General features: G+C 41.1%; 10 protein-coding genes across 17 annotated transcripts in view; 5 read left to right on the top strand and 5 right to left on the bottom strand.

The window, feature by feature from the left end:
* The window catches only part of ece2a (endothelin converting enzyme 2a), a 39,678-nt gene extending 1,590 nt beyond the window's left edge, over positions 1-38,088 (top strand). The window contains exon 3 of the mRNA XM_040143752.1: positions 37,109-38,088. Coding sequence (XP_039999686.1) covers positions 37,109-37,399 — 291 coding nt within the window. The 3' untranslated portion in view covers positions 37,400-38,088. The remainder of the gene's footprint in view (positions 1-37,108) is intronic.
* A 10,107-nt stretch (positions 38,089-48,195) lies between these two features.
* On the bottom strand, positions 48,196-49,356 carry camk2n1a (calcium/calmodulin-dependent protein kinase II inhibitor 1a). Its single transcript, XM_040144364.1, has 2 exons — positions 49,188-49,356; positions 48,196-48,377 (listed from the first exon to the last, which is right to left on the bottom strand). Exons 1-2 carry the CDS (start codon positions 49,354-49,356, stop codon positions 48,307-48,309), a joined length of 240 nt encoding a protein of 79 aa, XP_040000298.1. The 3' UTR covers positions 48,196-48,306.
* A 10,677-nt stretch (positions 49,357-60,033) lies between these two features.
* mul1a (mitochondrial E3 ubiquitin protein ligase 1a) lies at positions 60,034-63,836 on the bottom strand. Its single transcript, XM_040143977.1, has 6 exons — positions 63,708-63,836; positions 62,986-63,139; positions 62,519-62,606; positions 62,281-62,401; positions 61,718-61,949; positions 60,034-61,570 (listed from the first exon to the last, which is right to left on the bottom strand). Exons 2-6 carry the CDS (start codon positions 63,100-63,102, stop codon positions 61,055-61,057), a joined length of 1,074 nt encoding a protein of 357 aa, XP_039999911.1. The 5' UTR covers positions 63,103-63,139; positions 63,708-63,836; the 3' UTR covers positions 60,034-61,054.
* Positions 63,130-68,603, top strand: alg3 (ALG3 alpha-1,3- mannosyltransferase). The gene is made up of 10 exons (XM_040143976.1): positions 63,130-63,223; positions 63,779-64,040; positions 65,117-65,216; positions 65,320-65,467; positions 65,661-65,821; positions 66,000-66,120; positions 66,237-66,442; positions 67,080-67,156; positions 67,341-67,485; positions 67,598-68,603. Exons 2-10 carry the CDS (start codon positions 63,860-63,862, stop codon positions 67,776-67,778), a joined length of 1,320 nt encoding a protein of 439 aa, XP_039999910.1. The 5' UTR covers positions 63,130-63,223; positions 63,779-63,859; the 3' UTR covers positions 67,779-68,603.
* Positions 68,604-69,056: 453 nt separating this feature from the next.
* Positions 69,057-81,003, bottom strand: vwa5b2 (von Willebrand factor A domain containing 5B2). Its single transcript, XM_040143975.1, has 21 exons — positions 80,865-81,003; positions 79,618-79,833; positions 78,559-78,784; positions 78,271-78,428; positions 77,781-77,912; positions 77,556-77,680; positions 77,266-77,442; positions 77,057-77,167; positions 76,192-76,394; positions 75,040-75,154; positions 74,157-74,342; positions 73,852-74,068; positions 73,429-73,766; positions 72,880-73,117; positions 72,447-72,791; positions 72,195-72,332; positions 71,418-71,546; positions 71,290-71,340; positions 70,524-70,635; positions 70,019-70,142; positions 69,057-69,925 (listed from the first exon to the last, which is right to left on the bottom strand). Exons 1-21 carry the CDS (start codon positions 81,001-81,003, stop codon positions 69,164-69,166), a joined length of 4,242 nt encoding a protein of 1,413 aa, XP_039999909.1. The 3' UTR covers positions 69,057-69,163.
* A 17,730-nt stretch (positions 81,004-98,733) lies between these two features.
* On the top strand, positions 98,734-105,049 carry chrng (cholinergic receptor, nicotinic, gamma). 2 transcript variants are annotated; one of them, XM_040144171.1, is made up of 12 exons: positions 98,734-98,764; positions 100,987-101,123; positions 101,215-101,259; positions 101,381-101,505; positions 101,918-102,073; positions 103,104-103,201; positions 103,346-103,546; positions 103,795-103,909; positions 104,006-104,120; positions 104,251-104,515; positions 104,609-104,742; positions 104,828-105,049. In XM_040144171.1, the coding sequence occupies exons 1-12, from the start codon at positions 98,734-98,736 to the stop codon at positions 105,047-105,049; spliced, it is 1,644 nt and encodes a 547-aa protein (XP_040000105.1). The 2 variants fall into 2 exon arrangements, with proteins under 2 accessions (XP_040000105.1, XP_040000106.1); XM_040144172.1 differs by lacking the exon at positions 98,734-98,764 and adding an exon at positions 99,411-99,480.
* Positions 105,050-107,129: 2,080 nt separating this feature from the next.
* On the top strand, positions 107,130-110,497 carry LOC120798951 (phospholipid scramblase family member 5). Its single transcript, XM_040143745.1, has 7 exons — positions 107,130-107,478; positions 107,583-107,660; positions 107,784-107,976; positions 109,073-109,184; positions 109,270-109,369; positions 109,738-109,796; positions 110,383-110,497. The coding sequence occupies exons 1-7, from the start codon at positions 107,130-107,132 to the stop codon at positions 110,407-110,409; spliced, it is 918 nt and encodes a 305-aa protein (XP_039999679.1). The 3' UTR covers positions 110,410-110,497.
* Positions 110,498-110,652: 155 nt separating this feature from the next.
* Positions 110,653-114,875, bottom strand: eif4e2 (eukaryotic translation initiation factor 4E family member 2). 3 transcript variants are annotated; one of them, XM_040143747.1, is made up of 8 exons: positions 114,763-114,875; positions 113,697-113,808; positions 113,479-113,613; positions 113,215-113,319; positions 112,978-113,130; positions 112,741-112,881; positions 111,828-111,904; positions 110,653-111,726 (listed from the first exon to the last, which is right to left on the bottom strand). In XM_040143747.1, exons 1-7 carry the CDS (start codon positions 114,780-114,782, stop codon positions 111,869-111,871), a joined length of 702 nt encoding a protein of 233 aa, XP_039999681.1. In that variant the 5' UTR covers positions 114,783-114,875; the 3' UTR covers positions 110,653-111,726; positions 111,828-111,868. The 3 variants fall into 3 exon arrangements, with proteins under 3 accessions (XP_039999681.1, XP_039999682.1, XP_039999680.1); XM_040143748.1 differs by lacking the exon at positions 114,763-114,875 and adding an exon at positions 114,649-114,748 and having other exon boundaries at positions 112,745-112,881; XM_040143746.1 differs by having other exon boundaries at positions 110,655-111,726; positions 112,745-112,881.
* A 46-nt stretch (positions 114,876-114,921) lies between these two features.
* capn10 (calpain 10) lies at positions 114,922-122,453 on the bottom strand. Of its 5 annotated transcripts, none has more exons than XR_005708762.1 (14): positions 122,119-122,453; positions 121,414-121,667; positions 120,766-120,897; positions 120,371-120,567; positions 119,968-120,197; positions 119,744-119,885; positions 119,358-119,524; positions 118,997-119,253; positions 118,709-118,911; positions 117,923-118,178; positions 116,967-117,160; positions 116,800-116,845; positions 115,189-115,362; positions 114,922-114,969 (listed from the first exon to the last, which is right to left on the bottom strand). XR_005708762.1 is itself a non-coding variant. In XM_040143744.1 (14 exons), the coding sequence occupies exons 2-14, from the start codon at positions 121,555-121,557 to the stop codon at positions 115,267-115,269; spliced, it is 1,956 nt and encodes a 651-aa protein (XP_039999678.1). In that variant the 5' UTR covers positions 121,558-121,667; positions 122,119-122,453; the 3' UTR covers positions 115,241-115,266. The 5 variants fall into 5 exon arrangements, 3 of the variants coding, with proteins under 3 accessions (XP_039999678.1, XP_039999676.1, XP_039999677.1); XM_040143744.1 differs by lacking the exon at positions 114,922-114,969 and having other exon boundaries at positions 115,241-115,362; positions 117,923-118,026; positions 118,135-118,178; XR_005708763.1 differs by lacking the exon at positions 114,922-114,969 and adding an exon at positions 116,097-116,226 and having other exon boundaries at positions 115,343-115,362.
* Positions 122,454-126,274: 3,821 nt separating this feature from the next.
* Positions 126,275-127,268, top strand: ccl20a.3 (chemokine (C-C motif) ligand 20a, duplicate 3). Its single transcript, XM_040144315.1, has 4 exons — positions 126,275-126,404; positions 126,595-126,703; positions 126,830-126,904; positions 127,026-127,268. The coding sequence occupies exons 1-4, from the start codon at positions 126,329-126,331 to the stop codon at positions 127,066-127,068; spliced, it is 303 nt and encodes a 100-aa protein (XP_040000249.1). The 5' UTR covers positions 126,275-126,328; the 3' UTR covers positions 127,069-127,268.
* The last annotated feature ends 14,169 nt before the right edge of the window (positions 127,269-141,437 follow it).

Raw genomic sequence — 141,437 nt, 5'->3', positions numbered from 1 at the left:
CTCCATGAGCTCTCAGGTCCAGTCAGTTTCACATCTGTGATTTAGTTCAGATGAATGGGTCTGACCCAGGTTGGACCCTAAGAAAACAAGACCCAATTCCGAAAGAACCTGCAGTTAATTTGACCCACTTTTTGTTTATTAGAGTTTAGAATAAGTGGTTAAACACCTTTTACTTGCTGGAGCATTGCCTCCACTTTGTTTCAAGCCCTTGTAGTGTGCTAATATCTGTTACTATGTCCTCCAGACATACAATAGTTTTTCAGAACAGTATGTGGAACAATCTCTGGTTAAAAACAGAACATTTAACTCCAAACAAAAACATTCAGCAACTACCATAGCGTGATTCACTTCTGTTGTACAGGAGTTGGAATATTATTTTCTTTTGGAAGACTGGCATGTATTTCTTTGCATGGCAGCGATACACTTAACAAAAAGCCAACTTGAAATATATTCTGGAGATCTGTCCAGTTTTACTGATCTGTCCTCTACCTATCAGTATTATGCAAACCACAAGAGTCTCTACACACCTCTAATGATTTGAATGCTCTGCTACAACAGGAGTTTATCTGCAAATGAGTTCTCCATGACAGTGAAATTGGTAATAGTTGCACTTTAAATTTCCACTCCATCTCTGCAGCCCATCACTTGACTTGCATGACGTTGAGTGCCCTTCAGCTGCTGGCTGCAGCTCTAACCACTGTGTCCATGTGACAATGATAATGTTTTGGCCATTAACCATGCTTGGCCTTGACACACTTACACAAGAGAACACCGCTATCAAGTAAAGTAGCTGACTCCGGAGCTCTAAATGGGGAAGAATTACTCATGATGTACTCACTGCTGCGTTTGGAGAACTGCTAAATGAGTTGTAATTCATGGTGGAATTGACAAGATGAAAATTTTGGAGCATTTTATCAAACTTTTTATAGTCATCACATTCAATTATGTGCTTGCACTCACTGCAGCTAAGCGGTGTCCTTCCTTCTTTGCAATTTGTAAGTTTATTCACCATGAAGGTATTCAAACTATCAGTATTTCCTGAAAGACCCCCTTGAAGTGTCTGGACATTCGAGAACCCTGCAATTTTGTGCTTTGTTGTAAGTTACAGCCTGAATTATGTGCTAGTTTTAATTCGTTTGAACCCAATTTTTTATTTTTGAAAAAGTGCCATCCTCAATTGAAACATCTCTATGCAGTAACTGGTTAAAACAGATGTCCCTTTGAAATAAAAACATTTGTGTGATGCACTGCATGAATTTAGTGTTTGGTTCATTTGAACCCAAACCCTCATCCCTGAGAGAATATGATGCCTGCAAAATGTAATCAGACTGAAGTATTGAAAGCATCTTTTGATTTCCCCAAATCATCTCAGGTTTTAATGCTAAAAGCTTAACCAGGGACAAGCTTGATTCAAGAAGTAAACAAAGGCATATACTCTCATGTACATAGGCCAGGTTTTTAAAGTCAGTGTCTGACAGTAGACACACACACGCACATGCAGAAAAAGTAGACATTGTCCTGGGTGTTTTCCTCTAACAGAAGGAAGTATTAAAGAAGGATCAGTGAGTGTGTTTGGAGGACAGATGGGAGGATTTGACTTCCCTTCAAAAGAAGTGAAGCTGAACTCACGAAGCAGCCCTGTTTGAAAGCCATTACAGTAAGAGAGTTGAGTTCCTTCTCACTTGGCATCACCTGCTTCCCTTCACACCGTCTCTCATTCTCACTTCTGCCTCTCACTCCGTTTTCCCCTCATTTCCAGCCTTTTTCCCTCACCTGCTCTTTGCTCAGGGCTGTGTGGAGACGGTAATGTGTGATTGTGTTCATGTTGTTTGTGTCTAAATGTTGTGTTTCTTGATGTGTGTGTGTGTGTGTGTGTGTGTGTGTGTGTGTGTGTGTGTGTGTGTGTGTGTGTGTGTGTGTGTAATCACTGAGAAGTTAATAGTCCTCTGCGCTGGCGTATTTTTGCTCTCTCGCTGTGGCTTGTATGCGTTACAGCAGTCACGATTCCTGTTTATGTGTGTATGTATGTGTGTGTTTTGCAGGAATGTGGGAGGTGGGCTCAGAGCCTACTTTAATTCCTTACAAGAAAAAATGTTCTCAAAATGAAAAAGGGGACAGACAGAGAGAAATAAGAGACAGAGAGAAAGAAAGGCGAGAAGGAAAGAAAAAAATGAGAGGTTCTGAAGAAGCAGGAAAATGGCCTGAGTGAAGGAGAGGGTGATGAGAAGGGAGGAGATCCCTTAAGAATCTTTTGTTAATTACACACACAATGAAGGAGGGATTGAAGGGGAAAAAAGAGATCTGCATGGCAGCACAGGAGAAAGAGAAAAAGGGGGAAAAAGATGTGGGAGACGGAAATCAATACTGACAGAAAGCTAATGAGCAGTGCGCCAGTGTGAGACCGATGGGAAGAAGGTAGGAGAGGAAAGGGAGAAAGAGAAGGAGGGGAGACAGGGGAAGGGAAAAAAGTGGAGCGCACTTTGATCTAAAATCTGCTTTGATAGTATTTCCTAACGAAGGCACTCAGGTTGAGGTAAAAAAGAGAAATTTACCGGTGACAATTGACAAACTTCACATCTGTAGAATTTTATTACATAGTACCATAGTAACAGACCATACAAATACATTTCTAAGTATGTTAAGATGATAATATACAACAACAGAAACCTGCACAGAGCGAACAGATCAAATGCACCAGGAAATGCAGCAAAAATCACAACTAAAAAAACATCCTCACACAATCATCACTGGTTTGTTTTAAAGACACACATACTATATATAGAATCATGGTACAATAGGTGTAACAACAAATACAGTTTTAGTTTTGTTGCTAACATGCATGCACACTCGCGCACACAAACAAAATCTCACATTAGAGGCCATGGTGCACTGAGGTGTGAAATTTATTTCACAGCCTGACACGCTCTGTGAATCACTTTTACTGTTGCTATGGCAACTCTTTCGTTGGATATCATCTCAGACTAACACTTTTAATTGCTAACCTTTAGTCCTATTTAAAGAGGTAAAGACGAGTCCTTGGGCTTGTTCAAAGAGGTAAGAGCTAGTTTTCAGTCATAACCCAAATGCTGACGCGTATTTTGTAGTCCTTTTTGAAAGAAGTGAATATAAATCTGTGGTTTAAGGTGATATGTAGAGATTTTCTCTTTACCCTTCTCAACTGGGCAGTAGTGAAACTGCAGAGTCAGCTGAAGAACAGTGTTCATGGAGTGTTTTTTCCTTTTTTTTTTTTTTTTGCTCAAGGGCACTTTAGTGTAAATTGTTGATAATGCTAGGTCTGTAATTTTAGCGTAGTTTACAAGTTTGGTAATTCTGCATAGTGTCACTGTATTAGTAAGAAGATCTGAATTAGAGCCCAGTCATTCTTCTGCGCAACAAGAAAAACTTCGCCCGAAAAGTTAAAGCTGTACTTTATTCCTGAAATGTAACCTTTGCTTGAACTAAGAACTGGTTTGTTTATTGGCCAGCATGTGTTTTGGAGATTGCCTTTGGACGTTGAAGCGGTTTTTAATAACAAGCCCAAGGAGTCATTAGAGGTTTTACTGAACTTAAATGCCTTCTGACTGTCTATAATGACCTGTCCTGCCAGATCAAGTCAGACTCTTTATTGTCTTGAAAATCATTTGTCTTGATCAGTTTACGGTTGTAATCAGGATTTAAATCGTGTAGTTTGCTCTTGGGTTGAAGGATGCAACTTTCAGTGCCACAAAAGAGATTCCTCAACATGCGATGCTGTTAAAGCAACACTTTGCGGAAAAGTGGCCACTGTGGCCACGAATTGCAATAACATTACACAAATTGGCACATTGTATTTACTTCTTGTTTTACTTCTGTGATAACATTTAATCAGTACAGGGGTTTTATCTGTGACATACTAAAATATAGTGTTATAGTGGCAGAAGCAGAATAATTAGGTCAGTGAACTGATGAAATAAAGCCAGTTACGCAGCAAAATCTGTCAACAACATAAGCAAATATTCGCCAACAAAAGCTACTGCTCAGTCTAGACCAAGTAAGGCTGCAGAAGCAAAACTGCTGAGTGTATTGAACTGTGTTTTTTATTGCAAGTGAATTGCCTTTTTCATGTGTGAGAGGGAAATTGTGACATTTCTTCTTTTAGAAGTTTGTTTAAAGTTCCCCTAAAACAAAGTTTGCTGAATTAAGTTATTTCTCCTGGCAGACAATTTGACTTGTCAAAGCAGGAAAAACACTGTGTATCTACTAACATTAATGATGGCTCTGTTTGTGTTATTAGTTCCATCTGTGTTTGACAAGCCAAAGTTTCAATCAGAAACGTCTATTCACATATTATCATAATGGCATCATGTTTATCTAACCCCACTAGGGCTACATACCTAAATCTGACACTTTTCAAATTGAATTAAATTATGTATTATGTAACAAGTATATTTTATTTGTGCTGTCCTACATGAATATAAAGAAACTATTGTAGAGGGCCACTTCACATAGTATAGACATAGACTACACATTTCACTGCACTATTGTAATAGTGCAGTGAAAGTTATTATTGGTGTTTTTGGTACAGTTTTTGCATTATGCGAAACTCCCCTAGAAGACCATTTTATTAGACATAGAAGTAAAATAAGAGCAAACAGATGGCAATTTAGGACTTCTTTAAATAGTAATTCAATTTTTTGAAAACCTGACTGTACAGTGGAAAACAGAGTTCATTTAAATGGCATCAGAGAAGGAACATTTTTGGAAGAATGGGAAAGATTCAGAATGTTACTCATAAACCACTGCAGCTCAGCTGTATACCTGCATGGATGCATACCTATTGTATGTGTGTTTTAACTCTGTCTTTTGTGCTGATAAAGCCCCTTCACACTGTGTGATTTTTGGGCCGTCCCACATGGAAGTTGACAGTCGTGAGAGAAACTTGTCGTCTGGCTGATGTAGAGCTTTGACGAAAAAACCCCGGCTGCATGAAAATTGTAACAGTTTCAGAAATATAGGACCAAAATCCCACAATGTGGCTGCTGCTACGACCCACGTTGAACAACCAAAACAATCAGAATATGCCCTGAAATGATACAGATGCAAGTGCTACGGCCAAAGCTTGTCGATTGTTTAACATTTTCAAAACATCTGATGGCCGTATAGTAGATGGATGATGGCACAGATTGTGTCTCAAACTTTATCAGGCCCATCTCGTACAGTGTTGCAGACAACTAACTTGTAAGATTGTTATTGCAAAGTCTATAGGGACCTTCATCTAAACTGAAGAGTTTCAAGAAGGTCTTACAACAATGTCACTTGAGAATCACTTAAGCTTTTTACATCATGTCATAGAAAAGGTGTACCTCTTCCCGTCTGTACCTCTCTCCCCCCTTTCTTCTCCCTCTCTATCCTACTGTATGTCTCCCTGTGATAGCTAAGACTGGATGCAGAGGGAGACCAGCTACTCTTTTTGTTCCTGGTAATGCTGTGTAATCCATGTTACCCATTGAATGCAGCCAAACTGCAGCAGTAGCTGCTCCACTGTTATTATGCCCAGTTGATACAAGGAGAAGGGAGAGCTTAGAACCATGAACATGCACAGGAAACATTTTAGATTTTATCATTATAAAAAGAGAAGAATTTACAAAGTGTGATTTTAAGTGATAAGATTTACATGTTCTTCTTTCCTGAATGACATGCTAGTTCTGTACATGTCACAGTTCAGTTCATTCACAGGGATTTTTGTGAACGGTTTCAAGCATATTTTTTGGCTAAAATATGCATTTTATATAAATTAAATAGAGCATTTTCATATTTTTGTAAGAATCATGCAAGCCCACATTTCCAAGGAATCCCCACCTCCACTGGGCTAATGTATTGGAAAACAGATGACTGAGTACACACCCACCCATCAAGTTGGAGAGGCTCATTTCATGACATGGTCCTGAGCGGGTTTAATGCAGAGACGGAGAGAGAGACATTCATTGATATTGATTGGTTGTCCCTGGCTCCTGCTGTGGAGAGTTCTCCCCTGTTAATTTACCCGGAAGTTTGGACACCTGCTGTGTGGACGGCCCCAGGGGAACGTTTATATTAGAAGACACACAGAGCACACACCCATAAGCTCCAGTCTTATTTCTCAGCGTTTATGAAATGTTTTTTTCCCCCCATATTTCTTTTTTCTTTTCTTTAGCATTGAGCACTAACTGCATGTGCATGTGTGTATGTCTGTCTGTCTGTGTTTGGATGTCTGCATGTTTTCATTGCTGTTTGAACCTTTTGTGCCAGGATAAAGTGGATTACCCCAATCTACTTTATTCTCACTCTCTTTTCTAACACCCCCTTTTCTATCTCAACATCTTCCATGTTTGTGTAATGTGAAAGGTAAAGCCTAGAAAGATATTGAAAAAGGAAGTTCAATTTGTAGGCTTCAGTTTCCACTTAATTTCCGACAATTTTTAACATAGGTAACATTCAATCTGCACTTTCAATGCCCAGCATGCTATTGTGTATTTATTTATTTATTTATTTATTTTTATGTTTAGCTACATAAAACATGGACATACAGTATTGAACTTGCTTGATTTGTTTTTTCAGCACTGTTAAACTTGAAAAGCTCCTCTGGTCTTCAGTGTTGTAGTGTAAGCATTGTCACGGAAATTGTCCACAGTAAGGCAACAGGTGTATGTTACCATGGAATCAATTAGTTAGCTGTGAGCTGCACCTTAAGCCCCATTTATTTTTATGCATATATTTGTTTACATTTTGGCAAATTAACACAATTATGAGTATTCCGAAATAACTTATTAGCAGTTAGCGGTTTGCAATGAACTGATAGACGTATAGAGAAACTTAAAAAACTTCATAATTTGCAGGCAAGTTCTTCAGGTATAAGGACCATGTTTTTGTCTATGATTTCTAAACAGATTTATGCACATTTATTCGCAGTGTACACTGAAGATAATGATAACCTTGGCAGGTAAAAGTAGCACTGAATCTAAAAATATATGTATCATGTCTCAGAGTTCAGATTTGACTGAGTTATGACCCAAGGAAGAGACTGATTTTTGATGCAAATTACGGCATTCAGGCACTTATGGTTTTTAAAGTACCTCAATTGCTTTTCATCCCAGCAATATCTTTGCATCAAGTCTCTCCCTCTCCGCACCCCCCTTCAACTATCCCTCACAGTTTGAAAACTTCTGTTAGTGGATAAAAATTCATTTGGATTCTCTGGGTCTATTAAAGGTTAGGAAGGAAGAAGTTGTTAGTCCCGTCAGCCAAAGTGTTGCATTCAGTGAATCTGTAAACTTTGAAACTTGATTAATTTTTATACATCATTTCTTGTGTTTGTGTTTATATAGAACCTTTATGGTCCCTTTCCTCCCAAATCTTTTTTTGAACCCTTGCGTGTAATATGCATATACATGCTGTTGTACTTGTATAAGCATATGCATGTGCCTACCACAAACACACCCCTGTAGAATAGGGGTGGTGTGTGTGTTTATGTGTGCTTGTGTGTGTTTGTAAACTTGAATTTGCATACCTGCGTGTAGCTTTGCATGTGTATATGAGTGCATATATATATTATGGTCCATGCATGCTTTTGTGTATATTTCTGCATCAGTCTGTTTATATACCTCTATGGTTTGTCCCTGTGCGTGCGTGCGTGCGTGCGTGCGTGCGTGCGTGCGTGCGTGCGTGCGTGCATGAAAGGGTGCTGGCCCGCTGAGTCCTCTCTCCTCTCCAGTTCCACTGGGGGGAAAGTAGAGCAATGGAGCACGCATGAGTGAGAGGGAGCCCGAGTGATTCCAATTCTGGTTGCCCATGGATGGGATCAACGACAGTGTGCGAGTGCATTTGTGCATGCTTGCAGAGTATGTTTTTATTATTTTATTATTTATTTTTATTATTTATGTTTAGGTTTACTTCTTGTGGTGCATGCGTGTATGGGTTTTTAAAATAACTTAACCCATTTGCATTTACATGTGTCTTTACTGGTAGTGTTTTGTGTATATACGTGTCTGTGTGTGTGTCAGGGGATGGACTGTTGAGCCGAAGCCTCCCGGCTCTCTAGAGGTTTTCACACACAGGCATGATTCTCTGCACGTGCTCATACAAACACTGGCCACTCACATTGGCAGATGGCCTGCCCCACACACACAAACACCACCACCGAAATAACAACTACATACACAGTATAATGTATTTATTTAGTACCTTATTTAGCATCTGTTATAGACATTTAATATCCTAGTGTGTTGGTGATATCCGAGTAGTATCTGAAAATTCAGGTAATTAGCTTCAGCCATACTGCTACATTTTTTTTGTTAAGCCTTTGTGATCATGATGTCTCTTTTTTAAAGGCTTTTGGAAATAAGAATATTTTTTCCCTCTTGGTAATTACGAATTTAGTGAGGAAAAATGGATTTGAAAGACAAACAAAGATGCACTTTTGGTCTCAGGATATCATCAGATCATTAGATACATTTGACATCAGTCAATAAAACTTTCCTCTTTCACTTTGTTTGCATATTCCCTCTTTTCTTCTGTCCTGGTTTCATCCCTAGTCCTCAATCCACTCTTCACCTCGTGCTCGCTCTTTCTCTATGTGGATACTGTTATTAATCCAGCGTTAGGGTTTGTCCCATCTGTGGACAGGGAAGCCCCCAGAGCCAGATGAAATCCCTCTATTCCATTGTACACATACTCTCCCTCCTCCTGATTCACTTAAACGCACACAAACACAAAGACTGTTTCAAGTTTACAAGACTGTCCACACAGATATAATGTGTTCAGTAATGTGCTGACATGGGTTGGCAGATGTAACTGTGTTAAACATGAGTCATTGCTAAATCTCATGAATGTGACTGCATGCTTTAATGCACACTTAACGTACTCACTCACACGCACACACAAAGTTTTGGTCTCAATCATTTGTCATGTCATCTGTACACCTGATTGCATAATTACTGTGGTGAAAAATTGCACAGCCAGACTTTCTCCCTCTTTTCACAGCACATACAGGGACTGCCCTTTTAGTGGTGTGTGTGTGTGTGTGTGTGTGTGTGTGTGTGTGTGTGTGTGTGTGTGTGTGTGTGTGTGTGTGTGTGTATTTGAAAGAGAGCAATAAGTAGAGAGAGAGAGATTCAGGATATAAAGGTACATATTTTGGGTGCACAACTGAGGGATTAAGTTTAAAGGAGTATTATCAACAACATGATACAGACTGTAGCAGAACTGAAGAGGAAAATGGCTGGACAGGCTGGTTTTATATTTTTTTAATGTGAAACAAAAGGACTTATTGCCCTTGGATATGAAATGAAATATATTTTAAACACACAAAGTAAAGAAAACAAAGTTAAAAAAAAACATTGAATACCTGTGCCATAGCAAGGGGCAAGCCAAAAATCAAGTAAACATGTGACATGTGCTTACAAATTCACACACACACTCACAGAATGTCCTGCCCATCTTACCGTTGCCTAGACAACCAGTGTGGACTACAGAGCACTGTTACTATGGAAACAACGGATGCCTAAAGGAGGAAGATCATTAAATGGAATAAGAAAATATAGGAGAGAGGGATGAGCAAGACTAGAGACAAGGGACAGAAAAAGAGACGGGAGGATAATGAGTGTAGCTCAGCAGAGCTGTGGTCAGAGGATATGAAAACCAATACCCATACACTTGGAGATGAATTATTACAGGGTATATCACATGCTGTGATATACCCTGTATCAGTTTACCATTTCAGTTTGTCTGTCCGCTGTTAATAAGACATTGTGCATTTGTTTGTTTAACCAGGTGACATAAGATAAGCACAACCAGGTAGTGAGTAAAAAGGGGGGAAATTCATATTTACAGTGGATGTGTCTAAAATCAATGTAAGCCACAGTGAGGTGGAGTGGAGTGGAGTACAGCCCTTGAAGAAGGTTAGTAGACTACACAAGTCTCCCAGGAGTGTTTGTGCATGTGTGACTGCACCTGCTAGGGTGTTTTTATATTCCTGAGCCTATTATACCTTATCACTGTTAGTCCGTATACTGCAGTGATTCCCAACATTTTTGGTGGGACGTACCCTCACAACCCTGTCAGATGATTTCAAGTACCCCTTCATCAGCAAGTCATGTTCTAAATGTACTCTTATGAACTGATTTTAAACTGGATGTTATTATTATTCCTGATTTTAAGAAGTAGTAGTGACACAATGGCACATGCATACATGGCCAAATAAGTCTCTATTCTTTTCTTTTTTACAGGCTGACACTTTAACAAAAACTGCCACTCTGTGAACTTTTCAAAATGTTAATTGGCATTATTTATACAGAGTGCTCTGTTCCTCTGTTGGATGCAGTGTCTGGAAGCTTCTTCGATAGGATGCACTCTCCCTTGCCCTCTCTGCTACCATCCGTATCATTCCTCTGTTTTGTTCTTCGATCACAGAGTGTTAGATTGCAGGAGAATCGATACAGACACTTTTCTCTAATTAAGGCCTCTCAAAGTCAGAGAGGAGGGAGGGAGGAATAAAAGGCTCGACTGAAATGCGTTGTGTTTATCTGTTCCTGTTTCCTTTTCCTGTTCAAAGTTGTCATTGCAGTTGAGTGGGGTTTGGGGTGGTCAGGTCCATTTTGCATTTGTTCCATTTCACAGCCCTGTAGAAATTTGCTGTGCATTACCCTACATGTGTTGTCATCTGGCTGCAACCCGTTTAATTTTGTAGAATCAGCTTGCTGGTCATCATGTTTGTCTCTAATTACACATTATGGAGATTGTATTCTGTCATGCATTCTACATTAAAAGATCAAGGACACAAGTAAACATTCAGGCTTATGTTCTGGAGTATGTTATTACTCCAGAGTGGATGGTATAGTCAGCGCGGAGGGGAGGTCAGTGAAACTTCCCTCATCCAATGTGAAGAAAAAAATTGCTCTGATGTAACGAAGTCAACCACAGACCTGGGTTTATTTTTTCTGTGTGTATATATATATGGATGTGTGTGTGTGTGTGTGTGTGTGTGTGTGTGTGTGTGTGTGTGTGTGTGTGTGTGTGTGTGTGTGTGTGTGTGTGTGTGTGTGTGTATCTGGGGAAACAGATACGGTAGAGGAATCATCATGCATGCTGGTGAAAGCATGTGTTTGTGTGTGTGTGTGTGTGCAGTGGCATGTGTTCGTGCATGTGTTTGCAGCAGCAAGCATTTGTGTGTGTGTGAATAAGTGTGCTTGTGTGCGAGAAAGAGAAAGAGAGGTGCTTCTGGATAGACAGAACCCAGCCAACTGTGAAAACAGCCTCCCTCCACACAGCAGATCAATCAAGCCTGCAGTTGGGTCACTTTCTCTCCTCCACTGCACTCTTATTTTTCTCTCTCTCTCCTCTGCCAGAACCTTTCACTGTTCATTGAAAGCCAGTCCTAGTCGATGACTGAGCCTTGTGATCTTCTGTCTGCCCGCATTCCAGTCCAACAGCAGACACACAGAAGACTCATAAGAAATAGCTTTTTTACTGCTGGCACAGATCCACACAACATCATGCTGGTTCCATCTCAAGTGACCAAAATGACCTCCTCACTTTTGAGCTAATGGACCAGAGCAGACAGCTAAGGTAACAGCTATTTGCTGCTTAAAGGAGTGGATGAAGCAGGGAGAGGGTGCTGATTTGGACTCATGAGGCTTGACCCTCTCGCCAGAAATAGACCTGTTTCCTGCAGGTACAAACAGATCATGTAACTGATCCATTGTCAGCTGTGGAGTCAGCTTGGCTTTGGTGCAGAATGAAGAGACCTTGGAGAAAGCGACTTCAAAACTGATTTATAATGACTTTATAAAGATTTTAATTGAGTCACTACTGTTCCTGATATCACATGTGTTTTGTTATATAAGAGTGTTGTTTTTCTCAACATACTTCTGTTAAAAAATATTTTCTGTAGGTTTTTGTTTGGTTGTGGAGGAGTTAATTTTGATTCAGGTTTTGCTCAAGGGTTCCAGGATCAGTAGGTGTTACAGTTACAGAAAGATTTTTTGCATATTTAAAGGCCAAGTATTGCATGGTCTTACAGTGAAATAGAAAAAGATAAATGAACACTACAGAAGATAAATAGTTGGTCAAAACTGAAGCAGCAGAGGCCAAGATATCCTGACTGTCAGTCCTTCATATGGGTCTACCTCCAAAAAAGCTTATTCCTACACTTTTCATAATGCAACTCAGTGTCATCTCTTCCTTATACCCACCCTGCCTGGTATATGTGGACATCTTTCAAAATCCATGCCTACCTTTAGCTTTCTTTAAACTAATTGGATTTTTCTTAAATTTCATTTTTTTGGAAAGTTTCTGGCTGGAGTGGCAGTTTTCCAGCTGTGGTAGGTCTTAAAATTATACTATGGTATGAAGTGTTTTAAGTGTGGGAGGCCTACATCAAATCCAGTCCTGAAATTTACTGCATGTGCTAGGCATAAGCTCATAGGATCATGAATTATGACCTATAATATACTTTGTACAAATAAATCCACAGCTCAGCAGATTTCCTCTGAGTGTATGCACAGTGTAAGACCATGCAATCCCCTCCAAAACACGGGAACGCATCTGTTTGAGTATGTCTGTTTTAATGCCTCTGAGGGTTAGCATTGGACTGCTTTTCCCCACAAGCTCCAACAAAGGCAACAGAAGTGGTAACAGAAAGATGAGGCCAAATGTCACACCTGATCATGTTTTTTTTCACCTTTACTGTATCTAGGCCAGACAGGAAGCTCTTGATGTATTTTTGTGTCACCTAAGTGTGTTGACTGAAGCCGCGGCCAGTGTGTGTCACTGATTTCTGCTCTTCTAGCCCAAATAATCTAATCTAAATGCTGACCCTGTAAATAGTATGTGGAGCTTTAAGATAAGGGTGTGCCGACTCATTTGAGGGCACCACAGGGATTACATCAACAAATCCTTAACATCTCTAATGACTTTTTTTCCCAAGTTTGTTTCTCATTATTGGATTAAAAGTAAAGTTACAAGTGTTAGTCTATTCAACTTCTTTCTTGGTCTGTCCCAAACACAGCTCATCCCCAGGTGTCTCACTGTAAATCTTCTTATTTTCATCTCATTTTATGAAGATAAAATCATCATCTTCCCTTGTTTCTGAGCCTTCTGCCAGCTCCCCTTTCTTTAATCTAATCCAGCTCCTCCTCCTCCTCCCTTTCTTTCTCCCATCCCCCTCTACATTGCTGTACGGCAGATACCCTCTCAACTCCAGGCAAAAGCACACTGCCAGATGTGCAGAGATCCCGCTGCCGAACAGCTGGCCGCTACAGCCAAAGACACAGACACACACATTAGTTGTAAGGACAAATATAAAAACATAATAGGTGACATCACACAGAAACAGGCAAGAATAAATGTGTTGCAGCACACGTGATGCACACATAACTCTGTGCCCTTCGTTGTAACTGCTCAAGATGTGTAGACAGAGTTCTTTGCTGTATGTCCTCGCATATCTTTTGCACTGAAAAGACTGAGATCTGAGGGGCTCGTCTTTCTTTTCTTTTTGACTCAGGCAGTACAGCACTGCACTGCACTAAACTGCTTCTTGACAACCTCCAGATAATTATACATTTATTTAACTGGCACCTCCCATGCTGGAAAAAGCATGACACTGTGACAGTGAGTTATGCATCTGCAACGGAGTAGCTGCCAGCAGGATTTTGGCAGCCACTGCACTTCACACACACGGTATTGTATATGTGAAAAAGTGTCATTATGGTTGCTATGTGCCAGCAGAGTGAAGTGAAGCAGAAATGCGTAAAGCAAGTCCAAGACGTCCTAATCACTTGCCATCACTTTGGTAGAAGAGAAGCTTTCTTTTTTTTTTTTTTTAATAATTTGTCACTGTGAACTGTACATGCAAATAAAAATGTGAAATGACAGTCATCGCATCACAAACAAAGATCATCAGCGTAAGCATACAAGTGACTAGATAGATAAAGTGTCAGTTTGGTTTGTATTAATCATGCTTTTGGATGCTGTTTCAGGGGGTACATGTGGGTCTTGCATTTCATTGGACAGAAGTGGAGTTGTGTAATAGTCCCAATCAGTTAATTAAATCGCCTCTTTCAGTACCATCAGACTGAAGTCAGTGCAAACACTTTATCCAGTCTTCTATGGAAAAACTGTAATGCACAGTTTGCCTCTTCCTCTCTGGGTCTGACTATGGGATGTTCTCTCTGCTCTTGTTGTGTGGCCTCACCTCTCTTATTCTTACCTATCCTGTTCCTCTAGACAGTGGTGGTCCCGTGAAGAGGTGAATTGAAACATGTATTCCCAGTCTGGTTAAAAGTGCATCTTAATTGTAAGGTGTGAGTGAAATATGTTATCGTAATCCCATAATATGAGAACAGAACTTATCAAAACTGTCCACCGTTCCCCTGTGGGAAATTTCGTATCTTTGCACTTTAGATAGGATACTTTGGATAGTTTTGGGTTCCGATAGTCTGTTCCATTTGGGATCCGGTTCTCATTTGGCAAAAATACACAGATATCTAACCTCTGATGCTTACAAATCCCTCATCAAAACTTTCGTTCCACAGTCGCTTTTATTAACAAAGAGCAATACAGAAAACATTTAGCTAATGCTAGGAGGCTTCCCCTTTTAAGCGGGCACTGACCGTTGCTTTTGCCAGTTAACATGCCTAACATCACCAGCAACAATATCATACCCGCTGTATCTACCTGAAGTTAGTAGTTGTTGTTTGGTCAATGTGCTCTTATTTCAGTCTATGTCTGTACTCGACCAAAGATCATTTGGGAAAAAAAAACGAAAAAAAAAAACTCACTCTGCAACTCCACTCTACACATGTGAGTAGACTGACTCGCATGACGTTCGATTTCAGGAGAATCGCACAGTTAATGTTTTATGCATATTTTATAAATATATGAGTTTAATAGTTTAATGGTTCTGTTTCAGCATTTGGAGCAAGTTTTTATGACAAGGAAGGTTTGCCGTTATCACGAGTTTGAATGTTATTTTAAAGGAAAAGTTTGACATTTTCTGAAATAAACTTATTCATGTTCTTGCTAAGAGTGAGAGGATCGATACCACTCATGTCACTCATAAGTCAGCTGACTTAGCATAGCACAAAAACTTGAAACAGTGTTGCTCTGAATGTAAGCGTATTAAAAATCTTGAATAGCAACAATGTCAGTGGGAAGTATAAACATTTTTAGGAGGTTTGAATGCATGGGTATCAAATTAATAACTCACTTCCTGTTAGTACATCTTTTCTGTCAGCCTATTTATATTCCACCGACTTGTGTTTGTGTAGCAGCCATAATGTAGAAGGTCCTGCTGATATCTCTGGTGCAGTTTTTCAGAATGACTGAGTGAACAACCTCAGACTGAGAGAATAAGTGTGCGTCTGAATGTGTGTGCATGCATCCATTTGTCCTATGGTGCTCCCTGCCAGTGGCTGCCCATATTGTCTCTCACTGACTGTAGTACACAACATGCTCCAAGGCTGTCTATAAGACAGCACTTAAGACTAACCCAGCAGGCCGCAGTCCAACTTCAGCTAGAGAAAGATTAGAGAGCTAGATGGAGGGGGTGGTGTGTGTGGAGGAGATCTTATGGGAAATCAAATGTAGTCCATCGGCTGGTCGGTCTGTAATTCCTGGGAAACTGCCTATTTAATGCGGACATCTGCGAATGAGTGTGTCAGGCTTGGGTTTACCTTCCGGCGGCCAGCACTGTCTCCTTGTTATTTTCTTGGTAACAAACAAATTAAGCTGTTTGCCACATTCCTCTCTCGCTCATATTATTTGTGTTTCTTAAATTACCAGTAACTGTTCTCTTGAAAATGTGATTTAGTTAACCTCTGAAAGTGAATTGACACTCGAGTCACACGTCAAAACTTGCACACAAACTTCTCTCCTTTTCCTCTGGGGACCCTAATTTTTATACCCTAAACGATCAGCGCTACATGCATAACAGAGAGTATTAACCTATACCTAAACTAATTTTAGTTCTCACCTCAAAACTCATATCTTCATAAACAACTGAAAAGAGGTCAAAAATATACTCATTCTGAATATCTACAACTCCAATTTCTCTTCACAAAGACAGGAATAGTAGAACACGCAGCAAGAGAGTGCAACTCTGTGTTTGGCTGTAGTGCCAGCCATCGGCCATCACAATGGTTATGTAATGTTTGCTGTACACGGCCATCAGATGAGTGAGATGAATGTCAATGATGCTGCTCCCTCCTTTTCTCCAATGTGGCATCATGTTCATTATCGAACACTTGAATCCCAAAAAAAAACTTACAGTAATAAACTATCCAGTCCTGATCAGAAAATGTAGTTTAGAGTGAACTTCGCACCTCTGGTGATGAGCGAGTCATGTTAATTCTAGGTTAGTGCTTGAAGTGTGCGCTTGCACCAAATTTGAGCCCTTTCACTTTTCTCTCTCCCTGTTTCTCTGTTTTCTCTTTCCTCTCCCTGTGGTTTTTTTTTTGCTTCTATCCTCACCTCCCTCTGCCTCTCCGGCAACAAAATCTCCACCACCCGACTCCTAAGTCTGTTCCAGGGCCTGTTCCCATAGCAACATGTTACCATGGAAACTAGGTGACAGTGCGGTGCATCCCATCCTGCTATCACTAGGCGAGAGGTGTTCGGTAAGGGAAAGGTTTTTTTTTTTGGTTTTTTCGGCTTTTTTTCCCCAATTTTTCTCCCAATTTTTCCTTGTCTTCTGTTTGTTGAAATAGAAATGAAACTGTGGGTTTGAGTTTCTGCATTTTAAACCCACAAACAAACTTGTAAATTAAAGTCTTTATAATATGTTGACATATTACTTGCACACAATGTATATACCCATGCAATTTATGAAGAAAACGGAGTATTTCAGTTATTTCAAACATTTAAATCTTAACAGGCTCCATATATTTAAAGGGTTTGGCTGAATAAATCATAAATTATTTAGATTTTAGCTTTAAATTAGTTTGTTTAACAAATCGCAATTAGAGTAGTTTTAAAATTTCTAAACAGTTATCTCCAACATAATATTTTAAAGGACAAGAACCATGTCCATTTTGATGCCTGACCTTTGTCTGTAACATCAAATCTCTGAATTTCTTTGACCCACTTGCATGATAGGTATGTGTCCATGTATAATCGATTATGTCGCTCTGAGCCTCTGTATTGTGTACTGAGAGATATCCAAGAGCTTGAAATAACCGTGCCACTTACAAAATGATGCAATTATGCAGAAACGGAAAAAAATGGACTCGGTTTTTATGTCGCTTCAAATTTGGAAATAGGCGGGAAGAAAGAGATAGCAGCAGAGCATTCAGAAGACAAAGCTACTCACGTGTAAAGGAAGGGAGGATGAGGGGGATTTGTTTTGCTGTCTTATATCTTCAGAACAGTTATAATACTACAAAGTACCTCCACGTGCTTGAAACTCTTTGGGATGACTGTATGTGGTTTGCTCTGACCTGTACAGTATGGATATGAAAATGAGAATTATTTTGGAGCAGCCTGGCAGTGTGAGCGTCCGTGTCTGTTGTTGTTTTTGTTTGCAGCCAGATTGTTGCTCCCGTACTTAATTATGAAAAACAACAGCCTGGGGGCACAGTGAATTTTCATAAAACAATCACAGCTTCTTGAATCCAAGTGCTCGATCAGATGGAGAGAGGGAGGGAGAGAGAGAGAGACAGAGAGAAAAAAGAGTGACGGATAAGCAGAGCACCGACAAACAGAAGGTGCGACAGTGTTAGAGCCACCGTGCTGCTACTGAGGTGGTATCAGTTCCTGCTACTATCAGAATGTGATTTTTATGTTACTGTATTTAGATGTATTATACAAACTAATGTGCACAAACTAGTCAGCTGCATATTCCTCTAAAACCTTATTCAGACCATATTAGAACTGCACAAAGACCCTCTATACAACATAGCGGTAAAGCTTGTACAGCTAAGCAGTACTTTATATTAGAGGATGGAGGATCTGAGGGGACCTAAATGGGCGAGCTTCAGCCCACTCTCTAATGCTGTAGCTGACCTGGTTTTGGGCACGTGATTAGACGCTGCTGCAGCAGTCTACAAGCTGCATATTGTGCCTGCAGGATCGACTGTCTGCTGCCACAAAAATAGTTCCCAAATAATAGCAACAGTTCACCAGTACTTACTGCGAGTCAGGACACTATTGAGTGTCTGTTGAATTGGATGTGACATTTTAAGGTTGGACAAAGTAGCTCACAGCAGTGAGCATTTGATGTCTGCTGTGGTTATTCACTGGATGGGCCAGAAATAGTCAAAAGGAATGAGGTGGATTTTATTTTCAAGGCGTTTTTAGATACTCAGCTTTTTGGCTGTTGATGGGTTTTTTTTACATTTCCGGCTTTGATGTGCAGTGTTACACTCTCCAGCTTTGATGCCGGTGGCAAAATGCAAAAGGATTTGTTCAGTCCCCTTTGGGATTAGCTCTGGGAAAAGCACTCTTGATGTTGTTTGTCATTACTGTCCATAAAAATCAGGCTAACATGCAACTGTGAAAATATGCAGTCAACTATACTAAAGGCATATTTGACAACATGCTACTCACATCAGCTCGTTTTAAATTAGATTTTTTTATTTTTTATTATTTATCCTAAAGAAACAGGCTGTTGTTTTTTCATGTTTCAGCCTACTAACTATAATGTGTGTATACTTTACATTAATACTAACCATTACCCAAACTGAGCCATTAATTATTTGTCCTCCTACCGTTTAGGGAGCCAGTGGTTTCCATTCATTTGAATGAAGGTGTAATCAGCTTACTGTAAAGACTTAAAACTTGCTTGATGCTGACATTTAAGTGAACATTTAGCCTGCAACAATATGATACTGAGCAGCATAGATGAACACATACTGATGAGCTATTTTCTGGATTTTAGTATTCCGTCCGACAAGGATGGCATCATTAGCATCGTGATGACGATGTTGATCACCCTGAGTGAAGAGGAGCTGTTCAGAAGTAATGAGAAGTGACTGAAGGAAAAGTCTCAAGTTGCGAGCAGCACATCAGTTTGTTCTTGTTTTCAAAGTTACATAAGTTATCAAAATGTAGCAGGAATACTGATGTGTCTGTTACAATAGCACAGCTGTGGAGAGAGAAAGTAGCAGCAAAGCTGTTGTTTTTTCTTTGAATTATAAAAAGGAGTGAAACACAGAAAAGAAACAATTTATTATCTCCACCAAGGAGGTTGTTTTCCCCTGTGTAAGCAGTCAGCAGCACATTTTGTTTGGGTTAAAATCTAAATGAGGTGTAGTAATAAAAGCTGAATAAAAATTTAGGTCACATCTCAGCGGTTTGTTTTTGATTTCCAAACAACACACACCCCCTATCCAATTGAACGTTATACATGATGTGTGATTGTGTTATTGTATGAACAGATGATGATCATTGCTTCAGGCTTTTGTTGTTTATGTAGTTTTACTTAAAGATTTGCAAGATTAAAGACCAAAAGCTTTTCATGATTGATGTATATTTTGACACGCATCATGCACACACCCATATATACAGTAGAACCTTGAAGGGAAGTTCCTGTATTTTTTAAATTGGATGTTATCCTCATAATTGTGTTCATTCTGACTATAGGTCATGCTCACTTTGCTCTCACTACCTCTGTTGTAGAGACTGGAGATGTGTGACCCTTGGCAAAACAGCATATCATCTGTCTACATCAGGGGGAGTTGCTGGCTAACCAAACTAGCTGCCTGTTTATCTGCACACAGCAGTTTATTTACATGTGTGAGGCCGTGGGTTGCTGTAAATTAAGTCCGTTAGCTTAAGCGTTACCTTGTAAGCTCAAGTTTTGTGGACACCATTAAGGCATGTGTGTGTGTGTGTGTTCACATTGCAAGCTTTGTGTTGTAGTCATTATTTGTTCATTTTTCATAATGTGCTGTTAGTGCTGAGGCAGCACAACCGTCTGGGAATTTCTCTGGCTGTTAAGTTTGGATTAAAGCCTCATTGGCGGTGACTCAGTCCCACTCCAGTCACTTCAACATCAACTCCTACAGTGACTGCTGCTCTGCTCACTGCGGGAGTCCAGTCAAACCAAGCGGAAATGGGAAAATACCTGCGAGCTGCAACAGTCCAGTAGTCAGTCAGTCATTCATTGTGGGCTTCCCTCCCAAGTCTGCTCATATCAGCTTCATCCATACACCTACTCTTCTTGGCATGTTATGAACGATCCCAGGCATCTTTAATGACACCAGCGAGGTGTGTTTGAACAGTGGCTGTCCAGACTACTGTACTGTATATTTTGGCACTGGCAGCAGAACCATTTGTAAATGGTGTCAGAATGAAGTCAACTCCCTTTCGGAGCGCTCCACCCTCCAGTAAATGTTGTTTGCCTCGGGGCTGACTCTGTTCACAGACTCTCTCATTGGCCGGATGCCAGGTACACTACGTCTTGCTACAACAGCATTGTTGACAGAGAGAGGCTTTTAATTGTTTTATTTATTATATGGTTATGTTGGCTGTTGCATGGTTAGTGCTGCTACTTTCTATGGCTTGTAAGTCAGTGTGAAATCAGCTATGTGTGCGCCGCAGGTGTTTTGGCCTTATAAGAGGCAGATACACACATATGTCTTAGGAAACAGCCTCAGAAATCAGGATTATAATTCCTGTGAGGAAAACAAATTGCATATTAATTTGCCCTGCACACCCACACAGGTGTTTTCTCTGGCTGATGAGACCTCCAGTCAGGTTGAAGGTGATGCTGTCTTGGCAACTGCTCAATGTCACTAAACTTAATTATAACGGGGTAAGTTGTCTCACCCTAACAGGTGCAACAGGAGAGTGAAGTAAATGCCAGTCAAGCATCGTTTGTACACGCCTACGCAGTCCTGAGAAGACATCTAATCTGGCAACAAGGGGAAAACACCTGTGTGCAAGGGGACACTGGGTTTACTGGTCCCCTAACTCTTTTATTACAGTTAAAAAGAGAAAGTTTTCCTAACATATTTATGCACAAACATATGCACGCAAATATAATACTCATTCACACACACACTCTAAACCCGCAAATGAGCATTAACACTCTCATGTCAGGCTGCGTGGAGAGACAAAGGGGGAGGATTGGCTGCTACAGCTGCTACCTGTTCTGTTAAATCTTCCTTCTTCTTTGCTTTATGGTCCACAACCACCATTTTCCGCCTCTCTCTCTCTCTCTCTCTCTCTCTCTCTCTCTCTAGTCCTCACTGCTTTAATGTGAATCCAGTTGCTCCTCTCCTCCCTCACACACATTACAGTCACACTACGCTGGGCTCAAACCCATCATTTGTTTCCCTGAGTCTGCAGCTATGACTGCCTGTCTGAGAAGGCTCAACACTTGCCTCGTGTTCTTGCTCTATAATGAGACAGTAGAGGCGTAGTTAAAGAATAGTTCTATGATGTAGTACTTAATGAGTCTTGGTCTGGTTTTGTGTGAAGAGCTGCTAGACGTAGAATAAGCTAGTTTTATAATTTTGGCATTATAGCAGGAAAAGAAGAGCAGTGCTGTCTTAATGCAGATCCAGACAGAGCTGAGAGATAATTGCTGTGTTACCAAAATCAGGGGAAGTTCTAGGATTTGAAGACACCTTATCATTATCCTAGACCAGGGACTGGAGTCAGAAACATACTTTCTCTTGTCTATAAATTTCAACTGTTGAATACGCACTTTGCCGTGACTGAAAGATAACCCTTATAAAGGACCATACTGTACCTGTGACTGTGGTTGTCTTAGCTCATTTGACCATGTATACTTGACACTACATCTACTGGAATATATAAGGGTTTCGAGTCTATTACCTGCATGCATCATTAAAATCAATTCACAGACCCTTGAACCTTGCTTGAGATCTGAAATCCACCATTGTCAGCATCAAGTCTGCATTGCCAGAGTTACTTTGTCATTTTAAAGTAACTCAGCTAAGGCATTTTAAATCAGTTTGCACTCACAACTGGACTAGTATGCAACAATAATGGAAAAACCCATATGACTATTAGCTCTTATTATATCATATCTAAGCAATAAAGTGCTATTTGTTTTTTGTTTTTTTATTAATTAGAATAAAGATTTTTAGTTTTGTAGCATCTGTAATTCCTGTAAATGTCAATATCTGAAAATTAGCTGCTTTTACTAGAAAGTTGTCCTTGCAAGCACAAATGTGAGTGTGTCATCAAGAACTGACTAACATTCGAACAAGATTAGTTCACAAAATGTTGTGATCACTTATCACCATACTGTTACTCTGTAATTCCATTCACACAAATAAATAGCTTGCAGTCTGCAGCTTTTGACACTATTTGACTCCTCTTGCCTCCTGACAAACACACACAGTTCTTGGGCTTGACACACAATAGTTAATAATATTTGGAGCTCAAAACATTCAGGATTTGAGCCCCAAAACCTTACTCAAATCATACCACTTGCTCAGATAACTAATGCAGATCAAAAGTGGTCAAAAAAATGTTGTCTGTCAAACTCCTTGGTCCAAGTTTTTAACTTATATACAGAAAATAAATCCAGATTTGATCTGGGTTGAAACCTGTAGGTCTTTCTAGCCTCCTGGCCCTGACTGCTGGGACAGCAACGATAGGTCGGTGAATTTTTTAAAATTGTTTTTATTTTTACCAAGCCACTTCAAAGTGGCCAGTAAAGATGGAAAAACTGGAACACATAATTTTAATGCAACTTTCAAGAATATTAGTCATCACATAACAAAGGACTAAATCTAGTTCCTCTGCCTCTACTTGCTCTGTTCTTAGTGCCAGAAATTCCCTCCTCCATGGGTAGTACTTTCGGATGGCCCTGGAGTTATAGGAACAGTTTTTTACAGTGATGAGAGTACACACATATTGGTGAAACACTCTTGGCTGCTGTGACTTTTTTGAACGAATTCAAACTAACCCTTAATTCATTCTGATTAATTAAATCGCAACCTACATAGTCTGTCCTAAATTACATTGTGACTGCAGTCACTGGGTTTCACTCCTCATTCATTTCTCTGAGGAATGAGACGAGACCTATTCGCTGCTGGTGACAAATTTACCTCCGCCCTGTTCCCTTCATATAGAGTTCAGTCAGACTAAACTTGGACATGAAAAACTGCACGGCTCGCCAATTTCTAGGTGGTTGAAAGAGGGTTTGGAATTCACCCCTCATCGGGAAATATGTATCATGTTCTTTTCCTTATATCTGCTTGGCAAAATAATACAAGTAGCAAGATGCTGCTTGCCTGCAGTGAGACAAAGGACAATAATGGTGGGTAATGAGAGTAAAGTGTTTGATAAAAACTCAAGAGAATGGCAAATGCTGCTTTTAGCCTGTTAGCCAGCACAGCCAGTTTATGCTTACAGCTCTGGCTATGCTATTTTCCTGTCCTGCTTGCTTTTTGTGTCAGTACCGTGGTAAATTTTTCCAGGCAGTATCCAGATTGATTGTTCCGTTCATGCTAACCTTCCAAGGTAGTTGTGTTTTACAAAGTGGTCAAACAGACGGACAGTGCATTTAAGGCCAGTCCCTTTTTGGAGTACAAGGTAAGACCTGTTGCACTTATAACTTATAACGAAACACTGCTTGCCACTAAAATATATCGTATGATGAGGGTCAGACATTTCTTATAATGTTTATTGACAGTTAAGTAGTTTTTAAAAGAGAAAGTGATAAAGAAGGAGGAACGGAACCAACATTCCTGAATAACCTCTTCATAGCTGCCGTGGAAGTATCAAAGTAAAGATCGTGTCATGCAACATTTTTAGTGGCTTCTCTGTGCTACTGGCCTAGTGAATGGCCTGGACTGTGTTAGTGTGTTGCTGGAACCTCCATCGGGCTGTCCTGTCCCCCTTCCGCATCGCACGGGAGACCCCTTCAACAGCCAGACACATTGGCCCATTTTACTTCCTTTTCTGCCTCCCTCCCTCTCTGCTTCCCTTGCTGTGTGTCCCTCTTTCTCCGGCTGCTGCCAAACTCTTTATGTCTGGCTCACCATTAGAAAGGACAGAAATGCACTTTGAATTATAAGACTTTATTTAAGTAATTGTTTATGTTTTGGCTCTGTTGGTGCACTGTTGATAGACTTATTCATTTCTGTCCAAGCAGTAAAATATGCAGTGGCACTTTATAATTAAAAGAATTACCAACTTGCAGTTGTATGCCTCTGCCAACCAGTCAAGATGCAGTTTATAGTTGTCTGTCCAGACTCATATAATAAATGTAATGAAGACTTTGAAAGAATTTAATAAAAGGTATTAAGTGTATTTTATCATAATTAGTATATGAATTCATGAGTTATGGGCAAAAATGTGTTTTGTGAGGTCACAGTGACCTTGACCTTTGACCACCGAATTCTAATCAGTTCATCCTTGAGTCCAAGTGGATGTTTGTGCCAAATTTGGAGAAATTCCCTCAAGGCGAGAATGGGATGGACGGACAGACAACTGAAATCATAATGCTTCTCGCTACAGCAGTCGTCGGCGCGAAGGCATAAAAACTAATAGTAAACTAATCGTATAAAAAAGTAAAGCATTGGCTGCTGTGTAAGATGTAAGCTGCAAGTGTTGCTAAATAGAGAATGGCTATAATAAACTAATTACCCAGCCGCTGCTGATGCAGGTCTACCCACAAGAACTTAATGGATAATTACATATAAGTGCAAACGAGGGCTTGATAAGTGTAATAAGTGTCTTGGGCTTTAAAAGGTAGCATCAGGTTTAGTGACTGAGAAAACAGAAGCGCAGAGGGAGAAAACGGGAGCCAGCCAAAAGTAAGGTGAACATCCTCCATCCTCTCACTCTGCCTGCTTATAAGACAAACGTGTCACTGTACCAGCCGCTCACGTTTTGCTCTAGTTTCTCTGCGACTCATATTCCTCTGAGTTTTAGCGTTTTTTTGAACTGTTCTGAATGGCAGATGAGTTTGTTAATTACTCATTTGCTGACTCTGGGCCTTCCCATCCAGTAAAAAGTTTCTCACAAAGTCTGCATCATTTTTTCATCACACTGCACCAAGAATAGCAAACATTGCTTAATTAGTTTAGCATATTTGACCGCAGTGATTACGCTGCTTTGTATCTGTGCCTGCTATAAAGTCTTTACAAAATTAAATATAAGCAAATATTCACATGCGCATGTACACACACACACACACACTGGGGAGTATAGGCATGAAAGGCAGTGCAGGGATGCTGGGAGCATGACAGTGGGCGGGTGTGGGTGTCTGAAGTGTGTCTCTGTCTTTCTCCGTCGGTGTGAAAAGTAGTTCAGTAATTAAAGCAAGCCTCTCTCCAGTCCCCAATGGAAAGGGAAGGCAGAAAGGGTGAGGAGGCAGCGAGAGGGAGTGGGAGAGATAAAGAAGAAAGGCGAGATAAAAGCCAGAGACGGTTAGTTTTGATGAAAGGGGAAGAAAGGGAGGTTTTAATTTTAGCTTGGCACGCCAGATTGCCATGAGGGGAGAATGTGGCGGCCAAATGCGAAGATGCTGTGATTGGTTAGACAGGGGTCCATGCACTCGCGTGGACACACAACACACAGATTAACATTATATCTCAGAACATGGGCACACTGTTGAAAATTAGCCTGAAGACAAGAGTTTCCCTCATTTTAAGGGGAACGACCACACCAAAGCTTTCAGTTTTCTTCATTTTGAAGAAGTGCTTTGTAAATGCACTAGCAGTGACCCAGTTCAGAGCTACATTTGTTGCCATAAAATACTAATTCCATGTCTTTATTGAACTCCTGCATTCACCTCAAGTCTCAACGCACTAATTAGCCTGCTGAAAAAAAGACTTTTCTGACACTCAACCGTGCTCCACAACAGACTGAAAAAGCCTCAAATCCCAGTGAAATGTTGATGTTTATTTCCACTGTAAATGTTCAGTGTACTTTTGTGTTGTTTTCTCGTATCTGTGCTGCTCGTTACCAGAAGTTTCTCGCAGTCTTCTCATCTAATGAACGTGTGAGTTTCACTGTTCTGCCTGGTGGTTTTGTTTTTGAGAGGTGTCCCGTTCTGACCTACATACGTTACTGTGACCAGCAGTAAACTTTTGTCTCCATGGCAACACGAGGTGTGAGAGTGAACGACGCGCCTGCTTGGAAGACAGGATGCCGTTTTCTTCATACAGTAGCCTGAGTGTCCACAAGCCCACATAGCCTCACTCACATTTATATCAGAGGAGATATACAGTCAGGCGTTGAGCCTAGAAATCTCCATTTTGAATCGGTGTCAGCTCTTAAATGCATACATGATTATGATCTATATGTTAACTGAAACACAAACAAGCCATTTTTTTGTCCTAGTAAGGCAAGGGTGGATAGATATGGAGGGAGAGAAGAGAAAAGGAGAGGAAGTCTCTGATGTGTAATTTACCCATGCACTGGGTGGGCAGAGGAGATGGGGTGTGAGCCGGATGAGGAGAGTCAATTTTGGGGGAGAAAATGTGGGCGGGCAGAATGGAGAATCCACCACACTCTCATTTTCCCTGTTATTCATCACTTTGCCAAGTGCTGTAAGTTTCGCCAGTGGGAATAAGGGTCTATGTAAAACAATATGTGTGATCAGAATTATGCACATTTATTTTGCTGTTTTGTTCTCGTATGATGCTCTTAGACTCAGAAAAAATTCATGCTGGAATGAATTTTTCTGCTCAGGAAGAGACACTTTGCTGGTGCGGGAGCAGCCAACTCACTCGGGCAGAGATTTATACTTGCACATGCACAGAAATCAGGGTTTTTCAGGGCAGATGGTGCCTTATAGAATTTGCCCATTTGGCTCTTCAAGGCAGGAGCTTGGAGAAGGAAGAAGAGAAAAGGAGGGATAAAACAGGGATGGAGGGATAAGGGAAACAAAGCAGGCTGTTGCACCCTTGGAGGGAAGAGCAGAAGAGCAGATCTGCTTTGTTAGGAGACCAGCTATGAGACCTCAATCTCTCACCCCTCCCTCCTTCCCATCTTTATTTTCGCTCCTCCCTCCCTCCCTCCCATTTTTATTCTCCCTCCTCTCCTTTTTTTCTCCATGTTGCTCTCACCCACTCCCTCCTCGTTTCTTCGTTTCCTGAAGACGTTTACACGTTTTTGCCATCCACATGTCTGTCTGCAGGCCACGGGTGAGGTGAAATGAAAAGGAAGAGAGGCAGCTGATTTCAAATGCACATTCCTTCAGGGAGGAGGGAAGCTGCAGTCAGGGGGTCTGCAGACCTACATGAGACCAGTAAACAAGCAAAGAGAAGATGGGAGGGAATTTATAAAATATGATATGAAAATATGACCTAAATAAAAAGTATAGCCCCTCCCTTCTTTTTCTCTCTGTCCTAGATCAGCTATGTGTTCATTTGTGCACAGAACTATCAACCCATGGATGTGTGTTTGTGTGCAAAAGTGTGTGTGAGTGCATGTGTGTGCTTTGTTTTGTGTGTGTGGGTTTGTGTAGGTGTACAGTATCTCTAAAGGAGACAGTAGGCTGTGGTCCGTACAGGTCTGCTGTCTAGAGATTGCACTCTGTTGTTGTCTCTGCCCACTGATCAACTTTGCCTTACCCACAGAGTGAGGTGGGTGGGCACGCACACACACACACAGACACACACAAACACACACACACAAACCTCTCTGCAGCTACGCAGCCCCATAAGCAGCAAACTGTGATGCACTTTGTGCGTCTATCATAGACAGCATTAACTTTTTCAGCAATTTGTGCTACAGTAGCTCTTCTGTGGGATCAGACCACCCGGGACAGCCTTCGCTCACCAAGTGCATCAGTGAGCCTTGGGCGCCCATGACCCTGTCATCGATTCACCTGGTTGTCCTTCCTTGGACCACTTTAGTAGGTACTAACCACTGCGTAACGGAACAATCCAAAAGACCTGCCCATCCAGAATGCTCTGACCCGGTCGTCTAACCATCACAATTTGGCCTTTGTCAAAGTCACTCAGATCCTTACACTTGCCAGTTTTTTCCTTCTTCCAACACGTCAACTCCAAGAACTGGCTGTTCACTTGCTGCCTAATACATCCAACCCCTTCACAGGTGCCATTGTAATGAGATTTTCACTTCACCTATCAGTGGTTTTAATGTTGTGGCTGATCGGTGCATGATGTTGCATGAAATGAGCCATTGTCATGCCCGATGCTCATTTTCATTCCTGATGGCCCACATTCATCAGGTCAGCGTTATTTGGCTGATATCACATAGTGTGTTCTCAGCGTAAGGTTTTATTTGATATTTCAAGTGCTTTGTCATTTTATCATTGCAAATTGTTTCTTTTTGTTTCTTCAAGTTTAATGTGATTTGTTACAAAAGCTTTGGTGGCTTTGTGTGACTTTTTTGCAGCTGGTTAAATAAAGGTTCATAAAAAGAAAAGGATTGACTGCAGGATTCCGACATACTGGTGTCCAAATCAATTTAGAGCCAAAAAAATCTAAAAAGCAAAACTCAAGTAAATTTAAAAAAAAAAAAAAAAAAAAAAAAAGAATAGGTAAGTAAATAACGCCTACCTTCCACCTCACGAGCCCACATCCTTGGAGCCTGGCGCTGCATGCTGCAAAGATTTCAAGTGAAGATATTTCTGTTTCTTCCTCATGAGAAAGTTTTTATTACCTGGCCTGGGGGAACAGGATTTAATTCTGTATCAGCCATGCAACATCTTCTCGTAAGGCAGCTGACTTTGGGCTTTCTGCTCTTCCCTTCATGTTGGCAGTTCAGGTTTTATTTTACGGGTAAAAGGTGGATGACAAAGTTCCAAATTCTCACAAAGTCCAAAACAACAAATAAAATAATTCACCTTTTCAGGATGATCTTGGTGATTTCAGCATCTCCACTGTTGTTCCCTGAGCATGTCCCAGGTGTGTTGTGCTGACCATCCAACCTATTACTACACCCGCATCTACAGTACCAAACTAAAGGCTTAAAGTAATATGACCATAAGAAAACAATTAAGTAATCACAAGAGAAATTTTCACTCAGCAATTCCTTGCCTTAACATTTGAAGCAAAACCTGCAAGCTCGTTCAGGCAGCAGGCAGAGTTCGCTGCTACAGTAATGTGACATAGTCCTCTCACTGCAGCACATACCCGTCTCACCCTTTTGATCATGGCATTGCGCTTTAGCCATTCTTGTGCTGCATGCCTGCTGTCCTTTCTGCTTCCGCTGCTGTCATCATTTCAAAAGCCCCTCCTCCAATCCACCTGTAGGCTCGATGACTAGCCTCTCATCCATGTGAGGCTGATGAAACTTATTTGGCTCTGTCCTTCTAAATTGTAAATTCTATATTTCAGATTTCAGCCTTGTGTCTGTATGGAGTACAATGATTAGGGCCTATAGACTACTCAGCATTTAACTGGGACCCACCCATCTCAGGTTTACTTGCTTATAACAAGGAGAAGCATAAGTGGAGAAACAGAGAAAGCAAAGAATTAAAAACTTTGTTTTCCTCCTTCCAACTTTTGTACATTTTAAGCCATTCATGCAAAACTAGTCAGTACTTTTTGGCCGTAACAAAAAGTATAGTGAAAGAAAAATTTCATAACATCAAGGCAACTGAATTCACAACAGCAGCCTCACAAGTCGTGTCTTGTTTATGATTTTAATCCTTTTGTTTACAGATTTGTTTTTACTGCTCAAAGATTTGAATTGCTCATGTTTTGTTTTTACTTTAGAATATTTCAAGATTTGGTCAGTTATCACTAATCATCTGAAAGATTGTTGAAAAGGATTTCAGTCTGTGGACTCGCTGCCTCAGGAACTACAGACATACCTTTTCAATCTCAGGTGAACCCATATTACGTAACCTGAGTCTTGCGTAGTGAAATCACAGAGCATGACGTGACCACCCTCTACCCTGTCCCCATCTGACCACTGTAGACAATCACTTAACTCATGTACAGTATCTTTAGGCAAACCTGAGCTCAGAGAGGAGAGAATCAAGATAATAGAGGATGAGCTTTCATATTGCGGTCCCATGAGGACAGGAAGACAAAGCAGTGAATAGGAGAAACTGAGGATGCACACCTGGAGAAAGAGGCTACAGAGTAGATGAAATGTCATTCTCCTTGGATCGACAGCTTATCTTCTCTCTGACAAATGGAGAAAGGTCAGGCAGGGACTTGAACGGACATATACAAAGTTAATATTAAAAAGGATTAGACGAGTTCATCTATTTCTCCCAATACAAGGCTGTTCCAGGCATGTCTTCCCAAGTAATTCTTATCGTGGTGGTCACAAAATGCTTAGATAATGTTCTCATAATACACTAAAAAGTCTACTGCCGTATGAAGAAAATAAGACTTTAGATGTTTGTTTAGCCACTGCTTTTAAAACAAAAAACAAATGCAGCTGCACTTTGTTATAATGTTGCATCAGTTTTCTGAAACTGGAATTTTGGCCTGATGATGGCACAAGAGGAAAAGTCAGGGGATCCCCAAAGACAGTAGGATTCTTCCTCTGGGAACCATGAATGCCTGGACAAATAATTGTTGAGACATTTCATCTGGACCAAAGGCAATGTCACCTACAGCTATGTCACTAGCAGGGCTAAAAGTTTTAGTGTGTGATGTTCAATTCAGATAAGCGCTATGACTGAGCTGTGTGGAAAAGGAAAAGAACCCACCAACCATAGGATCCAGGTTCAAGTTCTTGCAACGCATTTACGCTGCTGAAGTGTATTTGAACAAGCCACTGAATGCTTTCCACCTCAAAGGACACTGATGTGTAGCTGACCTGCCCCCATTATAATTATCTGATTGATATCACCATATTATAAAACATCTTAAAATGAGAGCGGGATTACCTGGGATTACTCATGGGGATCTCAACTTCAGATCTCACTACCTCTTCGCTGCAGTACACTCAAGACAGGACACGTCCCTTGGACACAAGCTTCCACCACTGAATAATTCAGGAGACGCCATGATGCTGTGTGTGTGTGTGTGCATGTGTGTGCGTGTCTGAGCAGACCATGTTGTGCGTGTGGTGCGTGTATGTCGTGGAATAGTTTCATTAGAGAGTGAGTGTGTGAAGATGAGTGCTAAGAGTGGTTTCCTCTGTCCTCCTGGAGAAGCCCTGTGGCCCACTTAGGATCAGTTTACAGATGTCTGAGTGTGTGTGGATGGATTGAACACTGACTCAGTGTTTTGTGGATGCTGTTTCTGTTACTCCAGTGTTTTGGTGTAGCCTTCATCCACCTGTTGATTCAGATGAGAGACTCTGAACTCGACACTTTTACGTGTGTGTCATTTTTGGGTACATAACAGCTTATCTGCTTGTCCAGAAAAATGACCTCTTATCTCTCCTGTAAGTAAAACACTTGTATATCTGTAACATTCAGAGAACAACATCACATCCGAACCGACCTGCAACAGCTGGTCCTTTATCATAATAATACCACTCGGATGTGTGGGTGGATGATTTACATAGTACTAGAGCTGTTGTCGTAGTGCGCGTGCTGATATACATACAGAGTATATATTAATGTGACTCACCACACTCAATACATCATCCTCCTATTCATAAGGATACGTTTGAGAATCTGGATCAGTAATATGTCCTGCAAACACACTACGATGGTTGGGACAGTGTGATCATAAGGCTCTGGAGTTACACTGCCCAGGTACAGAGAGAGCACCTATACATCCCAGTGTCACGAATAATGGCTGAAGGGGAGAATTCAGGACTCCCACTCCTGTTAACTCAATCAATGAAGCCTCCAGAGGGCTCCATCTGTACTGTGCTTTGACTTCTCTTTAGGCCCAGTAATCCAACAAGAGATCTGGCCTTCTGAGGAAGCTGTCATCGTGTATACTTTAATGGAAAAGATATGCTCACCTTTTTCTCAATTTGTGTTTTAGTTTTAAACCTGTAATATTTTCGAAACGAGTATTGAAAATTAAATTCACATTTCTGTGCTTCTACAGAGCTTTTTAGCCTCTCCAAGCTTAATGTTTCGTTTTTTTGCAGCCTGTATATTTACTGCACGGTTGAGTCGCATCAGCCTAAACTGTTTTCAGCAAAAAAAAAGCTCCAGTAAACACACCGTACTCTATCTGCACGACGCCAAATAGCAGCTGAACATAGTCAAATATACATCACCTAAAAACCGAAAACTTTTCGTTTATACTAAACCAAGATTAAATGGAGAGTAAATACCAGACGTACATTCGTCAGGAGGCCGGAAACACTAGTCCTGATCGATACTAATGTTGCGTCTTGTTGTATGCGTTGTATGTTTTTTAGGCCCACTAGTGACCTGTGCCTTATCCAGAGTCACATAAGAAGATCAATATCAAGAAAGAGAGAGGCCCCGCATTTCTTTAGTCTACTTCAACAAAAACATTTGAGGCAGAGTAACAGTAAGCCTAGTAATGTAAAAAGAAAAACAATAAGCCTTTAAGCGACTCCATAGTCAAAGTTTAATTTAGGACATTGCAGTTGCCTGCTTTTCCCACAATGTTGTAAATCTGAACAAAAAAACTGGTAAGTCAAGCTGTCCAGACAAAACATGTAAGCTAGACTAGCAGTTTACTTATACTCTGAACATTTGAGCTAAACTAGTCTAAAGACATCCTGGACTGTCTCTGTAGCAGTTTGGTAAATATGCTTGTTAGCTGTGTTGTGGAATGTTCCTTTTAAAATTGCAGATTTCCAAAGCATTTCTACATTCATTAACAAAGTCATGTACAAGCAACACTTTTCCTGAAAAGGTACAGTATTGCTCATTACATCTCTGCTCATTAAATGTGAGATTTATCCAACATCTAAGGCCACAGATGGGCAGGTTAAGGAATTTGTCTGTTGATTCTGTATGTACAGTATATATTATTTGGTTGAGGAACAGTTAAGATGTATGGGACCACCTTTTAAAACAAAAGCTGAAGTTTTGAAAAAAATATGAAATCCAGTCCAATATTTATAACTATTGTAACTTCAGCTCTAAATACTTTCACCTCTGATATGTTTTTGTCAGGTACTCTCTAATCTAGGTCACCCTAAACAGCGCTGTCCTGTTTCTGTGCATTATATTACTAATTTTATACCATATCCAATGACCTCTGCACCCTTTGTCTTGCTTTTCCTCCCTGTCACAGTGGAGAGTGAATAATTCATGCTGGGGCTGCTTGCTGGTGGAGATGAATCATGTGAGAAGAGTAGAATACACGTGTTCGTCTCAGAGCGACTCCTCTCTCCAAAGAACTTGGACAGTGTGTGTGCTCGTTTCTGTGCGTGTGCGTGCGTTTTGGGGGGGGCACAGGCACTGTGGTCCACCACAACTTTCTGTACTGTACAGACCACAACTACTTCATCCTGGCTAAGCTTTCAGCTTTCATGACAGTTACACGTGAGATCAGCACCAGCTCCTCTGCCTTCAAAGCCCAGATATGGAGCATCCACAGAGACCATGCGTTAGCTTCTCACTATACATCCATATACTGTATATATATGACACAGGGCTTATATATTATTAGCTAAGCTTATTACAAATATGAAGGAAATAACTGTTTGAATTTTGTGAGTGCTGCATGTCTCTAGAACAATTTTTACATGTATTTGAAACCCTGGAACAGTAGATGTCCATGTGGTGTTGATTGCTCATACAATATTTCACATACTAACTATTTCCAGATTTTCAACAGTGTCTCATGGTGTATGTCATTGTCAAGGGCTCATTTACTGCATATTTTCAAAGGTAACAGTGAAATCCCTCCTTGCAGCTAATGTTAGCTTAAGCCATGGCTGGTCAGAGAACATTGTTAGCCTCAACTCATTGTTCTTTGTGACGCCTCAAATGTTGAAAGAAGTCTTCGTGCCTCCACCTGTGGTTGTTGAGCTGCATGTTTGGCGTGTTGCCTCCTGTTTTTTGGGCCACCACCAGCATAGTCGCTTTACCTAAATGTTCTCCAAGGTATCACCTTTATTCTTTCTTCTAATGCGCACTGCCATGAGCACGGTGACCAAGTTCGTCTTGTGTCAGGAAAATGAGTTAATTTGATTCACTTTTTTAATAACATAATTGTTTTATCTTTGGACTTGGGGAAGTCAATTCAACTCAAAAGGCTTAATTCCAACGGAAGATGCTCACAAGCCACTGGTATTAAAGTCAGTCCAGACTCGTGACTTGAGCCTGACTCAAGTGCAAATCATGTGACTTTCCCACTCTAAGAAATAATTAGTTATTAGTCATGAGCAGGTTTATGCTACCTTGCTACATTTAAATCTACTGTATGTCTGTAATCATTTCTCTAACAGTGCATTAGGACAATATGTGGACCCCGCTGGCATGTTTGTTATATCAAACATACAAATTTTTCTGCTCACTGCTCAGTGTTTTGCAGATTCTGTCTCTTCACTCCCACACACACTTCTGTCTCTGGAGAAACTCACAGCCAAAGTGTGGCTAAATATGTCTCTGCATCCTTGTGGTTGTGTCAGTGTTTATATTCTGTGTGTGTGTGTGTGTGTGTGTGTGTGTGTGTGTGTGTGTGTGTGTGTGTGCGCGTGCGTGTGCGTGTGTACTCCCGTTTGCCTGAGCTCTGCAGTCCTCTTGTGAAGCTTAATGTTTCCTGATGCACACGTGTATTTCACACGAAGGATCAACACACAGGAAGGCTGATGGACCCAGAACAACAATTATTCATATGGAGGGACCCTCTCAGTTTTCCTGCTGTCACACTGTGTTATCAGACTGCATGGCTAAGCAGCTGGCACTGTGGACCGAAAAGCGTGTGTTCGATGTTTGCTCTAGCTTACAGCGATCCAGTGCAGTTACCTGTTTGGACAGAGGCCGATTTTAGGACGTTTGGTATTTGATAGATGAACAGAAATGTCTATGGGAGTCACTGGGTTTATTGTGACTCAGATTACAATTTACAGTGGCAAGAAAAAGTATATGAAGCCTTTGGAATTACCTGGTTTTCTGCATTAATTTGTCATAAAATGTGATCTGATCTTCATCTATGTCATAAAGTATAGACAAACACAATGTGCTTAAGCTAATAACACACATTATAATCTTTAATGTCTTTATTGAACACACCATTAAACCTTCACAGTGCTGGGGGAAAAAGTAGGTGAACCCTTGGATTTTATAACTGGTCGAACCTTCTTTGGCAGCAGTAACCTCAAACAAGATCTTCCACTCGCCGCGACCTGCACGATGTTCAAGAGGAATTTTGAACCATTGTTCCTATCTGAACTGCTTCAGCTCAGACATATTGTTAGGATGTCTGGTGGGAACAGCTCTCTGATCTCATTCCACAGCATTTCTACTAGGTTAAGGTTTTGGCTCTTACTGGGCTACTCCAGAAGGTGGATTTTCATAGATTGAAGTCATTCTGTAGTGGATTTACTTCGATGTTTAGGGTCATTGTCCTGCTGCATCACCCAACTTCTACTGAGCTTCAGCTGGTGATAGCCACCCTGACATTATCTTGTAAGATACTTTGATAGACTTGGGAAATTGATTTTTTCCTCCGAGTAGTCCAGGCCCAGAGACAGAAAAGCCCCAAATCATGATGCTCCTTCCCCCTTATTTCACCTTTGGGAGGATATATATGCACTGTCCTTTTTACACCATACAAAGTGCTGCATGTTCATTCCAAACAATTCAGCCTTAGTTTCATCAGTCCACAAAACATTTTCCCGGTAGCACTGTGGAGTGTCAACCTGCTGTTGGAAAACATCCAGTGATTTTCATATGCTAGACTCGAGAACAGAGAATTTTGACTAGCTCGAATGAGTCCTTTAAGCCAGCTGTTACACTGGACTTTCTTCTTCACCTCACTTGTCATTCTGTGTTGTGCCTTTGGAGTCATCATAGCTGGGCACCCACTTCTAGGGAGAATAGCCACAGAACTAAATCACCTCCTTTTATAGACAGTTTTTCTAACTGTGGACTGGTGAATATTTAAACTGTTTGAGATGATTTTGTAACCCTTTGCAGCTTGATGCAAATCAACAATTCCTGATTGTAAGTGTACTGAGATCTTTTTTCTGAAGCTTTGTTCACATCAGCAGATGTATCTTGTGAAAAGCAAATTCAAAATGATTGAGAGTTTTTTCTAAGTAAAAGTAGCTCTAACGCACACTTCCAATCTGGTTTCATTGACTGGACCCCAGGTTTGATAACTCCTGGCTCCAGTTAGCTTTTATTAATGTCATTAGCCAAGGTACTTCTTCCAACCTACACTGTGAGTGTTCAGTATGTACAAGAACAATACAATTATTTGTGGGTTATTAGTTGAAATAGATTGTGTTTGTTCATAATTGTAACTTAAAAGATGTTCAGATCTTCATCTAAGACAAATTTATACATGAATGCAGATAATTCCAAAGGGTTGCTTACTTTTTCTTGCCACTGTAATTTAGAAGATTGCTTCTCCAACAGCATTGCCTTTCCTTAAGAAAAACTATTTACAATTTATTTCAACTTGGGTTTTATTGACATTGCTCTAGCCCTCGATTCTATTGGTTATGATAAAATTGTACTCCTCGGTGAAATTGGTGAGATCTTGTCATGCAGCAACAAATTGAGCAAGAAAAGAACAGCACACTCAGTCAATTATACAGGTTCTAAACCCTCAGCTTGGAAGTAGTCTGCTCTTCTAAATAAATTTGATTAACAGGAGGGTCTGTTGCTTGCTGCCCCGTTGGACCTGTTTTTAATAATGTCTTCACAGTCCCAGATCTCAAAAATTAACTCGGTAAGTACAAAGTTATCATAACCGACAGAACCAATGGCCGGAACTACAAAATTAAAATAAAGTTGTATAAAACGTGGTTTCCCTTTAAAACTCATATTTATCCAAGAACAAATAGATTTTATGAATTATGCTGTGTTCCCAGAAATGTTTGAGTGACATTAGTATTAAAAAATAGCTAAAGGCAATTGATCATATGATTGTGGGTTATATAATGCCTAAAACGTTTGCTGCTGATGCATTGTCAGCTATTCATCCAGTTGTCAAACACTAAATTATCCTGTCAGTCTCAAATAATTCAACAACTGGTTGCTTGTGTGTCAGAGGAGATTGCTGGTAATGACAATTGGTGGTGGAAATTATAAAGATGCGGGTCTTGGTTGTAAAAGTAGTATGGAGGTACTGCCTCCTAATACTCTTCCTCTCCTCTGTCTTTGTTTTCCCAGATCAGCCGCTGCTTGAAGCCCGGAGGACGGTTTGTCTCAGTTACCTTCGCCCAGCCCTTCTTCAGGAAACGCCTCTATGCTCGCACCGAGTACAACTGGTCGATCAAACAGTACAGTTATGGAGAAGGCTTTGAATATTTTGTGTATGTGATGACCAAAGGAGAGCAGCTTAGTCCAGACGATGCAGCTCTGGAGAAAAAAATACTGGAGGACACCAAATCCCCACCTACCAGTATCGCCACAACGCAAAATGAGGATAAGGAAGACTTCCTGTCTAATATTGACTTGTAAAACGACTGGATTATCTAAAGGAATCTTAGGAAAACATTATCCCTAAGACCTCAAAAACTCAAACTTCTCCACCCCAACAAATACGACAGAAACTTCCTCTGTTAGCCCAAAATTCTACCTTACTGTTATTGTATGATTTTTGTAAGATTGAACTACAGGATTTTTAATTGTGGTCTGGACGTAGAAATTGATATGGACATCTGTGTGGATTTGTTTTATACTGGAATTAGACTACACATCACCAGGGACACTTAATACAAATAAATCATTATATATAATTTTCTAGCAAGATAGCAATACATAAAAATATATTTTCTGTAAATTCAGTTGAGAAATTTTTAAGAGAACTAGATGGGAATGTCTACTGTCTAATTTTAACTAAACAAATTATTTACATACATTTAAAAAAAAATGAAGCTGTTTCCACACATGGATGCCCAAGTTGAATGGATGGATGTTTAAGACAAAGTAAAAATGATCAAAATAAAATGTGTGGGATTTATTTATATTTACTATACATATTTACATATTCATATTACATAGACAAAAAAGGTTCTCTCACCGGGGGGGGTGTTTGTGCCAAACAGAAACAAAATGAATAAAACAATGTCCTCCTGAATGACCTTTCTAACTTATCAATAAAGAAAACTGGCTTGGTGCACCAGCCAGTAAACCTACTGGAGTGTTTTTAACATAAAGTCACCTACAAGTATGAAAATGTGTAGACTAGCCACTCTTCTCTAGGCCCTGTATCCACCATATACAGTATTTCTGTATGTTACAGAAGTTGCAGCAATAGCTAATTGCAAAAATCGTCCTCTCTCGCTCCGTACAGCAGTAGTGCCTGAAATGGCCAAATGTAACTAGACATTCTGAAGGAAATCTACCTCAGTAAAACAAATAAAATGTTAGTTTGCTTTATCCTATCATGGATATTGTTTTATATACAATATGTCTTTAATGTTTATACTATTATCTTTTACACAGTCAGTTTAATTGTTATTGCTTCGTAATGATTTGTAGCCATTTTAACTATAACTCATCGTGGTCCATCTTCTCTCTTTCATAATTTCCTGTCTATGCTACTATCGTCTTCTGTTCTAGTGCATTTCATAATACAAACTTTTATCAGTCGTAAGCCAATTTTACATGCCAGTGTCCTTACCTGTTTGTCTGCCTATATATCAGAAAGATCCAACAGTTTTTGATTCTGTGGTGCAGGACAAGCCGGTCAATGTTATGCAATTTGCAAGACAAACTGGCATGTCTAGACAAAGTGTATAACAGCAGCACCAGCCTGCATGTGAAGTCCGTCGTAAAGTCTATTAACACGTCAGTCAGACTGTCGCCTAATGGGTTTTTCTGCATCTCTCCCACGCTGCTAATGGAGATGTACAGTGTTTAACACACCTGTCAAGCATACTGACACTGCGTGAGGGCACATACACATGTACATACAAGTAATAACTCAGCCTGCGTGTTTTTTTGTTGAGGAAACATGAGTTGAGTCGCGGGTCCTGTACTCTCTGCTGCTTAAATATAGACCAGAGAGGGGAGAGAGAGTCAGGCGCGCAGACAGGCAGGAAGGCTGGTGACTGGAGGGGGGGACCACATTAATAAAGTAGAAATCATTTATTTTTAATTCTCCACTGAGATCTAATTACCGCCTATTTTTAAGACTTGGGGAAAAAAAAGGTGTGTGATTTTTCAGATCTCATCTTGTCTTCCTCTCCATGATTTTTCTGATGGTGTACGATGAGAGTTTGTTTAACTTTGCTTAGTTAACATCAAAGTATCTGAGTAGCTGTTCTTCAGCCATCAATCGAATCACACGATCTTCCTCGGGAGAATGTAATTTGCCCAGTCGTCATGGATCCTGACTACTGCTGACTCATTTTAAAAGGAAAAATCTTGTAAAAGGGGGATTAAACATACACTGAATGGCAACCATCATGTTATCATGCTAAACAACTGAGACAAAAGCTTTTCCACAGCATTTCTCTGAACAGGATAATGGAGATGAAACACCAAGAAACAGCAATGTTCTTGCATTGCAGGTATGTAGAGCTAGTTAGTCATAACATTGTAAGTATGATAAGGAAAAACATAAGCTAACCTTCTTTGGTTTGGCTTACACACCTTTTCATATTTTCAAAATACTCTGTTTTTACTTTTAACTTTACAAGGGCAAATGCTTTTGGGATGAGGACGAACCAATGTGTTTGCCAAACTTAACACTGTCTTGGGTAACGCTGGCAGGGTTTGCTTGCGTGTAAACTTCCCCAAATTCAGTAAAGAGCAGGGCAGACCTGCTGATGTTACCCTAAACTGTGAAAGGCTTCCACACAGTGAGGAAATACTATACAGAGGATGTTCAAGTCCTCATCAATTTTAACATAAGCTGTAACCCCGCGAACGAATGTAGTTAGTTAATGATGCGGCCTTTGGCCATTGACGTAAAGCTGAGTTTACTACTGTAGAAAGTAAGCTGGTTAGCCAGGCATGCATTACATTAGGGAGGATAAACACACTTCATCATGTGGAGAAATACAAAGCCTGACAGGCCTCCTGCAGCTGGTTAGAGTCGCTTAGGGTAGGATCGGACAATTGCTGCTCTGTGGTCAGATTTAGCAAACTTACTGGCTTAATAGTTTGGGGTTAAATTTAATTTTTGATCTTGGTAACAACATCTGATAAAAAGGTCTCACCACAAGGTCCATTTAGCATCTTATCTGGAGTTTTGATTCCATGATAACTGGGCAAACTCCATCTGTTGAAGAATATACAATAAAGAACTCCAAAGCAGCTACTGAGTGGACCTTTTAAGAATAAATAAATTAATTTTTTTTTATCTTTGTATGTCTTTTATATTGAAAGAGGGTTCCCAAATAACATTACCATGCTCTTACCTCCTAAGGTTTCACTGCTACTTTAGCCATGATGTGATTGACTGCTGTGTCACCCATTCTGCCCCCCTCCCCACAACACGCACACCCCCTCTCATTGTCTCTGGGTAAACCCCATTGAATACTTTGGCTATTATCTGGTTTCCATGGTGATGAATGCGTGCAATGTTCTGACTACCTGAACAGTAGGGGGTTTAAGAAAAAAAAAAACAGCCTGGCCCCTGCTTGGCCTGGCAGGGTGGATGGCAGGAGGGTGCTTATGTAAGCCTTAAGTGGCGGTGGGTTTGATATTGACAATAGAAGCTTGGGGTGGGGGTGGGGGTGGAGGTGGAGGGGGCATAGCAGCCCTCGCTGCAGCACCTGGACATAAAAACATCTGATGGATTCAACCTCACTGTGGATGGATGGAGGTTTGGTATGTACCTGCCTGTGGAGTTAGTTTTTCTGCACAATTTTGCCTCCAAAGGTTGATGTCATTTTCCCAGCGTTTTCCTCATTCGGATCTCCATTTCTGTTCTGTCGATATATCAATACAGTGAAATTCAGCAGTGCTTGAATTTGGTTTTCAGTTGCCTCGGTTGGACTGACTGATGTGCAATGGCACAGATCCCAGCAGTGAGATTTAACTTGACTGGACTTAAGTTATGTAACCACAGAGCAGGACACAGGCCTCATGCAGGAGAGGGTTAGTCGTCATTTTCTCTTAAACACAAACCTTCTTTGTGCAGTTTGTGTTTCTTTACCTGATCACCTGTGTTATCCAAGTGTCTGAGCCTCTGACTTACTATAGAGTGTTGTGTGTGAGAGATAGTATAGCCAGAATTTTCTCTCATGCTGCTAATTGTCCTCCATGCTCTGTTGCCCAAGGGCAGCAGCAACACTAATCTACTGCATGCTCAATGCCTTTTTCTCTTTCCCTTTCTGTCCTGCTGTCTCTCTTTTACGTTCTCGATCACCCCCCCCCGCAAAAAAAAGAAAAGAAAAAAAACAACAACCCCACCACCCTCTCTGTCCGCATCCATTGGCCCTGAGTGCTTTGGTGTCTGGGTGTTATTTGAGGGCTGTGTTTAAACTGAATCATGACCCAGCACTACTGCCTGTTTGTACCCAAATGAACTACCTGCTTACTGCAGCTGCACCTGGCTCCTTCTCTGATTCTTAAAGGGATGAATTCTGGTTTCATACAAGCATGGTCTTATTTTGATGTTTTGGCCATCAGTCCTATTGGTAATAAAAACGCTGTATTAACAAAGTTAAATTCTGAAATCTGGGAATGCAGCAACGTTACTAAAAAGAAGTCCAAACACAAGCAGTCAGACGATCACACAGATTTTAACCTAAGCCCCAGGTTAGCCAAATTTATTTGGAAGATGAAATAAAGGCAAACAGTAAAATTATTACCCAAACTTCCCTTGGTAAACATCCACTTCCTAGCTTGTCTACTTGTACTGTAAGAAGGTAATCTGTGAAGAAAAATAGGACAGAACTACAATTGGAAAAATGAGTAAAAATCTACAGCAAAGACAAAAACAAGGCAAAGCTTGTAAATCAACCTGCTCTGCTCTTTATTCTTTATTTCTATTTAGTTTTTACAAATTGTGATTTTGAATAGTGCAAAAAAAAAAAATTCAAATCTAAAAAATGATGAATCTAAGAGCAGCAAACTAAGGACTTGTAGCCACCAACCTCTCTCCAAAATATGACATTATAAGCATTGTTAATATTCATGAAATGAAAACTACAGATTTTGAAAACCAGATTTAATGGTCCCTTCAATATAAGTTACATTCAAATTTCTGAATTATGGTTGGAGTTAACCCCAACCCTAACATTAAAACCTTATTCTATTCATATTGTGAAGACTCACACAGCCAGTAGTGGTCACCTTGCAGTATATATACCAGCAGATTAGCTTGCTAGCAGCAAAACTAGCGCAGCTATCCCCGCTGATCATGTGACCCCACCTTGAGACCCTGTCTAACCTACCGTAGTTGTGTACACACACACACACACACGTTTTCTTCTGTGATGAGGTTTTATTAGTAGTATTTAAGGGTTGCTCACTTTCGGTTTGTGTAGTGGTTACCAGCATCGTAAATCTGAGCGGTAACTAGATGATTAACTTGACAGGACAGAATGAAAGACATATTTCTTCTGCATAAAAGAAAATATCTTGATCTTTCTTGACTTGTCAGACTTCGTTGTAGCAATTCCGCTGCATCCCCAGATCTCATCAATTATTTTTATGAGTAGAGAGTAATTATGGCTAAAACTATTTCTATAAGACCCATGTTGTAAGAAAGTGGAATTTTCTCTTAACCTACAGTCTGTGTTGCCAGTTGCTACAGATCACTGGTATTAGTTGCAGTGTGGACTGAAAGAGAAGAGAAAGCACTGCTGCTGCTTTCAAAAGCTCTGTATATCTGCCCATCTCCCTTGGAGCAGCATAATGGCATCATCTACTGTATGGCCGGCTTATGTAACAGGAGGAGGAATATTAATGGACGTCCACCCAGGATGGGGCGAAAGTGGAATCAGATCAAAGCTCCCTGTCCCAAGCACGCACGCTCAATTTGAACCTCAAACTGAGAGTTGCAATGACAGAGGGTACAGTGGTACTTAACATTTGCAGTGGTCTGTCTGCGCTGCCGTTAACATTTTGTTTGTTTTGCACACGTGGACGTCTGCATGTTTGTCATGTTGTGTCTTTGTGTGTGGTTACATAGTGAGTGCCCACTGGGACGGCATCTACATCATGTCTGCATTGACCCCAGCATGGCCTTCACACCTAGCCCATCTGCCAGGTCAGCCACCGTGACCCAGGGTTACAGCTCCGGCTCCAGCTAACAGTCAACTGACCTCTGACCCTCAAAACTGCAAAATGACGAGTGAATTTAAGCCTCATCCGAGGACAGCAGCTCATTAGCTGCTGCCTGAGATGTTCCAGTCCGACATCCTACTTTACAGATTAGAGAAGGTTTTAGCTTTGTTTTTTGTATTATTATTATTAACAAATCCCATTAAAAGACCATAACCAATAATGATTTTATCTCTCTGAAAAGTATTGTCTGATAAACCAATGGTTGATGGGTAACTGAATAGTTTGATGAGTGTGAGAATGATGTGAATCATATACTATGGCCTTCGCAGTCACCAGATCTCAACCCAATTGAACACCTAGGGGAGATTTGGACCGACGTGTTAGACAGTGCTCTCCACCATCATCATCAAAACACAGAAGGAGGGAAAATCTTTTGGAAGAATGGTGTTCATCCCTCCAGCAGAGTTTAGAGACATGGAGAGTCTGTGCCAAGAGGCAATGGCATGGAGGCGAAACACCTCACACTTTATGTTGGTTTTTCTTTTAATTTGTCAAGCCCCTGTGGCTGGTGTTATTCTTCTGAGCTCTTCAAACTCACAAAGCAATATAAACACAGACGCCTGCCTGACGTTGACATAGAGACTAAAAATGCAGCAGTGAAATTTATTTCAGATAGAACCTGACTATAATAATACTGGATTTCTGCAGAAGATGAGCATATTAATGAGTTATGAAAAAAATGCTAACAGTATATATTATGCCAAATATAACATGTTCTGTAGCTGTTGAGATGGTGGTAGGCAAATTTTGTTACTTCAGACAGAGCTAGTATACCTGTTTCCAGTCTTTTGCTAAGCTAAGCTAAGCTAAGGGCCTACTGGCTGTAGTTTTATGTTTACTGTACAGAAATGAGAGGTGCAACTTGCATTAAAACATTTTTTTATTGTTCAACAAAAAGAATATTTTTCATCGAGATGGTTAGAAAAATCTGTGAGGACTCATGAAAAACCCTCCGAATGGCGGTAATTGTTGTTAATCGACCTGCTGCGATTTTCAAAAGTCGCTGGGTAATTATTTTTTGGAAAAATCGGGAGCTTATAGCTCTCTGACTAAAATGTAGTGATAATACAGAAGAGGAACAAACTGCGGCTTAAAAATAAGCAAAATAAACATTTCCCCAAAATGTCAATCTATTGCTTCAAATTTGGTTTCCTAAGAATTGTGACAGACAAGTGGAACATTTTATGGTTGAAAAATACATTTCATAAAGTGCCCCAAGGTGGACAAAGTATGTTATAGAGACATGGTTTCTCAACTGCACTTTTTTGTCACATATCGACGAACATATACCTGATAACGATATATCTAAAATACGCTAAGATCGGCCAATCTACAAGGCCTAGTTTCAGAACTAATTACACTGGCCTTGTATACTGTAATGAAGCAACATGTCAGCCGGGCCAACAGTCTCAGCAATGTTATCCTTTAAGCCTACTGTCTCTCAATAGTTTCTGACATTGGGAGTTCGACACATTTATAACATTCTTGAACCTGAAAATATTCCACAATTATAAATTAGATTACAACACTGTAGGAGGAACCGTACTGCAGCACTATCGATAGTAGGACTTCGGTGAATTACTGTAAAAGTCACATGTCCAGAGTCAGACAGGGGGAGAGGCGTGTAGCAGGGCTGACACAATTCAATATCTGCCCAAATATGTCAGTCCGGTTCCGGCCTTCCAGTTCGCCCATTTCCGTGTAAAGTGTAATTGTCCATGGGCTCAGACAGCCACACACACACACACACACACACACACACACGACATCCACAACAACAATTTGATCGATAGCACTATGTGCTCATTCAGTCCAGTGCAGATGTTATCAGGACAGTCAATAATCCCACTTATGGTTACACTGATGACGCTGTGTTGATGTGCTGTTATTAGAGTGAAGTGCAGCTCAGATTAATATCAGTGTTTATGTGTTGTTCTCAGAACATGCAGCTTCATATAGAGGTGTCCTGACACTGTAGATGTTTTCCCAAATGCCATATCTGCGGCGTGATTCACAGACGAGTTCCATTTTACAAGGACAATCGTTTTTATTTTTCAGTGTTGTGCATACGTGTACCACAGGGGCAGACTGACACTGTTGGCAAGCAGTGTAGTACAGTACCCTTCACCTTTTCTTCTACCTGACAGTTTCACCTAATTTCACAAATCTGCTGATGTAATAAAACGGTGTTTCAAAACCAGGGGAAAGATTGTGGAGTGGCTCGGCTAATTTGAAAAATAGCAGAAATTATGATTGGATTAAAAAAATATATCCACATATTTGTGTACGGGAAGAAAATAAAGCCACAAATAGCCACAGATGGCATTACAAATGGCTGTGATGCTGATATTTAGTATATTTATTGTCACAGAAACCTACCAACTAAGTTGGTCTGCGTCATTAGCAGGTTTTCCACCTGTCTGAAAACGTTGTAACACCTTTGTACGGATTGTTACGACTGAGAGTGTGTGGTAAGTAACTAGCCAAAAGCTAAAAGGAATGGCTACATGGTTGAAATGTCCAGTTTCTGCCACTCCAGGTGGTTGTTGCATGAATGCAAACTTGATGAACCACTGGACAAAAGTAGAAAGACACCGAGCTCCAACAGAGCTTCCAGGGTAACAATGCCCTATATGGATCTACTACATCCACTGTTCTCTCCGCTGTCAAATTCTATCAAACAATTCCATGAGGACCAGCCCATCTGTCGATGAATGGGTACTTCAGCCCATCTGGTGGGGCTGTGTGGGTATTTTGGACAATAAAGGTTGGGGAAACATTATAATGAACCGCAGAACATGTTGATTACTTGGTTTTAAGGCTGTTCTACATGATATACTGTACATAGGTTTTTCTCAGTGCGTCAACATTGTGGCACCAACTAAAGCCAGTGCTTCCGCACCTGCTGTAGACTTTGATCAATGGTCATGTGGCCAGTCGTGGCTCCCCCGGGGGACTGTGGTTGAATTGATTCACTAGTGTGGGCCAGCCCAGAGCCGTTAAACAGCTTAACAGATGGATCACTGTTTCTTCCCCGCACTTTAATTAAAGATCAGTATTTACTGTCACTGAGGTGATGGCTGTGGAGGTCTAGTCCATCCCTTCACTGGTGCCCAAAGCTTAGTTTATTTTTCATGCTTAATGTGGCGAGGTGATATATTCTGTGTTTTGTTTTTCTTCTTCTTGATCAGAGGACCAGCCCACGCCACTATGATTCTGGCCCATTGATTGTCATCTGCCACTGAAATTTTAGGAAAAATGTCTTGAGACAAAAGCCATGCCAAAGAGCCACATTAACATTTTCTTTCACCATTTATTAATTCACCAAATACAGTGAAAATGGCATCATAATATACAATGACTCATTCTTAGAATGTCATGACATTTTTGTTGCTTTTTTGCTTCATAAAACGATGTTTCATTATTGAAAATATTAAGGTTTCATGCACAACAAACCATATCCAGTTTCTTTAAAATAATGGTACAAAATAAACAAAATTAAAAAACAAAAACCGTAATGTCCAAAATCGGTCAAATAACAACGTGTTATTTGAGGATACTCGTAAACAGTGCAATATACTCTAAAACTGCCATTTTCTAACAAATTCATCAACGAAGCTCAAGTCACAGTATACGATTTCTTAATAATAGTTTAACATTGATGTGTGCAAAAACCCCAGACACATTCAGTTAGTCTTTAAAAAACATCTGACCTGATATAGAATGAGACCAGTCCACCAAAATCTTAGATTCACCTCTACGAAGCCTAGTCTCATTCTGTATATCCTCTCTGAAGTAGAAATATTTCTGTTGATGAATTGTAAGACGATAGACTAGCATATCATTTAAATAACAAATATTTAGATATAAAAATACAAATATGACTTTTGTTAAAAAGAAGCGTGCCAGGGTAAGAGTGGTGGCACCTGTGTTGGCACCGGAGTGAAAGTTCATGCAAATAGATGGAGAAAAACTTTAAATTTATAGAAGACGAAACACGAATAATTGCAAAATTAAAATAAACAAATTATAGAAAGCATATTTTTTTTCCATCAATTTCATGACTATTATTTTAAACATTTAGTATAATCTCAACATCTCTGCTGGCCTCTGTAGATATCTGAGCATTTGAAAATGCAAAACAAAAAAAGGAGGAGGAGGGGGGGGGGTATGTGCAGGTGTAAATCAGCTACATGAAGGTGCCAGCCAGAACCTTTAACCACTGATGGGTAATGCAAGAAGAAGAAAGTAGCCTGTGGTTCAGTGTTCATCTGTGGCCTAATGCTGTTTCAGGGCCAAAAACACAAATGGGGTTCTACGACAGAAAATATTAACATTGCACCATCCTCGGATATATGTTTTTACATACAATGGGTCTCCTCTATTCGGCAGACTCGAGTGCTCGCTTGGTCTGTTTTTAAAAAGCGTTAGCAGCAACAGGAATGCATTGGACCAGTGCTGAAAGGACAGCTCCCTTGAATGCACCGCCGCCGGCTGAATCAACGAAGCAAAGCCTAAAGGAGGAGGAGGAGGAGGAGGAGGAGGAGGTGGGAAGGGGCTGGTTAGTCTCAGAGCTTAGCCTACCTACTGTACAACTTATTGAAACAGGGCTGGCATTTAACTGCAGCCTCCCGTTGCAGTGTTTCGTTTCTTACAGCGCTTTTGGAAAAGAAAAAGAGATGGTCGTGAAGTAATGGCAGGTTCATCCATCATTAAAAGTCAGCAGAGGCTGAGATACAGAGCAGTGTCCGCCATCTCAACATCTTGCTGCGCAGCAGTAGTTAAAATCGGGATTCTTCTCGAAGAATTGCCAGCAATCCCATGATAAATCTTGGTCTTTTCCAGAGTCTCTCTCTCTCTCTCTCTCTCTTCCTTCCTTTCTTCCTTCTCTCTCTCTTCCTCATTCTCTCGTCATCCCTCTCTCTCTCTCTCTCTCTCCCCTCCTTATTTCTCTCCCCTTCTCCATCCACCCCCCCCCCCCCTCTTCTTCGCCCTCTTTCATCATCCCATCCTCGCTCCCTGCCGCCGTTTCCTCACCGCAATCCTCGAACATGCACAGCCGACAAGTGCTTCAAATCGGTGATCGAAATTAAAAAAGTCTGCAAAGGCATCGTTCACGTTTACACGCCGGGTGAGGACTTGTCTGTCATGCCCTTCAGGACCTCGTCTATTCGGTCGTCCTCGATGACCACTGCGGGGAGAAGAAAAAAGAAAAAAAAGGGAAGAGGGTGTTTACTGAGACCACGACAGCTGAGATACATGATGAGATCAATACAGTTTCCCTACGGGGGACCGATTACTCTCGGTTTTATAACAGGTCTGGGTTTCCTTCGCTGTAATCCCCACTTCTTATTTCCAACCCACAGCGGAGGGGGATGCGGCGCGCTACTCGACCAAAGCAGGTGAGAGAAAATGTGACCGTAGTGCGGCTGCAGGTGGATAAATCAACCAATCAACCAATCAATCAATCAATCAATCAATCAATCAATCAATCAATCAATCAATCAATCAATTAATAAATGAATCGTCGCAAATCCCCGGCGTCGACGTAGGCGCGCCTGCTGAAAACGACTCTCTCCCGGTAAATGGCGGCGAGCCGGGCTTCTCCCCTCACTGTTTAACCCCGGTGTTTGGCGGGTACGACACGGGGCGTGTCCCCCCGCGCGGAGACGGTTTTTAGCGCACGTAGGGGAAACGGCCTGAATGTCAACCACTGACCAATGCGGTGGTTGACGTTACAATGAGTCCGTTGAGTGTCAAAGAAGCGACGCGGGACATAATTCTCGAGAAAACAGGGATCGATTTAAAGGGAGAGCGCGAATTAGTCGCTGAGCTCATCACTGAACAACACGATGTGCTCACTACAAGCCCCTGAATGCGTTGCGTGTGTGCGGTATTCCTACATGCTGCCCGGTTTGCATCGCACGCATAGAGCTGAGCGTGTGTGAATCACAGCCACAGCATCCCCGGGTGTCCGTCCTCCGATTTAACCATCCTTTACCTCGCTTGGCTCTGCCGATCTGTCCGAGCTTTGGGGGTCTTTTCGCCTGCGACGCGGCGAAAAAGGCGCTTGTGTCCTGCAGTCCGCAGCTAAAGGGCATCTGGCTGACCTCGCTGTCCGCCCCGTAGCCGCTCATTTTCCCCTCGTTGTACGGCAGCACCTCGGACATTGTGGCACAGCGGAGAAGGGTCACCGGCGTTCAGGTAGATAAAAGTCTTCCCCGGCGGCGATATGCGCGGTACGGCCGTAGATCCCCCTTTCTGTGCAAGTCGCCGCGGACGGTGTCTCTTCGCCCGCTGGGATCCTCTAGTAGAGTGTGATGTGGATGAGGGGCCAGCCTCTGAGGGTCCGGGTGCTGTCGCGGTCTACTCTGTGGTCTCTGGATGTGTTGCAGCTGCAGGGAGAGACAGAGCTATGTATATGCGTGTGTTTGTGTGTGTGTGTGTGTGTGTGTGTGTGAGAGAGAGAGAGAGAGAGAGCGAGACAGAGAGAGAGAGAGGGAGGGAGCTGTGTTCGCCTGTGTTGCTGGATGATATCTGGTGAGGGAAGTGGGAGATCCCGGGATCATAAAGGAAACCCAGGCAGAACGGTGAAGTCATCCATCCGGGTTTGAAGCGCGAGTGTGTGTGCGTGTGCGTGCGCGCGCGCGCGTGTTTTGTGTGTGAAAGTGTGTGTGTGTGTGTGTGTGTGTGTGTGTGGGGTAGTGAGACTCCGAGTGGTAGAAGAGCAATAGCGACATCAACAGGCGGGGGATGAAATTGCTCGATACCGATCAGCTCTTAGACTTGGAAGACGTCTGAGGGAAATTCACTGTTAAATCAAACCCAATTGTGTGTCTAGCATGATGATTCATACCTTAGCGTTATATTCCCTATTGTGGCACATAATAGTCCAATTATAGGGTGTCATTTCCGTCCATTATTCACTGTAAGATTATTAAGATTTGAAGAGAACCTCATATTTTCTGTGATTCTTAGAGCATAAAACATAAACAGACTCTCAGGCTTTTTTTCTTTTCCCCCCTTTTTTTGCATAGTAGTCAGTGATGGAAAGTACATTCACTCAAATACTGTACTTAAGTAAAGTCTTGTAGTACTTGTAGTACCAATTTAGCAGATTTCTGACAGAGATATTGCACCTTTTACTCCACTATCTGACCGCTATACTTAATAGTTTAGATTTTACACACAAAACACATTATGCTCATATAATATGCTCTGTTGTTATAAATTAAACTACACAAAAGTATACAGGGTAGTTAAAGTTGGCTCCATCTCAACATAAAATGATGTTTACATGTTATTGCATTAGTTACTATAATCCAGGTATGTACCGTATACAATAACATAAGACTTTGAAAGGAACCATGCTGTATAATGTGTCATCTTGTGAGTCCCAACAACTTCGTGAAAGTGCAGTTCTAAATCTTTGGAGTACCCCTTTAAAGCATCACAGCAGCAGAAGGACGTACAAAAACCAGATGCATAATTGTATGGATAAGATGAGAAAAGTGACCCAAAAATCTAGAAACACTAAAATGCTACAGATCTATACATTTTATAAAATAAACAAACATGAAAAAATGTCACATTTTTTTACATAATGACATTACATACATTATAGCCTTTCGACAAGAAACTATAACATAAACAATAACATACAGGATAATGCCTCTAGGAAACATAATAGGGTCCTGGTTGTGTGCCAGAAGCAAACAAATGTTTCATTTCAGCACTGTGGACAGAGCCAGCATCATTTATACAGTAGCTGCATCTGAAATTACGTCATTCTTCCCTGCCATCTTTTTGTTGCAGGCTGAGTTACACCATCCTGTCCTCACAGCATATGGTGTCTCATAAAAAGCTAAGAGAATGAACTGACAGAGAGCCAATTACTGGACCAGACCTGTTTTAACAACTTGGGCCAGCTGACCTGCCTATAAACATTTAATAAGCTTTCCATCGAGGCAGTGTTCCTCTGTTTTAGCAGCCAGCTGACCAGTACAAGGGACCAGCTGACAGTCTTGAGATCGGTGATGTTGGAAAGGCTCTTGGATTACCTGCGGGGATAAGACGTGGGGCAGTCCAAACAAAGTGAGCTCCAGCCTGCTGGCTGGCTTCCCCATATAACCCGCAGTAAAACGTGTTACCGAGTCCCCCGAGCATTTATTTCAACTAACAGTTACTAAGAAAACATCCGTGGAGGTGGGTTCAACCCAAAAAGTCTATTTCCATGCATGGCAAAAAAAATCCGGATGTTGCTACGTGTAAATTTACAGCCCAACATAGAAAACTGCAACTAATTATCTTTACCGAATTTTGATTTTTCTCCGACATGGATCCATACTCAACATAGACGGCTATGTGATGCATCAGAGATCAGAAACCTGCCACTCTATCTGAATGTAATTCCCCAGGGATGACTCACAGGGCTCCTCCTGCCCAACAAACTGCAGCCTCCAGCTGTCAACAAGCGGAGCCGTTGATTCATGCAGCAGGGTTCAAGCAAGGGCCAGGGATTTCGCATGATGTCATCAGTCAGCGACAGAGTTGGGGGCTGTGAGGAGAAATCTGACCTGCTGCGCCAGACGGTACCAGTTGCTGCTTCATGATCACTATTTTGGGAAGAGTTCGAGGATGTGTTAGACCAACTGGACACTTCTCTGTCTTACCTCTTCTCCTACATAATGTTGAACCCAGCATGCTTAAGTGCAATGACTCCTTGTTTGTCCATCTTTGTTTAGTTGAACTGATCTTTCTCTGTCCACACATGCTGTTATTTCTCCTCCTCTCTCTCTTCCTTTTCTCTTTTTCTCCTTCTCTACCTCTTTAGCAGGCAGCAGTTTCTTAATGATCCAGCTCACTCAATCAGTCCCATCATCTCTGACAGGGGCACCCACCCTTAAGAAATGTGTGTGTGTGTGTGTGTGTGTGTGTGTGTGTGTGTGTGCTCTTGAAGCACTGCCTCCAATTACAAATGAATCACGGTGCTGAGTCACTCAACCCCTCCCCATCTCTCCCCTCAGGCAGAGCAAGCTCTGCTGAACTTACACACACATCGTGTACATACACACTATGTTCCTCCTTGAGGAACACTAGCTGAGGAAAAACACCGATAACAAGCCTAGAGCTAAGAGCCAGGATCAATTCCCTGTGTATCAGCTCTTAGGATTTGTGGAAGTGAGGGAGAGAGCAGGTATATATTTCAGGAAAACTAAAAATGTAACTGAGAGGATAAGCAGAAAGAGGAGAGAGAGAGACACACCATCTGCAGTCATGGACCAAATGAAAGTGCTGTGTGTATCAGCTCTCCTCGTCATGAAGATTAATGCTGTTTGTTTTCCTGCATAAACATCCTCCAAAAGATTGTGGGGACATTGGCAGAGCTCCAGCCCTCGGATCAGTGAGCACACAGCTGAGATAGAAATGCTAACAGCTGTAGTCTGCAGCAGGCTCAGGCTACACCTGATTCACATGGAAGGCCAAAGCTGTGATCAGAGGTGAATGTTTCATGTTGTTTAATGCCATGTTGGTGAAGTCTGTGTTTGACTTTAAAGCAAAACCTTTCACCACATTCTGTTCAAGTTGTGAAGGAAAAGTTGGTTTTATCATTTATTCACTTTCTATGATGTTTCCTATGCAGCAGCCTGTAGCCTTACCATAAATGGAAATAAGCCAAGCTATGCTGTGTCTGAACTTGAATTTATAGCCAGTGCGTGAACATTATATACGTTTCTATATTATACGATGATGTGTTTGGGTTGAAGGAAAGATAACCAATTGGGACTAAGTTCTTTGTCTCAAGAAACACTATAAAGATGATTGTAAGACTCTTTCTATTGAGAGACGCTCCTTTGACTTCTTGTGATAAGGTTTGTTTCTCTGCTATATTGTAACCTGCAATGTATTTCACTTTAAAACTATCAGTGTTTTGTGTGTTTTATTGGGTTCAGAGTCTTTTGTAGAAAATCTTCCACAACAAAGTATCAGCATTTCTTGAGAAATATTAGAAAAGGTTATGTCACCTAAAAAAAACATATTTTGTGACTTACCTCTAGTGCTGTGGTCAGTGGTGGAAAGTAAGTACATTCACTCAAGTGCTCTACTTAAGTGTGGGTATAATTAAATACTTAAGTGCACAGTTATAGTTTTAGCTTAGCCAAGTATATATAGAGCAGTTATAATTAGCTTCAACTCAATCAGCAACAACATTTAAAAGCTGTTTACGTTTTAATGCATCAATAATTATCCAATAACATGATAACATGATGTTGACAGGGCAATTCTGCCTTTTCTGAGTAACTTTTTTTTGTTACTTTACATATATTGTGTTACAAAAATGTCTGTACTTAATTAAATTTTCAACGCAGGATTGTTACTATTAGTTTTTACTTGAATATTTTCAGTTTTTATAGTTTCATAAAACAAAACAATGTCTAGTTGCGAGCCCTTGTCTACACTTCAACCAAAGAAAGATGTTTTTTGTTTGTTTTATTTAAAGCTGCACCGATCAATATTTTTATATTAACAATGGATCAAATTACTTTGTGTAATGTGAAAGCTTTCGTTAGTACCTACAAAACCACGGACAATTAGCACCCAACTCTACAGTTTCTCCTCATCTCCACGGAGCTCCTTAGCATCTTTCAGCTCATTGTTTGGGTTTTCTGGCCCGTAACTTCACTGTTTTGGTTCACACTCACTGCTCTTTTCAGCATTATTTTCAGCCGCAACAGGCAGCATTTGAGTGAAAAAGCTCTAAAAATCCACCATACAGTACCTTCGCAGCACCAAACAACAGACAGACAAAGTTAGCGAACAGCTGGTGAACACAATGGCCAAAAATCAGTTAATGTGCATGTGCTAAAGTATGATTTTTTCAGCATTCCTATCTTGTTAATCATCTTGTGACTCCTCAGATTTATATTGTGACCTTTTAGTTACCCTGACCCCCAGTTTGGGAACCACTGCTTTAGTGGTATGTAGCCATGCAGATAGTCTTGGGATGGTTTTGCCCAAGTTTGGAGATCTCCACCTTTGAGATTTCTTGATAAGAAACAACAATATCAATCTGCAGAAACCATGTTCCTGTTGCTCTTGATAATCCACAGACCTCTCAGTCAATGGTTTTCATTGACATTACTTTCAACTCAGCAAAAACTCCCAGTGTAAACTATTGATAGCATGTTCTGTGAATTATCCAAAGTAACACCAACAGTAATTCTGGAAAGATATTCCACTGTTCAATTTTTTAAATATAATTTCTTGTAATGCTGATGGCACCACAATCAAAATTCTATTCATTTATTGCATTGGGATGGGAACAGAAATCTCGGAGGTGGTTATTTCCCATTTGGTTATCTGTGTTCTTGTCTTTTGGTCTCTAATGAGTGCAAAGAGTAGAATAGTAAAAAAAAAGAATGGAGTTTTCCCTTCCTCCATTGGAATTACACTAGTTTTGCACAGAACACTGTGCTGGGTGAATGAGAACCAAACCAATATAACTTGCTAAAACTGAAAAGCCAAACAAAAAAATCTGTATGTTGGACCACTGTGTATTTCTCGATGACAACATCCCTGTCTCCCTCTCCTCAGGGAGGGAGCACTCAGTTTGTTGATGAGAGGAAAAGCAATGCAGTCATGCTACTGTTATAAAGTAGGTCACTTATCCCACGTCTCACTGCATGCCCCAAGCAGATGGGTGACAGTGGTAATTGGCATCGGGGACTATGGCACACTGCTGTGATGGCTCTCTCTCCTGAGATGCCGCATCTCTACTTTTCCCCCTGCTGTCTGTTGGAGTGTCTGCTAATGCTTGGCTGCCAAAGTTGAAAAGACCCCTCCACCCCACCCCTCCCTACGAGGAACACAAGTACATAAGGTCATTTTGTGTCACGATTTCAAAGATTCATCAAAACTTTTTCTGCAGAACTGGAGCTATGCCATTTTCATTTTACATTCTATCGTTTGCTAAACACAGCATTTGGCTTCATTTGCTGTGGGTTGGCTGGACTATGACAATTTTTGGACGCAAGACCTCAGCACAAAAAAGAAATGCATGGCAGTTTACACTAAACAAATAAATATATCCATAACAAAATACATTTAATTCCACCAAAATTATTATCAGTAAAATTATGATACTTTCGCTCCATCTGACCACAAAACAGCCATGCTTACTCTTCTGTGATGCTTTAAGCACAGTAATGCTTTAGGCTAAGTGCTAATATTTATGTTCTAACATGCTCACAATTACAATGCTAACATGCTCATGTTTAGCAGCTATAATGTTTACCATGTTCATCATCTTAGTTTAGCATGTTAGCATGCAGGTATTTGCTAATTAGCACTAAACACTAAGTAGTTGAAGCTGATGTGGTGATTAGCGCTATCATCTGATTTTATGATAGCGCTAATTGAATAGTCAGGAAAGTCCCCAAAAGTTGTTACAATTCATCCTGAGGGGAATATGAATATCTGTTCCAAATTTTATGGCAACTCACCCAACAGCTGTTGAGATAGTTCACTAAAAATGAAAAATGCCAGCCTCATTATGGCACAAGAGGAAAAGTCAGAAGACACAGTCACAAAAATCCGTAAGATTCATCCCCTGGGGACCATGAATGTCTTTACAAAAGTCCATGGTTATCCATTGAATAGCTGAGAGTCTGGACCAAAGTGGTGGGGTGGACAAACAGACTGACATTCCCTTCCCTAAAACTTCATTGATAATATTAAAAGTCATGATCATTACTAGCCAAGCTAGTGCTGCCATTAAATCCCTGTATTTGAAACTGATACATAGGGCTTCACCTAACTGAACCACCTAATCATCACAAATCAGGCTCTACAGCCATGGACCACGGCCAATTAGAAAATAATCATATAATTTAAATTGTCTGTCAGCTATCAGAATGGACCAAACTGGATCTCACAGTGTACATTAATTGCATCCAACTATCCACAGGAGTCAGTGTCCTCCCTCACTGTCTGTCAGTACAATATGTATTTCACTGTCTCAAGTGAAGGAAGATGGACACCTAGTGGTAGAAGCAGCAATTCTTTATTATAATTCACATAGACTGAAATAGGTCTAAATAATTGTTCTTGAGCTATGATCCGATTTATATCCTCAAGGTAAAAGTGACCACAGTGAGGTGAAATAATCACTTTGGTTTTCAAAGCTTTTATCTCTATATGAACTGTACATACATAACATCAAATGTATATTTATAGATTTTAGTCCAATTTTTTTTTATAGCATTCACTCTCTCCAAAAGCTCATCTGAGACTGTCCCTTTCACTTTTTTGCTGCAATGTCTTTCTATGCTTGCAATTCCTCAAATGCCAATGTTTTTATTTCCATGCTCTCAGAGGCCTGTGAGTGCTGCAGGAATAGTCTATTCCCCAAGAGCCACAGCTGCTGTTCTGCTGAGAGAGCTCATGAAGAATTTGTCAAAGTGAACCCTTATGACCGCTGAGGAAGATTTATGGGATCCGGTGTCACCCACCTGCTCCTTTTTCACCCCTACTCAAGCCCAAAGCCCACTCTTCACCTTGCACTGCCCCTCTCTACTTCTACTTGCCCCACCCCCCACCCCCCACACACACACAGACACAGACACCTATTAGTTCTTCCCTTTCTGTGCTACTGCTTCTCATCTATCCGTCGTTCTCCACATCTTCTCACTGCTTGTTAGAGGTTACAGAAATAGTACGCTTGATGACTCACTACAACCAAGTCTTTTCAGACACCAGGTGCTGTCAACAATCATTTGTACCTATGGAAGAAAAAAAAAAAAAACCCAAAAATGTCATGAATTCATATCATCTTGAGAGTCCTGTGAAAAAAGTGTATCTATTCAGACATGAAGTACTTCCCTAATGTTTAAGAGAAGCAGCAGCCATTTGATGTAACAGCTGTTGTTCAGAGACACAGGCAGACAGTACACCAAGTCTTAAACTATATAAGATGATCTGTACATACAAAATGAGCATTATACCGTATAACATGTTAGCTTCATACAGATCTGTATGCTTATGCTACAGTCCAAGGCCAAAAAGTGCCTACCCCTCTGCCTCAGAAGAAACATCAAGAGACATTTGATGTTAGTAACTGCATTCAATATTTATAAAGGATTATATACATGAAGAATTTAAGTTTGCCCAGATAAATTCTGAATAAAATGCATTTTGTTACAGGTCTAAAAGTCAAATATGAAAGCTACAAAGTGAGTCACAAAGTGACATCTGTGAGTTGTTTTTTGTTTTTGTTGCTGGTGTTTGTTTGTTTGTTTGGTGGTCAGAAAAAATAAGTGAACCCTGCGTTCATGTATATGAATGCAGGGTTGTTGTCTTAAAATATGGTCAGATCTTACAATTATACAGTACAGCTTTCAAACACTCACAGTGTAGGTTAGAGGAAGTATGTAAAACTCTCTGCTATTGACATCAACAAAAGCTAATTGGAGCCAGGAGTTATCAGACCTGGATTCCAGTCAGTGAAACCAGATTGGAGGTGTGGGTTAGAGCTACTTTGACTTATAAAAAACATCCAGACGTTTGGGTTTGCTGTTCAGAAGAAGCATCTGCTGATGTGAACTGTGCCTCACAAAAAGGAGATGTCAGAAGACTTATGATCAAGAATTCTTGATTTGCATAATGTTGGAAAGGGTTACAAAATTAATTGTCCTTTTCAGTTCTTTAAAATAAACTTATTTTTAGTTGCAACTCATGTATGGTCTACCCCGTTTGTCCAGCCTTGGGTCGGTTTGTGACAGAACCAACAATAAAACAGGTGAAATTTGTGCAACAAACCTCTACTCATTTCCTCAGGTTTAACAGTTGACAGTCAAACCTGTCAAGGTCAAAAGTCAAGGGCCAGGTCCTATGTGAATAATTGTCAAAAGCAGTATCACCAATTAAAAAATAAAAGGCACAATAAAACGTGGAAGCTTATGCTTTGCTTGGATCAACCTAACAACATGTAAGGAAGTGTTAAAACAAGACATTATAGTTAATTTTGCTCATAATGATCTGGGGCCTGTACTATGACGCAAGTTCAACACACCCAGGATATCTTTTTGTTATCCGGCTTCACTACGCCTAACAACCACAATCATGCTAAGTGTTCACACAACGGTGGTTATCAATTCGGTAAGTCAACCCAGGTTTTTCCCGAGTGCATTCACATAAAAGGGGTGGTGGTTGCAGCATATGACCAATCACAAACATGAACAAGTCTACTGGCAGCGGGCGGGAAGAGCAATCTATAATATTAGACAAATACGAAGAACTTAAACACATAATCCAGGCTAAAACCAACAGTTGCAGATGCAAAATGCAGAAAGGACAGATGGTAAAGACTGTGTAAATGCGTTAGTTAACGAGCTTACAATATCACTGCCCCACCATTAGGGCAGATGTACATCTGACTATAATTACATTTGTGTGTTCCATCAAATTAATGGGTTTGATGTATTCTTATGGCGTGTATGAGAATTTTAGCCTTATTCTTTTCAGCTGCAACCTCGGCAGGGTCAAACGGTCTTGGGAGCAAATAAAAAATAATGTAAAACATAATTCAAAGCGGTAAGTAGGCTTACTTTCAGAACTTGTAAGTACATCATATACAAGGATTTAGTGCTTCAATCAGTCTCTGTTGTAGGATGATATCGGTATACAAAAGCATATTGAAATAGCTTTGACATTGCTTGCAACCAACAGGAAAAATATTAAATGAAGAAGACAGGAGGGGGCCCTCCTAGGAGTACACTCCTGCTGAGGAGCTTCCCCACGTATAAAAAAATTGTCAGGGAAAGCCAAAGGGGTTTGCTGGTCTTTGAACACTCTTGCCCTGCTAAGAGACCCTCTCACAATCCGCACTCCGAGCTCCATGGGATCTTCTATGAATGATGATGTCATTTTCCAAGAGAACTGATTGGTCAGTAGGCAGTTTTTTGTATGTGTTGATCTGCTGCGGAGCAGGTTATGTGTGTAGCATAAGTTACCATGGCGATCTACCCCAGTAAGAAGTGAACCACAGTCGCAACCCTGAAAACCCAGGGTTAAACCTGAAGTTATCTCGCTAACCACAAATCCAGCTTTGTAGTACAGGCCTCAGAACTATTTATGTGTTGACTGACCGTGAGATACACCATGCAGTTCATGACCAAGCCTAACTTAAAGAGTGGACTGAATGCCAGCATCTCGCTGAAACTAATAAGGGTTTGTTAGAGCCCATTTTTTGTTGATGAATAGACAAGGGTGCAGCACCCCCTAGACACCTTATCAGTAGCTACCTTACATGAAAAGCCTAAGAATAAATAAGGCTGCCACACATCTCTTGGTGGCCAGTTACTGATCCAGGTGGAAGATGCGTAACAGTTTTCAACCATGAGAGGACCCTAGAAATAATTGAATACAGATGAATTACAAGTGATTTGTTTTGTTACTTTGAAACGTTGAGGTTTTTTTTAAAGCCCTTTTTTGAGTTGAGCTTTATAGCCTACATCATTATTCCTTGTCATCTCCTGGAACTTGCTCCTATAGGGTTAGTAGTTTTATTACTGCTCCATTGCTCAAACTCCTTTTCCACCCTGTAGTCTTCAAACCCGACGCTAACTCAAGTGACATCCCCTGAGGACATTAATCAGATTTAATGCAACTCCCTCTGGAGCCACAATGACTTAATAAAACTTTCTGACATATGTAGCAATACTACCCAAGACCTATAAGCAGACTTTGATGTGTACAATTGGTAGATTTCCCCTTTAAGTCAGTTGACATTAGACTCTCTAATACATCCTTACTGACAGTATGTGAAATAGTGAAAAACACTATAAACATGATTTTAAAGAGTGATGCTTTACTGAATTTGTTTCAACAAACCAACATTTTACACACTCTTGCCTGTCTGTAGTGCATTAATTACACCTTAAAGGTGCTATATGTCAGTTTTTCCTATCGTTACATAGTCAACGTTAGCATTAACATCTGTTTACTTACCAAAAGCTTCGCCATCGTTGCGTTTGCAAGAAGAGGTTAGAATACGCCCTCTGGACAGCGCTTCTTCTTCATCCTCTCATGCTGAAGTGAGGACTGGACGCTACAGTGACTATCTATCGCAAAGTGGTATTACAAGAAGGGATGGGCCGGGGCTAGATGGTTAGCATGCTAACTTCAGTAGAAGAAAAAAAGTGATAGAAATAGAAGCAATACAAGAGTTAACACTGGCGTAGCTTTCCACCACTGGAGACAGCTCTTGGCGAGTAATGGAATGAAGTTTGATGCTGAACGTTGGCTGTGTAGCGATAGGACAAACTTACATAAAGCCCCTTTAACACAAAAGCTTTGTCTTGGCACTAGATGTATCTTGTTCCAGTAACTTCCTCTAACTGAAATAGGTAACTGAAATTGGCTGAAACAAAAGCTTAGCTCCTCATTACAGCCTGAAGTTATTCAGATACATACAATACAATCACTCTGAGACAGCCTCAGCCATATAAATTACCAGATTAAGGCACATAAAAAACATGTAGGAAAATAAACAATTCTATTGCATAAATATACATCGTTTTCCTAATTACTTCATTTTCCTGTATTTCTAACAATTCCAGATAAAAGTACCTCACTGAAACTCTGTAGTGAACCAAGCCTTTGCTCAGTATCCTTATAATTCACATTTTATCAATACATACAGTATGTTCTTAAAAGAAAATCTATATTCTTGTTAGCAATGGGATTTTCAAAGAGTTATTTTTGCCCTTTTTAGGTTTAAGTGCAGCAGTTTAGACCTTTTAGGTGCAAAGCTGGTACAGTTTGTACGGTGGTTAAGTTCCACTGAGGTCATATGGTCACACAGGTGCCTCAGACGTGGTAGAGCGGCACAACTCTGCTGATGTTCTGCCTACAAATGGGACATCGGCGCTGTGGAAGGGCCTGGTAGCAGCTGTGGCAACAGCACACGTGCCCACAGTCCAGGAGAATACAGTTACGTGGCCGACAGAGGCAAATCACACATGCATTCTCTATTTGATCCTCGACTACCTCTTGAAGGGCCTCAGGGCCCGCTACAGCAGCACGCGCTCTTGGGGCTTCAGCCTGCAGTCTCTCAAATTCCCTTCTCTCCTGCTCCCGCTCCCACCGATCTTTTAGGTGGTAGTAGTAGCGTCGACCGACCCAGAGGAGGACCACTGCCCCGGCCAAAGCGGAGGCAATGGCTAGCGCCTTCCACCAAACAACCACATTCTCTTGATCTCGTCGCAGGGTGTCAAAGTCCATGATGCTCAAGAAGTACTGTGCACTATTAGAAGGGGGTCGAAGATTCAGGGTGCCATCTGTGTCCAGTATCAACTCACCTACACCTGTGAGAGTTGCACCCACCTGGGAAAAGATGGAAATATTTGCGCAATGTATCATTAAGACAAATATTGTCCTAGTGGTTAGCAAAAAAAATCTTTCTTAATTGACTATGAATTCATTACTGACTTATAGAAGTTAACAATGTTAGTATTTTATCTAACAACTGACTTTGAGCATTTCCTCAGTCTCCAGTTGCCCTTTAAGCTTCTCCCCACTGAGGTATTGTCCTACGATGTCACCCAAGCCATAGTTAACCTGGTGAAACTTCTCGTGGGTAATCTCCATATGCACTCCCGAGGCCTGCAGAGGGCACAGGACTTTGACTGCGGTCTCATCTGATCCCACTAACACAAAGGGCACTGCATTCACTCTTTGGTGCATGACTCGCTCACTGTCTGTCCTGCAGCAGGTAGAGGGAGGAACAATGGGTCTTTTTAGTCAACACAAATGATAGAGACTAAAGATCAAATGAACTGGAATTCTGGGGATGCCTGATTGCATCATGTAGTATACATAAGTCTCAGTAAATTAAGTGATATCTTTTTAATAATCTGAGACTGGGCTAACAGAAACCCTGCATTACAATCTGGGTCGTGGAATCTGAAAGCTGTTAGCAATTACAATAATAAAGTTGTGTGGATATGAAAATGATCTAGAATTATTTAAAAAAAAAGTGATCATGAGAGTCATCATTGGATCATAATTCTGCACTGTTTTGATATAGTGCTCACCAAGTGCTTGAAAGGCCATTCCACACCAGCCTGTGTTCTCTCAACATAAATTTCTGCAATACTCCAACAGATTCTTTTTGGAAGTTACTCGTAAGAGGCTCGCCTACTGGTTGGACAGCACCTACATATACAAGCATACACACATATAAGAGAATAAAATTAGAATATATACACATCTTTAAGTGGGCAAAAATGGATCAAATCTTGTCTGTATCAGAAACAGTGGAACCCCGATTACCTTCAATGACAGCATACTGTAGACACGCTCCTGGAGTTACTTTCAAAATGTCTTTGAGTTTCCCATCTATGGTGAAATGTGGAGCATCCTGACAACACAAGACACACACTGTTTGTGTATGCAATATACATACTGTAGTAGACAGGTTTCTGTCACACAAAATTCATCAATTTTCTTTTTTTTTTTAACTTTTCTCCAGTTTTTGCATTTTTCCTTTGACTTTTTGCATAGTCTACTTCTTCAGTCCTCTAAAAATAAAAATGAAAAATACTCTATGCACTTTGTGATGAGCAGCTGCAAGTAAACACTGCTTCAGCCAAAAGTCCAAGTTGGAAACAACTGGCCTAGAAGATTTGCCTCCTGTGTAAGCACATTTCAGAAACAATGGCAGAGAAGCAAAGAAAAGTATAAATTTGCAAAATACAAAGTTATCTAAAATTCTGTTGTACATAGGATCCACAACTAACATCAAGTTTATCTACTGTTGACCGGCTCTTCCTGTACAGATAGTAGCAAATGCCTGAGAGGGCAAGGCTGGTCCCAAGACACACTGCCTCTGTAATCCTCACAGGAAATCCATCCATTGCTTCTGGGTCTCCTGTCACTGCCTTAGGAGCAGACCTGCACAAACACATGACATGCAAGAACGTCAATAAACTGTCACAGTTTGCAGTGGGTGTGGAATTAAGTATTGACTGATCTGAGGTAAGTGTGGAGCAAGTAATACAGTATATTGTGATACAGCCTCTTGCAATATATTGATTCAGTGCCATAAACTCTGCATTACCCTCTTTTGCAATAATGAGGAACAGAAGTATCCTTCGTTTGATTTTTGATAACAAAAACGTGCATGTTGCTGTGCTTAATGCACTGACGTGAGTTCATAATGCTTCCATCTGGTCATTATCAACCCAATTTAAATTCAGTAAAACAACACATTTAAAACAGTCCATTTTCATTATTTTCATTTCAATTTAATTGAGATTATTTTCTTTAAAATCACGGCGAGCTAATGTTAGCTGCTAGCCAGCTAACGTTGCTGGGACAGCCCGGCAGTGACCTCTAAACGTTTTTTTTTTTTTAAACCTAACGTTAGCTAACCATATGAGCAACAGTAATTAATGTATAACGGTATAAATATCTTAATGAGCAGGTGCAAGTACGGTGAATAATACATATATTTTTTTACCTGTCAGAGAAAAGAAATGTCTCCACTTGACATATTCAGTTGCATGGTGTTGTCAATGTCACGTGATGTAGGTGAGGAAAACGTTGCGTCACGTGCCGAAGTCGGCGCATGCCACATGCGGACTCTCTCCACGTCGCCTGCAAGCCGCCGAGATGGCAGGAGGTGTGCGGAGAAAGTCTCCCGGTTCCCCGTCCCCTCTGTGGGGGAAGCTTCACTCCCTGTGGCAGGACAAACATTTGGTCCTGTTCAAGACGGAATACACGCTACTGGTCATTTCTGTCTTGTGGTTCCTGGAGATCGGGATCAATGTGTGGGTCATACAAAAAGTAGCATGTAAGTAGCTGCGCGGCTAGTTAGCATGCTACGGTGTTTTGTCGTTTTTCTGAACGTAGCTGAACGCTAAATGGCTAGCGTTAGCAAACACTAACTTAACGTGCCACCTGTCAAAGGGAATTTACTGTCCTTGCATGGCCACATACAATCGTCTGATCCATCCCAGTGATAAATGGCATTCATTGTTTTCAGCAACTGCAGGTTACGATTTGATTTTTAAAGACAGTAAACTTCTAGAGGCATGTTAATAACTGCTCACTGATAACGTAATCCAAATATTTAAGCATTAGTTTGCCATCTATATCTCTGTTTATTTTGACAAGTCCACCTCCTTGTTTAATAAACGCTGCAACAATAATTATCACTAACTAATTAATTATCAGTGAACCTTTCTATTCCGCTTTTAATTAATCAAATTATTGTTTATTCTATCAAGTGACAGAAAATAGTGAAAAAAAGACCATCACAATTTTCCAAAGCCCATGTGAGGTCTTTATTTTTCTTGGTTTTTTCCTACCCACAGTCCAAAACCCAAAGCTATTCAATTTACAATAATATAAAACAAAGAAAACTAGCAAATATTCACAGCTGAGAAGCAGGAGCCAGTTAATGTTTGACATTTTTTGCATGATAACTCAAGATTGTCAGCAATTACATTTCTGTTGACTTGAGTAAACAATTAATCGATTAACCTTTTCGGCAATAGAGTGCATGCTTGTGCATTGTCTTGCTGAAACAGTTAGTGCTATAACAGTAGATTGACGCACCGAAGCAAATGCTGGTGATGAATAATTTTTATAATTTATTTAGTAGATACCTAACATTGCTGGGTTAAAGCTTCACAAATGCAAAAAGTTGCTTTTTTTACAAGCTTCACATCAAAATGTGAGAGTTTGGGGTTTTTGGTTGATAAATAATCAATTATAGGACACCGCTTTTGGTCCAGAGAAGTTGTGGTTGGCTTTTGTCATAGTTTTAAAAAAGCGTAGACAAAGGTATTGAAATTATAATAGTGATCATTTAATAATTTGGTAATCTTCCTAATCAATCATGATCACTAATTTATTTCCTTGCAGACACTGAGATAGACTGGAAAGCTTACATGGATGAAGTGGAGGGCGTCATCAATGGCACCTACGACTACACCCAGCTTAAAGGAGACACAGGCCCCTTGGTGTAAGTTTCAAAGGTCAACAGTGCTGTGGGTCTCTCCTTCCAGTTCGTTAGATGTAATTTTGGGTGAAGGACTCTGGGATAAATTAGCACCTTGTTGTTGCAGGTACCCTGCTGGTTTTGTCTACGTCTTCACAGCTCTATACTACATCACCAGCCACGGGTTGAACATCCGTCTGGGCCAGTACATTTTTGCTGGTTTCTACCTCATCACGCTGCTGCTCGTTTTCAGGATATACTACCGCACTAAGAAGGTCAGTCTGTGGTTGTGTTACAGAAGCCTTGATTTATCATAAAACAATTTGATGTTTTGCCGCAATACACCACTAAGTTGAAGTATTTTGTTATTCATGCTCATGTAGCTTTGTGTGGCTTTGTGTGAGACTGCACTCTTTATCTCTGTACTCTTTATGATAATATTGTGTCCGTTCTCATTAATTTTTCCAGGTTCCTCCTTATGTGTTCTTCTTTGTGTGTTGTGGCTCCTATCGGATCCACTCCATCTTTGTGCTGCGTCTCTTCAATGACCCAGTGGCCATGATGCTGCTGTTTGCAGCTGTCAACCTCTTCATGGATGGATACTGGACCCTGGGCTGTGGCCTCTACAGGCAAGTGTGGACTCCTTAATGCAGCTTCTAATGTAATGTCTCCTCTGTTAATCGAGAGAAATATGTGTACAGATGTCACCTGTTTCTTCGCAATCTTTATACAGTATAATTGTGAATTTTTGCAATGCGTTGATGAAATTTATGAAATTACAACTCAATCTTCCTCTCTTTCTGACAGTTTAGCAGTGTCTGTGAAAATGAATGTGCTTCTTTTTGCCCCTGGGCTACTTTTCCTCCTCCTGTCTGAGTTTGGTCTAATCAGGACAATCCCGAAACTTTGTCTGTGCGCGGGCATACAGGTAAATATTCCCTATAACAAAAAAATTAAGCACCATTTTGCTAGCACACATAAATATATTTCATTGTTTAATGTTACCAACATCATTTTCTAAATTAATCTGTCTTGATATCACAGCTTTTGCTGGGCCTCCCTTTCCTCCTGGAGAATCCCATTGGTTATGTGAGCCGGGCTTTTGATCTTGGCCGTCAGTTCATGTTCAAGTGGACGGTCAACTGGCGCTTCCTGCCAGAATGGCTCTTCTTGAATCGCTACTTTCACTTACTCCTGCTGGCTGCCCACCTGCTCACCCTGCTGCTCTTTGCTTTCCGCCGGTGGAGAAGGTGATGCAGACTTTCACTGTGCCAAAATCTCTGTTGGCATCATAGTTAGAGATGAGCTGGAATGAATCAGGGTTAAAATTATGCCAGTTTAGTTCCTTCGACACTACAGGAGTTGGCTTAGTCAGTATTTGATGCCATGTACCCTGATACAGGGTTTCCAGATATTTAGAAGAAGTGTGATGGTTGTATGTATATGTATAATCAGCTAAAGCTTCCTGTTTATGTATTGACAGCGGTGTTTTGGTTGCAACCGTATTGACTCCTAAACAGCATGTCATTATGACTGCAGACAATGCAACAGGCTATCACGAAGAGATGCAAACAGATCTCAGCAATATATAACTCCATAGTGGATGTGACATTTATTTAAACAGGTTATCAAAGTTATCAAAGAAAGCAGAAAAATTGATTTATACTGTATCTGCATTTTAACCGTCCACTCAGCAAGTTAAGTGTTTAATCAAAAATAGATTCCAGACACATTTATACTTGTCATTAATAGCAGGTTTAACAAATAAGACTTCCTACAATTAAGGATGGTGTTAACATGTGCTACATTGTTTACGTTTTAGTCATTAAGGTGGAATTAATAAAACTTTTTTTGTGAAAACCCCCTGCCTTCTTTCTGTCTTCTCAGACCAGGAGAAAGCATCTTCGAACTCCTCAAGGAGCCTGGCAAGAGGAAAATCCCTCCTCAGGAGAAAACTGTGGATCATATCCTTCTGTTCCATTTGAATATATTCCTATCTGTAGAATATTGTTCCTTAAAGGATACAATAGGATTATCAGCAACACATTACTAGCTGTCAAACATGTGTGCATGATATTGTTCCGAGCATAAATGAGTGATATTCCTGCTATTCACTGGCTTTCATGTCAGACCTTAACAGACAAGCACAGATAGCTCTGATTCTGTTCACCTCTAACTTCATTGGCATGTGCTTCAGTCGTTCGTTGCACTACCAGTTCTACGTCTGGTACTTCCACACGCTGCCTTACCTGCTTTGGAGTGGAGGAGTCAAGAAGATGGCCCACCTGCTCAGGTAAGAGGAAAGCTAAACACAAAAGCACAAGTTCCACTTACGACAAGTTTTAAACAGTCACCAAACACTCAATTCACATGTTAATGCTATAATGTTTTATCCTTGCGTCCAGGGTCTTGATCCTGGGTCTGATCGAGCTCTCGTGGAACACCTACCCCTCCACTAACAGCAGCTCAGGCGCCCTCCACGTCTGCCACCTCATCATCCTTCTGTGTCTGTGGCTGGCTCCGCCCCTGCCTTCAGCCCCAGCAGAAACACAACAACATACACCTGTCAAGGACAAACGCCAGTGAGCAACAGCCTGATCGGACCGGACGTCGTATTCAGTCTAATCAGCTGCTAAACAGCCTCCATCCTCCAATTCCTCTTTTTGATCCTCACAACACTGGTGCAGAGGGAGGTCACTGGGGTAGACTGTTTATACGTGAATAAAAGGAGCCATTTGATGCTTCTCATCTCAGCTCACTGCTAAAAGTGAAGGAAGCGAACATGTGGGTGCAGTCTGCAGACAGATACCTACATAATGAAATGGGATGTAGTCGTTCCTTGCAGTTGCAGAGATGAAAAGAGGAAGAAAATATGGATTCTCAGGTTTCATTTTCAGATTCATTATAGGAGGAGTGGAGTAAAGTGCTAGGAGGAAATTGCGAATGTTATTCTGCGTGGAAAGAATTTATTAGATAGGCTATATTTCTACTTATTATGTTACAACTACAGTCTGCTTATAATTCATCTGGCCTAATTATTACTTCTTGTCTGATATTCTGATGTTATCCAAAGTCTTGTCAGTTGTATTAAGAAGGCTTTATATTAACTTAGTGCAAAGCTTTAAATTAGTTGCAAATCAGGCATAGGCTTCTGCGTGTCAGTATTCTCCAGTACAAGGCCAAAACTCTCTTCCAGTAGTTATACAAGTTTACACAAATTTGTAAAACTAAACAATACACAATCACAGCTATTTCTTTGTCGGATTTGTTACATAATCGATTCATCCTTTGTTGTGGCTGGCTCTCTACATTCATCGGCCCATAAGCAGGTTGAATGTGGAAAATATGCAGTAGACTGAAACAGCAAAATTGTAACATTTTATATTAAAAAGAGATGCCACTAAACCTTGATACGAATTGTTTCTTCTTTCTGAACGTGGTTTTGTTACACATTACAACAAACAGGGAGATTCCAGCATGTTTTTTTTTATTTTCCCAACAATAAGTTAATTATTTAAAGTAATCTTTCATTAGTTTATCAAATAATCATCCCAATAATCAAAATCAATCCCATCTGACACTGACTGATTGTGATTATACATTTGGCAAAGTAATAACATTGTACTAACAGGAAGCTAAAACGTAGACTACAAAAAGCCCATTCAGGTAGTCAAGGCATTCTTGTGATTGCATAAAGCATATTTATGACAAAAGGCCACTTGGTCGATGTCATGTAAAGGGTAGTCTTGTCACATTATTATAAATTCTTACATCAGTAAATTCTTACATCATGTGCAACTTAATATTAGAATGAACTTGGCACTGGGTTATCGTATTAGTTGACCCTGCAGATAAAATACAGGAATTACTTTTCCATGTAAAGGCATTGCTTCTTTAGAGTCACAGTCATAGGTAACAGGTCGAGTATGCAAATCAACAGATCTGGCTCAGTTTCCTCAGCGATGATTGTCTCACATGTTATTGGGGTTATAACACAGCATGTTTAGTTTGATGTTCTCGTCCCAGTGGCGCAGCAGCAGGAACAGCTGTCTGGCAGCTCCCTTCAGCCCTGCCAGGTCCACTCCCTCGGGCAGCTCCTGACAGCGCAGCCAGAAGTCTGCTTTTGCTGCCACCAGCTCCCACTCCATGAAGTAGCCAGCACAGCGATGCTCGAGCCAGGCTAAAGCCACAGCTGTGGCCCAACTCGAGCCCTCCAGGTCCTCTTGAGCCAACTGGCAGCCCCCCTGGGGGTCAGCTGGTTCTACTGAAGAGCCCTCGCAGACATCTGTCTCTGATCCGCGACCACTATCCGCCTGGCCGTGGCTCTGGCTCTGGGAGAGGCCAACAGATAGCTCCAGGGAGCCCTCCTCGGAGCTGGGGAGGTCAGGGGGTGAGGTGACAGGGTCTCGATCAGACAGGTGTCTTCGGCGAAGCCTTGGCTCCAGCATCAGGGGAGTGTCATCTGGAGTGTGGTGGAAAGGAGGTGCAGATGGTTTGGCGAGGAGGCAGGAAGAAGGAGAAAAGGTAACATGGTGACTAGAGGGAGCACCTGGAGGCTTGGCAGAGGTGGATAAAGAAGGAGCACTGGGAGATATGCAACGGAAAGGTGGGCTGAGGCTGCGGCGGTGGAGGCTGTAGGGTGAAGCCCTTTTTAGGCGGTCCAGGGGGATCTGGACACACTCGGAGTAGATCTCCGTCAGAAGAAAAGCACCTGATGCCAACTGCAAACGCACCTAATTGGACACCATATAGACTTGAATTAATAAATGTGTTTGTAAGCTTGTGCGTAGAGGAGTGCATATATTGTCTTGGTTTGCACAGCTCACCAGGGGCAGGTAGTCTGGGGCTTCAGTTTCAGGTTGTTTCTCAGTCTCTGCAGACAAACAGTGGGACTTAAGAGGAATCTGCTTTCCTGATGAAATAGAGGACCTGAGTCTGCCCAGTGGGAACCTGGAATATATAAAAAGAGGTGGGTTTTTTTTTTTTGCGTTTGAATATATCTATACATTTTGATGTAGACAAAATATACACCCATCTTAGAACAGAACTTAAAGTCTGAAGTAACTTGAGCACAAACAATACTACTTAGGGGGTGTGGCACTATAGTTGTAGGCCTTCAAAGAGACCAAAACATCTGTGCCATAATTGCAGGTGCACCACTCAAAAAACTGCTAAAATAAATACATGTCAAGCAGAACAGTCTATAAAATCTATAAATAGTCAATTTCTGCTAAGCATTAACATTTTTTGTTGATCCCCTTCATAGTTTAATGAAAAATTCACAAGTAATGTTTCACTACAATTATAATTTAATGTGAAAGTTTTCCTTACCTGGTGCCAAAGAAGCTCTCCATTGATTTGCTCTCTATAGATCGCTGTGAACGAGTGCACGAGGTGCCTGCTATTGCTGGGACTGTAGCAGAGTAGGCACTACCCCCCACACCTGAGACAGCAGCATGGAATAAAACTTTAAACAGTATTGTTCCATCAGTACAGTTATAAAGTGATGTTTCCTGACCAGGTTTAAAGGCTCAGTTCACCCAAATTACAAAAAAAGAAAACAAAAACAAAATATTTTTGTCACAGATCATTCAGTTTTCAGTAGAACTACTTTCTAATGAAGACACAATTCCTTTTAAAAATGTCTTACAGTGTGTTTTGAGGATTATTTAGAGAAAATGTGAATGTTTTTGGAAAGAAATATTGCTATTGAAGTTTTTTAAAAGTAATTTTTCAATGCTGTGAGCACCACAAACCAAATTCTCCACCCCAGTACACCTCCACTGTATTGTGGTGGAGGCAGAATTCTTTGAGTCTGCTCTCTCCAAACCTGGGTAAATAAATCAAACCTATCAGTATGGCTGGACACCACTAGAGGTAAGGGAGAAAATATGTTCGGTTTTTTTGTAATTTGGATGAATTGATCCTTTAAGAACTACTTCAGGGGATACTGATGTGTCAGGGGAGAGTAGTTCTTTTTTCCTTCCATTCAGACTCACTTTGAGTTTTGAACTGGCTTTCTGGTCAGACGCCTCTAACCTTGGGACTACACTGACACTAGAGCGTTTTAACTGAGCGAGTTGACAGCAATACTTACTAGAGTCCCAGGATGTTAGGCTACAGGGTGAGGCAGGAGTGTCATTTCTGTCTGAGAGATACAAAGATTGTTGATGACCTACAGTCTTGGCAACAGAAATGGGTGGTGATATCATTCAGTCTTTATACCTGTGGAGTTCCAGGTGTCCTCGATATCTTCGCTGTCTTTACTGGAGCGCCTTCTGCCCAAACCTACAGAATAGGCCCTCTGCCTGCGACTACCTGACTGGGAACTCCACCTGTACCCGAAATGCATCCCTACACACACACACACACACACACACACACACACACACAAAGAGCAAAGAACACACTAAAATGTGTTATTCAAATGGTAACCTGATCGACATACGTTTACCCACGCCTTATATGAAATCAAATCTGTGTATTTTCCCTATATTTTTAACAGATAGTAAGATCAGGCATTGCAAACTAGCTTAGACTTTGAATGCTATGATATATTTGGTGCTGGTATGTACTTGTCCCCATAAAAATAAATATTAAAGGTGCACTCCAGAGATCTAGCACACACTCTCATTAAGTTGGGGGACTCACAAGAGACAGATTTAAAAAAAAAAAAAAAAAATGTCAAAAGATAAGAATCACTGGCTGACACATCTTGACTGATCTTTCAAATTCCACTTTCCGACTTCGTAAAACAGGCTTTCAGTGAAAAATCTGAAGCCTCAAGATCAACCTCAGATAACCCTAACTGCATCATCAGGGTCATTTTGTCATAAAGCACCATTCAGAGCAACAAAGGACATCAGACATCTATTTTTAAAGACTGGACATTACTCCTCATGACAAGTAAATTAAACCTCGTGTAAAATTGCTGGAGTGCCCCTCCAAAATATATACAATATTTGCTCATTTTCTGTCTGTGTGTGTTAGTTGGTGGCATACCTGTGTTTTGGACGTCCATGCTGTCTGGAAAGCCGTTGTTGGGGCTGCTATCAGTGGTAGTGAAGGCTGTGTACATGCAGATGATGTTACAGTGCTTACTGGTCTGGATAGCCTTCATACGGTATCGCTTAGCGGAACCTAAGGAACCATCAAGTACAACAACACAGAAAGAGTAAGACACAGACAGCATTTATAATAGTTAGGAGATAGCTGTACATCAGTCAGTAAGAGAAATCATCAGTAAAACCTCACCATGTCCGATGTCATTCTCCTTCTCCGCCATTTTCTCAAAGTCTCTTATAACTGAGCGAGCGGTTAGTTGGTGAATGATCTCCTCCCATGGTTCCCCTCCTCTTCCTTCTTCCCCTCCTCCTCCTCCACATCCCTCAGCCCCTGGTGCCTCCTGGCCCTCAGGGGTCCAGAGGTGTCCCAGGTCAACAGTGACCTCCCAAGACACGGGCCTGCCACTCAGAAGGCCATGAATGAGTGAGCGGCACTGACCAGGAGGGGGGTCCTCCTGGGGAACAGCAGTGAAAAGGTACTCTGGGTCTGTGAAACTGTCCCAGTCCAGGGGGGAGGCGGGGAACAGGAGACCATCTGAGGGTCAGAATGAGAAAGTGAGGGACAGAAATTTGATGGAGGGAAAATAGGAAGCCTAGTCCAGGTTTTCTTAGTAGTATCTTACTGGAGTCAGTGAGGCTTCTGCAGGACAGTGTTCCCTGTGATGGGGGCTTCGTCTCCCCATCACTTTCGTCCAGCCTCCCTCCCAGCGTTTGGTCAAAGGAGACCCTCTCCAGAGCCCTCCTCAGGCGATGCATCTCCAGCTCACCCTGGGGGGACGAGAAACTCCGTGCTGCCATGGTTGAACGGGCCAGTGCTTTTTGTCTCCTACGAGACTCATCGCCTCCATCCAGGCGCCCACTCTGGTTGTATGAATGGGAAAATCGAGCAGGTGCAAAAAGCAGGTCAGACTTCTATTTTATTTTTCTCGGCAGCAACATATGCCTAAAATTAAAAGAGTTATCTGTTTGTAATGTATCTATTTGGGATATTTTGTGATTTCCAGGGCTAAAAAACTCCTACAATGTACATCTGTGGTGTGCCTACAGTACTTTGCCTCAATCTGGCTCAAGTACTACATCAGGTAGGGATGGTGGGGGTGTCTTTTCATGACAGATAAGTTGCATGACTGCAGAGAAGTGCTTTAGGGTGAATCTATTACAATAAATCTTACCTTTTTTGCTCCATTATCAGGGGTTTCAGCTGAGAGGTTTTGTTGCCATGCAGAGTCTGCCCAGCGAGACAAGGATGATCTCTGTTCTGGAGGGGGCATCTTTTCAAGGCCTTGGGGTAGAGACCCTGTATCCAGCACTGGACCAGAGGAGTGAGCGTCAAGCAGAAATGCCCCGCCTGCTGAGTCAGATTTGGACGAGGCGTGTATGTGTGAGTGGGACTGTGTCTGTCGACTCCGCTCACTACTGAGGGAGCAGCAAGTGAGGACATACTGCTCCTGGATATAAGAGCTTTCCTGGATCCTCCTCCTCACGTCACTGGACCAGTCTAGCTCAACACCTAGAGTGGACCAAAGCAAGCTGTTAACCACTATGGCAGAAAGTGTCCAGTAGGCAAATGCAGGCTCCACTGATGAGTGACTGACCTGGGCTGATGCCAGGGTCTGTGTCTCTGGCACAGGAGAACTCAGAGGAGATTTCTCTGGATATCTCCCTCAGTGCCTCCTCCAAGTCAGTGCCGTCTGCGCATGTAACCGCAGGCATTAGTTCGGAGGCAGGAGGAGGTGAAAGCTCATCATTTGATTGGCCAAAAACAGAGCCCGTGGAGTCACGATGCACACCTTTATAGCCCCGTCCATGAGACTATAAAATAAGACAGTTAAATTAGAAATCATGTTTCCGATGCAGACGCACACGGACATACTTTTTTTAAAAATGTAATGATGTATACCTCTGTCTTTTTTGCTTTGAAATTTGTCATATCGTACAGAGTGCAATATCCAATGAGGCGATTGCCAGGGTAGAGTGGAGGGATTTCATTGGGTGAAAGAAGAGCCTCCATGTTTTCTGGCAGGTACCAGTCAATCCGTACGTCAGTCAGTACAGGTTCAAAGGCCTTTTTCAGGGACTTGATTAACTGAGGAGGGAGATTGGTCACAATATTTTTCAACTGAACACTTTACAATGTTTTTGGAATGACTAGTGGCCAATGGTGGAAAAATTATTCAGATTCTTTAATTAAGTAAAAGTACCAATTCATTAATGTAAAAATACTCCATTGCTATTAAATCAAAAGTAAAAGAACTCATTCTGCCGGGAAATGGCTCAAGTGACTCATATATGTTGTTTTATATTAAATACTTTGTTAATACTGATTCATCATTGTGTACTTAAAGTAGTATTTTAATGCTGTAGCTGATCAAGGTAAACCTAGTTTTAACTACTTTATATACAGTTACATTTTAGTCCAGTAACTCCCAACTAAGGGATTCGCCCACTACAAAAGGTCCCAAGATAAATATGAGGGGTTGTGAGATAATTAATGGGCTATGAAAGAAGAATAAATAAAGAAAAAATAAAAGTTTTTTCATACAGATTTATATTTATTTTTAAAAACCTTTTATCTAATCTTTGATTTAATTTCAATATATATAATGGATAATTTTACTTCTGCTTAGTCACTTTTCACCACTGCTAATGCCATGTGATATGATGAAAGGCAAATGTAGAATACCAAAGCTTAATGTTTTTAGTTCTCAAAATAAGATTATGGCTGTAATCATTCTGCAATTTGTATTTTCTCCAATAGGTAGCAGTGTTGCAGTGCTGCTGACCTTGGGCTGGAGTCTCTCCTCATCATCCAAGAACTCTGTAGTCCCTCCTGTTAGTTTGGCAACGCCCTGCAGGAGTCTCTTGCAGGCTCGAAGACCCAGGCCCAAACCAAAGCATCTGCAGAGGTGATATAATATATACTTTAAATTTTAATCACATCCCCTGTGCCTGCATTCTACATGTCTTTCTTTCACTTACTGTCTGAACAAATCAAATACCAGCCTCCTGCAAGGACTCAAGCTTACATAACTACCTATTTGTGGAACCCCTAATGGCATACAGAGGCTTCCATGCGTCTCAGGAAAGAGAGAATTCGGAGACGTCAGAGGGATCACAAGCCATTTGGCTACTTGAGACTTTGAAAAGAGCAACGGACAGAATAATTGAAAATGCTGAGATCTTGAGTGCTGTCTCTAAAAACAGCAGGTCTGTCTCGATGGCACTACATAAATAAGAGGACAGAAACCCAAAATGATATCAAACCAAGAGAATAAACAGCTTTTCTGGATGTAGACTGCAGTTAGACTGCAACCTAATTAACATCAATTGTAATTAGATGTATTACATGAGAATAAAGAAACAACAAATATTTACATAGTTTGCGGAAGGACAGCCAAAATACAGTGGAGAAAGTCAGTTCAACAGGAGAATACTAATGAGGGATAAATGGAGTTATCGTGCATTGCTGAAGGGCCTGGGGAAAACCGGAGGAGCGTGACTCTTACTGCAGAGGAGAGCACTTAACGGGATTACTGGGCGGGGCTGAAAAATACCTCAGCCCTTTCTTTTCTTTCTTTCACAGTGCTCTGCTCTCAGTTCTTCGAGATCGCTGTTTGCTCGTATGCCCTGTCTTTCCATCTGTTTCTCTCTTCTTCCCTTCCCTCCCCCACATTATGTCTCCATCATATTTATCACCTCATTCTGCCCGCACTCACTATACTCCATTCCTCTCTGCTTCCTTGTCAGCCTCAATGATTTAATGTCCTATCACATGCCAGCGCTGGAATAAATCCTTGTTAACTAGCTGTTTGAAGCAATATCCATTTTGTCTGTTGATGACATCCACCAGATAGCTGTCCCTGCTGTTCTTCATACATGATTTCCGTGGGTTAAATACAGTATCTAATAGACAGTTTATTTTTGGGGCTCCGTACCTGCCAGCGCATGTGTTTCTGCGCACCAACTCCAGCACTTTGGCTACATTGCTAATGGATCCATCTGTAATGATAAAGACCTGGCGAGGATATGAGCGCTGCATGGGCTGTTGGTACACCCAGGACAGCGCCCCCAGGAGGTTGGTGCCTCGCATGTCAGCTCTCATCCTCTGGATGTACTCATATGCCTGCATTAGAGTGACCTGTATGCATGCAGAAAAAGAAAAGTAGAGATCTGCATTAAAGTTTGGAGAAGCAAGCATCTGAAAAGAACACCTGTCCAACTGCATGACGTTGGCCTGTGCAAACATCACCTATATTGTCACTGTTTAATATCAGATGCCCCAATTACCCCGTGGGTGTAGCAAAGACTTGAATCAGTGCTTCTCTAATATAGAGAGAGCAAACATACAAACATTAGCACCTGCCTTAAAACTGCCTCAAATCACACTGTGGACAAACATGCCTGACAGGAGAGAAGATTGAAGGACACCTCCTGCCTTAGTGAAAATGCATGAAAGGTCACCATATGGTGAGGAGTATGTGCAAAGACTGTTTGTCCTTGCAGCCCCTGGTCTGGATAAAACCTGATACTCTGCTACTAAGGCAACCCAAGGAACTGACCTATTGCCTGATTAGAGATGTGACAAAATAGAACACATAGTCCTAAACGGTTGAAAAAAAAAATCTGCTTTCAGGAGACATAATCCAAATGCTCCATGTATTTTATTTTACTGGAAGTAATTCACATGTAATAAAGATTATCGTAATTACATAATGTAAGATTTCTTTCACTGAAAATCCTATAAACAAGACATAGTCAGATTTTTATCCATTCTGAGCAAGGCCATTGTATAACACTAACGTCGGTGCAGAGCTTGCTGGAGGTGAACAGAGGCTTGATGGTGGTACCGAAGCCAACAATGTTGAGCCTGGTGCCAGAGGGGAGACTCTTCAATGCCACCACCATGGCTTCCTGTGGAAACAAGAAGGGATAGACAGGATGGAGCCAAATCTACGTGCCTAAACTGAATTCTGGTTCATTTGTATGTTTTTGTTTTGACTGCAGCTTACCTTAACACGATGGATGTTGGTGCCACTCATACTGCCGCTGCGATCTACAAGGAACAGTAGCTCTCTGGTGGCTTTGTGCAGCTCCAGAGGTTCACACAGCAAGTCAGGACAGAAGTTGAGCATCAGGACGGGGCTGCTCAGAATGTCCTTGTGGTACCGCTTCCTGACAAACTCCAGCTACAAGTGGAACATGCATGTCGGCTTTCAGCACATTTTTAGTTAACAGAATCGAGACAGATGTATATAAAGGCAAGAAATCTGAAAAGCAAATAGAGGTAGAGTCCAGCAACCTTCCTCTCAGATTCTGAATCTTTGCGGGTGCAGCGAATGAAATCACGGCGTGAACAGATCTGCTGTTCATACTGGCTGAAGGAGAGTCTGCCTGTCTCTAAGATGACCAGTGGGCTGTGAGGTTCTGTGAAAGTGTTTGAGGATAAAAGTTTCATTGAAAAATAAACAGAAACTGAGACAAAGAGAAAATACAGACATTTTAGGGACATTCTGCCATTGCTCACCACTGAGATGCAGAATGATCTCTATGTGTCTGTCATATGGATGCTCCTGGGCCAAGGTGATGTAGGTGGCAGAGGCACTTTTGGCACTTGGGTCTGCATCTGCTCTCAGAGCATGAGTGGGGCTCTCCAGTCCTGCAAATCGGTTTAGGAAGAAATATTGAAAAGCAAATAAATGTTTTCATACGTTTTAATAGGTTTTTGATCAGTAATCATCACTTTTTTCATTTATGAAATGTACTTATACCAGTCATCCATATTATATAGTGATTTGAGTGTGCTCTTTCCATTTCTACAGCACACACACCAATGGAGGTGATTAATTCCTCCTTCAATCTCCTTTGGATTTTTTGTTCTGGCTGCATTTGGATTCAAGCCCTCTCTGTACACAGATTAATATTATTTTGTAATGACATTGCCCACTACTCTAATATTTCACAACAGCTGAGTCAAGAGCCACTGAATCAAACTTATTTGAGAGGACAGGCAGTACCGGCCAGCAGGCAGGCCCCTCTGACAAGCAGCTGGAAGTTGAGTTCGTAAGGTGCCAGGTTGGCAGCTGGACTGGTGAAGATGGCATGGGCACACTGCTGCTCAGAGTCTAGGACCCGGTCTTGTTTTCCTGAGGTGGCACCGAAACAGCTGGTTGCTCTAAGGAGGACAGCAACGTAGATTATTTAGTCAAACAATATACAGCAATAAGTCTATATTACATCTAATATATTGAAATGGAGAGTGTTGGGTAAAATAGTGTTGCCACATTTAGTTGTGCCATAAATACCCAGTTTCTTCTAATTTCCCTCCATTTTCACTCTTGCTTGGAGTCATCTGGCCAGTGACAACTGGAGTAAGTAATGAGGGGTAGATGATGCGGATTGCTCCATTTTCCAACGTGGGGAGTTCGAGTGTGGTGCTTATGATAATGGACACTATAGCCATGGGGCCAATGACTCCTGTGCCCACAATGAAGGTGGTTCTTTCAAGGTCTTCATCCAGAATGAGATGCCCTAAAAATACACAGCAGTTACTGACATAATAAAACAATTTAAACAGAGGGACAAGTAAATAAGCTTTGTTTTGAAATCAAAATAATTAAAGGCTGCAAAATCTGTGTGGTGTCAGCTGTATTAGAGAAATTTATTCCACGTACGTGACACCACTGTTTTCAATAAAATACTATGTACTTCAAGTTGATTTATGTTTGTTCTAGGTGAACACCATTTCAACATTGGGCAGGCAGCCAAATCTATTTGCCTCCCTTGTCTGTCCTTTCTCTACTCAGTGAGGCTAATACGGGAGAGAGGAGAGACCTACTGTAGCTATATTTGTGTTCATGCAGAGACTAGATCATTACAGCAGGAGACAGTTCAACCAGTGGTTGAAATGATTTGTGGTTCTACTACATTATTGTACAATTTTTTTCCTACAAGCAAAATACAGTAAAAATCGCACCACCTTTGATTTTCTGAGCTCAAAGCTATGTGTTTCCTTTGTTATGGCCATTTCATAAGCATTTAGATTACAGTGCATTCACTGTAATCTTGTTCGGATATTCCTCATCAGATCTGGGTTTTGTCTGGAGAACATAGAACCAATGACTAATGTCTGCTAGCAGATGAAGTAGGATGATTACTGCTCTATAACTGTAAGACCTATTTATTAGTAGGTTGCTCGAGGAAAATGGGTAGCCCTGAAAGCATGGGTAAAGCGAATGCTCAATGTGAAGGCATATCTAATATCTTAATTGTTGAAGCTTATGAAATCATATCAGAAAGCTATAGGAGCAACACATTATAAGACTTTACTTCCTTCACTGCATTTCTCCATCCTCCCTCCTCACCGTTGGTGCATTGAATGTCGTGGCTGGAGCTCCCATAGCAGCCCCACTCCCTGCTGTTCCCGCAGTGGGCCTCAAGACTAGATCCAGAGCAGCAGTCCAAACAGCAGTCCTTCAGCTTCCCTCGACTCTGTATCTGGACCCCCACCAGTCGGCCTGCAATCACAGCCTCAAAGCCCACCACGACCTCCTTTTCCCCGAGAGGGTAAACAAACACACCTACATGACCGAAATTGTTAAACAAACAAAACAATGATGTCAGACTTTTGCTTCAGTTTAGCATATTTCAAAACACAATAGATGATAAACGTCGCCTTTGCCACCTTCCCAGATTTCTGGCTTTGTTGAACGTTTTTATTGTAGTAGCTTTGGACGAAATCATCTGCCAAATGAATTAAATATAATGGCTTAGACACCAGCATAGAAGTTTTGAAAAACCTTTTCGAAGTGCTGGTCTATTCCATTTGGTAGTTATTAATCTTTTTTAGTTCTATTCAAATCACTGATGAATTTTCCTTGCTATTTATCTTGTTTGAGCTCAACAAATTAATGTTTTTTTTCCAACTCTCATGTCTTATTATACCTATGATATACCTACTCATCACCTTTGTCATTTCTTCAAAACAAAGAAAAAAGTCCTATTCAGGAAGACTGTTCAAGCTGTCGGGTACCCCAGTTCCCTAAAAGTGTACATTGAACTCTGAATCTTTCCTTTACATTGTTTACACAACCTAAGTCTAATGCAACCTTTGTTACTGTAGTCCCCTCTGAAGTTTAAATTATTTGTGGTGTTCCTCAGTGGTCAGTCCTTATCCCTCCACCATTTTCAATTTACAGCATATTTTACCACTTAGTCACATCATTTTTTACCAGTGCCGTTTGTTTCTGCTATGCCAACCACACCCAGTTGTACCTCCTAGTAAAGCCACTAAGAAGTGTCTTATACTAAATCCAGTAATAAGAAATAAATCAAAGTTCAATCTAGTTCCACCAAACTTTCACTAGCCCCTCTGCTGACAAACATGGCAGCCTGTCAGATAACACTGAGCTGGCAGCTAGAAATACTGGGGTGTTATGTGATGCTAATTGCTATTTTGAGGATTAATTAAACTAGGCTATCTTGTTATTTTTCTTCCAACTCAAAATATTCTGATAAATGTCTTAATTTTTCTGATTTGATGTCACTTTGAGTCAAAATACAGTTGCTGGGATTATTACTTCTTCCAAGAGGATATCATCCCACTACTCACCTTCTACAGACTCTATGTCAGCATTGGCATAAGTAAGGTGTGAGGTGATGCCCAGGGAGCAGCCGTTGGCACAGGACTTGATGCAGGAGGCCTTGAGTAGCAATGGCTGCCATGTAGAGCGGTTTCTCAGTCCCACCATCTTTTCAGGGTACCGACAAGCCTCTACTTTGCCGGCTGCATGAGAACACAGGTACATAGACCAGTGAAATGGCCTGAGCAGAGAGGAAGAGGAATATGTGAGTGTGCATTTAAATTCTGTCATTTTCCATTCAGTGCGCAATCACAATGATCTTTGTAAATCAAGTGTTGTGCCAAACAAGCAAAACTGATTAAAAATGTCCATTAGTTTCACATTTTTATGTATACAATACATGCTTGCCAGATATATATTAATATGAACTCATCAGCCCTTTGACATGTAACCAAGCTATCCCCTCTGGCTCTTAGCAACCAACTGTGACAGTTTGAGTGTTATAGGCTTGGTCAATCATTAACATTGCAGGTCAGCACTCACTACACTATGCATCATGCTTAGCATATGTAATCAGATTCTGTATGCAAATCCATGTGAACTTACGATTACTGTTTTACTCTTACTTACCTGCACTCTTCTGTGTTATGTAAACTAGGACATCAACTTGGTAACAAACCTCCAACTAATCGCAGTTTCCTTCAGAGTTCCTATTTATGTAACTCAAGCTGTATGCAATAAATCTTCAGGGACCACTGTGCAAATCACAGCTTAGTGAATGGTAGACTGCATAAAAGTGTGCGTGTGTATGTACACACGCGGGCAATCGTGTGTGCGTGTCTCCGTGTGTTTGCTGTGATCCAGGTAATGGCCTTTTCACATCTACCTTCCTAACAAGATCAACAGCCTCCATCTGGCTACCGTGCTCTCAGCTCATAACAGGCAAATAAATGCCTGGTTTGTTATAGTAGGGAAAACTGACGCTGTCATACACACACACAAAAGGAAAAGTACAGCATCTGTAGACTGCTCAGAGGCAGAGCTGTGGCAAATCTGATGAATAAGCCTGACATGCTGTCTCATCAGCTTTATCGATGAGAAAGAAAGATGTACGGCATAGATAATGACTTCTTTACACATTATGAGTTAGTCGTGTGTGCATGTGTGTTTGGTTTTAATTACAGTATATCAACACATGGCACGGAATGAATGACAAACAGCACACATGCACACACTAACCTTAGAAAGTTTAGTTTGAAACTCACATGCAGACATCAAGCAGTTTACAAAAATATATTACAGCACGCAAAAACACATTTTGGTGAATGCCAAGGTTGTTACAGCAGCTGTTATTTAAAACAAAGCACTGAAAGTAAATCCAAGTCATACAGGGTGAAAATTGTGCATTCGTTCTGTGAGGTTTAATTATTCTGTCTGGGTCTTTGCAGTAGCATAGCTGGCCACTAGTTAGCTCTAGGCAAAACTGCAGTCCCCTTATGTCAGTTACAAGCTCCAGATAACAAGCAAAATAATCGTCCAGGAACACTTACTGTACTGTTCAGTGCAGTGTCTGATAATTTGCCTCTGTGTCTAGTCTCTGCATCACTCCACCATCACATCTGCTCGCGGGTTTCCCAGTGATACAACGGTAGGAGTTTCCCTGTTAGCAGATACTGCTCTCTCTCTTCTCTCTCTGTCTGTCTCTCTCTTCCTTTCTCTCTCTCCACAATTCCACCAGTTGCCCTATAAGGAAGACAATAATTTCACAGAGTAGAGTCTGAATATCTGAATATCTATCCTTACACAGAAAGGACAAAACAATCTGGGATGAATATCATCTGCATGCACTAATAGATTTATTTACTTGCATAACCTACTATGAGACACCCAACGATAATCTGGAGTGATTACATGAAATTTATTTTCAGTATCAGCCAATCAGTATGTGTGAATCACAATGTCCTGGAAATCTCACTACTGTGATCAATCAGCAACATGCAGCTCTGCACTAACCTACATTTCCTGATAAGTGAAATGTCAGCTGCTTACCTGCTCTGACCTGAACCACAGAGCTGAGCAGAAACTATGATCCTGAACCTGATGTTCAGGCACAAGCTAGCACACAACGGTACGCAAGGCAGAGCCTGCTTTTCATCCAGACAATTGGCCATGATGGTAGCAGCACCATAATTCATGGCTAATGGCTTGGCCAGAGAGAGGAGGAGGAGGAGGAGGAGGAGGAGGGGGGTTGTGTTCTGCCTCTCCCAACAGGTCAGTCAGACAGCAGCAGCAGGCGGGAGAAGCTTTTTGTCTTCTATTCTCCATTTTAATGGGTCCAATGCTACACACTTGTAAAGCTACCACCAACTATTTTGCTTTGTGTTGATTTTGATTTATTTATTTATATGTAAAAAATACAATTATTTACAATGATAACCAAAGTAGAAATTACTCCTCTTATTTTATGGTTTGCTTCTTCTGTTATTACTATAACTAATTGAATCTTTATAGCCTATTATGGACTAGTGTTTGGGTATAAGAGAATTAAAAAAACAAAAGAATAACAAACGTGATTATTAATTATAATTAATTGTTTACAATGTAACTGATGAATTACTATTTTGATTGAAATAGAAATTACATTTCTTATGTTGTCATTTTCTTCGAAACATAAGATTGAAGTCGGTTATTTCTTCTTATTATTTTATCTAATTGAATTTTCATTCATTTTGTTACACAAGAATTGTGTATGACTTATTTCTTTTAATGGGGAAGTTTCCAAGTCTTTGATTTAAGTAAGCTATGGGACAAAGGTAACATTCAGCATCAATGCTATGTGGCTTCCAAGTTTAACAAAGACAAGGTGGTAACAGAAATGTTCTAACTGGTGTAAAAGATATTTAGTAAAATAAGTAACAACGTAATTACCTAATCCAAGGCAGCAATAAGTGACTATACAGTAATACTGCTTTTAAGATGAGTAACAGCTAATGAATAAATTACTTTCTAATTAAAAAGCATGAAAAATAAAATGGGCTAGTATGAACCAAGGAAACAACATTATTGTTTGTTTTATTAAATTCTTTCATTATTATTTTGGCAGAGGGCTTGCAGGTGTGTGTGTGTGTGTGTGTGTGTGTGTGTGTGTGTGTGTGTGTGTGTGTGTGTGTGTGTGTGTGTGTGTGTGTGTGTGTGTTATAATCAGGTAAACACATACACATGTCAAACTACCCTATTACAATATTTTGATTTGGATATGACAACTATGGGTATATCACTAAAATCCTGTGTGTGTGTGTGTGTGTGTGTGTGTGTGTGTGTGTGTGTGTGTGTGTGTGTGTGTGTGTGTGTGTGTGTGGGTGTGAGACAGACAGAGATGTTAATGAGTATTACTTATCTCTGTCCCATGCTGCCTCCATGTGGCCTTTTCCATTTTCTTTTTTTTCCTGTTCAAGTCGCATTCTTCATGTTTTTAAACACATTTTTTAAATCATCTGTCTGATGAAATGTTAAATTTCACAAATATGCTCTAAGGGCTACGACTGCTACAGTTAAAAGGCCACCTGACACACCTGTGAGTCAAACCATCGACAGTTTCAGGAAGTTTTATACTTTAAATTGTCTATTTCTTCGGCCTGCTTAAAAGTCATACCCTGTATTTAGTTAAAAGGGTGAGTAATTAAAAGTAATTATGAAGCACATACATTACACGTCATTTTATGTTGCTGTGGTTTGTCGAAACTGCCTGCTGATAAAGTAACTTAGCGTTAGCTGGGTTAAGTGTGGAGTGAATTTTAAAATTAACCGTAGCTAGTTACACTAGGTACCAGGATTCAGTAAAGTGTTTCGCCTAAAAAGGATGTTCACTTTGCACTGTTGCTCTGAACGATGCACACAATAGAATAAGCTACATATGGCTGTTCATTGGCATTTAGCTAGGTCAGTACAACTGTAACGTAAGCGAAATGTTGCTGTTAGCAAAAAGGGGAAACCAGGTGAAATTATGTTTATGTTTATGTAACCACAAGACTTCATTATAATCTAACACTGGTCTGATTAATTAGATATGACAATGGTTACTTAGCATCAAGCTTCCCCAACCAAATGTAGACAGTGTTACATTACACTTAAGTTAACTTTGGTTTAACTTTATTCAGCTGACTTCAAGCATTACAAAGAGCTAATAAAGGCTTTGCTGATCTAGCAAGAGTAATGTTTTCTGCCAAAGGAACCAAAGGAACCAGAGGCACGACCATAACAAGCCCCTGTTACTGTTTCTACTATGCAAGCTTAGGTAATGCAGAACAGCATTGGTCCCAGTAGCGGATAATTCTCTACCAGACTGGCCTGCAACTCTGCTAAAAGAAGTTTCAATACTGTGACACTAGATGTCAGCCTCCTCAAATCAGCTACAGCATGTTACCCGGGGGGCCAGAATCGCTGCATGAAGTTTCTTCTTTTTCTCCCTTATCAGCTGTCTGACGATCCAAACAGGAGCTACTGCATATTCAGCCAGTAGTTTTGCCTATGGCACACACCAAGAACAATAGAGTGATGTTTGTCTGCTCTCTGCTTAGAATCAGCACTTACCTCTGTTAAACCAGAGTTACAATTACTGTATATAACAGTTTGGCTGTAAAGGTAGAATTACACATTTTATGTAACGTATTTCTCAGTACTGAGTGATTAACATATAAATTATATATATATATATATATATATTTTTTTTTTTTTTACAGAAGTTTAGGTCGTAGTTTCCACACTTAAAATTCTACCCACTTTTGCCTTTATACTGCCTCACTTACAAATCCTGCATCCTCAGGTTATCCCACACTCAGTACATGAGATGGACCATGTGGCGCTGGTCAGTATTTGGCAGGCGAAAGATTGGTTGAGCAGATCAATTTATGCACATGGAAGCTGGACAAGTCAAAGCAACATCTGGACATACTGTTGTAGCAAGGGCATTGCGTCACAGGGAAGCCACAGGATCACACAATGGTGAGCACCTTTTCTTAGTGTTAGCATGTACCATTTAAATAACATTTTTACTGTACCTATAGCATCTAGCTGACCATTTTCAAACAGCAGACAATTTTATTCAGCAATGCACCAGTGTTCTACTGTTAGTTTGCTGCAATATAAAGTATGGTTCTACATTATTTATAATTGTGCACCAAACCCTTACTTTTATAACTTTTATGCCCTTACTTTTATAACGTAACAAACAAAAAATGGTTCATTCTGTTTTGTTGTAACCACCAGCAGGTACTTAGAGTGAACAAATGCAAAGGGGCCAGCTCAAAAGTACTTCAGCATACTGAGAGACATTACAGCCTCCTTCCCTTAAGTTAAGTTACATCCGCCAGCAGATGTTGAGTAGTTCCAATAAATCTACCCACAGCTGCCTGAAAGAGCAAAGAACAGAAGGGGCCGTGGCCAATCAGGGGTAAGAGGCTCCAAGTTCAAAGATACAGCCTCCCTATATCATTGACCATCAAAGGATCATTCTGGACCAGTGCCCCACCCCACCTTAAATCTGGGCCGTGGAGACAGAGGACCTTTTTTTTGTTCATAAATAATCACTGACAAACAGCACCTCAACCGTACTGCAAATTTGAATTGAATTTACTTAGAAAACTTTTTATTTCTTCATGCTACTTTTGAATGAATTTTACCAAGTGCTTTTATGCAATAAAAATGTAATATTTTATGACTAAACAAAGGGCCTGTGTAGTTTATTTATTATCAGTAAAAAACGATCTGAGCAGTGTTTCCCTAGAAGATTAATCAACCATATCATCATTATCACTCCATTTAGGTAAACTGAATATTTCATTGTTGAGCAGTTTATGTTTAATGTGCATTTAATGGCGGTTAATGTGATGGTTGAAGTCATAATAGATCTAATTAGCAACATGTCTAACAATGACCCAATACAGGCCTGTGCAGATGAGCTGCTTCTGCTTGACTATTGTCAGGGGGTTCAAGTGTCTGTCTGTGCTGAAATGTTGGGAACCTCTTCTCCCTTGCGTACCCCACTGACCTAGATTTCAATTGTTTTCTGCCTGAGACAATGGGAGAAATGGTTTCATAACCGAACACAATACCTGGGTGTTATTCAACACGATTGTTGTTCAGGTTCTCATTGTGGTGTGATTTTGTGCTGAGCATTGTGTGTTTTCTTTATGTAACCTGCTCAAGCATCCAGCCAGTGACGAGCCTGTGCACCCTACAGTAAATCACTTGTAGACGGTTCAACAGATGATTGTGCATTCACATGAATTTCTGCAGCCCAGCTCATCCAATCAGTGCTGTTTCAAACACAAGCACATATCTTACACGGGCTGTTAAAAATGTTACCAACGTTTCCTACATGAAATCTTCCTCTCCTAAGCAATTGGTACTCCATTTATGTTATTTTATATTTTTTGTCTATCTAATTTTATTCTGTTTTAATTTATTGTACTTCCCTGAAATACTTAACCAGAAATACAGTTAAGGTGGAAAAAAAATCAGTTGAGAAATAATCAATTAAAGGCATGGGGGAACAGAAGAGTTTTTGATATAGAGTTTATTTTTTTTATCGATCTAACCCCAACTTTAGCCCATTTTAAATTGGCGCATTTATGATCATCAGGAGGTACTACATCTATGTTCAGCTCTGCGGCTAAAAGCAACTTCAATCTGTATGGTTCTGACTTTACCAGTTAACAGCATCCTGAGGCTCAGAGAGATCTGCTGGGTCTATATCCATCAAGCAGATCAGAAAGTTATTTTGGCCTGAGGATGTTTGGTTATTTAAACAAGCGTCACAGGCACATGATCTAGCCAAATTCTTAAATGTAAAGAAAATAAGCAAATAGACAAATGTTTGTAACCTCATATTTTATGTGAAATGACCTACATCTTGGTCACTGAAGTGACGTACCAGTCAAGCAGAGCAGACAGCGTAATGTATATTTAGCTCATAATTGATGCTAAAACCGTCTGTATTTTAGCACACAGTAGGATTTCTGGTCCTTTTAGATCTGAGTTCTTTCACATGTCCAGATGCCTTTGATAATGCTCAAAGGGTACTGATGGAATTTTTACTCTTCAGATAAATAATAGCTTGCCTTGTTTCTGTTGAGCTTGAGATCCTTTATTCCACCAAAGAACTTAACTTTTAAAAACCTATTGATTGGGCTCCTAATTAGTACTTGAGTAAAGGCAGATGCCCCTTGGGAAGTTGTGTACTTATGTTGTCTGCAAGGTGTCTACATGTGCTGACCAAGATCTAGGCCATTTGCACTAAAATTAGTGGTAATAAACATTGCCTTAGTCACTTATAGATTTTTCTTAAGTTCAAGTTTAATTTTAGTTTTTTTAGTTTTGGTAATTTACCACAAATATACAATGACATTGCTCTAGACTGAAGCAAAAATGCTAAAATAAAAAGTGTGTGTAATCTTTTGACTAGCAGTGGTAATGATGAAATGTAGCCACCACTGGAAAAGAGTAGATAAGGCAGAACATCACTAGTTGTAGAGCTAGATAGAAGCCGGCAGAGCAGAAAAGAGAGGCAGAGTGCTGCATGCTTGGTGGATAAATGAAGGAAGACTGAGCAGAAGACAAATTAATCAAAGGACATCAAAGGGAAATGGATGGAGCGAGGGAAGGAATGAAAGAGTGCCGCCCATTTGTGCCATGGTGTTCCTGCTCCGCTCCGCCTGAGTCTGCTCTCAGATCTCCAGGCCATTGTGCCGCACGGGTGCATGAAGGGGGCTAGGGCATCATGCACACAACAAAACATATACACACCAACAAATATCTGAAAGCAAGGCTTGAAAAGGAAGAAACTTAACTTTTCTATCTTCACTAACACAAACTGTGACTCCTTCTCCTCTTTATTCAGTCCATGAAGCCTGTTTTTGTTTCTCATCCTTTCGTACGTGCGGTTTTTTGTAGACATGAAAGCATTTGAATTCACTAGACTTGGCCGCACAAACTTTGACTGAAACACACAGTCACACACTCTCTAACACGTACTGCATGTTGTTGTCAGTGTGAACTCTGCTGTCAGTGCTGGCTTGTGGCAGCAGTGGACGGCTCTCTTTGATAATGCCCTGCTAGATTCGGCTGCCGCTCTTTTTATCGCTCAGCCAGTTAGTTGGCTCAAAGTTGACTCCAATTTGCGCTCCTCCTTTGGGTTATTGGTCGGCACAGACTTCTTTCTGTGTCCATGTAGACTGTGACTATGGCCCTGTCTAATGCTAGTGAATGTACAGAACATTTTGTTTATATCACTTCTATGCCTGAATCACTCTGCCCAGACATTTTTACTATCTAGTGCTGTAACAAAAGAATAATATGCATTGGATTATTGAAATGTATCACAATTTTTAAAATAATGATTAGAATTACACTTTTCTTTTTAACAGAGTGATCTCAACGGATCTCAACTAAGCAGACGTACACAGCTAATTGATCACGCATTACGTACAGTATTGTACATACACATATCTTCTACACAGAGCTGTCTGTGATCTGTTTCTGTTTAGTTGGTATGCTTAAAAGTGCACTGTGATTGTACACAATTAAATTTTACTCGGTCTCTCCTTTTAAATCTCCATTTCTTTTTGTTTATAAAGTGTATTTGGTGAAATTGAGGCAATATCCCAGCTTTTAGGTACATTCACCTTTCCTAAAATAGGTGGCGGTCATAAGGGTTTACACATTCACTCTAATATTTTTAGGTAGCTATAGCTCCCATAATGTTATTGTTTAAACTGTAAATCTTAAAGATGTCAAGCTACAGTAACCACACGCTTTAAGATTTTCAGATGCAAGAACTTAGACATATTAGTTCATGATTTGTCAGAGATTTGTACTGTAGCAGTTTATTGTGCATTATTTAATCCGGTATCTCTGTATGAACAAGACTCAAATGTTTTGTCTGAAAGTCAGCATGTTAGTTTTACTTTTGTTTCAGCAGGTACCATGACAAGAAATATCCTGGAGGTTGACAATAAATGCAAGACGCTAAACTAAAAAAAAAAAGTTTTAATTTGTTCAGTGAATAATTTCTTCTGGACTTGAAAAATACATCATGTTCATAAGCAGTCTTTTAATGTATCTTTATGTAACAAAAGCAGAGTTCAGCAGAGAAAGACAAAAGTGATGTGAACTGACAATATTTTAATGGGGGGGATAAAAGACTGTAAGTGATCAATGGATGCGGCGGCCAAGTGATGCCCGGGGGACAGCTTTGATGTGGGCATCCTCAGAGAGACGCCGGGGACAATGCCCTCTTTGAGGGGCATGCAGAATGGCAGACACTTCCCTCTCCCTCTCTCTCGCTCTCTCACACTCTGTCACTCAACCTCCCTCCATCTCCTGCTCACACCGCTCACACTTTGACTCTTGGGCTCAGATGCTCATTTGACGATTCTTTCTCTGTACATTCCTCTACTCCAGTGTCACATCAGCCCATATCCTTATCTGCATAACTTTCTCACTCTTCCTCTCACATTAATTAATTCAAACAACACCCCCTTTCCCTTCTGCCCAGCCAATCACTCCGCCTTCCCCTTTCCCCCCTCCCTATCTGTATCTCTCTCTCTCTCCCTCCCTCTGTCTCTTTTCATAGAACCAAACCTCTTTGTAATGTCCAGCCTTGGCAAGTTGCACCCGATTTGCTGTCACAGTCTTAATGAATTCATCTGTTTGTGTATAGGCCATGGGAGCATTTCTCCCTCCTCCCTCTCGCTCTCTCTTTCCTATCATCTCCCCCCTCCCTCTTACTGGTCTTCCCCTGGGGACTCTATATATACCAGGGACCACTCCAGGCGACTATTGTTCCTCTGAGTAAACTTACAGACAGATGCCCTGCACCACAGTGTGGGAGAGAGCCCAGAGAGTCAGGAGGAGGGAGACAGTTAGAGATTGCAGAGAGCCACCAGACAATAAGGACCTGGAAACACCGCAGGCTAACTTAATCTCCAGCACCTCTGCATCCTCTTCAGTCGTCCCGCGTGTTCCCCCCGTGTCTGCTTGTTGTCATTGTCGAGCGGAGGTCTGATGCTCTGACACCATGCTGCAGCTGATATCACTGCTGCTTATGGGGCTTGACTGCTTGCTTGGAGCCCCGACAGGTAGAGAGGTCTACAGGATGCCCCAGAGTGCACTCAAAGGTAAATTTTTCTAAACTTGCAGGAGTTTTTCATTGTTGTCAATCACAGCCATTTCTGTTAAGAGTAGCCACAACAGTACCCGTCAGTGACTACAATTAGGGAATCTGATCTCGGCATGTGAGGCATGGGTTTTTCAGACATCCTCAAAGATGGAGCTAACCAATTAAAATTGACTTGGGGAAATATAACGGTATCTTCATCAAAACTGTGCTTCAAATTTACTTGTTGGCAAATGCTTATCTTTTTATTTAATATAAAATTAACTAGAACCCTGCAAACTAACACTGGTGATGCTGTGATGGTTCACAAACATTAATGTCTCACTAGGTGTTAAAACATCTGGTGATCCTATTAGTCTAAATGAAATAGCCCAATTTGAGAGTGTCATGCACATATCTGGTGCAAGTTGTTGTTGTTTTGGGCAAACAGCTGTAACATGTACAAACCCTTGGACTTTTGAGTGTGTTATAGACCTACTTTCTTATTTAAGTTGGATGATTGCCCTTATGTTTGGATAAATATACACTTAAGTGTTTTAGTGAAGAGCAGTGTTCAGCCTTAAAAATAGTAATACAACATACTGTAATACACCAAAACTCATATTACGGCCATTGAATTTTAGCACCGGTCTTCATAAACTGTCTTAAAAGCAGTAAAGAATAGGAATGTTATCAAGAGAATCTTTTTGTCTTCTCTAGCCCGCATTATTGTCATTTCTGCTCCTTCTCAGACAGGGTTGTCAGAGAGCGACTGTGAGAGAACTTGTCAAATGCTGCAGTAGATACAGCACAATGATGAAGGACATCCGGCCTTGTCTGGTTCAAGTGCTGAGTACAGCAGAGCCTTCATACAAGTGGTTGGTGGTGGCAGTATGTGTTTGGAGTGTTTAGAACGAGGGACTCGGGGTCTCAGCTGCCCCAGGGCTGCCAGCCCGTGCCCAAAGGGCCTGTCCCTGCCCGCCAGCCTCCGCCCGCTCAGCCCTGGCCTTCTAATTAAGTCTTCAATCAGCATTGTTGTTGTTAGTGGCCTATCCTGTGATGTGGTGCGGCACAGAGGGGGGCTGTAGGGTCGGCAGCCTGATTGAAGTGTGTCTGTAGAAGCCTCACCAGCGCGTTGAGCGTGAGCTAGCTTCCCTAACACGCTGCAAATGAGCTCAAAGAGTGGCATGAGAAAAAGGGGGCTACTCACACACATACCAGAAAGCTGCACCAGTTCATGCTAATGCTCACATAAACATCGTGGTGTTCCCACAGCAAACAACACTCTTCCATATAATGACCTAGATGTCCTTCCTATTAACTTGTTGCCACATTTTTCATTTCAAAACTGTGGTAATTTTGTCAGAATTCAGCAAATCTTTGCACTTGTATTCATCAAAGATCTATTACTCTGAAAAGTGGTTTTGGTCCAGTCTGACACTGATATCAATAATATTTTCATAAACAAACATTTTTAATAAGAAGCTGTTAAATTTGGTTATTGATGACCAAGATATGCTTTAACTGGGACAGTTGATAAACTATGTAATGGAGACATTACTTCAGACTTTGCCATTTCGGTACTACAATTTCTTGTTATGAATCAGTCAACATATATGCAGATTTTACGATAATTTTAATATTGGCCTGGCTTCTATATCAGTCTGGCTCTAGGATGCACTACTGTTTACTTGTCTGTGTCTTCCCTCTCTGTCTCTTTCTGCAGATCTCTTCCTCTTTCCAAGGTTGTCTCACATTTTTAAATATTTTTATTTTCTGTTCTTGCTTTTCTCCTTCTTCCTGTCCTCTCCTGCAGCACTGTCCGATCGCGGTACTGTGGTTCTAGAGGCCGCCATGACTAGTGCCCTGTCTGCTCTCGAGCGTGCATCATCTGAGAGAAGTCGGGCCGAGGCCAGCTGCCAGGGCTGTGTTCCCTGCCTGTTTCAGGATTGTGGACAACAGTCTGGGTCCTGTTGTAAGTACAGCATTACTCTTACTTCCCTTTTCATTCTTGATCATCTGTGAGCCACATTGTCCAGTGTCAATGTCATCTGAATGATTACTCGGTACATCTTTAATTCCCAGATCTCCCCTTTTTTGTCCAACAGCATCTCCTGCCAGTGCCTTATCAGAGCCCAGCTGTGACATCATCAGTAAGGCCCAGAAGCTTCAAGATGAAGCAGAGCGGAGTTGGGCTCTGAGCCAGGCCTGTGCATACTACCATCATCGCTGCCCACCTGGTGAACTGGACAAGGAGAGTTGCATCAGGATCATGGGTGAGAGTTGCAGTGCCCGCGTCCTCCAATGCAGCCTGCTTAACACAATGCAGAACCTGGAACCTGCTACGCGGACGCATGCACAGGGTGAGGGGATACATGTCATCACAGAGAAGATATTCTTGCATTCATACAGATTATTCTTCTTTCTCTCAGAGGCAGGAGACTAACACTTAATTCCACTCATTTACATGGCTTTAATATCTAATTTTTGTCCACAAAAAGAAGAATTTGCTGCATTTCTTGACGGTCAGTGTCTCTGTGTCCCAGCAGCAGTGTGTGGTCAGAGGTCATCCACGGTGCAAAATGTCACGCAGCCTCGCTCCAGAATTGTTGGCGGCTCTCCTGCTCCTCAAGGCAGCTGGCCCTGGCTGGTCAACCTGCAGCTGGATGGTGGTCTGATGTGCGGAGGGGTCCTGGTGGACAGCTCCTGGGTGGTCACTGCTGCACATTGTTTTGCTGGGTAAGTGTGCATGTGCCACTGTGTCCTTCAACTGTAGTAAGATTTTTGATTTGACTATAGTATTTGAAATCACTTTACTTTTTTTCACCCCCTCTAACTCCCCGTTTCTCTCAATCATTCTGACCACTGCAGCAGCCGTAGTGAGAGCTACTGGACAGCTGTAGTGGGGGAGTTTGACATCACCAAGACTGACCCTGATGAACAAATTCTCAAAGTGAACCGCGTCATCCCTCATCCTAAGGTAACAGCTGGTCAACCAGTCAAAAATCCATACCAGTCACTCATCAAGTCATCCAGTCAATCGACCAATAAATCAAACTCTCTCCTCCTTCTGCAGTTCAACCCAAAGACATTTAACAACGATATAGCCCTGGTGGAGCTGACATCACCAGTGGTCTTGTCTGAACATGTCACCCCAGTGTGTCTCCCCTCTGGCATGGAGCCCCCTACTGGCAGCCCGTGTCTCGTGGCAGGCTGGGGCTCCCTCTATGAGGGTGAGTGAAGCATAAATGAGTGGATTTTCACTTTAGTGCTATTTATAGATCAGTTTTCTGGTAGCCAGCTTAAATGCTTTTTGTGTCCATTTTGACAGAATATGTGCTTTTGATGAAGACTGCTTGTTACCAGTTTTGTCTAAATATTTAAACATGTCAATACTGAACATACAATGCTTCTGTGTGCATTTGTTCATTTACAGACGGCCCATCTGCTGACGTGGTGATGGAGGCCAAGGTTCCCCTGCTGCCTCAGAGCACCTGTAAGAGTGCACTGGGCAAAGAGCTGGTCACCAACACCATGCTGTGTGCTGGCTATCTCTCCGGAGGTATCGACTCCTGTCAGGTGGGCAGAACAACATCAATTTCTGAGAGTTAGTGATCTAGTTTTCAGATCACTCAGGTCTTATTTGGAAGTTGTCTTCAGTTATCAAATCGACACAACCTGAATTTACTGTGTAAAGCCTGAAGCTGGTGACACTTTTTAGCAACACCCAACCATCTAGGATTAGGAATTTTTGTGAACAAACCACCTTTTTAAATTTTTGCTGGATTTTCTTTCATCTGTAGGGAGATTCTGGAGGTCCCCTGATCTACCAAGACCGAATTTCAGGTCGGTTCCAGCTCTACGGCATCACTTCCTGGGGAGACGGCTGTGGAGAGAAGGGCAAGCCTGGAGTCTACACACGGGTTTCTGCTTTCTCTGACTGGATTCAGGCTGAGATACAGAGTGAGTTTCAACTAACCATAAGATACCACTGAAACTGAAATATATTGAGTGTAAATATTAAAATACTATCTACAATGACTTATCTTTTTCAGAGTCATTCGGGAGCCGGGAGCCAACATGTCCAGAGCTTCTAAAGACAACAGAAATGACAGAGGAGGAGCAAAGGTCAGAATTCAGCTCTCTCTGTCGCTTCTACACTTTGACCTGTCCAAATGGTCAGTCTGCCAGCGCTTGCAGCCGAATGGCCGAGGACAAATGTCGCACCCGCTTCAAGAAATGTCGTAAGTAAAAATTCAAAAAAATCTCTGACTGGTAAATATGGAAAAAAAACTACTTTAAATACACCATATAATCTCTCTTTAGTCTTTTGAAATTATGCTGTAATGCAGAGGTTTCTAATCTTCTGTTCACTCTCTGCCATCTAGAGATGCGTTCGTTCCTGCAGACCCTGTTGGACCTACTCCAGAGAGCTGAAGACTACATCAGGGACAAAGTGGACTTGACCTTCTTCACTCAGACTCTGCCTCAGCTTGTGGAGCACATCTACAGCACAGCTTTCACTCACACCAGAGAGAGGAGGGACCTGGGGCTGAGCCAATGTCTCACACAGATTGAAGGTATATAAGTGACAAATTGTTGCTGTCCAAATGTATAGAAAAGTTATTGATAACCAAAGAAACACTCACTGACTTCCTAAAGTACAACTTTTTTTCTCACGTGCATTACTTTATTAAGAAATTGTGCTGTTGGTCACTATTGTAACAGCAGTTTTATTACTTGCAGAGCAGCTAGGTGGAGCTGTGGTGCCTGAAAAGCAGGGTCCTTCTCCAGTTCCTCCTGCCTTATTCAAAGAGGTGGGCCCTTTGGTGGATGACTGGGAGAAATACCTGGGAAACATGGCTGAGGACCTGGACAGACAATACACTGACACATCCACGGACATCTCCACACCACCAAAACAGGAGCACAACATTTTCTTACAGGTAGATTGTTTGGTGGTGGATTTCTAAAATGTCAAAATAAGGAAGATGATGCATTGCGTTACATCTCATCATGTCATGTGGAGATATTCACATCACAGTTTGATGTTTGAAAATAAAAAAAAAGTACAACTATTTTCAAAATCATTGTCAAAGTCAGTTATAGTTAAATTAGTGGGTTTAATGAGAATTTAATAGCAGCCGTTCAGTATCAAATATACTTTGATACTTTGAAACTTAGTTTAACCTTTGTGTTTAAGTAAGGGGCATGACTGATTCTGATCTCTTGATTTGGGTTTATTGTAAGATAATCTTAATATCCACCTGTATTTTAACATGTCATCTCCAGACAGAAGACTCTTCAATACATCAGCTAGAGGGAGAATATCGATCTGTTATCTCAGCTCTGCGCTCCAAACTGGTCTCCAGAGCTGCTCCTCCCATCCTGCACTTGGACGCAACCTACCTCCAGAAAGAGTCTCCCAGTGCTCCACCCTTTCCTACTTCTTCCTCCAGGAAACTGGTCCAAACCAGCCCCTCCTCTGAGAAATCCAAGGAGCCTTGGTCACTTCTAACAACCTGGATGAACGAAATTCAAAAATTAAGGGCACAAGATGGGATTGTGACAAAAGATGGGTCACAAAGTGAGACCTCATCCAATAGAGACGATTCTCCTGATGTAACATGGAGCGCCACATCTGAGGATTTTGCTTTTGTTGAGACTGGAGACAAAGCAGAAGTAAAATCTTTAGTGTTGCCACTTCCAGTTCAGTCAACAACTATCATGCAGACAGTCATTGCAGGTGACGACACAGAGATGACCGCTGACCCCAGACAATCTGCGCATGATGTAAAGACTTTAAGTCTAAAGAGAAAATACAGGAGCCTTCTTCACAAGAGGCAAATACCTGGAGCCAGCGGGAAAAGTATGTGTCAGACCCAGTTCTGAAAAAACTTTAATTAAATACCTTTATAAACTTTATAATTGTGCCATGTTCCATGTTATTTCTCTAATTAATTATTTTGTTTTTTCCTGTAGTTTGTCCTGGAGTGAGAGAATCCTCACAGCAAGTCAGCCAAGTCAGAGACTCCTACAGCTGGGTCCTAAGCATCCCAAACAAAAACCTGCACATGAATTTCCAAGAGGTGAATTATCATTTAAATTGGAGAAGTATACTGGTGGAAGGAAACAACTGCATCATTTTATAATTTTTGAATTGCTCCTCTAATTGGGTCTGTCTTTTGTTCAGGTGTTAGTTGATCTGGGTTCCAAGAATGATCGAGGACTCTATCAGGCACGGATCAGAGCAGTAGTGGGAGGACGACCTTTGACCTTCTACAGTCTTGTGGGCCTGGAGAATGAGTCATTCTACCGCAGTGTACCAAGGATCATCGCTTTGGCACTGGAGGCACTCAAGACTTAACTTCATCAAAACAGCAAGTGAGATAACATGAAAAATAAAAGAAAGACTCAAATGAGAGATGATGGCACAAAGACTCTCAAAGAGACCTCTTTTAAAAGCACCAGAAAATCCTTGTTATGGGCAAGAGAGACGCACAAAAAACGCACAGTCACACAAACTTTACTCCTTTTGTTGTCTCTTGTGAAAAGCATTATTTTGTTTTCCCTGTCTGAGAGCCTGACATTTGCTCTAAATGAAAACACAACCATGAATGTATCGACCCAACTATCGACCGCCCATCATGCCACAAGTTTTTTTTACGTGGTTGGAGACGCAGCCTTGTCTAACTTATGAATCTGTACAAAATGATAAGTTATTCATATTGTCATTGTCTTTTGCAAAGGTTGAGCCTCTTGTGATGCACTCAGACTGTATATATTATTCATGTTATCTTTATTCTTACCATATTTATTTGTATAGAGAAAAACCTTTGTATTTTTGTAAAAAAAAAAAAAATCTATATATAAATAAAATTGTTATGAATGCTTTGGCATGTTGTGTTGAATGTTGTGGTAATCTGTAGTTATGCAATTCCACATTAAACTTCTGATGGGAGATATTCAAGTGAGCCAACACTAATGGTGCTAATCCTGCAGTATTTTGCTGCTGCAGTTCTGTAGAGACCCAAACGTACTCTCTTGAGATGCGTTTCAATGCTAATTGGTTCCTCTTATGACCCCAGACTGACCTCAGTCCTCTGACCCTTTAAAGCTAAGCTTTCCTATCAACACAGCAGCTGCTGCGCTGTGGTGACCAGTACCTCCCTGTTTTCTGTCCTTATTTCCAGGATGGGGAATTGTAACTGGACCCAGAACTAGACTGACCTTTAGAGTCTCTAATTGTATGTCATGAGTCAGAACATTGCAAGTGCAGGCAAATGTTGCTTGAGGAAGTGACACCTTGGAGTTGTAGACAAGCCCAGTTTTTGCTGTGTGTTGATGTGTGTCCACCTCACTGTGGTCACCAAGTCTTCTGTTTGATCATTGTGATGATTGGCTGAATGAGCTGAATGGGCCCAAATAAACCATTGTATATCTGCCCACTAATCTCTGGCAGTTTTTGCCCAGCTCCAAGTCCTAAAAGAGGGATATACAGGGATATGAGTGTAACAGCTGAGTAGACACACACACACACACACACACACACACACACTTCTGTTGCAACACATCAACTCCTGCCTCTGACTTGTGTGTTAATGTGTGTGTGGGAAGTGTGCCGTATCATGGCAGGAACAAGTATTTTTGTGTCACACACACACACACAGTAATGACAAGCCACAAATGTGTCAGCAACCTCCATGGAGCCTGTTCAATCATCACAGAGGGTGTGCTGTAAATGGATGAGACTTATCACCTGTTCTCTCGTCCACTGTACGGCTTTTTTTTACATGCACAATGTTGCTGCTGTCTCCTTCTCTTTATCTTCTAATCTTTATTCGTGTAATCCTTTTATTGCAGAGAACACATTTAACCCTGGCTCATGATTGAAAAACTTGTAAACTAGCATAATATAGATAACTGCTGTGCTAAATTTGCCCTCGAAGAGTCCATGAGTTATTTTATTTTCTCTCTGTGCGATTGCCTGAATGACATTAGCCAGGTGCACTGAACAGAATTACAATACACTGTGTTTTTTGACGGTGTACCTAAACACTGGAGGGCAGCCACGTACTGATTACAATGCCCAAACTATGTGCATGTCATGTTCCTATTGTCTGTGTGTGTTGTGACAGCTGGCTATGCAGTACTGGAAGTACACTCTTGGATTTAACCCTAACAATCATCAACTCCCCCACAAAACTCCAACCATTCCTCTACACCTCAACCCTCCCATCAGCCCGAGCCCTAACTTCTGCTCGGAAACACACAAACACATTCACACACTCGCACACACACAAACACACACACACACACAGACACACACAGACCGGCTGAGTGCCAGCAGCTCTATCAAGTAGTGTCCATGTGTAACAGATTAGTGATCTCAGCTTTCTCTCGGACAGCGTAGGATAAACACACACGGATGGATTCTGGACCTCCGATCTCGCTGTCTCTCTTCGTCAGGGTGATTATGATTTCGGCCACAGGTAGGAACGCTGGCTAATCAACCTGCTGCCACATTTGAGAGTAAATACAGTATCGTGTTAGTTCTTAGAGGTCTGCATGGTGTTGTGTGAATTTGTGAAGTCAGATTTTTTAAATTTTTATTGACTCAAGACTATGGTTACATGGTATGGAGTACAAGCACAATATTCAGTACAGTGATGAAAAAATCATGACACCTGGCAGGAATGAAGTGTGACATAAATTACCTAAACAAAGGTATGGCATTCTTCAACAAGGCCCCTTTTAGTTTTGGCTCATCCAACTGTAATAAAAAGATTGATTTAAACAGTGAAATGGTTTAAATGATTCTTTTATTAGTACTATAGTACTTTCCCTCATTCACTCATTAGGCCTCTGTTCTCACATTTAAACAAAATGTGAGACTCTTCTCCCAAATGGTTGTCATTGCAAAGTTTGCAGTAAACCCAACAGCACTGTTCACCAAACTATGTGAGGTTCAGTAATGCATGACGGCAAAACAAGGATCTACATTTGCCTCAATAAATATTGTCTCTGAATTAGACTGTATTGTATTGCAAGGCATGTATACATATTTAGGAAATCAGACTATATTGTTGTGCTGTACAATACCCATTAAATGTTTTTTTTACAGTTGTACTGTACAGTCTCTTGTTAAGTTAGTTAAAAATTGTAGTGGACTTCATGCTGATTCCAGTTTCACGTTCATTATACCTGAGGGACCATCAAGTGTTGTTGCTGCTGTGATGTTCAGTACAAATGGGTTGAAATGACTGTAATACTAGACATCCACCAAATACTGCACTGGCAACATTTGTTTGTTGTTAAAGTTTGACAAACCAAAAAGCTGCTTAGACAAGTAGTCAACTTGCTTTAGTCAGCTTGCTGTCTTTAGTCCATAGGATTGTCTTGCACTTCATGAATTCTTGTTTTAATCTTCTTTTGCTGAATTGAATTGCATAGAAAGAATCTGTCTCCTTTATTCCTGTGCTGATTTGTTTGCATTTCAACAAAATCTCAAGTGGAAATTAAACTGGAAAGGTTCCAAAGAGACAGATTTTAAAAAAGTCAAAATGAAGCAGCACAGCCCAAGATATCCCAACTTTTAGTCCCTAGTACGGGTCAGGCTCCAAAAAACATTGGATCCTACATTTCCCCTATTGCAACTCCATAGCATCTTTAATCAGATGCCCCCTAAATACCCACTTCTTTTGAAACATCAAACCTCCAGTTTTTAAGGAAAGGCTGTCTGCTAACAATGTTTTGTCTCAAGCCCAAGCCAGATAATCCTGCAGACATCACTATGACATCATGATATTTTTTTCTAATTAAGGAAGCTCCTCCAGAGCGACAGGAGACATCATACAATTGTAGTACTCCTCTTATGACGAGCAAACTGAACCTAATATGTAAAACTGATGGAGTGCCACTTTGAATTTAGTCCCTGTTCTATCACTTGTTTTTGTCTTTTATATGTTCTTGTCCTGGCCTGTGTGGTTTATCTGCAGCATCTGCAGTCAACCTTGAAGGGGAACTATTCAAGGACTTGATGAAAGGCTACAATAAGAACATTCGGCCCATGGAGAAGAATGGGGACATCACGCAAGTCGACATCAAGATGACGCTCACCAACCTCATCTCCCTGGTGGGTGAAGTTCGGCCTGGCGTTTTTGATTAGTGCTGGTGGCTGCATGGGCCTTTTAGTTAACATGATTTCCGTATCTATCTCTCCTCAGAATGAAAAGGAGGAGGTGCTGATGACCAGCGTCTGGATAGAAATGGTAACCACACACACCTCATTGGCTGGATTTTTTTTAGCTGCCTTGCAATGATGGTGAATTGTATCATAGTACATTTCCAAAACAGGGTCAAAAGTCAAACTCACAGTATTTCTGTATGCAGCAATGGTGTGACTACAGGCTCAGATGGGACCAGCCACCCAGGTCTGCTCTGTATGGGAACATCAGCTCTGAGCTACGTGTCCCCTCCAAGAGCATTTGGCTGCCAGAAATCATACTGGAGAACAAGTGAGAGTATCAACCTTCACATATGAACATGTTTAAAATAGGTCCCAATATTTGTTCAGTCAAGAACCCTATTAAGGAGTTTCTCTTTCTCTGATTGAATCATTTTATCCTGCATATGGGACTATGGAAAGGATTTTAAAAATACTGAGGGCATGAGTCCTGCAAAAATAACGAATACGCTCATTACCAGACAGCCAAAACCATATAAAATTATATTTTTGGAGCATTTTTCTTCCCTTGCATCCTTCCTTGAAAGTTATACACGAGTAGAATATCAGTAAAGCAGATTATGGTAGCTATATTTGCTTAATCTACGAATCTCTGCATATGAAATTTTCATTAATAAAGCCCAATGTGTGTGTTTGCACTCTAATACGCCAACTTGAGTTTCTTTCTCTTCTTTCTTCTTCAGTGTGGATGGACAGTTCGAGGTAGCACTTTACTGCAATGCACTAGTGTCTCCTAATGGCTGTGTGTACTGGCTGCCTCCTGCCATCTTCCGCAGCGCTTGCACCATCACTGTCGACTACTTTCCCTTTGACTGGCAGAACTGCACAATGGTCTTCCGGTGAGTAGAGATATGATCTGTTGGGTTTTGATGATTGGCCAGTGAGCCAGTGTGTTTACATACAAAACACAAGATACTATAACTCCGATAGGAATATAAAACACCTCAGGTTCATCCTGTGTCTTTTATGTATCTCTCAAATTTGCTGTCATTTAAACCGAGAATGTAAATTACCCAGGATTCTTCAAACTTTGCAATAATTTATACAGAGAAAAAATAAGATAAGACTCTATTGATCCCTGAGGGTAAATTCACATTACAGCAGCAGGCTGAGAAAGGCTGAGACTCAGGAAAACAAATAAAGAATTCTTTGAATTAAGTCAATAAAAAATAAAACAAGAGATTAATGAAATTAGAGAGATTACATTAAAAAGCTAAATACAATATATACATTACAAAACAATTGACTGTATAAGTGAATTGTGCAAGTATTGTTGCAAAAGAACTCCAATAGTGCAACTCATTGTAATAAAGCTATATATATGTGCAATACATGTAATATACACACACTGTGCAGTAATAAAACAATGATGTGAAATATATATAACAGTAATCAAAGAGAAATTATAGCATAATAATATAAGATAAAAGCACTGTTACTAATACTAGCACTAATACTGACAATAAAGTAGTAATATGGTATTGATATATATATATGTTATATTAGTAATATAACAAAATATTGTTGTAGATATGTTACGACTACTCATACAACTACTCCTATAGTCAGTGTAGAAAAGGCTTTGAAACTGAATATAATGTGTTAAATAAACAGTTAAATTAACAAATAAAAAAAATAAAAACCCATTAAATTAAAAGCTTTACATATAACCTCAGTCTTTCTAAAATCCTAGGTACGCTCTGATTGTTTACTTGGCAGGTTCCTTTGTATTAAAATAATTCACAGGGACCAAAGCAGAGACAAGCCTTCATTCATCCATGGTCCCTTTTCACCATTCTGTCTCGTAAAAGGGAATAGATGGCTGTGTTTGTTGTGGAGACGCACCGCATGTTTTCTCCCTGTGTGCAGCTCTCAGACTTACAGTGCCAATGAGGTCGAACTGGTTCTCAAACAGGAGGATAACCATACACTGGAGTGGATTGATATTGATCCAGAAGCTTTCACAGGTACAAATGAAATGATAACCCACATGAAACATTTAAATAATGGATTTTAAACTACTGCACAAAATAAAACAAACACTATGATTATCTAAAGTTTTGTCAAATTGTTTTTCTGCAATGAAAACTGAATGAAAACTTTGTTGGTAGAGAATGGTGAGTGGGTCATCAGACACAGGCCAGCTAAGAAAGTCATCAACACTCAGTACACAAAGGATGAGCTTGAGTATCAGGAGGTGGTCTTCTTCCTCATCATTCAGCGAAAGCCCCTTTTCTACATCATCAACATCATCGCTCCCTGTGTGCTCTTCTCCTCCCTCTGCCTGCTAGTCTACTACTTACCCGCCAAAGGTCTTTTTCCTCACTTTGTGTAGCTAAAAGCCCAATCTCAGGTAGCCGGACCTCTGTCTCATCAACCTCAAATTCCCTCAGTATTTCCTAGGTCTCGTCAGTAAGATTTTCTTCAGACCTTGACCTGTGAGCTTGACAAGACAGAGGTCTATTGAAGCTTTCACCAGGTCACTCATTGCTATATATTTTGGAAAGCATAAAACCTCACCAACCTGGCTGAATACTGGTTTGTGGTTTGGTTCATTCAGCTGGTGGTCAGAAGTGCACAATGTCTGTTGCAACTCTTCTGGGCCAGACTGTGTTCCTCTTCCTTATCGCTAAGAAGGTTCCAGAGACTTCGAAGGCAGTTCCTCTTATTGGCAAGTAAGTTAATGTGCATCACTCTAAGATTTCAGTTCAGAGTCTACTGCTGACTGAAAACAGTACTGAAAAAGATGTCTTATACATTTTTTGCTGCAGGTATCTGATGTTTGTGATGTCAGTGACCACCATGGTCGTGATGAACTGTGTGATAGTCCTCAACGTATCCCTGAGAACCCCAAACACTCACATAATGACAGACAAAGTCCGAAAGGTGAACGTGAGGCCACACCATCTCTTTTCTAAGTGGAATTACCATTAAGCATCTACTGAATGAACATACTATGAAGTCCACATCAATCTGTTTGCCACTGGATTACCCTTTGACCTGCTGTCACTTTCAGATCCTCCTTAACATCCTGCCTCGACTCCTGAGGATGCAGATGCAACCCTGGACACCAAACAATGACAACACCTCTGAAACTGTAAATGGTGAGACTCTGACAACAGGCAGGAACAATGTGTTCCCGGTTCCCTGCCGACGTCGAAGCTCCATGACCCTCATCACTAAGGCGGAGGAATATGTGATGAAAACAGCTCGATCCGAACTCATGTTTGCCAGACTCAAAGAAAGAAATGGATTGATTAAATCAGTATTAGAGAAGCTACGTAAGTATATGAATGAGTTTGAATATGTTTAAGTGCACGTGGAAGTGTGTTTTCCCTCGTAATCGCTGAATATCTGGTCTGTTTTGGACCCAGATGATGGGCTGGATGGAGGCACAGCCGAGCAGCTTGGTGCCAGTCTGGCAAAGGCTTCTCCAGAACTGAAGCAGTGTGTGGCCTCCTGCAATTACATAGCTGAGACTGCACGACAGCAGAGCAACTTCCAGAATGTGAGCTCTACACTTATACTTTTACTCGTCTTCTCAGGTTTAAACCAACATCAGTTACAATCTCTAACTTTTTTCTTAAACGCAGGAGAATGAAGAGTGGTTCCTGGTGGCCCGGGTGATCGACAGGGCTTGCTTTATTGTCATGACCTCTGTGTTTTTCATTGGCACTATTGGGATCTTCCTGATGGGCCACTTCAACCAGCCTCCCTCCTCCCCTTTCCTTGGCGATCCTAAGAAGTATCTCCCTCCATTAAACAATCTCACTGATATAACTGAGAATGGGATAGGAGCAGACTTCCTGGGCTGAACCAGGAGAAAATCATTAGATTTCATCACTTGAACCAAAGTGGATGGCATCTGTCAGCGATCTTTCACTGATGACTGGGACACAAAGAGAATGGAGAAGATACAACTGTATGTATTTTCTGCACTGGTGTCAGTTGCTAATGTGGATGTGTGGACTATCACTAAGGTGAAGTTGAACATGCTTGTTCATGGTGATAAAGGATCCACTGCACTTGTGTGGATGCCACGCTTGATCAATAATGATGCATACTGGTGTCAGTTGTAAGTTTTTGTTAAGGTTGAAAAATGTTGAATTCAATGCTGTATAACAAAAAAAGAGCGTTTTAGTAGCTCTTATTGTTGTCAGCACGTCGTTTATTGCAAGTTTACTTTTTGCCTTTTGAGACACTACATGAGACATGGTGTTGATCACACATGTAAAAAGAAAACAACTTAGGTGATTTACAGCCAAATGTTCCTAATGAATGCTTTTATCAATAAAAGTAGTAATGTAATCTCATGATTACACAACTACATATCTCCGAAATTTTTTAATCCTGTGTTTCACACCTTTTTCAAGGCACATTTTGAGAGCACTGACACCCCCCAGGCTACCCCTGAAACACAATCCCACTGTGCAGCCCCCAACCTCTGGAAGCAGGATTTCAATTACATGGCTGAGTGGTGCCTTTCTGGCCTAACAAAAGGCAGATCCGGCTAGTTGGGATGGAAACAGAGTCGGGGGATAAGACAGAGCTGGGGGGCAAGAGTGGGAGTGAGATCTCCAAACACACATATAGTCACAAAGCCAAACGTTACTATGTGAATATTCACACAAACACACAGAGGTGGTAAGGAGGTCCTGAACCCGAGGACTCAGGAGCGTTTGCCTGGTCTCCTACTTCTCACAGTTAGATTATCAGAGTCTGGAGGTTGAACACGGATGGTAAGCAAAAGACTTCTAATGCTCGTGTGCTATTTTCTCTCTTTTTGTTCTTTTATGTCATATATAAAGACAATGGAATGCTATAGGAAAATTTGGGCACCCGTGGTACTCTTTTGACATAAAGTAGAGCTTCATTATGGTGTTATTTGTGTGTGACGTGAATAAAAGAGAAGCTCAGGCTGGCTACTATGGCGAAATCACTTTGTCTTAAGAGGAGGATGTTTATAATGCTGCCAGGGAACTGTCTGAGCCACAGTGTGGTAAGAGAAAAGTTGTTGTCCTTAACCTTTCCCTCTTTAACTTCAAGAGTTAACTCAATTTTTTTTGAAAAAAATAACTAAAAAAGAACTAGTTTTTATTCTAAGGACTTACATAACAAAAACACTTTATATGTTTGAACTCAAAAGAACACGTTGAATTATGTTTTTTTTTAACTACAAGCCTGGTGGTCGGGACCTCAACAAAGGGTGATTCGTGATTAGTGATTTCCAGATTTCCATTTTCAAAATAAAGTTATATATATATATATATATTTTCTTGAATTTGCTCTCTAGTGATATACTTTCAGGGGACATTTTGCTCAGGATTTTTTTGTCAGACTACTATTTCTAAGGTAAATAATGAACCTTAAAGTCAAACTGTGTAGTTTTGACGTCCTCTGGCACCAAAAAACTATTCAAATGAAACAGTCTCAGAGAGGAAAATCCCCCTTCGATTGAACTAAGCATAACTCGTAACGCTTTGTATTTAAGAGTCACACGCAATAAAGTTTGGGAAACATTGATTTAGTCCACCAGCTCCCAACAAACAAGATTAGATGTTTTCGCTGAAAATTTTCTGATTGAATATGCAAATGTAATATTTAGGAAATACACAATGGCTGAATTGGATGTTATTCTACTCCATGGGAACAATTTAAATACTGTGGGTTTACACATTACTTTTTATGTGGCTGCAAACATCTTAGCTAATTGTATCACATCATTCTGGCATCTAACTCTAAACACGTGATGTCTGACCCAGGTCTCATACACACCTGTCACACTGAATAATGTATAACTGTCTGAGTTGTAACATCATCCTTTTAAAAATTTACAGGTTTTCATGTCATTCTTATGAAATTGCTGAGTGACACATATATTTTCAGTTTTATACCATGTCAGCAGTGACCAACCAGCCTCTTCCTTTTGGTCGACTGGAACGAGAAAAGCACATCCAGATGATCTTCAGAGCTTTCCAGAACCACTGTGGCCCTTCACATGAGTGCCAAACTCACTCACCTGGACCCAAACCCCACCGAACGCCTCCTGACTGGGAATCTGATGAGCAGCTTTCAGGTCGGGCTCCCGTAAGGAAGATGGAGAACGGCTACATACAGCCACTGGAGAAAGTGAACTGGCAAGGGATGGAGGAGCAGAACCTTGGAGGTGCAGCTGGATCAGACTTCACGTCTGTGCTGGAAACAGTCAGTCGGATTCACATTAGTGCTAGGCCAGAGCTACAAGGTAAGAAAAAATTAGTGTGTAAATTTATGATTCTGTGTGTAGAAAAGGATTATTGCAGTGTAGAGATTTCACTACCTGTATTGAACCATTTTTACTCATTGTAGGTCCAGAGTGTGTTCCCAGGAGGATCTACAGCATCACCACGGGAGGCAGCAGGTCGCAGTTATTTGTGGCCTTGGAAGGTATGGGTGCATGTACAGCTACATGTCTCTAAACTGAGAACACTCATCTCATCTGCATTTCGTATAAGAGAGAGTGAGAAATTATGTATCGTATTCTCAGTCTTGATGTCTCCCTCCTGTCAGAGAGTTCATGTGTGTGTCTCCAGTGTTGCGGTCCAGCTCGGGCCTGTTCTTTGAAGGGCTTCGACTGTCAGGGCCGTCAGGTCTTTTATTTTGAAAGGCCCTTCAGGGTGGATGCCTGCTGCCTCGGCTGCTGCCTGATGGAGATGAGGGTCTACACACCTCAAAGACATCTCATTGGCACTGTATGCCAGAGGTAGGACAATCTGAATCTGCTTATATTGTTCTTGGTGGAAAGTACTGTACTTTAAACATTACTTTACTGTACTTTACTTTAATACAATTTGGAATTGCTTGTACTTTATTGAGTATTTCTATTTTCTGCTGCTTTATATTTCCAATCCGATACATTTCAGAGGGAAAAATTGTACTTTTTAATCCACCTCAGTTTTTTTTAACATCAACACAATAGTTAATTTGCATATCAAGATTTTACATATAAAACACTTGATCAGCATATGGTGCTGTGTCATATATTGGACAGAGATGTTACTGATCAATTGTTAAATATAATTTTTTGTTGCCTTTTGTCATTTCGTTGAATGAACCCTTTAGGCCTTTGACCTCCCGCTATCAGACGATTGTACCAGCCATCTAAATACCTTACATTCTCAGACTGTACAACTTGTCATGTGAGCCTTTTTCCATGTCGCTCCCAGCCTCTGGCCACCCTGAGCCACCGTAGATGTCGAGGCCTCTCTGTAAATAGCATTGAGAGCCTTTACTGTTCCACACAGCCTGGGTGTAGCCTAAACCTTTCGGAGTTAATGCACAAAACAGCTGTCTGCACAGAGACACACCAACAGACTGGACTGGGAAGGAAGTAAAGTAGTATCCTCCTTAATGGGAATGTTGGCTAATGGGAGCAATGGCAGCACCCTGTCTACTATAGCCAAGCCAAAATAGTTCCTTCTTCATCTGGCCTGAATCTGACTCCAGGGTTAGCTGGGGTGCATTTGTGTGTTGAATTTAGAGTGTTCCAGAAGCAACACTCGATGAGGTTGTGACCAATTAAGACTGGCCTGGCAGCGGTTTCAGTGACCAGAGATCTACTTGGTATAAATATTCCCTCAGTTGTGCTAGAATAAAACATGCCCCAATTTGAACTCTTCCGACATCAAGCAAACAATGGTTTTGCTGCTGCAGAATCATGACAGCTGAAAATGTGATCAACCAAGCATCAAGGCTGGGCTGCGCCACTGTATGAAGTACCGGCCAGTGCATTTGCCAGGTTGCTTATTGCATGATCATGTCAGGAAGTTTGTTAATTGGATGTGTGTTGTTGCTGGCAGGTGGAGCATGTTCACCCCTCTCCTGGAAGTGTGTGATTCAGAAGGGGTATCTGCCATCAGAATCCAGGGCTCCTGCTGTCCATGTCGCTGTTTCTCCAGCCAGCAATTTCAGGTAGTAATATTTAAGCAACCCAACATAAAATGTGTTTCTACAAGTGTATCACATACAGTATTTTTGGCTTTTAATCATATACCAGATTGTCTCAAACATTGGTGAGAAAATTGGCACAATATGGAAGAAATGGCCTGGCTTCAATGAGGAACATAACACGGACCATGAATATTTTGGGTTGGAGGGTGAGTTCTACCTGAGTAAATTTTTATTCATATTTCCTAATGGAGTGGTTCCCAATTTCTTTTGTCGTGTCCCCTTTTGGAAGCCAAAACAAAACCAATTTTACGGAAATAACAAATCTCTCTCATTCGTTTCTGAGCAACACAAAAGAAACAAGACTCACCAGCTACATTGAACGTAAACTCTAGAGCATAATAGGCTTCATCAGATTTTGGATTTATGAGCGTCACCAGCTTTTCTTTTCTTCACTGTCAATACCCTATCTTGCACTTTACATTTTGTTTACCTTGCTTAGAAAACTCCCCATTATACCCCATTCGCATTTCCAATTAGTAATCGTGCCATTTCTAAATCTATTTCACTCTTCCAGTGCCACGGAGTATGGAATCACACCTTAAACTGCTGCTGCTGGCAGCCACTTTCTTGTTGGTAAGCAAATGGATTTCAATGGTCGTTCATGTAGGAGCTTATGTTGTTGTGTTACAATATAATTAAATCCATTAGTGTAGAAAGTATTCAGATATTTCACTTTAGTAAAGGTACCAATACCACAACGTTAATATACTTCACTAAAAGTAATCTCTTGTATTCAAAATGCTACTTGAGTAATAGAACGTGGGTATTTTCAGTAAAATCTACTTGAAGGAAGGTAATTACTCAATGTGGGAAAATGGCCCCTATTATACTATTATATATTAATCATCATCACTAATTTCTTGAGTTGTACTTTTTAATGTTATAGTTGATCTAGGTGGAACTAATTTAAGTATTTATATACAGTTGGGTATAGTTTTATCTGTAATGCATTATATTTCATAGCGCCATATTTAGATAATCATGTTAGGTATAAGAAATGAATTTATAATTTAACTAGCTGCCCTAAGCCGTCATAGTGGAGCAAAAAGTACATTTCCCTCTGAGTACTTCTTCTACTAAATGTAGTTATTTATTTAGCTTTCCCCATAATTAAATACCCACACTGATGAACTCACCTGTTCTAATTATTTCTCCACAGAATCACATGTTCTTTGAGATGAGCTGATCAGTAAAAAGAGAACCAATCATTCGTAACAGATACGTGGACTACAGCTACTGAGCCACACCAGCCAGGTCATGCACATTATGGCACAAGGGACTGAAGCATGTGCTACAATGAAAAGGTGTAGCAGAACCTCTCTTAACAAACTTCTATTCAGTTGCAACATCCATTTATGAAAGAAACTGAACAAGGTTTAGCAGCAGATGCATATTTGACATTTATTGCTATAATCCATCAGGTGGACATCCAACAGGGTTTCTTCTCTTTTGACACACACACACCTGCACCCATCATCACACTACCAAACATGGGCAGCATTACAGTTTTTTAAACAAACTACAGGTGCTTTCTTAACATGGTTCCAAAAAATGCTCCCAAAGCAATTAATATAAATTGTAACAGACCCTGACCCTGGCCCACTTTCATTTCTTTTACTACAAAATGGAAAAGGAGTGAAGGTCAGAGTTTTCACCCCCATACACCTTTGCTGAGGACATTAAAGCAGAGCCCGGCCCTTGGATTATTTAAAGGCAGGGTAAAGAAAAAACAAGACAGAAGGAAAACCTCGATCGGGTCGGGCTCGAGGCCAGGCACAGTGATCTAGGCAGCTTGGCAGTCCATTTTTTAAGATGCCGGTTATACAACCTTCTGCCCAACACAGGATGGTCCTCATCCTTTGGGATTCAACATCCAGGTCAAAGATGGAGAATCATCGCTGATTCAATTAAGTGATCTTTGAAATGGACTGTATTTACAAATATATCATACACAATAATAGTGATCATTCTAGTTTGAAATTACCAGAGGAATTGTAATTAAAATACAGCACTGTAATAAAATAACATCTACCAGCAACCCTGTTTGAGTCCCAATAAAACAGATTAACACAAACTTATTTTAACAGCAGGAAGTGTGATGTTATGTCAAGCAATAAAATCTACCATTATAACAGATTGGTTTTGTTGTTTTCTGTCAAGTACACTTTGTTAACAGCTAATGACCAAACACCAGTCATGTAACCCCTCCACCCCCCCTTTGGTGGGCAAGTTAACAGATGTTCCAACTTGCATTATGAAACATAAAAAAGGAGGCTTTGTTCTCCTCTGGTTGATTAAAAATAACGCATATTTCTTTCTTTGACTTGGTTCAGTGTCCCGTTGAAAGGTTTTTCTGTTCATTTCCTATTTGACACATAGAAGGAATGGTCTTCTTGCCTCTGTTCCTGACTTGTGCTCTGTCTTCATATTACACAGTGCCAGTCCACGCAGAGGTATCCTTCCCTGGACATGTCAACCCCCAACACATCACATATACACACACCTACACACCACAAACAGAAACAAACAACAGCAGCATGAGACAAAGTCCATCAGTGAAAAACTATTTCTTTCACTCTTAATTAATGTAGCAAAAGTCCTCACCCTTTGCAGAGGTTCTCTGTGTGAGGGGCTAACGTCCACCGCTAGCATTCACCAGACCATGGAAGTCTTCCCAGGCTCTGCAAAGGAGGATGCAGTACATCATGATATATAATACAATAAACACCAACTGTTTAGATATTTATGCCTTCTCAGGGCTAAAGTCACCGCTGCATCAATTTACTGAAAAAGCACATGGTACATGATGGAGTTGTATACATCAATAACAACATGCATTTACACCAACAACTGACAATGAAAAAAAAAACAAAAAAAACAAACAGGTTTTGTCTGTTTTGTTTTTTTCTTATAACTTTGAATGTTGTGATAAAAACATTTAATTACTAACTTACAATTGACAAGGAAAGAAATGTGTAATTCTCCACAGTAATGCTGCAATTACAAATTATTATCATTATCGATTACAATGCTGGTTTTTTTTAACGAAAAAAATGAAAAGTGCCCATCAGCCCATGGTGACATCTTGAAATTGGCTTTTTTTTTTTTTTTTTAAACAGTCAACACTCCAAAACCCAAAGATATTCAGTTTAGTATGATATTGGCTCCAGACCCCCACCACCCTCAAAAGGATAAGCAGTATAGCTAACTGATGGATAAAACAGACAGAAGTAGCAAAACGTCACATTTACAAAGCTGGAACAAGCAAATTTTTGCTTGATAAAAAACTGAAGTGATTAATGAGTTACCAAAACCAAATCTGATCAGTTAAAGTTGTGAAACATTTGTAAAACACACTGTTTCACAGAATTCTGCTCTTTGAAGCAAGATTGGTGCATTACAGTTCAAGGGTAATCCCACATTACCCCCTGGGTAATAAAGTGTTAGGTTTGTGAACATGCATGCATTCATGTGTGAGAGGGAGGTTGGAGGTAAAATATAAAATGAGGAGACATACATACTTAATGCTGTCTGTGTGTGTCTTGTACTCCATGATGGTGTTGGGAGGCAGGTTGAGGACTCTGCGCAGGGTGTCTCTGATGCGTGCAGTGGTCGCCTGGTCACTAGCTGTTTTGTTCCAGATGGAGATGATGTCCTCCTGGGGAGAAGAAAGCATGAGGAGAAGGCATGTCTGAGTATGCAGAAGTAGGCACTGTGGAATTACATGCAACAGGTGTCTTGTTGGTGGGTTTACCTGGAAGCGTACTGACACCACAGCCCCACAGATCTCCTCTCCCACCATGAACTGCTCCCCCAGCATGGCCAGGATCAGGTTCTCCCAGCAACGAGATGCTAAGCCTTTCCTCAGACGGATGATCCACTTCCCACCCATCTTATTGGCATCATCCTACACACAAGATGTGCAGGGTTTCAGAATGAACCTTCATAAAACATTCTTTGGTGTACAAGATTGCAGCAAATGTGTATTCACCTCCCACATGGGTTTAATACCCTCTTTGAAGAGGTGGAAGTCACTATGGCCTGTCAGGTCACCTGGCCGGATCATGTGACTATAGAAACGCCAGAACTGCTCCACCTATGAAAGAACGATCAGTAACGGTAGGAGATTGAGTCAGCATGAGCTTGGATTTAGAGGTTAGGGTTGTGTCTGGCTAAGGTGATAAACAAAGGCAAATGGGGTCCCCTCCCAGTCTACTGTACGCTCTCTATAAAGAGGTGATGAGGAGAGACATACCGAGGCGAAGCTGCCAATCTGTTTGATGTTCTGTTCGTAGCTCTGAGTGCTGGCTGGTCTCCCTGGGGTGCGTCTGGAATACCAGAAGGTGTAGTTGTATTGAAGAGGGTGCTCTCCCGCCCCTGGCACCACCATCTGTAGACGAGGAAAAAGCGACTAAGCCATACAATTAACTTAAAGGCTGCAAAGACACACAGGTCATTATTTAACAGCTTCACCTTTTTCTTGGAATTGTTTTGTTCCTTGTCCTCGTCTTCAGTTTTTTCCTTCTCACTGTCTTTCGGTGAGCCTTGGTCCTGGTCGTGGTCTCCACTGTCATCATCTTTCAGACTGGATTTGATGGAAACACAGGAAGCACAACAAAAACGTTTGTGTCATGTATTGACTATATTTAAATTTCAAGGGGGTTGCACTGTGTTGCTACTTTATTAGGTACACCTTGCTAAAACTATTGCAGCCTAATGTAACAGTCCTGTAATAGATTATATCTTCATGAAAGTTTTAAAAGTTCTTATTAACATTGTGTTAGAAAGGTGATTAGTCAACTTTATGATAATCTTAGAGGCTGCAGTTTGTGGTACTGTCGAACTGTACTGTGTTACTGTGACGGGTATTTCTAATAATAGGTGTACCCTGACATAAATGCGGTAGACAAAATATTAGAAACACGTACAAGTAAAACCAAACATTATTATGTTCATAAAAGGTATGATTTACTGCTGCTGTATTACACTGCAATAGTTTCAGCTACGTGGAACAAATAAACTGGCCAGTGGCTGTACTTTTTCCCCTTTGAACTTCAAAGATGTAAACTGTTTATGCTGCACATGTACACACATCCACTTAAACTACCCTGATCATCATTTGCCTATAGCACGCTGTCAGCTATCTTCCCGTACTGTAGGGCCATGGGAGTCAAGCTTGAGCCGAGCCTGCGGGCACCTTCCCCCGCCTCTTAACAACCACGACACCCAGGATTCGGGGCCTGTGCGCCTTCCGTAAGGCTAAGCTACAGCTAACAATACGGCGCGTTTCCTAATATAGAATACCATTTACTCCCTGTTGTTGCTTCGTTTGGTTGTAAATACACCCCTGTGTGTGGACCTCGCTCTCATGTGGGTTTATAAGCGCACACAGAGCATGCAGGACCATGCAATGAAGCTGACACACCTCTCTTTTTGCACGCAACGCAACAGCTTTCATTAACGATATGCTCCCCGGTTGCAGTGGCGACGTCGAGCCCGCTCTCTGGCAGATACTCCACAGAAACTTTTGATTACTCACGCGTCAAATTTGTTGTTCATTATTTTCTAGGTGAGAGCCTCTCGGAGTCCGACCACAGCCTCCTGAATTCCGCAGGAACGGCGGCGCGCGCAGTGGAAGCAAGTGTACGCGCACGCCATGTGTTGGTCGTGGTGGTGATGAGCGTGGAGAACTCAGGGGTGACACAGCTTTCTTCCGTTCTTGACCAAACGTGCTCAGTCACACTCACTGGAAACATGCACGATGCAAAGATATACATATATAAAGCCGAAATCACAACGAAAATATGGGACAAGTTATGTTTCCACGTTTTATTCATCACATTCCACAGAGCTGAATCCCAAACCTGATAAAATACACAGCATAGTGCAACTCTAGTCAGTTAGCTTTTTAAAAGTCCACGTGAACTCTGGTTTTAGTCAGTAATCAGAAACCCTGTGTGAGCACCACACATGCGCAGCCCCAACAGAAAAAGGACTGGCGGCTTCTTCACATGAACCGGCTTCCTCTGATGTGCCGCATCCCTCATTTCATCCCTTCAATCCGTCCGCTTGTCATCTGTTCTTGCGGTCGCTTCAAACGGCGGCTGTGCTCAGGTCCAAGCAGAGCTCTGGACCTAGTCTAGGGGGACAAAAAAGGGAGGTGGCGGGTGAGGATGGAGTCAGGAACTAAATGGACTTCTTTAGGGCCAGCTCGAATTTAGTGTTAGTCAGGATGGTAAGCAGGTATGGGGATGAGGGACTGAGAAAACCCAGTGTCTGTGTCCAGAGACGAACCATGCAAGCTAGCTAAGGAGCAGATTGTCTGGGGGTGAGGGATGGGTGAAAAGCTCTGGTATGGTATGGCATGGTATGGTGTGGTGCGGTGTGGTTTGGTTGGCTCTGCTGGCGGAGACCATCCCCTCACCCCTTGCCCCCTATGCCTCTGTGAGGACCTTCATGAGAGGGCCCTTTGTTCCGGGCCGGCAGGCGCACCAGTGAGTGAATGAGCAAGACCAGTGGCGGCCCTCTTCAATGGCTGCTGTTTGTTTACACCAGCCAGTCCCGTCATACTTCATTAGCAGCCCATCCCACCGACAACCTCTGATGTCCTAATCGCCAATGAGTGTGTGGATGCCCATCAGCCCTGAGCCTCAGCGGTTCAGGATAAAGGGGTTTCTAGGATTCCCGACACACACATTCCCACTAAATCTCTCTATCGGCCTGCCTTCTCAGTCACTCATGGTACACACACACACACACACACGCGCGCACACACACACACACACACACACACACACACACACACACACACACACACACACACACACACACACACACACACACACACACACACACACACACACACACACACACAGCATGGTGAGGGTGGATGGGAGAACTGGGTCTTTCATCGTGGGCCAAGAGGCACAAGGAGGTGAGCCGACGTCAGTGGAGCAGCAACAGTCCCAGAAAACTAGCTTTGCATCACAGAGATGTGAGAGACCTGCCGCCCAGAGAGAGACAAAGCAAGACAGAGGGATTATTCAGTGCTGCCATCTTCTGACTACAGTCACAGACTTGCACTGAATTGCTTTAGATGTAGGATTTGCTGTCAAGCTGCTGCCGTGTGAACCTAATCCTAATGTCAACATTCCATAAAACACCACATAATTTGTTGGGCTTTACTGGAGGTAAAACACAGTGTGAGCGGAGATACCAGTAGTTTTTTTTACCTCAATGTGACAATACTAGGTCTTCAACTTACAAATTTTTTCACTGTAGATAATTGTTTTGATTAATCAAAACATTTACTCAGAAAATAGTAAAAAATGTCGATCATGACTCCCCAGAGCCAAAGGTCACACCTTCAAATTGTTTGTTTTGTCAGCAATCTAAAACCCAAAGGTATTCAATATACAATGATATAAAACATACAAAAGTGGCAAATCTTGTTATCTGAGAAGCTGGAAGTAGCAGATGTGTGGCATTTTTGCTTCATATATGACTCAAGCAATTAATCAGTTTTCAAAATTGCTTCCCATTAATTTTGTCATTATCAGCACTATATCATACAAACCTCCTGAATGGCTCTCCCCAGTCTCTCTTGACTCTTCACCACCTTCCTGAAAGAGACACACATCCATTATTACTTTGTACAGTGATATAATAATGATACCTGAAGCTACTGCTACTACCTGTGTAGTAGCATTTTGACCAGAACCTTACGACAGGAGTAGGGCTAACCTGTGTATTCTGCGAGCCAGGCTGAGGGTGAAGTCTGCCGGGCAGTCAGGCTCATAAGTGGACGTTAATATGGTGTAAGTTCCAGGAAGAAGACTGCAGTCCAGACTGACATCCTGAGTGTAACAGTGGGGGACGCAACTGGCCACGGGATCCTCATCCCTGGGGATCATCTGCACAGATGCCCCTTCTGAGACCTGGATACAGTACATAGTCAAAATCAGATACTTGAACAGAATTACAATGGCAGCTTCCACTCATCGTTAATTGAATTCTCCTTATATATAGTAAAATAAGAGTATTTTATAAGTTGGTAGCACTTCTATTGTATCATTAATAAGATCATCAAGACAAAGTACATACAGTATATGTATAAATATACTCTGGCACTGTATTCTTGGATACTTTATTGTGTTTAATGTTTTCTTTTCAGTATTGTGTTTTCAGTTGTGTTTAGGACTACAGGAGCCAAAAACAATAATAAGTGCCTGGTTTCTTCCTACGGAAGAAGCAATTTGTTGCTGCACAGCATGAAAAACATATTCAGAGACAAGAAAAACTATTTCAAAAAGTTACTCTAGCACAAGATAATCCATCACAGTACAGATGAAAACTGGATTTGGGTCTGTCAGTGTCTCTGTTTTGATGTGTTTATTTTGTTGCATTCTAGTTATTTTACAGATAGAAATGTAAGTATTATCAAAAAATCTTTCCTGACAAACATTATTGGCTCATTAATGTCTTCTTATTTAAAGCATCTTAGTTAGATGTTAGAGCCTTTCCAATATCAACCTTTAAGCAAACTCAGACGCCTTAAAGATAGTGTCAAAACTCACAAAAAGAGTAAACATTTCAAAGATCCGAACAGAGCAGCAGAATGACCTGGGGGAAATGTACACAGAAGTAGATGTCCCACGCCTCTGAGTGACACTGGTATTCTCCCTTAATGTGTGACTGACCTTGTAAATGTGGAAGCCAATAGGGTGCAGATCAGTGTCAGGGCGGCTCTGGTGCAGGGTAATCCTGATGTTAACTCCTGATGTCACTGCTGGGTCATCACACACTGTAAAAGGGAAGCAGGGGTTCTGCCAGTGAGACAGGAAATTCCTGCTTCCTCCTGCTGTTCTTCCCTCCACCCAAGAGCCCCGGAAGTAACTGGTCTCCCACTCACCATCGGTTGTTAATGGTAGTGAAGGTGCTGGGCTTTTCAGGGCACTGAGGAGAACGCAGACATTGTTAGGTCATGAATAATTAATTCAGAAACTTTACAAATTTTACAAACACAGCACTTAAACATGAAACATGACAGTAGGAAAATCCTTCTGTAAAATGTGTTGGTTAACTGCTTAAACTGTGCTTGTCTCGTAAACTTACTGCTGTTTAAAAAGATCAAAAGTTTAACTTACTAGTTCTTTTTTTAAAGGTGTTTTCAATATGACCAGTAGGTGTCACTTTATATCTAATGTCATTCATTTCTATGAGAAGTCAACTATTGTTCCACATTGTGCTCTGACAATTTATGTATACAATTTATTAATCTGAGAGCATTAATTTGTCATTTGTAATCACAGTTTTTTTTCTAAATGACACGTTGGGCTCTGCAGCAAATAACATTAACAAATGATTGAATGTAGCTGCATTTTGAAACTATAAAGTTCAAAATTTAAAATAAAAAAAGTACAACAGCATGGATGTCTTGATAAAATGGATTTGCTGAATTTCTCTTTCCATTAACTGGTCCTTACCTAAGGGATATGGAAGATGAAGAAAAGACCCTGATGAGAAATCGGGCCTCTGCTCCAGGCTGGTAGGTGCTGGGGATCAGCAGGTAGTATCCCGGCTCCAGCTGCCCCTGGAGGACCACCTCTCTCTCGTAGGCGTGGCAGTGAGTAGAAGCACAAGGAGGTTTGTTCAACATCCGGCTCAGATTAAAACGCTTCTTCTCCACCTGATGACAGAAAAATGCCCTCAACTGACACAAAGCCAAAAACAAACACAGCATCACTCGTTTCCACATGAATGATGGCACAAACCTTCCACATGTGTAGAGCAGTAGCCTGGTAGTGCTGGTGCTTTGTGTTCTTGCTGTCCTCAGGTGGCTTTTGTGCGTATTTATCCATTTTTCTCCACTTCCTATGCTGCAGCAGGGATACCAGAACCTCTCCTCTCTCACTCACTTTGAGCCAAAATTTGGGGTTGGTACCATAGCTGCTGCTGTTTCGGCTACCGCCAGCTGAATGCCCTTTTACCCACCGGCCAGGCAGCTGATGAAAGTGTTTTAGCAGACATCCTGCCAGAGAGGAGTGATGTCAGGGTAAAAAAAAATGGCCACCGAGGAGGTAAGAATTGGAGACTGAAAGTAGTAAACCATCTTTAACAAAGTTAGGAAATTACCAGTATAGATGCTCTTCAGGTGTCCCTCCTTAGTAATGGGGTATCCCACTGTGACATCATCAAACTGGGTCATGAATTCAGCCTCATCCAACCAGAACTCGCCCTCAGCCACCCTGGCTTGTAGCTCTGAAGCACAGACAGGGTCGACAGAGCTCCAACCTGCACCACTGCGGAGAGCAAGGTAGAAAGATTGAATGCAGTATGGGGTTGAATCCCAGTGTCTGGACTTCCCCACACCTGCAGACTCGTGCACAAGTTAGACTGTAATTATGGCAGTGATTGAGATCTGAGTCTAGTCAATATGAGTCCAGAGGGTGGACATTTGGATTCAGCAAAACTCCTTTTGAGGTTACACACATGTATGACAGAAAAAGACGCATGCCTACCTCCCTATCCATGCCCCTCCAAAGCAGCATCTTCCCCAGGGATTTCTGATCCTGAGTAGCCGTACTTTGCTCCCTGATGACGTCTTCACATCCAACCACTCCAGGACAGTCAGAGCATGGTACTGACCCAGCTCACTGGCACCTAGAACAGGCGAAGAGATCCACAGGTTATGTGACAAGGGATCACAAGATCACTTTTATCTGCAAGGAAACACTTTTCTGACCTCCAGGGCTGCTCTGAGTGGAGCAGCTCAGTGCACAGTCATCCCTCACTGGGTACAGAAGGTTCAGGTCCAGCCTTCTCCTCCTGACCTGGTCGCTGTCCTGTTCTGGTCTCTGCTCCTCCTCTGACCCGAGGTCTCCCAAGCTCCAGTGTTCCGCTAGGCCACCAGTCAAATCCACCAGGGCCTCTGACACTTGCCCTGCCCACAGTCGCTCATATGAGCCATGAAGCCTAGAGAGAATGGAAGGGACAGAAAACAGGCTTTCCAAACTTCACCAAACATGTTGTTGGGAATGCATGATAAGGTCAGTGAAACTTTCCAAAATAACACAAAAAATATCTTTCCAAGATCAAAGTTCATTGAAGCTTAAACTGAAGAAAGGGAATTTCCACAGGCTACTTACTTGGCATAGGCCTTCTCCAAGAGGGCTACCCAAAAGGCAGTGGGGCAGTGGCAACGTGAGAAGCAGAGAGTGGTATTAATACAGGGCAGGCGGTCATCGATGGTCACCTCTGTCCAGTGTCCCTGCTGCCAGAAACGAAACTGGAAGAAGCCCCTGTACTTGCTGTCACCCCACTGGGGCTGGTCTGGGGGCAACACCTAGAGAGTCGTGGACGAAGTCACTACAGCAGTTTAGGACATTGAAACATTTCACATTTTAGACAGCCGACATGCTTATTGGTTATTCTGACCACATTTTCCTGCCCATGTTTTAGTGCTCCAAATAATGAAAAAAGGCTAGAGTTACAAGACATTAAAAAACAATTAAAATCTAAAATAGTACAGTTGTTGCTCTACCTTGTTAAGTAGATGCTTGTTCTTGAGCAGGATGGTGCAGGCACAGAGAAACCAGCAATCTCCTAATAAGCCTTGTTTAGCATGACCCAAGTTGATGTTGTCAGGGAAGAGAACTGGTGACTGGCAGATCTCCTGGAATTGAGAAATTGAAATAAAGGAGGACTGAGACATGCTGACTTAGAGAAGACTTGCAATAACCCTGTGATTTGGGTTTTGAAGGGGTTGAAAAAAAATGAGGTGCAGAACTTAAAGTGGGCAAAGAACGCAAAATTTCAATAAAATTGTTGTTGTGAAGCTGTTAACATGGAGGTCAGGGCCTCTCGCAATATTGTTTTTTCACATTATCATTGTTAGGTTGCAAGATGATTGCAATTGAAATAAAAAAACATGGCAAATATATTACAATATTAAATCTGTTTTGGGAAATTCAGAACAATAACTCTGAACGTGTGGACCCTCTTTCATAATCATATTACGAAACTGATAAGGGTTCTTTGGTTGAACAAATAAACCTGTGACAGGTGATAAAAGTTAACAGGGCACAAGCCAAAAAAGGTACTTCATATGTCAACATTTAACCCATGACGAAACAAACATACAAGGAATGCAGTGCGGCATTTCCCATTTCCTCTTGGCACTGGATCTCACCTGCGGGCGCCGCCATGTAATGTTACCCTGCAGCCTGGAAATTGGCGTGGTGCTGTCAGAGAACAGGGACTTGTCGTCAGAGGGGAAGTCCAGGTCCTCAGCCAAAACCTCTCCTCCACACTCTGCCCTTCCCTCCCCTTTCATGGCTCCAGCTTCTTTTCAACCTGGATCGTACCTGCTGGGTCAGTGGGTGAACCTCAGCCAGCTGTGACCATCCTCACTGACCCCATGTACATTTTAAACTTGTGTTACACCTGAAACAAAAAACAGACATAGAATTAGATATAATATAACAAACATTATATATTTATGAAATTTTGCATATTTGTGGTTTTGTGCAAAGATCATAGGCAACAACACATGCTGCAAGTTTAACCTGTTTACCTATAGTATTTTTTTCTTTTTTGTTTTGGGAATATATCGAGTTAAAGTGTTTTAGATGCACGTTATTTACGACAGAATCATTCATATACTGTTACAATGGTTATATGGTGGCATGCAGTGTTTTAGGTTCAAACGTTTTGTTGTTATTCGCCTTAAATTACTATTTTAATGGTTACCCACTTATTCGCACAATCGTAATAACAGTAAAAAATAAAGAAAACCCGCATGAACTGGACTCCAAACTAAAATACAATGTTAGCAGATAACAGAGATAACAGAGCAGATAATTGTGTGGCTCTCGTTCATATATCTCTATTTTACCTTGCTCCTCTTTTAAGCATCTTTTCCCTCGTAGCTGTCATTTTTTTTTTAAAGTAACAGTTCCGGCTAGCCGTTAACGTTAGCATCTGTTAGCTTGCAGTGCACAGCTGTAGCATCTCCACATCGCTTCATTTTATCATGGTTTCAGAACTATAACCACGCCGGGTTTTTACCCCACAACACGGAAGTTTTCCTTCAGAGTAACAGTTATATCCAAACCAGATTGAACGTTTCACCCCGTTGAGTACGAAAACACGTAAAAAGCCTTCCGCCTGGACATCCAGCACTCCATTCATACAGTGAATCCTTCCTGTGCAGTTGCACACCTCCGCCACCTACTGTTAATGCAGTGAATTACACACCATGTACTGATCGCTTGTTAGGTGTACCTAATAAACTGGTAACTGGGTGTACATTTACTCAATTACTGTCTGTAAGTACCCTACTGTATTGAAGTACTGGCAAGTCTAATTTACCTCCCCACTTTCCTCCCATCTTTATTTTTTTCTTTCATTTTTTCTTTCTGGTCTTCCTTCCTTCCTTCCTTCCTTATGTCTTCCTCCTTTCCTCTTCATCTTCTCCTTTTATTCCTTCTTCTCTTCCCTCCTTCTTTCCTCTTTGTTCCTTCTTCAACTAATCAGAAAGCATGTAAAGATACAAGGTGTTCACCTGTCAGTAAAACTAATTTCCTTTCTTCCTTACTGTGAGTACTTTTAATTTTATGACGAATACTTGTTCACTTAACCAAAATTATTTTGTAGCAGGACTATACAAGAATTGTGATGTTGTAAATATCTATAAAGCATCAGATCCAGGTAGTCAAATAGATAATACATATAGTCAGCAAATTATTTAAAAAATATTCGATTTATCGGCTTCAAAGTGATACAATTAAAGATATACAAAAATATGCTATTGACTTTAAAATAATACATCAAATTCATCTCGTGGGTCTTTGTGTCTGACCCAGGTGCCTCCATGAGTGTAGATGCTGCTCAACATTTTCGATTTCAGAAAGACAAAAAGGAAAAGATTAGATAGATTCACATACGTTTGTTGAATCTTGGCATAATGTTGTGGTGTTTTAGCACAGAGACACTGTAGGTTGAACAGAGAGATGAACTTACTCTGGCACAGAGTCCACGGCATGTTGCACCCACTCTGAGTTGGGGTTCGCACATAGAAGTCTGTTTATCTCTGTCTGGAAACTGTAGTAAGACGAGGGAAGAAGTTCAGACTTCACGACAATAAGAGAGCTAACAGTTAACATGTACTTTATAGTAGTGCATGTTGTTTCAGGTGCCTTGGGTTTTTTTTTCTTACTTTACTGCCTTGATGTTGCAGTAATGTATGTTCTGGATTGTGTAGTATCTCAACAGTCTGACTGGGTCTGGAATTTCATGGTACTGTGTGCAGCAAACCTTCATGGGACCTTTAAAGAAGAGCACAGAATGTAGACAAGAAAAAAAACTCTTGTGTTTTAATAAATCAATAGTATTAGTGAAATGAATAATCATGCACAGTAAATCAACGTTGAAGTCATACTTAGTGTTTCTCTTCAGCAGGAAAACGGTTTTCTGATCTGGATTCTCAGACTGGATGAACTGGTGAAATTTGTCTCTGGCAATGAAGCTTAAACACTGTGAAATGGCAAGGTCCCATCACAAACAAAGAACCTAGCTGGAAACACCAGAGTTGTAATGTGTTTTAATGTCATCTGGGTCAAGTGGGAAGTATGACACATTAAATACTTTTGCCAACAATGGTGGCAAAAACCCCCTCTTCTGCAGGTCAGTACACAGGAATATTTAAGGGTAAAATATTGTCCATTTATTTGAGAGCTGCGGATTCAGATTTCACTAACAAAATGGGAAAACAATTTTCATAAATTAAACTACTCAACTTTATATAGTGTTTAAAACTTGATACACCTCCAACAACATTAAAATGCTCCTTAATATAATATAATATAATATAATATAATATCATATCATATCATATCATATCATATCATATATGATATAATTGAATATAATTAAACACTTACAGGAGACATTTTGGTGCAAAATGAGTACTTTTACTCTTGACACTTAAAGCATATTATGCTTTAGTATGCTTTAAGTGTCAACTATTACATAGTTTTATAGTAATATTTTGAATGCATTGCTTTCCCTTTTAAATGTGCTAAATAGCAAAAGGGACTAGCACTTATAATGACATATATTTTTTATTATTTTTATACTTATAATAAAATATATTTATGTTGCGGTTTTGCTACTTTCACTGTTAGTAAGGCAGATTTATTTAGAACATGATCTGTTTCTCAAGATATACTCGAGAATAGAATAGTAGCAGCCCAAAACCTCACAACATAACATCCTGCTGACCTCATTGCTGCATGCAGACAACATTATAAGGCAATGTAGAAGAGACATTTTTTCTTTAAGTATGACCACAAACTGTTTTTCATCGTACATAATGTCCCTCAATCCAGTTATCATTCACACTGGTGACAAGAGTGAAATGCAAGTATGCAGCAAAGGTGACACAGATTCGACCACAAAATAAAACCAGATAAAAGAAAGTTCAACTCAGCTCAAGCACACTTTGCAAACCAACCATTTTTAATGCATAAAATAATTCATCTTTTTTCATAAAATATCTTAATAATAATATAATATAATAAAAATATTTTCTCATTCTCTTTATTAGTAGCAAAGTGCTATTTTCTACCAAATTTTGATCAGTTTTGGTTATTTCACATGCTAGATTTGCAGAGTTCTCAGTGTCCGCCCTTCTCGCTGGTTTGGAGTGGGCTGTGTAAAAAGCCTACCAAAAAATATCTGTTCACGGTGAAGAGTATCCCTAACCTCTGGTTAAGTGTCACTTGTTACAGAAATGTGGTTTCTTAAAATATCCCACTCACTAAAGGAAAGGTTCACATTTTGTGTTCCAATGGGCACGTGAGTATTGTATTAAGGTAGACTTGAAGATATCTGAACCTTTCCTTTAAATCACATTGGGAAAATTTAACCTCACTGTGTCAGAATGTGTCTTCAGAAACTAAAGTCTGAACTAAGGCAAGAACTAAGCACTGCAAGGCCATCAATAATTGTAGGACGAGTTAAAAATACATTTTTTAAGAGGTGGTTAAAGAAAAGTCAATATCATCAACTCGGGTGAGCACTTTGTCTCACAGTTAATGTAAAGCAGAGGCTGATTAAGGAGAGTTATAATGTTCTGACTTCAGTATAATACGAAAATTGACGTAGCAGGAAATAAGTAATGTCTTACTTAATCTGATGCGGTTTTGGTGGAAAAGTCACGATGAACTATTAACTGACTTCAACCGTATCATGACCTGTTTAAGTGGTTCCGTTGCGTTCTTTTCCCCTCAGATGCATGGATCTTGAGTATATAGTAAGAGTTCCACTGACCTAGAAAACAACCTTTGTACACCCTCAGAGCAAACCCACATGTAGCGGCCCACATCAAGCTGGTGCATACTGATGTCTTCAGTGAAATCATCCTCTCTGAACTATTTTACTTCAAAATTTCAAATAGTTTGGTTTAATTAGATGTATTCTGTTTTCAACACTACTGTGTGCACGGGTAGAGTCACTGACACTCCTTCGTAACTTCCCATGTTGCACTGGTTGTACAGGACTTTTTGTTACTGTATATTGCAGGTGTGGTGATGACAAGCCCTAAGGTGTAAACCCACACCCATCATTTTTGTCCATTGAACTGGCTTGTAATTAGATCTATTTTATATTTTTATATTTAGTCAACATGCCAAGTGATACACTCAGTTTCGGTTCTATTCTTTCTATTTTATTTTGTTCTATTCGTATCCCTTATGTTATTGTGCTAAACCATATTTCAGTAACATAATTTAATTTATATTGACAGTAAAATTCCCTGAAAGGACAGCGCTGAATGATCATACTAGTGATTTTTAGTCTTTCCTCTGCAACTTTATCTTTAAGCATGACAACGTGCTTAAAGATAAAGGTGGGGAATTTCTGTGTTGGTGTAATAATTCTGGTGAGGGCAGATCTAATTTTTTTTCCAATCGTTAATTTCCTTATTCTCTGATGAATATATAAGGCTGCTTTGATCATCACTTTGTCAACCTCTCTGACTCCACCTGCAGACAGGCAAGACAACAGCTCAGCTCAGAGTCACTGCTGCCAACACAGAAGAAGACATGGTGTCAATCAAAACTGCGCTGACGGTGATCACACTCCTTACCATCTGTCTGCTGGCAACAGACACGTCTGCATGTAGGTATTAGGTTCCCTCTCTGGTGTCTGCCTCCATCTCTTTCTTTTTTTATTTTTATTTATTTGCTTCATTTTTAAGTTTCCTCATTATTACACAAATCCCACAGAGTGGCAGATGTATATTCTTTCTCTTAACCTTACTTTTTATTTTCCTGTATCTAATCATATTGTCTTTTTTCTTGTTTCACAGTGAATCCTGAATGCTGCCGAAGATACATGTTAACCAAAATACCATTTACTGCAATCAGGGGGTACTCAGTCCAGACTCACAAGGAGCTGTGTTCTCTCAATGCCATCATGTAAGTATAAATAAAATGACTTCACCTGCTCCTGAACAAGAAAATAAATAATAGATAAGACATAATATTAGTGTTTATCATAAGCCTATAAATATGAATTTAATTTAATTCTTTTTAATCCTATAGTTTCCACACTAGGAAGGGTAAAGCATGCACCAATCCTGCTTTGAACTGGGTAATGGACTATGTCGACCGTCTGAGGTAATTTTTTTCAAAGAAAGTGTTGCAACATAACTGACAAATATTATAATTCTGCAGTCTGTGGAATGTATTTTCAGAACGGCAAGATACGCAATAATGACTCATTGAATCATCATTGCAGGAATAGAGCACAAATGGTTCACATGAAGACCTCAAAAGCATAGGAGTAGACCTCAAAGATGAAGAAGTTATTCTGCGGAGCCCGACTACTGCCAACAAACTCTTGTTTCACAGTTTTATAATTCAATGAACTCCTGTTCAACAAAACTGCTTATAATTAAAAAAATGCGTTGATACGTTATATAAGTTTGTATAATATTATTTTAATATTATTTGTGCACGGAAGATTTTGTATATGTACATGTTGTAACATACAAGCATTAAACTTTTGTTAAAAAAAAAGAATAATTTGTCGAACGTCTCTTGATGAAAACACTCTTCTGCGTTTATTGTTGAAACTGTACACAGAACTGTACTTACTAATAGTGCACAGTTTCCCGACAGCATACTGCCCGTTATCTTCTCTTCCCTGTTTATCTTCTCACGGTGAGAAATTCCATGTCTGGAAGTTTTGTGTCCCGTGATCAAAATCTAGCAAATAGTTAACACAAGGTGGTGAAAGTCATTTGACATTAGCATGAGGAAGTTATAGGAGCTGTTTATTCAATGTGCACAGCAGAACAGGTATTTCCACGCTGACACACACACACTGCTGACAACAGCTGACATCAGCTTTGTCTGGTTTATAGGTCATAGTGTAATGATCTTTTGCAGGAACTACTACTGCCATCAGCTCTTGAAGAACAATGTAAAATGTTTTTAAAAAATACCATAAAAGGGCAAACACCCTTAACCTTCTGAGCGAAGATATCCCCCTAAATAGTTTTAAAGTTAAAAAAAAACCCTCTACTAAATGTATTCTACATCTGCATGCGACAACTCATCATTTAAGCCACTGTTTATGATACTCACAATGATTTGAATATTCAGAGTCAACGATCCAATTTTTTGGTTGCAGCATTACGTCAAATGGGAACATGTAAGATGTCTCGTTTTATTTTGATTATTCAAACATATTTTCCCATAATCCAGCCTGACATATGTGATCATGGAAATCCCCGGAATTTTGTCTGGAATTTACAATCAACACACATAATTAGGGACATGGTTTCCATCACATCTGTCATTGAAAAAAATCTCAGTGTTCACTAACTTTGTTAGTTTAGCAAGACTGTGTAACTTCCTCTGAACAAGAGTCACTGTATCCACATGTGACAATTATGGAATAATGGTTAATTATAAACCATATAATCTTTAATTTTAGCAAACTCACTCTAACGTCAGCTACGCAGTATTGTCTGCCTTCCGTTTGTGTACACAGTGAATTAAATTGCTCCTTGTGAATTCAACTTTTCATTTGTAAAAGTTAAAAGTTACGTTTAAATAGATTTTAACTTTATACACACTAGAGCTGAGAGCCTCACTTCACCTCTCCCACAATGCAGCAGAGAGCAGCACAGCCTGAGGTTGCACGAGAACAAGAGCTTTCTACTTACAGATGAGACAGGAAGCAGCCTCTTTAATCTCCACCAAAGAATAATCAATTGTCTTCCTTTTAGTCATCTTGAAAATGTCAGAGGGCCATGCTTAAGTGTTTATATTGACAAGTTCTGCAGTTCAGTGCATCTTGTTCAGTGTCAATTGTGAAATTAAAGAAAAACAATATGTGTGCTTTTGCAGCCTTGCTAGAGAATAAAATGATTCATCAAATAGACTGGGGAAAAAATAAAAATCGGGAAATTGTTTTTTTCATTAATTTGCAGGCAGGGTTGAGTATTGCCTTATTATAAAATTCTCTTACTGTCCCCATCTGGCCCCTGAACCAGTGATTTGAAACCATGCTTTAATTAACACTGCAAGGTTAAACTGAGGATTAATAAGCAATTATATAATGATACAATGACAGGATATTTAAGGATTACCTCTAGTCTATTAATGATTAAATTCCATTTCTGTCCTTCAAACATATTCATATTTCTCATTAATAATAATGTGACATATTGGTAGCTCTTTATTTCTATAGCAGTTAAAATATGCAAAACCAAAAGCAGGGTTACAAACTGCTCAACTGCTACAAGATAGATGATTAAAAGATTTTTAATACATTTTTAAAGACAAGCAAAACCTTTTGTAAAACCTAATTTTGTAGAACCAATAAGGAAAAAAAAACCTAAAACAAAATAGGTTATACTGTGAAAATAAATGTCTACTGTGGTTCGCTCTTTTCTTTCATCATGTTATTTCCACAATAATCACAGAATGAGCGTCTGCTTATACATGATTTAAAGAACTCTTTAAACACTAGATGGGGGTAGTCTCACTTCAAAGAGGAAGTGCTGTGAAGTAAAAACTCAGCAACAACTTCCTTTTATCAGTTTTATTTGTAAGTGAAAATGTTTTCTCATGCGGCGTGCTAATGTTCAGTGCTGGATCACACCATGATATGCACTTTTAACTGTATCTCAATACTATTTCCTTCACTTTCAGCACCTTAAAGTTCGCAAAGCAGGGCCCATGAGTGGATTTCAGGTCTCTGAAATATAATTTTAAGAATAAATAATAGGAAAAAATAACACTTTTTTCCATAGAAGTGCATCTTGTCTAATCCGCCAGCTGTAGCTGTCGGCAACACCAACAAAGCTGAACAAACTGAGTGTTTTCTCCTGTCGCACGAGTCCATCCCAAATGACAGTCCGGAGCCACGCTCGCAGCCACTATTACATCACCTCCACTGTTCTGCACCACTGCACAGAGTGCTTTTCTATGAATAATACAGAGAGACTGGGGAGAGAGGGACATAGACATGGGGCATGGTTACTAAATGACAGAGAGAGTACATACTGTTAGATAAAGAGTGATAGAGACTGGAGGAAAATGGAGTTGGAAGGAGATTCTAGAGTAAAGTATCACCAAATACTAGTGATATGTGTAATTCATACAGTAAATAATCACATTAGACACTAATGCATGAGTTCTGATTTAACTTTATTGAATCAATCAATGAATCGTAAGAATTACAGCAAATGTCAGCCCCGCATGAGAATACATAACACATTCAAACATATATAACAAGTGTGTGAGCTGTGTGTTTACACTACATGAACTACAGGACTACAGGATGAAATACAGGACACAGTGTCAGAGAGTTGTTACAGACGGGTACAATGAGAAATGGCATCAGTGCGGTCGGTCCCAGACTGTCTGAGGGAAGACAAGGTTATAGACGGCGTTTTCCCACGAGGGAGCAGGCTTTAGTATAGGAGGAAAATAACATATTGCACTTTGAGCTCAGCAGACAGGTCCTCGATCATAGCATACCTGCACGCACGCACACACACACACACACACACACACACACACACACACACACACAAAAACACACACACACACACACACACAGAGGCACGCAAGAAACCAGACAGTCTCTCATGAAACTCAAACACAGATAATGAGACATCCTCAGTCAGAAAAGGTGAAACCAATCTTCTTTCTGCATTTGAAAATTGCTTATATCCAGGCACATTTGCAGCAGCACCGGGAAGAATATTATACCAAAAATATACCAAAAACTAGATAATAATTCTGCTGGTGCTATTATCTTTCTACCTTTTTTCACTTCCCTTGTCCTCCTTCTCTTTGTCAGTCGCTGACTCTTGCCAGCACAGATGCACAGTTAACACAGAGTTAACTGAGCTCGGTATATAATTAGACAAACAGAAAAGAGAGGGATGAAACATCTAAAGGAGAAGAGGCTCCAAATGATTACACATTCACTCCGCTTCCTTCCCCCCTTGCTGCACACATAACCACCAATTAGAGGAGAGGAGAGGAGGATGAGGACAAGCAAGCAGCCAGAAGTCTATTTGTGTCTCTATCTATCTCTCTGTCTCTCTCCTTTTCTCTCTTCCCCTGAAGACTCAGAGTGCTGGGGGGGGGTAGAAGTGAAAAACAAGCAGTATATAAATAAAGAAATCAGAGTGTTTCACATCCGGTCGGCTGATTGGCTGAGACACAAGTCAGGCAGATCTGGGCCACAGTTGCACTCATTGTTCAGTGAGCTTTTCTACACAGTCCAACCCAGCGACAGCAATGAATGTTGATTGTGACCTTTGGTCTTTGGGTACAGTGGAAACAGAGTGTCACTTCTGTGCACGTTTGTGTGTCTTCGTCTTCGGATTTGCATGCGCCCACTTGCCCTTTTGTTCATTTTCCCCTCATTCCTGACGTCGTCGGAGCGAGCCACGGGGCACAGTCAACGGTCGATGGTTTTTATGTGATCCATACCAAACTCACCGACAGCGTTGAATGTTCACCGAGGCAGGCAGGACAGCGGCTGTGACCGTGAGCCGAGCTGACAGACAAGGCAGGGCATGGAGGAGGGAGGACAGACAGTCAGACATGCAGGGGACAGGGACTCAGCCAGGGACGTCACTCAAACCACGGTCAGGTCAGGTCAGGTTGCACAGCGCAGGGCGATAATGACACAGGACAGTGGCAGAATGAGTCCACTGTCCACAGGGCAAAGACAGTTCTGGGTATTTTATACACAAGATCAGAAAAGATCGTGAAGTGTATCTAAGCTGGAAAATAAAGTGAGAGGACCTGCTTTATGCATTACCACCACGTCATTAATCAGAGGACCGTCAAGTCTTCTATCATCAGTTCAAAACTGGCCGTGACAGCATCTGAAAGATAAATGAAGAGGAAACCGTTGCATTTATATTACAGTCTAGTGTCATCTTTAAAGGGTCAGTTCACATAAAAAGCACATTTTCTCCATTTCCCTTTGTTGTATCTAGCCATGCAGCTGATTTTGATTTCCTTTTTGCAGGATTTTGAGATATCTTTCTCTGTGATTTCTTTTGCTATCACAGAAAACACAGTTAACTGTTTTCTTAGTGATTATTTATTTAGGAGAAAGTAGTTACAGTAAAAACTGAGGATTTCTCAAGGTATCTCTGACAGTATTTTTGAAATATGACTATTATTATTATATTGCTATTGATTTTTTAAATGTAATTTTTCAATCCAATGAGCAGCACAGAGGAAATTCCATTCACCTTCATTGTTTTGGGATGGTAGCAAAAATCTAAGAGACCGATGTCTTAAAACCTAAGCAAATAAAACCAAAGCTATCTGCAAGTGGTAAATGGTAACATGTATTGTTGTAATTTTGGTGAATTGATCCTTTAATCAGATAAGTTTTACAATAAAAAAGTTAGAATAATATGCTGTTGTATTAAAAGTCTAAAACCTTCTCTGTTTGGTTTGACATTGCTCAGAACAATATTACAGAACCATCTTCGAGGCTGCCACGGTTCTTATGGATATCTAGTCCAGAGAACAATGCTATGATGTCCCACTGTGCAGCCAAGCTTTTTATACCCCAGCCATCGCCGGGCCACAGGCTGAGAGCTCCCATTGTCAGAAGCAGGCCATTGCTGGGGAACAACTACCGACAGTGTCCTAGTGCTGCTGCTCAGACCGGGGGCTGACGTCAGGATGGCAAACGCTGATCTATGGTTATTCATCGGCTTAGGGTGCTGATGTCATCAAGCAAGCTAGACCTGCATCCATTAGTCTGCCGGGGCTGGCAGGCCAGTGTCAGGCAAGCATGATAACATACCGGCTACAATGGATGAGTAATGCATCACATTATTGCAGCTATAATTCAGAAACTCATAAAATAGACAATTTGTTTTTTTTGTCTCATGAGTGCGTTGGGTCTTTGAATTAGTGCCCTTGTATTCTCTCATGGCAGGCCTTTCTTTATGAATATGCAAAAATGTTCAAATTAATTTGTATGATCATAGAGAAGGAAACATGTTAGACAACAGGTAGAGAAATAGTGTCCAATAATGTAGTATAATATTTACAGTTGCTTAGTAAATAAGATAAAACTCTATAAAGTGTTTTTTGAGCTTTCTTCTGCTTGCTTTTTTTTTTTCTGGTATTTGAACTGCAGCATGTGAACTAGAAGTCTCTTTTCTCTCAGGGTGAAGCAGGGCAGCTTCAGATAAGAGACTGAATTCATAAGCCATATTACAACTTCCATACTCCATCACAGTCACACACACACACACACACACACACACACACACACACACACACACACACACACACACACACACACACACACACACACACACACACACACACACACACTTACACCTCACCCCACAATGAGACCTAAAATGAAAAATAGACGGAAGGTCGAGGGAGAGGAGAAAAGGGGGCTTTGCCATGGCAACCCCTGTGTCAGCCAGCCATTTCTTCTTAATCCCCCCCAGTTCAATGTCGCGCCCTCTGAGGGACCCCCTCTCTACAGCTGAATATTTCTTTTGTGTTGAGAGACTCTACGTGTGTGTGTGTGTGTGTGTGTGTGTGTGTGTGTGTGTGTGTGTGTGTGTGTGTGTGTGAGGGAGGGATCACCGGGGGTTTTTTTTTTTTTTTTGGGGGGGGGGGTCATAGTTAACCCAGTTTAAATGGGGGGCCAAGCTGCAGGCCACAGAGTCTCAGCATTACACCGGAGGTACAAACCAGAGATCCAATCACACACAGACACTCACATATACTATACACATTTAAACACTATATTGATGGAGGGAGATAATCTTTAGAAATAGCAGATAATTACACCATATGGCAAACAGCCGGGCCTTTCCTCGCCGAGCCTATCAGCGACAAACCCTGCACTTTATTTTCTGCTGTGGAACTCTCATGGTCTCTCGCTCTTGCCTGAGCAGGCCACTCTACATTACTGACAAAAGCGGTTTTGGAGGAGTGGGTGGGGAGAGGCGTCAGCTGCTAGACAAAATAAAAAGGCCTCTATTTGTTCCTGACAATAAACGTCCCCATCTTTGGAGCTCCTCCACAGCTGCAGCCAGATAGGCTTTCATTTCTAACTGCAGACTAATAGAGAGCGATGTCTCCTTCCTCCACTGTAAGCCGATTTAGTGTGCAGGATAAAATTGAGGAGGTTTATAGTCATCTATACCACTCCACCAGGAAAGAGGACAAAAGAATGTGACATACGGTGAATATTCAGTAATAGAGAAAATAAGAATTTTATGAAAATATGTTTTAATGATGGATTGCGGTATACCTGATGGAAACGATCTTCATAGAGTCACAAAAGTCAGGATCAGGAGGCACAATGTGAACACCTACAGATAAAAGACAAAAGCAGATATAAACACAAACACAAATGGCACAAACTGGAGATGAATTTTTACAGAAACAATAGAGAAAGCACCACCTTTTGTGGGAATCTGACTATCACAATTAAACTGATTTTGACGAGAAAGTTTCCTAATCATCAAATGATTTATGTCCTGTGCATCCTCCGGAAATCCCAAAATGCATTTCCCCTGAGGCTGAGTGGAGGGAGCGGGAGGAGGAAGTGCCTTTGGTGTGTTTCTGGGGTGGTCTGATGTGGCCCTGGGCGAGGCTTTAATGTAGCTGTATGTCCACTCCAGCATATACTGTACATTCACTCGTAATGACTAACAGACCTGCAGTCTGCCTGTAGGGGCCCCACACGCCACCCCATGCCTACACATGCATATGCTCCACTTTAATGGCAGCCTTCAGACTTTACTTGAAGTGTGCTGTGGTGCACACACGCACCAAAAAAAAAAAACAAAAAAAAAAACCCTGAATTTTTCATAAGGGAGGAAAAATGTGACTTTGTGGACCAAAAGTCACCTCATTGGTCTAATATTTGACCCTTGTGGGTTGATTATGTAGAGTGTGCATTTAAATCAATTCAAAATATGGAAGATAATTACAATTTGGCTGTTTTGTGGTGGTTCTTTTTCAGGCATACAAAGATGTCGGCTTGCCAAACATCTGGCTGTGATACTGTACTGCGTGCGCAATAGGCTACAGACATAAAAATAGAGTCTAATTTAATTTGTATTTCTTTGCAGCTTTTAACTAATTTATTGTGTTTTATTTCCTTGTTTTTTGGAGCATTTCTCTCTCTGGACCCACAAGCTTCAACAATGACAGAGAAATGTGATCTCCTCCATCACAAACACCCTCAGTGTACATTTAAACTACTGATACCTGCGCCAAAACTGACTTATGGAACATTAAAAAAAGAGTAAATGTGCTCCATACAAATCTAGTCTATTAGAGAGCAAAGGGCAGATTGTAACACAAGGTGCAGAGTCTGTTCAACAAGTGCAAAGATGTAAACCACAAACAAAGGCACCAAGTTAGTGCCTTGGGATTGATTGGCTGGGTGGGGTTGTTGGGTGACCCCTGACCTTTTTAACCCCGAGGAATGTTGTCGTGCTGGTGCGTGTATTGTTCCAGCCTCCCCGAGGAGCCCCAGCCGAGCATCAGATGAATGTGAACACTGAATGTTCCTGAGGGCTTCTCCTTTTCCCCCCAAAAAAAACCTCCTCTTGCTTCCCCTAATCCTTTCTTTTCTGCTCTTCATCCTCAGACTTCAACAAACAAAAGGTATCAACAGGTCTGAGAGGGGGCCGTCGTTGTCTGTCTGAAGTGCACATGCACGCAGAAAAGGCCCGTAACGTGGGTGCCAGGCTGACTCTCCTCGCTGACCAAAATGACCAATAAAGATGCAGTAAAAGGCATGTAAGAAAAACCACACTCCAGAAAAACCCTCTTTACCCTAGCACTCATCAAATAAACCACTGTTTTTATCGGTCCACCGTCCAGATCTAAGAGAGCTGTGTATCTTCAGGCAGTCTGCTAGTCTGGCTCTGGAGGAAGTCACCAGCGGCAGAAGGAGACTGACAGATGAGAGGGCCAGACAGACAATTACTGGCCAGGTATGTCCTTTATACCCACCTAGGGCTGGTCAGAGGAAATGGAGGAATTTATGATGTCATAAAAACGTGCCAGAAGAGAAGTGCCTGAGAACAGGTTGTCTCTGGAGCTGGAGCCATAAAAGACTCCTGCGGCTTCCGCTCCCTCCCCCTGACTACCACCCGAGATGATAACGCTACAGACGGAGCGCCAGTGGGTTAGAGCAGTTATACAGCAGAGACCAAGAAAAACATCAGTGTACATATATAATTAAACTCAAGTGTAAGCATGTAATAATGTGGTAAAATATTGGTAATGACTAGCATACAAGTGTGTCACTAAATAATATCTATGTGACTGAAAAGTCTTTGATAAACTCGAGGTAGAAAATAACAGAATACTTTTACTAAAGTTCTGTGCGTGGATTGATTTTTGAGACACCAAGAATTTACATTTCCATCTTGTGGTCATCTATACTTGTCCTCCAAAAAATATTTGACTTTCATTGTTACCTATTTGTCTTAAAAAAGATTTTGAGGTTTTTACATGCAAAACATACAATAGGCTCATTAAATGTGCTGCATATTTTAAAATATACTCATGAGTAACACATTGGAACTCTTAACACTACGAGGGACCAATCTTTAGAATAAGAGTTTCTATTCAATACAGTAAGTATTATGGCTATGATTGATTTGCTTTTCCATTAGATTTTGAATGCTCAAGTATTACATAAGTGTAGGATTTTAATACTGTAATAATCAATAATTTTATCACCAATACTGAAAACAATCTGCAATTTCTAAAAAGATTCTTTAGGCCCAGTTAATCTAACTGGACTGCTCCAGCATCATTTACATCGATAAAAGCTTTCTTTTTTGCTTTGTTCCCTCAATGTAACCCATTCTTTACAGTTTAAACCACAACAAAAACAAACCTTAATACAGGAAACATCTTTAGCAAGAGAGGCACCATCTGTCGGCTGAAACTAAGCAGGTGTAAGGAAGAGGAAGCCTAAAAACGTGCTATGTAGACATAAAGGACACCCTTTGCTCTTTGCATGCACACCAAACTCACATCTATATGTATACACACAGCGCTGCTCCTCCTACCACAAAAAGATAGAGACACACTCTCACAGTCTCAGTGCTTGTTAAAAAAAGGAAGAGAGAAGGTGGTTATTTGCTCTACAACCTCACTAAGGAGGTTTTCCCATTGTAAAAAGGAGTGGCTGCACAGCCCCGTTTCCTTTCATCCCTCTCCTTGAGGCACGCTGCCTTTGTCTCACAGAGGACAGAACAGCCAGCCTCCCGGCCACGCTACACTGGTCAAATACCTGGGAACTACCACTGGCCGGGTGGGAAAAACAACAAGAGGAGGAGGAAGAGAGGCAGAAAGAGATGATAGGGGGATAAGGTGTGAGTGTTAATCTGAGGTACGGCGAGACTGACTAGCTCAGAGAGAGGAGCCTGTTAAATAAAGCCTGTTATTAATTCTCAAAAGGAAAGGGGAGGAAGTTATACAAAGCTGCGGAGAACTATGAACACCTGGCACCAAGCTACACTTGAAAGAGATGTAATAAATGTTGACATTGGAGAAAAAATGTTATATACGATTTTACAAACTTAAATCATGACCAGCTGCCTTTTCTTTTCTTTCAGTTTCCAGTCAGTGTTTCTCTGTCTTCCTTACTAAAGGTAGCGACTGTATGTGTGCAATTAAGAACTCTGAGGTTATGGAAGGCAGGGCAGGTCTTTTTTTTCTTTTTCCCTCCTTTCAATTCTGAACTTTCATGCCATCTCAGCAGAATGAAGGCAGTTCCTGTAAATGAGATATTGTATAGGGGTGAAGTGAATTTAACTCCTCCCCGAACCCCACCGCAGCCGGCTGAATGTAAAGCTTTACGTTCCAGTCCACACAGCCTGCCTCGGCGACCAGACCTCACTGTCACACCTCATAAAGCAGAGCTCAAGCAGTGGGGTTGTGTTTAAAGCCAGGGGGAAAGATAAGGCAAAATAAGGACAAATAAGGAGGAAAATATGAATGCACCCATTCAAGAAACCGTAGAGAAAAGAGTGAAAAGCCCTCGACAAAAGCTCTTAAGCTGAAACTCTGATGGCTTGTCTCCAGTGCGCTGAATAAGAAAATATACTTTTGGGACAAACTGCGGCAGGAAACGTAAGAAAGTGAAAATGCCACTGAGGAATTGTTAAGACCATAATCCTTTCTTCTTATTTCTAGTTTTTGCTTAGCCGTCGAGAAGGAAGCGAGGACTCACAAGTTTATTTTCAAACAGTCCACAAAGAATGCCTGTCATTTCCTGGCGTTCCCCACTTCCATATGAAAGAGCCCTTTCCTTAAGGAACAATGGGAAAGATTCCAAAATTTCCATGGGGAGTTTCTTGCATGGCGATACAATAGCGAGCATGTTGTGACAGAATTGAGACAGGCTGCTTCTCTCAGCTATGACAAGACTGGGTCTAATTCAGTGTTTTTGTCTTACAGCTATCATACTTCACGATTAAAGCGGCCACACAACAGCTGTACCATCTCATAAATGAGCTGAGAGTAAAGTGTAATGGCAGGCCCAAATCTGGCTTTGACAAGTCACTGGGATATCTGTTATTTCTCATACCTAGGATTCATGGAGGTTGTTCAATTTTAGTGGAAGACATAGCTAAAAGGAACTTTTGAATCATCAGAAAAATGTCTGACTTTATGAAGCTTAGAGGACAGCTAAAATCAAATTATCTCAGAGAGCAGATGTTCTGAGTTTCCCTGACCTCTTTTTTGTAATCCATAACTTTATCTGTAACACAGTTAACACACACGGTCACACGCAAGCCGCAAGAGTTTCTTAATTAACCGAAAGAGTCTGTTTGGTCCTGAAGTGGAAAGAGTTCAAATGCCATGTGCTCCTGAACAGGCCAATAGGCTCTTGAAAGCCACCTGGCTTGACCCAAGCAGACCTGAGCCCTTGGCTAGACAAGAGGTCAGAGGCCATCTACTCATCTAGATAGGCAGTATGTTGCGATGCCTTAGGCGGAGAGCAGGGGTCTCCATTACCTAACCTTTCCATTAAACCCAACACCGCAACCGCACACACAGAGAAGCACAAACACACACATATGGACACAGGTTCCTGCTGCTATGAACTCATTCACCCCTTAACTTCATTTGCCTGTAATACATGAACACACACCAAGTGTATCTGCTAAACAACTGCTATAAAACTTAAAGCTGTTTTGGTTCCATAGATGAACAATAAAGTTGGAAAAAGGAAAGAAAAATACACGAGCATTAGAGCTCACTCTTCTTTAATGTAGTTCATTATCCACTGCGAATCTACACTTCCTATGTTTTCCAGATGTTCCAGAAAAAAAAAATGAATTAAAGGAGTTTGCATATTGTATTTTAATGACTGTAAAGAATCAGGGAAAAGTGAGTGCGGAGGTACTCTTCTTCCTCCTCATTTCTGTGTTTGGTGTCATGTGACGGCTGGAGACGTGAGATGGGACTCCCTGATGCTAACAGTGCTACATTTTCTCTGACTAACAAAAGCTGCAGAAACATTATTTTCTTCATTTGATTTGTTCTACGAATTCAGTGGAGAAAGAGCCACTGTGTAACTATGGAGGAACAAATGCGATCATGTGGTTGAGAGCAGGTTGCTTCTCGACATAATTGCAGGGTGAAACTGATGAAAGTCATCACATGTGATAATGAGCTACACGGGAATGATGATCATAGCTTCAGCAGGAGATAAGATAAGCCAACATCCAACCACCCATCTGTCCGCATTATAGTTAGGCAGGAAGACAGTGGCTTCGCTCCATTCACTCATCCCGCCCTGATAACTCTCGGAGAGCAACTTGAAACTGAATTAAACCGATATGCACTTGGGCATTCGTTGCTCTTCGCTGTTCGGAGGGAGGTTGCTGCTTTTACTCTTCATGAGGGACAAAGCCAAAGTGAATTATATGTTACTCAGCGCTGAGTGGGACGGAAGTGGGGCTATCACAGCTGATCACATCAGCACCTATCAGTACTGTTCATTCACTGCACAGCCTGACACAGATTTCTTTCCCCCATTAAATTATGTAAAATAATAATCATAATAATAAATACATAAAGAGAAGTACAAGCAGTTACATGACTGTCAGCATAAATGTTTGTTTTTTCTAGAAAAATCTATACATTCCTTTTCTTTCACGGAATCCCACTGTGTACAATCACATAGCCAGTAAAATTTAGCGCTGCACTAAGCGTCTAGACCTACTATATCCAGATGGAAGAAGAATTTATGGAAACTGCCTCATTAACCTTAAGGCATATTAGTGCTTGGCACTGCAAGCTGAGAGACGCAGTTTCTAAAGTCTCCTTAAAAAAAACAAAAAACGCCTGTCTCAGCGGCATTAAACTACCTGGAGGGTCAGAACTGAGTGGCACATTAAGCCACTGTGCCCAAAAAGCTGGGAGTGTAGCGCTCACGTTGAAGTGTGTTTATTTGGTCAGTGTGCATCCACTCAGAGAGCCCACCCTGAAAATGGCAGTCTGGCTGTTTTTGCCATGTGCTAGAAAGCCGAATTCCGGGAGGAAGTCGGATGCGCAAAGCCATGCTTGTAGTCTGCTTGGACTATTCAAAATTCGGTCTGCATTGAAAAAAAAACAACAAAAAAACAAAAAACATTAAAACCATACATAGATGACATTGCACAGCACCTATACACGAAACATGAGACATTTCAGTTGCACCGGTCTGATCCAGTGCTTAGCCTATTTATTTTCTGGCTACGTTACGCACCCATCCACACTGACGGATCACGTCGTGAGTCACGGCTTGGTGAGAGACGGGTGGCGGCTCTGAATGATCGCTGTCTCCCTTTTTTTTTTCTGCTCTTCAGGTGTCTCACTCGGACTCTTTGGGGCAGGAGGGCTGCTGTAATGTCGACACAGTGACAGATGGTCCACACAAAGCCGGTGCGCATTGTTCAGCTGCAAAAATAATAGCCACCATTTATCAGTGTTCACCGACTTTCGGGCCCCAATAGGAAGGGGAGACTGTCTGATGAGTGAAATGAATCAAAGTTCTAATGAGCGGGAGGCTCCTACCGGGATCCCATTGGGCTGCGCTGGCTGTTCAAACATATCGTTAAAACTTTCCAAGCAATGGAAACGGCATTTGTCTGTGCACTATGTACCGACGATGCGTCTAGCGCAGCATCATAAAAGTTGAAGTGCGGATTAAAAGGCTTCGTCTTGCACAGACCGATCGGGAATCGCGTTTGTCCTCGAGTCAGACCGATGTCCTTATGAAATGAAGGATGAGAGGCGCGTTTTTTTTCTTTCTTCCGCTGGCAAGTTGGACAAATTCACATGCGCTCATTTTCGAGACGTGAAGCCGCCTGATCAGTGCTGAGCGCCAACCCAGACCCCATCACATAATGTCAGAGTTTCACCTTCATTCCATGTACTTATTCAGCAGAATATCCATTCTTGCTTCAAATAAATGAATAGAATCAAGAAGCATCATTGCCTTTTAAGTAAAGCGTCAATTTGCACCGATTCTACTGGATTAAACAAAAACGCCGCCTCCCTATTTTTAGGTTATAGTTTATGCATTTTACATGATGGCATACTTACAACATTTTCCTTCACCCTCCTGCTTGTAAAACTGCAGGATTCACTGTCC

This window comes from Xiphias gladius, chromosome 14, assembly GCF_016859285.1.
Source record: "Xiphias gladius isolate SHS-SW01 ecotype Sanya breed wild chromosome 14, ASM1685928v1, whole genome shotgun sequence".
Lineage (NCBI taxonomy): Eukaryota > Metazoa > Chordata > Actinopteri > Istiophoriformes > Xiphiidae > Xiphias > Xiphias gladius.
Note: the sequence above shows the minus strand (reverse complement) of the source record. Positions and strands in the feature narration are given on the sequence as shown.

Excerpts from the sequence above, each read along its gene's own strand:
- mul1a (XM_040143977.1), bottom strand. The coding sequence starts at position 63,102 with ATGGATGGATTTCCTGTGAGGATTACAGAGGCAGTGTGTCTTGGGACC. Across the intron at positions 62,607-62,985 it reads CAACAGTAGATAAACTTGAT|GATGCTCCACATTTCACCAT; the intron begins GTTAGTTGTGGA and ends TTGTGTTGTCAG. Across the intron at positions 62,402-62,518 it reads ACAGTATGCTGTCATTGAAG|GTGCTGTCCAACCAGTAGGC; the intron begins GTAATCGGGGTT and ends TTGTATATGTAG.
- chrng (XM_040144172.1), top strand. The coding sequence starts at position 99,417 with ATGGATTCTGGACCTCCGATCTCGCTGTCTCTCTTCGTCAGGGTGATT. Across the intron at positions 99,481-100,986 it reads GATTATGATTTCGGCCACAG|CATCTGCAGTCAACCTTGAA; the intron begins GTAGGAACGCTG and ends GTTTATCTGCAG. Across the intron at positions 103,547-103,794 it reads CTACTACTTACCCGCCAAAG|CTGGTGGTCAGAAGTGCACA; the intron begins GTCTTTTTCCTC and ends TGGTTCATTCAG.
- alg3 (XM_040143976.1), top strand. The coding sequence starts at position 63,860 with ATGGCAGGAGGTGTGCGGAGAAAGTCTCCCGGTTCCCCGTCCCCTCTG. Across the intron at positions 66,443-67,079 it reads GCTTTCCGCCGGTGGAGAAG|ACCAGGAGAAAGCATCTTCG; the intron begins GTGATGCAGACT and ends CTGTCTTCTCAG. Across the intron at positions 67,486-67,597 it reads AAGATGGCCCACCTGCTCAG|GGTCTTGATCCTGGGTCTGA; the intron begins GTAAGAGGAAAG and ends CCTTGCGTCCAG.
- capn10 (XM_040143742.1), bottom strand. The coding sequence starts at position 121,557 with ATGAAAGGGGAGGGAAGGGCAGAGTGTGGAGGAGAGGTTTTGGCTGAG. Across the intron at positions 120,568-120,765 it reads ACAAGCATCTACTTAACAAG|GTGTTGCCCCCAGACCAGCC; the intron begins GTAGAGCAACAA and ends ACGACTCTCTAG. Across the intron at positions 117,161-117,922 it reads TTGGCTTCCACATTTACAAG|GTCTCAGAAGGGGCATCTGT; the intron begins GTCAGTCACACA and ends TACTGTATCCAG.
- camk2n1a (XM_040144364.1), bottom strand. The coding sequence starts at position 49,356 with ATGTCCGAGGTGCTGCCGTACAACGAGGGGAAAATGAGCGGCTACGGG. Across the intron at positions 48,378-49,187 it reads GATCGGCAGAGCCAAGCGAG|TGGTCATCGAGGACGACCGA; the intron begins GTAAAGGATGGT and ends TTCTCCCCGCAG.
- vwa5b2 (XM_040143975.1), bottom strand. The coding sequence starts at position 81,003 with ATGGTGGGACTGAGAAACCGCTCTACATGGCAGCCATTGCTACTCAAG. Across the intron at positions 75,155-76,191 it reads AGAAACACATGCGCTGGCAG|ATGCTTTGGTTTGGGCCTGG; the intron begins GTACGGAGCCCC and ends TCACCTCTGCAG. Across the intron at positions 72,792-72,879 it reads CAGAAGCCTCACTGACTCCA|ATGGTCTCCTGTTCCCCGCC; the intron begins GTAAGATACTAC and ends TCTGACCCTCAG.
- eif4e2 (XM_040143746.1), bottom strand. The coding sequence starts at position 114,782 with ATGAACAACAAATTTGACGC. Across the intron at positions 113,131-113,214 it reads GTATTAAACCCATGTGGGAG|GATGATGCCAATAAGATGGG; the intron begins GTGAATACACAT and ends TCTTGTGTGTAG. Across the intron at positions 111,905-112,744 it reads ACACACACAGACAGCATTAA|AGCCTGGGAAGACTTCCATG; the intron begins GTATGTATGTCT and ends CCTCCTTTGCAG.
- LOC120798951 (XM_040143745.1), top strand. The coding sequence starts at position 107,130 with ATGTCAGCAGTGACCAACCAGCCTCTTCCTTTTGGTCGACTGGAACGA. Across the intron at positions 107,977-109,072 it reads ATTGGCACTGTATGCCAGAG|GTGGAGCATGTTCACCCCTC; the intron begins GTAGGACAATCT and ends TGTTGCTGGCAG. Across the intron at positions 109,185-109,269 it reads TCTCCAGCCAGCAATTTCAG|ATTGTCTCAAACATTGGTGA; the intron begins GTAGTAATATTT and ends ATCATATACCAG.
- ccl20a.3 (XM_040144315.1), top strand. The coding sequence starts at position 126,329 with ATGGTGTCAATCAAAACTGCGCTGACGGTGATCACACTCCTTACCATC. Across the intron at positions 126,405-126,594 it reads GGCAACAGACACGTCTGCAT|TGAATCCTGAATGCTGCCGA; the intron begins GTAGGTATTAGG and ends CTTGTTTCACAG. Across the intron at positions 126,704-126,829 it reads TGTTCTCTCAATGCCATCAT|TTTCCACACTAGGAAGGGTA; the intron begins GTAAGTATAAAT and ends TTAATCCTATAG.